The sequence below is a fragment of the Solanum dulcamara genome, chromosome 10 (assembly GCF_947179165.1).
Source record: "Solanum dulcamara chromosome 10, daSolDulc1.2, whole genome shotgun sequence".
Taxonomy (NCBI): domain Eukaryota; kingdom Viridiplantae; phylum Streptophyta; class Magnoliopsida; order Solanales; family Solanaceae; genus Solanum; species Solanum dulcamara.
This window is the reverse complement of record NC_077246.1, coordinates 67,387,131-67,516,001: the sequence shown is the minus strand read 5'-3', so window position 1 is coordinate 67,516,001 and position 128,871 is coordinate 67,387,131. Positions and strand designations below refer to the sequence as shown.

The 128,871-nt window shown below is 33.2% G+C and overlaps 13 protein-coding genes and 2 pseudogenes across 17 annotated transcripts; 9 read left to right on the top strand and 6 right to left on the bottom strand.

Moving 5' to 3' along the window:
• Positions 1–19,268: 19,268 nt before the first annotated feature.
• LOC129870829 (serine/threonine-protein kinase BRI1-like 2) lies at positions 19,269–22,904 on the top strand. The gene has a single exon (XM_055945705.1). The coding sequence runs from the start codon at positions 19,383–19,385 to the stop codon at positions 22,764–22,766; it is 3,384 nt and encodes a 1,127-aa protein (XP_055801680.1). The 5' UTR covers positions 19,269–19,382; the 3' UTR covers positions 22,767–22,904.
• Positions 22,905–28,454: 5,550 nt separating this feature from the next.
• LOC129870830 (PHD finger protein MALE STERILITY 1) lies at positions 28,455–32,587 on the bottom strand. Of its 2 annotated transcripts, none has more exons than XM_055945706.1 (3): positions 32,133–32,587; positions 30,722–31,034; positions 28,455–30,021 (listed from the first exon to the last, which is right to left on the bottom strand). In XM_055945706.1, the coding sequence occupies exons 1-3, from the start codon at positions 32,434–32,436 to the stop codon at positions 28,623–28,625; spliced, it is 2,016 nt and encodes a 671-aa protein (XP_055801681.1). In that variant the 5' UTR covers positions 32,437–32,587; the 3' UTR covers positions 28,455–28,622. The 2 variants fall into 2 exon arrangements, with proteins under 2 accessions (XP_055801681.1, XP_055801682.1); XM_055945707.1 differs by having other exon boundaries at positions 30,722–31,051; positions 32,133–32,212.
• Positions 32,588–36,064: 3,477 nt separating this feature from the next.
• Positions 36,065–42,914, top strand: LOC129871718 (pentatricopeptide repeat-containing protein At1g03100, mitochondrial-like). Of its 3 annotated transcripts, none has more exons than XM_055946691.1 (5): positions 36,065–36,282; positions 37,375–37,464; positions 37,879–40,956; positions 42,148–42,337; positions 42,428–42,914. In XM_055946691.1, exon 3 carries the CDS (start codon positions 37,915–37,917, stop codon positions 40,288–40,290), a length of 2,376 nt encoding a protein of 791 aa, XP_055802666.1. In that variant the 5' UTR covers positions 36,065–36,282; positions 37,375–37,464; positions 37,879–37,914; the 3' UTR covers positions 40,291–40,956; positions 42,148–42,337; positions 42,428–42,914. The 3 variants fall into 3 exon arrangements, with proteins under 3 accessions (XP_055802666.1, XP_055802667.1, XP_055802665.1); XM_055946692.1 differs by having other exon boundaries at positions 37,375–37,469; XM_055946690.1 differs by lacking the exon at positions 37,375–37,464.
• A 778-nt stretch (positions 42,915–43,692) lies between these two features.
• On the top strand, positions 43,693–47,317 carry LOC129871720 (G-type lectin S-receptor-like serine/threonine-protein kinase At1g11330). The gene is made up of 8 exons (XM_055946693.1): positions 43,693–43,765; positions 43,860–44,859; positions 45,026–45,130; positions 45,215–45,369; positions 45,434–45,644; positions 45,942–46,179; positions 46,301–46,451; positions 46,956–47,317. Exons 2-8 carry the CDS (start codon positions 43,887–43,889, stop codon positions 47,262–47,264), a joined length of 2,142 nt encoding a protein of 713 aa, XP_055802668.1. The 5' UTR covers positions 43,693–43,765; positions 43,860–43,886; the 3' UTR covers positions 47,265–47,317.
• Positions 47,318–51,747: 4,430 nt separating this feature from the next.
• On the top strand, positions 51,748–54,181 carry LOC129870502 (protein BASIC PENTACYSTEINE2-like). Its single transcript, XM_055945314.1, has 2 exons — positions 51,748–51,897; positions 52,982–54,181. Exon 2 carries the CDS (start codon positions 52,989–52,991, stop codon positions 53,835–53,837), a length of 849 nt encoding a protein of 282 aa, XP_055801289.1. The 5' UTR covers positions 51,748–51,897; positions 52,982–52,988; the 3' UTR covers positions 53,838–54,181.
• A 4,473-nt stretch (positions 54,182–58,654) lies between these two features.
• Positions 58,655–61,358, bottom strand: LOC129904934 (protein OBERON 3-like). The gene is made up of 2 exons (XM_055980347.1): positions 59,297–61,358; positions 58,655–59,031 (listed from the first exon to the last, which is right to left on the bottom strand). Exons 1-2 carry the CDS (start codon positions 61,218–61,220, stop codon positions 58,844–58,846), a joined length of 2,112 nt encoding a protein of 703 aa, XP_055836322.1. The 5' UTR covers positions 61,221–61,358; the 3' UTR covers positions 58,655–58,843.
• Positions 61,359–61,977: 619 nt separating this feature from the next.
• On the top strand, positions 61,978–63,469 carry LOC129871406 (putative clathrin assembly protein At1g25240). Its single transcript, XM_055946315.1, has one exon. The coding sequence runs from the start codon at positions 62,167–62,169 to the stop codon at positions 63,334–63,336; it is 1,170 nt and encodes a 389-aa protein (XP_055802290.1). The 5' UTR covers positions 61,978–62,166; the 3' UTR covers positions 63,337–63,469.
• A 1,303-nt stretch (positions 63,470–64,772) lies between these two features.
• LOC129870333 (IAA-alanine resistance protein 1) lies at positions 64,773–73,292 on the top strand. 2 transcript variants are annotated; one of them, XM_055945070.1, is made up of 11 exons: positions 64,773–65,553; positions 66,744–66,827; positions 66,944–66,993; positions 68,475–68,526; positions 69,500–69,601; positions 70,237–70,511; positions 71,297–71,443; positions 71,549–71,656; positions 72,489–72,590; positions 72,674–72,718; positions 72,803–73,292. In XM_055945070.1, the coding sequence occupies exons 1-11, from the start codon at positions 64,896–64,898 to the stop codon at positions 72,956–72,958; spliced, it is 1,779 nt and encodes a 592-aa protein (XP_055801045.1). In that variant the 5' UTR covers positions 64,773–64,895; the 3' UTR covers positions 72,959–73,292. The 2 variants fall into 2 exon arrangements, with proteins under 2 accessions (XP_055801045.1, XP_055801044.1); XM_055945069.1 differs by having other exon boundaries at positions 71,288–71,443.
• LOC129871865 (U6atac minor spliceosomal RNA) lies at positions 72,977–73,115 on the top strand (annotated as a pseudogene).
• Positions 73,293–74,948: 1,656 nt separating the features above from the next.
• LOC129870462 (zeatin O-glucosyltransferase-like) lies at positions 74,949–76,770 on the bottom strand. Its single transcript, XM_055945268.1, has one exon. The coding sequence runs from the start codon at positions 76,678–76,680 to the stop codon at positions 75,181–75,183; it is 1,500 nt and encodes a 499-aa protein (XP_055801243.1). The 5' UTR covers positions 76,681–76,770; the 3' UTR covers positions 74,949–75,180.
• A 12,805-nt stretch (positions 76,771–89,575) lies between these two features.
• Positions 89,576–91,265, top strand: LOC129871311 (zeatin O-xylosyltransferase-like). Its single transcript, XM_055946214.1, has one exon. It carries the CDS (start codon positions 89,704–89,706, stop codon positions 91,123–91,125), a length of 1,422 nt encoding a protein of 473 aa, XP_055802189.1. The 5' UTR covers positions 89,576–89,703; the 3' UTR covers positions 91,126–91,265.
• Positions 91,266–94,455: 3,190 nt separating this feature from the next.
• LOC129870205 (zeatin O-xylosyltransferase-like) lies at positions 94,456–95,903 on the top strand (annotated as a pseudogene).
• Positions 95,640–98,840, bottom strand: LOC129870204 (uncharacterized). Its single transcript, XM_055944870.1, has 2 exons — positions 97,168–98,840; positions 95,640–96,313 (listed from the first exon to the last, which is right to left on the bottom strand). Exons 1-2 carry the CDS (start codon positions 98,764–98,766, stop codon positions 96,023–96,025), a joined length of 1,890 nt encoding a protein of 629 aa, XP_055800845.1. The 5' UTR covers positions 98,767–98,840; the 3' UTR covers positions 95,640–96,022.
• Positions 98,841–99,924: 1,084 nt separating this feature from the next.
• Positions 99,925–106,803, bottom strand: LOC129870250 (65-kDa microtubule-associated protein 6-like). The gene is made up of 12 exons (XM_055944951.1): positions 106,088–106,803; positions 105,238–105,441; positions 103,615–103,878; positions 102,671–102,886; positions 102,449–102,604; positions 102,100–102,259; positions 101,865–102,016; positions 101,640–101,727; positions 101,484–101,557; positions 101,326–101,400; positions 100,708–101,060; positions 99,925–100,219 (listed from the first exon to the last, which is right to left on the bottom strand). Exons 1-11 carry the CDS (start codon positions 106,163–106,165, stop codon positions 100,725–100,727), a joined length of 1,803 nt encoding a protein of 600 aa, XP_055800926.1. The 5' UTR covers positions 106,166–106,803; the 3' UTR covers positions 99,925–100,219; positions 100,708–100,724.
• Positions 106,804–122,675: 15,872 nt separating this feature from the next.
• Positions 122,676–125,797, bottom strand: LOC129871270 (putative 4-hydroxy-4-methyl-2-oxoglutarate aldolase 2). The gene is made up of 2 exons (XM_055946175.1): positions 125,565–125,797; positions 122,676–123,378 (listed from the first exon to the last, which is right to left on the bottom strand). The coding sequence occupies exon 2, from the start codon at positions 123,362–123,364 to the stop codon at positions 122,864–122,866; it is 501 nt and encodes a 166-aa protein (XP_055802150.1). The 5' UTR covers positions 123,365–123,378; positions 125,565–125,797; the 3' UTR covers positions 122,676–122,863.
• Positions 125,798–128,871: the final 3,074 nt, after the last annotated feature.

Sequence of the window (128,871 nt, the reverse complement as noted above, 5' to 3'; positions counted from 1 at the left end):
TCCAAGAGACCAAATGGGTAGGTTCTAAAGCTAAGGAGGTAGACGGGTATAAGCTTTGGTTCTCTGGTAGATCGAAGTATAGGAATGGGGTAGGCATTTTAGTAGACAGTGATTTAAGGGACCAGGTGGTGGAGGTTAGGAGAGTCACGGATAGGATGATGTCGATTAAGGTGGTCGTTGAAGGGATCACGTTGAACATTATTAGTGCTTACGCGCCGTAAGCGGGCTTAGGCGAGTAGGATAAGAGGCGTTTTTGGGAGGATTTGGACGAGTTAGTGGGAGGCATACCGCCTATTGAGAAGCTTTTCGTGGGAGGGGATTTCAATGGGCACATCGGGTCTATTTCGGGAGGGTATGATGATGTGTGTGGAGGCTTTGGCTTCGGGGACAGAAATGGAGGAGGAGTTTCCCTTTTGGATTTCGCAAGAACTTTTAGGTTGGTGATAGTCAATTCGAGTTTCCCAAAGAAGGAGGACCACTTGGTAACCTTTCGTAGTTCGGTTGCTAAGACTCAGATAGATTTTTTACTCCTTAGGAAGGATGATAAAGGTCTGTGCAAAGACTGTAAGGTCATTTTGATCGACAACCTTACGACTCGATATAAGCTCTTGGTGATGGATTTAGGGTTCAAGATGATGAGGAAGAAGAGGATCGGGGATGACTGACATAGGATCAGATGGGGGAGTTTGACCACAACTAGTGCCCTGGAGATGGGAGAGAAATTGAAGGATATGGGGGCATGGGATAGTAGTGGGGATGCGAACAGTATGCGGGATAGGATGGCTAGTTGTATTAGGGTTGTAGCAAGGGAAGTGTTGGGAGTCTCGATAAGTAGTCGTAGTTGGCATTGAGGGAACTGGTGGTGGAATGGAGAAGTGCAAGGGAAGGTGGAAGCAAAGAAGATGGCGTATTCGAAGTTGATAGAGAGTAAGGATGAAGTGGAGAAGTGAACGAATAGGGAACTTTACAAGATAGCGAGGAAGGAGGCAAAGTTGGCGGTTTCGACGGCAAAAACAACATCTTTTGAATGCCTTTATGCTGAACTGGAAGAAAAAGGCGGGGATAGAAAATTTTCAGGCTAGCTCGGGCGCGGGAGCGAAGGGCACGCGATGTGGAGCAAGCGAAGTGCATTAAGGATGAGCATGGAAACGTATTGGTAGAGGAGACCCTCGTTAAACAGAGATGACAGTCATACTTTCATAAGCTCTTGAATGAAGAAGGGGACAGACAGATTGTGTTGGGAGATTTGGAACAAACAGGGAGGCATCACGATTTTGGGTGTTGTAGGAGTATTACGGTCGAAGAGGTTAAGGGTGTTGTGTGTAGGATGCGTTGGGGAAGAGCGATCGGACCTGACGAGATTCCTGGGGAATTTTGGAAGAGCGCGAGTTCGGTATGTTTGGAGTGGCTGACTAGGTTATTTAATGTCATCTTTAAGACAGCAACGATGCCCGAAGAATGGAGGTCGAGCGTAATGATCCCACTATACAAAAACAAGGGAGATATCCAGAGCTACAACAACTATAGAGGTATCAAACTTCTAAGTCATACTATGAAAGTGTGGGAAAGAGTGGTGGAGATAAGGGTGAGAAGATGCGTGTCTATTTCAGAGAACCAGTTCGGATTTATGCCGGGACGCTCAACTACAGAAGCCATCCATCTTATGAGACTGGTGGAGCAGTATAGGGAGAGGAAGAGAGACTTGCATATGGTATTCATCGACCTAGAAAAGACTTACGATAAAGTTCCATGAGAGATACTGTGGAGATGTTTGGAGGCTAAAGGTGTACCGGTGACGTACATTAGGGTGATCAAGGACATGTATGAGGGTGTCAAAACCAGGGTAAGGACAGTAGGAGGGGACTCAAAGCAATTCCCAGTTGTGATAGGGTTGCACCAAGGATCAGCTCTTAGTCCGTTTTTATTTGCCTTGGTGATGGATGGATTGACGCGACAAAGTCAAGGTGAGGTGCCATGGTGTATGCTTTTTGCGGACGACATAGTCCTGATCGATGAGAATCGTAGCGGAGTTAACGCTAAGCTGGAGGATTGGAGACGTACCTTGGAGTCTAAAGGGTTTAAGCTGAGTAGGACCAAGACAGAGTACTTAGAGTGCAAGTTCAGTGAGTTACCTCAGGAGGTTGGCGCGGAAGTTAGGCTTGGTGACCAGGCCATCCAAAAGAAAAGTAGTTTCAAGTACCTTGAGTTTATCATGCAAGGCAGTGGGGAGATTGACGATGATGTCACACATCGTATTAGGGCAGGGTGGATGAAATGGAGGCTCGCTTCCGGTGTGCTATGTGACAAGAGGGTGCCACCACAACTTAAGGGCAAGTTCTACAAAGTGGTGGTTAAACTGGATATGTTATATGGGGCGGAGTGTTGGCCAGTTAAGGTCTCTCACGTTCAAAAGATGAAAGTTGCCGAGATGAGAATGTTGAGATGGATGTGTGGGCATACGAGGAGCGACAGGATTAGAAATGAGGCTATTCAGGACAAGGTAGGAGTGGCCTCGGTGGAAAACAAGATGTGAGAAATGCGACTGAGATGGTTTGGGCATGTGAAGAGGAGAGACACAGATGCCCCAGTGAGGAGTTGTGAGAGGTTGGCCATGGATGGTTTCAGAAGAGGTAGGGGTAGGTCGAAGAAATATTGGGGAGAGGTGATTAAACAGGACATGGCGTAGTTACAGCTTACTAAGGACATGACCTTAGATAGGAGGGTGTGGAGGACCCATATTAGGGTTGAGGGCTAGTACATAGTCTCGTTATTCTTCCTTATTAGTAGGCACATTAGCGCACTATAATTTCTTGTGCTCTGATTTCTGTTATTATCTATTTTATCTGTGTCGCTTTCGTTATTTGCTTTCTCATATCGCTTTGAACTTCTTAGCTTTATCTGACCTCTTTTTATGCTTCTATTGAGCCGAGGGACTCTCGAAAACAGTCGTCCTACCTTGGTAGAAGTAAGGTCTGCGTACACTTTACCCTCCCCAGACCCCACGTTGTGGGATTTCACTGGGTTGTTGTTGTTGTATTATGTTAGATGTTCTCTATAACATTATTTCACTATAGCAATAAAAAATATATTATATAAAGGATAAAAATTATAATGAAAATAGAACTCAAAACAAAACAATACATGACAAGAATATCTAAGAGTGTGAACTAGTGGTCAATGAAGTAGGTTGAAATTCATCAAGTGACAAGGTGATTTCTTCTCATTTGTCTTAGCTTTGGTGAACAAAGTTACCTGATATCTATTGTTGGTGAGAGATGACAGATATCCCTTGAATTTAACCTCAACACCACGTTTATAAATGAAAAAAAAGACAAGAAAAAGTAATCATCAAGAAGATGAAAACACAAGAAGAAAATAAGAGAATACCTGAGCACTGGTTTTTCCTTTGGATTTGGCAATTTCTTCATGAAACATCACATTCCACAACTTTATTGTCACCCCAAATTGTATTATTTGCTCCCAAGGGACAAAAACTAGTGATGTGAATTCCCTTTGTCTTGCAAAATTCCCTGAGATGCTTTTGTTGCCAATTGGGTTCATCTCCACCTCAAGAAAACAAAAGGCATCTATGGGACAAGCATTGCATTATCATGTTTCTAACAAACAAAATTAGTGACTTTTTCAAATGCCAAGAAAACCCTAGAGAGCAATAGGCAAATTCAAAAATATTGAATATGTAGAAGAAATATATTTGTTGATTTTCAAAATTTTCATTTGTATATATTTCGAACTGCTCTAATCATATGATTGGTGATGAGAAAAAGCTGATCAACATGAGAGAATATAAGAGAGGTCGAGTAGTTGTGACTATAAATAATTCAAGAATGTTAATAACTCATATTGGCAAGATGATGTTCTTACCTCATTATAACTCGAGACAAAGCAACATCAGAATGTCTATGTATGTCATGTCAGATGACATACATAGACATTGGTTGTATGTTCTTAGGGGATACAAACAACATTATTCGGGATTTCTCAAAGACAAAATTGTTACCACAGAGTGATTATTGTTGCAGGGATAGTGAGAATATATAAATGAGGAAGAAGACTATTCATAAAAGGTGAACATATGCTTGGTCAAAATTTGAAATTTACATTCTCATAATTTAAGGATTTTAATCCCATTTCTTCACAATGTATTTGTATTGCATTTCTATTTGAATACATTTCTATTTAATACTTTTGTAAGTCGTTCTGCCATATTTTTACTATATGATAAGTTAACATCAGCGAGCTATAATCAATTGGCCGATGAAGATATAGGCATCAGATATATACATGAAATTTACCATGGTTCTTCAGCTTCCGTATGGTATGTCCGATGTGGCATTCAGGTTTCAGGTTGATTCTAGTTGTTATTTTCTAATTGCAACCTTCCATATGTTTTCATGCCTTCCATACCAGTATATTGTATCGTATTGATGCCTGATTGTCTGAGAGCACTGCATTCAGATATTTTAACGATTCCTGCTTGATAGACTCTACTTCTTTCGGAACTATGGAGTTAGAGAATTGTTGTGAGTTATGTTAAGCATAGTTGACGGGTAGATGTAGGCCTGTCCCGACTATACGTTAAAGGATACATTCTTAGAGGCTTGTAGACTTGTGTTGTATGTTGATGTGTTTTGAATATTATATCTGGAGGCCTTAATGGCCTTAGATAATCAATAGTCTCGGGAGATGTAAGTTATGGTTGGTATGTGTAACGACCTTCATAGTCGATTTATGAATTTTATTCGTTTCTTTGTGATTTTGAACAAATCTCGAGGGACTATCTAAAATTGTGGTTATTTTGGATAACTAATTTAATTGATAGTTAATAGGATAAATCCATAACGTATTTAATATTATTATTAGGGATAATATACAAGTGCCCCTTAACTATAGCCGAAATCGCTAGGACACACCTAAACTAAAATAAGGTTCTATTACCTCCTAAATTATATTAAAGTGTAATAAACACACCCTTCAATATTGAGGTGACACAGAGAGTGTTCACTCTCTTTGAGGCATGTGAGAGACGAAAAAGAAGTATAAAATCTGATTAATTTGGACACATGTCCATTTTCAATTGGACATTTTCATTATTAATTAATACACATAAGTAGTTAACATTAAAACTTAAGTTGATATCTTTTTAATTAAAATTTCTTTTTTTTATTATGAAATAGAGCCCAATTTTATTATTTTTAGAAATATAAATATTTTTTTCACAACATATTTAAATTGCTAGTGATCTTTTTTCAGATATTTCATCAATTTGTATAATATCGAAAGAATTTTTCTTTTTCTTTTTTATTCAAACACTTAACATGAAATTCGATTATTATTTTTTTGCGTATTAGAGATTTAGTTTAGGCAATATATGGTGAGCACAATTTAAATTTAAAAAAAATTGATTTTTTTTAAGATCTAATGAGATTTTTTTTTTTGATCAGACGATTTTTTTTCTAGATCTGACGATTTAGTGATGTGGCGCCGACGTGGAAGTGAGTGTAAAGTACCTCCTTTCATGTGAGTGATTATATAGGTTTTAGGGTGTGTTTATTACACTTTAAAATAATTCAAGAGGATAATAGAACCTTAGTTTAGTTTAGATGTGTTCTAGCGATTTCGGTTATAATTGAAGGGGTACTTGTGTATTATTATATGACCCATGTACAAGAGGAGATTTTAAATAAAAGGGTTTAACATGTTAATAATATTATCAATAGTTTTAACTTTTAACCAAGTGCTGAAGCAGAACCCTTGACAATTCCAGGTAGTGAATTTATTCATACAATTATGTCTATACTAAGGTGAGGTTGGGTAGAATTTAGGCAGTAACGTGAGTTAATCTTTCTGACGCCTTTAAGAATTGATATGAATTGATATAAGAATGTTATATATAGTAACTTTGTAATGATTGCCAATCATTGGGAAATAATGATTGTGGGATGAAGCATAGTAGTGTCTGCATTGTTATAGGTTAAGTACGATAGTAGTGTCTGCATTGTTATAGGTTTACACTGTTCGTGCTAAAGGTTAAAATAATTATCTCTCTGCGATTGCAAATTTGGTATGTTGTCTTCGGGTTCTTAGTATAAAATTTTATTTTGGGGATTGAATAACAATTTGTTTAGTTGAAATTTGAGATGCGAATTTATTTTAGTATGGGTGAATATAATCAGATTCAAATTTGGGGTTTTGGGGTGACTTTTTGACTCAATTTTTGAGTCAAATAAACATAACAATATGGACGTCCTTAGCTTCATATTCTTATGAGGATTGTATATTTGAACAAATTTTGATCCTTTGAAAGCGTTACAAAAGGACAAGTTCATAGATTGACACTTTGGATTCGGTTCAAGGCAAGTAGAGATTCCTTACTTTTTTGAAGTGATAGTTTTATGAAATAAATATGACAATGAATAATAAGGGAGTTCAGTATAAATAAAATAACGAGTATTTATGCAGGTACTGGTGTTGTAATATAGGGAAATTTACATGAAATTGATTATTGGTTGATAGTATCTCATAAGTTGTGATATTATTGAGACTTGTGAAATATGCAAACTTGTTTGTAGGGTCGATTGATGAGTTCATGTTATATATTGGTTCATACATATTCATATCACTCTCATTGTTGCATGATAATTATTGAATGATATTGTTCATTGAGTTATTTGTGAGATTTGTATTTTTATCATGTCGATGGGAAATGATTCCGGCAAGTGACATCATGCAGAGCCAATGAAAAATGGTTCTGGCGAGTAGTATTATAAGTAGTATCATTGTTGCAGCATAAGTTGTGATATGATTGAATTATTGAGACTTGTGAAATATGCAAACTTGTTTGTGATTGATGATCCTTAGTTGTAGGATCGATTGATGAGTTCATGTTATATATTGGTTCATACATATTCATATCACTCTCATTGTTGCATGATAATTATTGAATGATATTGTTCATTGAGTTATTTGTGAGATTTTTATTTTTATCATGTCGATGGGAAATGATTCTGGCAAGTGACATCATGCAGAGCCAATGAAAAATGGTTCTGGCGAGTAGTATTATGCCGATGAAAAATGGTTTCGGTGAGTGTTATAGTGCTGATGGAAAATGATTTCGGCAGGTATATGGACCTCATGAGTCCCCTTGGGTTCCGACTATCGACAGAGGAAGCGAGTGTATATCGATTTTTGGCCAGTGCATTACATTTCATTTACATTGCATTTCATATTGATTTGGTATTGAGTTGTTGAGATGGTTGTGATTTTGATTTCACTTTATATATCTGAGACAATATTAACAGTGGTGTAACTGATCGTTTTGAAAAAGTATATGTTATAATTGTTAAGCTGAGGTGATTTACTTTATGAAGTAGTTATACTTATGGAAAAATAATATTTAGGATATATCTCGTCATCACTTCTAGGAAAGGTTAGTAATCAAAGCTTGTTGAGTACACATGTTTTCCGTACTCACTCTATACTTGCTACACCTTTTTGCATGCAGGAACTGAGTCAGGTACTAGCGATACTTGATTTGCTGCGGCTGAAATTTGTGATTGTTGGAATTCAGGGTGAGCTGTTTTATCTTCAGCAGTACTGGATCTTAGTTTTCAGACTTATTTCGTATTCGTACATGCTCTTGTACTGGTGTTACTAGGTCCTTGGGGTAGTTTGATCTTAACTCATTTGTTCCGCACTTATATGAATTAGTTGCTTAATTCAATACTACTTCCGCATTACTTAAATTATTAGTTGATAGTAAATGAATAGGGTTCGCCTACGGAATGTAGATGTCTTCACGGTCTAATGAGATTTTGAATCATGACAATATGTCCGATCAAATAAAGTATCGGGTACAAATCTCACCTCCCTAGGTTTGGAGTGTGACAATGGCGGAGTATTCTCCAATTATATTTTCATATTAAATCTAAGGAATGTTGGAGGGTTCTCCAATTATGTTTTCATATTTAATCTTTGCAAGGGAGCCAACCCTTTCTTATCCTTTTATTGAACATGTGGGGAAGGAAAACACAAAATGAATTGAAACATCAATATTAATGATGGCTCTGTATTTTTGAACTTCTCTTTATTTCCATTTTTTAAAAAGAAAACTTCTTCATACTCAACAAATTAATGGACGTCTGCATTGGGCATTTTGGTAAATATAAAATACAAAAATTCACGACAAACAAAAAAGTTAGTTTTAAGGATTAATTTAGCAAACTTACAAGGAAAAAAATCACAATATGACAAGTAACTCGAGGACTAAAATTGCTATATATTTCCTCAAATGTTTAATGTAACCAACAATGAATGACATCCATCGATACAATGATAATACTACTGATTGTTTATTCGATCCGAAATCAAACCAATTAAACTTATAATTGAAGATTAAATATGTTTAGCTAGAAATTACAAAAATTCAAATCAAAATTTATCAATAATTAAGTGTTCAAAAATGTATTATTCCAATTATTTAATTTAGCGTAAATATGGAACATATGTAAGTATTTGTACTTGAGGGCCATCATCAAATCATTTGCATTTGTTTTTTGTTGTGAAAAGTGAAAAAAAATAGTCAAATTAGTGGAATGTGACATATCAACTGTATAATGGCATGCTATAAAACAATTTTTGGTCTTCATCTCTTAATCTTCTTTTTGGTTTGCATAAAAAGCTCCACCCATTATCACCATCAGAATCTCCCCAAAATTAAGAGAAGTAGAAGATAAATAATTATTTTTTTATAATAAAATAAAATAAAAATATAAGTCAATTCAATTATTAAAAGTTGCAATCAACCAATAAGATCCTGCTTACTGGACTAGAGATACGAATGACCAAGTTTTGACCATGACAGAGTTTAAATTATATTATCCAATTGCACTTTATTTATATATTTATAGCATACAATAGAAATGTTTGATTACATAGGAATTGATTTTTTGAGGTAAAAGAATCTATTTTGTGGACACATTTATGGAACAATTAGTTGGAATAGTTATAATGGAAGAAGACCTACATGACCTAAATTAAAAAGGATACACTATAATGGCTAATGCATAAAGATTTTGGTTATGCTTTAAGCATGACAAATTGTAAACTTTGAAGTTTATTTTTCAAAACTTCAAAATTGTTGGTTATTAGATGTTTCTACAAAAGATTATGAGTTTTTTTTGTTTGGTTTTTCATCCGGTGTTCAGAGCCCATGAAACTTCGAATAAATCTGGATCGCGCACTGCAGGGTCTATTTGGGGGTGGCACTCCTAAAAGAACTTTTTTCATATCTCGAATTCGAACACGAAACTTCTAATTAAGGATGGAGCAGTCTTATCACTACACCACAACCATCGATTAAAAGCTGAGTTAGTTAACCACAAAAGTCATAAAAGATGTCTAGCACTATATATACGATTCATACTTTCTTACCTAAATTTAATTGTTTTACAAATGAATCTCAACTAATTACAAAATGTTAAGGAGCTATAAAGATAGAATTGTCAAATGGGGAAATAACACTATTCAATTCTTAAAAGTAAATTATATTTTCCATGACAGGATTTATGTGGGATCCATTAATCAATAATTGCAAGCGTGATATAGATTCTTTTTAAGTCAAACAACTTTCATCTTTTTATTCTATAAGTTTTATTTTTCCTTTCTTTATAGATATTATCATAATATGCCAATGAGTTTAACACTTTTTTTTTGTTATTTAATAACGTGAGGTTTTATATAGTAAAAAGTATTTTTATCCTTTTTACTATTCACAAGTCATGCGCATTGAACAGTAAAAATATTAATCTTTCTATCATTCAATTAAAAAGTTCAAACGAAAGGGAATTATATTACTAACTACTAATATTTTTGAATAACCAAATTTGTTACATACTAAGTATAAATTATTGGAATTTTAAGGTGTGGACGAAAAATAAGAAAAAAATATATTTTGGATTGCACATCTCCGTTTTATCCTTTTATTGTTTATATATTCAGAAATTTTATCTTAAATTTGATACAGCGAAAAATCCAAATCTTCAAACCTAATTTCTCTCCTCATTTTTGCATTGTTTTCAAAATAAAGCAAGTGCTATCGTGTAATTTGTTTCGTCGTGCGAGGCTATTGCTGAACAGTTTTTTCATTCTATTTTGAGAGGAATTAATTCAAATATCTTGACAATAATGAGGAAATTTAAACACCTTAATTCAAAGTCAATATATATTCTTTTTTACGTCGAGAAAATCGACAGTGCAATTTTTGGCTAGATTTAAGAAGATTTTTTGTGGAAAAACCGACTAATAAATCCAATCATTTTATTTTATTCAAGGGTCCACTAAATACAATTTGTAATAATAAATATCATAATGATTAAATGGATAGGATGTAGTAACACTTTTCAAACGGTCAAAATATAATCTAACTTTATATTCACACCATAAATTATCTAAGTATGAATGATATATATGTTAGCTATTAGTAGGACCTTCAAGAAAGTAATTAGACTTTAGGAGACGTAAGATAAATATTGACAATATCTGAGTAATTTTTACTTAGCTTCTATTATTATTATTAATAATAATAATAACCCTCTAATGATATCATTAGTTTACAATTTTACAAGATTACTTAAGATGTAAAATGTAACCATCTTAATAATGCTTTATTGATCGAAATTACATTATAAAACTCATCTGCTCGTGATTCCATAATTCTTATTTTTTTAATTATAAAAAGATCAAATTAATTTGTCTATTTGCTATTAATTTGTCTTTTGGTCTAAAATGAATATATATTCATGTCGTTTAAAAAAAAATCGTTGTTGCAAGTGATCATAATAGAATTCTAATGAGAACATAATTTGATCCTTTCTTTTATAAAAAAAATAAAATAATTGAACTCGTGAAGTACACTCATATCAAATAGAACAATACTTATATCATGTGCATTCTCAAGCTTATTTCATTATCATGTTTTATCGTTTTTTTCTTGTCCAATTTTGCCATCTATAACTACTAGTGAAATTGTCAAGTCAATTTCATACTACAGGCTACGATTCTTACTGCAAATAAATAAGAAATCTTAAATTCAACCAAAACGATGAGTTCTTGTTAGTATTTTTACCATTTAGCCTAGGATTTATTGTAATTAGTTACCTCCAAAGTAAAAAATTATTGTTTTTTTTTGTACTTGTATATTCCTCTATAATTTAGTATAATGATACAACCCTAAGTATGATTAATTAAGGAGTTTACATTATTGTGATATCAAACATTTTTCAATCAACTTATTGTTGAGTTTCTACATTGATATCTTTACGACTGGGTTAATTAAGGGGTTCAATCTTCATGCTCTTTTACATGTTGTAATTAAACATTCTGAATGAGTAAAAGCTATGAAAATATAGTTAAGGAATTTGAAAAAATGTCTTCATGGTTTTCAAAGAGGGGATAATCTATAATATATCTTATAAAATAATGAGAAATAATCAACCACATTAAGAAACATTTTGTACAACTAACTATAAGTAAGACAGTTGATCTAATCCAAATTTTTCATCCAGACAATATTACTCGTATAAACAAGACACGTAATTTAATTCAAACTTCAGTTCCTATGTCATCTTTTGTGTTTTTATATAGAACACTTGTATTTCTTTCTAACTTTTTGCTCTCGATTTGTATTAAAAGCATTTTAGAGAGAAAACTTTGTGCTCTAGAAACCCCATCTCTTAGTTTATATGAAATTTTTGTGACTAGGAATTGACTGAAATTTGATTTTGACATAGATTTGTGACTATTTTGATAAACCTAATTTTGTTGCTTAATATTTGCAAGTTAATCTACTGCAACCCATAAAAAAAACTTAACATCACAGCCTCTCAGACATCTTATTCTAGTTTGTGATTGTAAGTACGTACCCTAATACCAAGCTGAAATCTTATTTTCATCCATGACATTCCTTTCATAATCAGATTTCAGTTCTAAATTTTTGAAATAATTCCTAAACTTTTCAGATTACTATCTTTTGTCAAGGACCAAGTATATCTTTTTACCAATTGCACTTATGTCTTAAGCTCATATATAATTTTAGAAGTTCACTAAGAATGTTTATAGTTACTCTGTGAAAGAATTGTCATATGAAATCAACAATTCAGCATCACAACAAACGTTCCTAAGGAGAACCTCAAATCAGACAATACTTCTCATATCAATAACATGAGTAAATAAGCTCAAGATACTTGTTGAGTCATATGTTGAGAATGCTAGTTTTGAATTACAATCATTGTAATTTTAAAAAAATTGAATTTATTAGTGATTTAAATAATTTTGAATTGCTTTAAAAATCATTTTATTTTATTTTTGAATTTTATAACTAATTAGTCACTCTCAATTCAAAATTACAATGGTAGTTAACTTTATCTTAATAATGGCATGCATCTTTTTGTTTTTTTGTCACTTTGACACATATACCTTATTTTGGGATCGTTATTTGATTTGTAATTGAGCTAATTTTCTTTAATATATAAATATACCCCATTTTGAAATTATTTCATACATACGAGATTGAAGTTATAAAAAATTGTGTTTGAAGTTTGACAAACTTTGAATATTTTATGTCTAAAATATATGTAGCATTGTTAAGAACAAACTTCATACATTTTTACTGAAGTTGTGACCTTGAAAATAGCAAACTTCATACATATTATGACACACTTAAGACATTTCGGCACGAAATTGATCAGGCATATATATATATATAATATATAGTTGCACTTTCGACATTTTTGTATGAAGTTCAGATGAATAAACTTTTGTTCAGAAAAAAACGACTTGTTCTTTGAATTTTAACCGTACAACACACAATTTAACACCCAAATTTATCTCAAATGTGAAACATAAATTTCAAATATCATAAAAATCAAAACTCAATCATCAATTTGTTTGAATATCAACAAATCTAACAAATTCATTTTGCAACAATGGTGATTTATTAATGTTTTCAAGCTTTTCTAACAACACCCTCTTGATTTAAACTTACTTTTCATATTCGAAATTCAAGTAAGGATCTGTTTTTTTTATTATCACTTATATTAACAATAAACATATTTATACATAACCAATTGCCAAAAAAATAATATATTGACACATATTAAGGTATCAGATTCATGAACTAGCTAGCTAGTAACACAAATATTAAACATAGAACAAAATCATATTTTTTTCATGGGCAATGAGTGTAAAAACAGACTATACAAAGATCCTTTTGATCATAGCACACAACCATTTAAAAATGTTATCAAATTCTGTGCTTGCTCTCAAATACATAGATTCATTGGATGTTAACAAATAGTAGTAATAATTAAGTCCTGTGTTTTTTTTTAAAAAAAAACAAATGCCAGAAAAGAGGCCACACAATATCAATGGTCCAAGGATCCCAAGCATGCTGATCTTGCAATAGTATATAATATATATTGGAAAATATAATGAGTAAATTAGTGTGTGTGGGGCTCATAACCAGCTAGTAAAAAGTTAACTTTATAGGAGAAACCACAAGGTTTTGAATCTTGGATAAAAAAGGTCTTTACATTTTTTATTATTATTTCATTTATTTGATCTTTTATTTGTTTAAAAAGAGTTAATAGCATTTTTGATCATTTTTAGTTATTGATAAATTTTGATTTGAGTCCTTTGTAATATCGAATAATTAAGCATATTTTGTTTTAATTGATTAAAATATGCATTTTTATCCCTTTGTTTGTGATATTTATTAATCATTTTACCATATAATTACACATGTATTATGAATATTAACGGTATACACAGTCAAACCACTCTATTATAATTATACTCTATAATAACAATTTCACTACTACTACAAGCTTTTCATTAGAATCGTTTTTCATTTATATATTTTCTATAAAAAAAAGTTTTGTTATAGCATCAAAAAAACATTCAAATAAATGACGTTATTATAAAGAGTTTTGATTATAGTTCTAAAAATAATTCAACTATAACATACTTTCTATATAGGACCAAAAAAACACACATTCTAATTAATTAAAAGTTAAACAAGCTAAGCTTAATTAGATATTACAATGCCAACATTAAAATGCTATTATCCCTTTGTTTTTCTATTCATTAAGGTAAAAAAAAGTAGGGAAAAAAGGTGGCAAAAAAATTGAGAACATCATAGCTACCTATACCATTAACCATCATTGATGGTGTTCCTTTGTGGACCCTCATCCTTTATTTTTCTCAAAAATAAAAGATATTTTTTAATTGAAAATAGCTTCTTAATTATTGGTTATATCAAGCCTTTGCACTGTGTTAATGATTTCAATCTAGACACTATATCTTTAGTAAAGCAAAGTAAAATTAACAAATCCCAATTTGGATCATCATTAGATTCTTTTAAAGAAATTCATACTTTATTCTTTCTTTCTTTCTTTTTTTTTTCTGACAAAATATAGGATTACTATCAAGTAAGGATGTGACTTTGAGTAGTGAGAGAAATGCGAGAAATTCAAATTCTTTTTGTGTGTGAGTATATTTAATGCGATATTTAATATTTAGTTTCAAATTTTGATTAATCTGAATTCTCGTGAGATAAGTCAATATAATCTTCTTTTTGTTTGATTATTGAATTTTAAATAGATTTTAATTTGTTTTAAAAGTCAAGAGTGTGAGGCAAGGCATTTATGCATTACAGGGTGAAATGTAAATTTTGAAACACGGGGCATAAGTTTCATGGATCTACAGGGCGTATATTTTATGTATCTTTAATTTTATAATCTTATCACTAAGAAAATAAATAAAAGTAAAACTTTTAATAATTCTACAAATAAATCACTAATAATATAGAAAAAGATATTATAATTATTATTTGATAAAAGTAACACCACAAAATTATTATTTAAAATAAAATCATCATTCATCTTTACATCTACTAGTCTTTCCTTCCTCAACTAATATTTGCACATATTATCATTTATATATTTCAAAAAAGAAAAGGATAAAAAGTGTAAGAGTAATGACAAAAAATGGATAAACATAGTGCTATGAAATCTCTATTCTACCAGTTTTGTACACAATTATTTAAAAAATTATTTATGACAGTATCATTTTCTATGAGAGTTGTTTTATTTGTTTATTTATTTATATTTATATATTTTAGAAAATAATCATTACAACCTAAAAAATATGATAACATAAAGTATAATATTATTACACTGATCATAAAAAATTTGATTTATACTAGAAATATTTTTAAAATGATAAAAATCAAAACTAATGCCCAAGGCGTGCGTTTTTACACCAGGAACTTACGTATTTATGTTCGGAACTTACATCCCAAATTCTAAGGCTTACGCCTTATAAATCTACATCTTCAATTTGCGCATCGAGGCATTTTTGATACACCCCGCCTTGGAACTCACCCTAAAACGCTTTTAAAATCACTGATTTGTACTATTGAAATTGTAACTTATTATACATATAGCATGCACTTTCTCAATGTGTTGGTTAATATTTTAAGAAATTCAAAAAATCGTTTTTCACTTCTCTTGTTTTCTGGTTTCAAATCTACTATTACCACTTCAATTAGTTTTACTTTGAGGATCAAAGTGTTTTATGTGCGATTTCATTTTCAAAGTTCAATTTCAAAACAAATAGCTAAAAATAGATTTAGACGTCAATTCGAGCTCAATTAAACTTTATACAATATCAAGCCGAGCCAAGCACAATCTAGCTTGGTCAAAGTATAACCGAGCTCGAATCAAGCCAAACCAAATTTTAATTGAATTCCCAACTAACAAGCGTGTCGAGCCCCAAGTCAACTCAGCTCGTTATCTAGATCTAATTAAGAATACTGAAAACCTTTATATAACATATCAAAATAAAAATATTTTTAAATTTGCACAATATCAATACAGAAAGCATTAAATATCTTAGATCCATCATCCAGAGTAGTGGGGACATCGATGATGATGTCACGCACCATATTGGGGCAGCGTAGATGAAATTGAAGCTTGCCTCTAAGTCCTGTATGATAAAAAAGTACCTCCTAAACTTAAAGGTAAGTTCTACAGAATGGTGATTAGACCAGCGTAGTTATATGGAGTGGAGTGTTGGCCAGTAAAGAACTCTCATATTCAGAAGATGCATGCTGCGGAAATGAGGATGCTGAGATAGATGTGTGGACACACTAGGAGTGATAAGATTAAGAATAAGGCTATTCGAGAGAAGATGGGAGTGACATCTGTGGCAGACAAGATGATAGAAGCGAAACTGAAATGATTTGGGCATGTACAGAGGAGGGGTGTCAACGCCCCAGTTAGGAGATTCGAGCGGTTGAACTGGGGGGTTATGCTGAGGGGTAAGGGTAGACCGAAAAAGTATTAGAGAAAAGTGATTAAACAAGATATGGTGTTACTCCATATCATTGAGGACATGACCTTAGATAAAAATAAGTGGAGGTCGCGGATTAGGGTAGAAGGCTAGTAGGGATAGAATGGTGTCTTGTCGTGTGTCGGTGTAGGGTGGTCGTAGGTCTAGACGTGCTTTTATAGCTGTGTTGTCATGCCTTTGATTATCACATTAGTTTGCTATCGCTATTGTTCTTGTCTTGTAAAATTTGTAGTGCTTTTTTACCATTATGCTATATATTGTTTTTCTCTCTTATTTGGGACCATGACTTTCGAGCCGAGGGTCTTTCGAAAATAGTCTCTCTATCTCTATAATGTAGTGGTAAAGTCTGCGTACATCTTACTCTCTTCAGACCCCACTTATGAAATTTTACCGAGTAAATTATTGTTATTGTTGCTTTAGAATTTGAATCCGATGTTATTATTTTTTTGGCTTAGTATATACTATATAGCATGTGAAACCAAGGACATTCTATGAGATCCTGTAGGAAATGTGATCAAGGGAACATTCTCACGCTCACTGACAAGATATGATACATTTCACGTTGGATCAATCGTACTTCATTTTATTTTTTCTTTTTCTTTTTAATCTTTCATTTATTTATGAATTAATCTAAATTTACGACAATTCAATCGTTTGATTTGAAAATAGCCGATATATGTTGATTGGAAAAATATACAAAGTAAGTTACTGTGTTTGGTGTGGAAAAATGTTTTCTAATTTTATCAAGTTTGGTTTGACAAAATTTTTAAAAAAATATTTTTTTTAGAAAAACAAGTTCATTAAAAATGAGAGGAAAATAACTTACTTAATGAAAATAGAAAAAACAAGTTCATAAGTGATGTTTTAGATTTATCGTAACCTCTCCAATCTTCATCGATCCAAAATCCACAACCCCTATCACTTGACTATCCCTCCCCCACCACTAGAGGCAAAGCCTTAATTTTGATCTTAAATTTTATAACGATAATTTCAAATGTTAATAACTAGGTTCTAAATTTAAATAAACTTATTAATACAAATATATTATTTGAGCAAAAATTACTAAATTCGATCGAATTAGTACCGGAACTTCTAGCTCCGGCCCTAATTGCCACACTCCCCACTCCGCACTCGCTTCCACCTCTATAATATTTTGCAATATTACATATAAAAACTTTTAAAATTAAAAAAAATTACTTATTTATTAAATATTAAAAAATAAATAAAAACTCAACTTATTTTATGGAAAAAATAATAAAAAATATTTTCCTTCGTACCGACCACACCCTAAATTCACTTGGCTATTTGTGTAAAAAAACTTTTTTTTTTCTCTTTTAAAACAGCACCGATCTTGGATAGACTTTTTGTCTGTAGCCCCCACATACTTTCTTTTTGACCAAAAGTCAAATCTTCCCGTCTTTTATGCATTTATATTTTGTTCTTTCATTATCTCATTTATTAAAATCTTTTATTTTTACCCAATTTTGGATTTTGGTGTTTGGATCAGTGTTAAAATATTTTAATTTTTATCCTTAATTTAAATATTCTGATTTTCACATTTTTTTAAAAAATTAAATGTGCTAGCTATCTAATAATTCTGAATTAATAATTAGGTTGACTTTTGAAAATCATATTGACTTCTTCTCGATTTTTCTGATAAATTTTGATTTTGTTTTTGGAATATAAAGAAAGATGTACGATAATGAATTGTTATCTATACGTTACAATTAACCTCTTTTTGAGATTCGAATATCCTCCTAATTGTTCGATTTTGTAATTTTTGTGAAAACGTAAGGCTTTCTTAGGTCAATGTTGTCTATATTGAAAAGTTACATATAAAGTATTATAAAATAATAATTCTCATAATTAAAAATATTAAACATTTTCGAGAAATCATTATTAGAGGAAAGATGATTAATGATAGTATTGTCATATAAAATGAGGTAGATGAACAATAATTTGTCATGAGAAAAGTCTAAAAGAAAATACTTTTGGTGTTAAATGAGAAAATATATATAATTATGATATTTGAAAAATATATGATTCTATATCCTTAAAGTATCTAAGTATATGGACCTACAAAGGAAAAAAAGGAAAAGAATATTAATTGGTTTTACACTATTAAAATTACATCACCTACCAAGACTTTAGTCCAATACTTCAAATTCATTACTTTTTTTTTATTCCTCTTATGTTCCTTCCTTTTTTCAATTTACAAAAATCTTTATTAAAATAATTAACAATACACAAACTTTACTTGAGCCGCAGGTCTATTGAAAACTATCATTTTATTTCTCAAGTTGGAGTAAGGTTTGCGTTACCCTCTTCACATCCTACTTGTGGATTGCACTGAGTTGTTATTATAGAATTAAAAACAATTAGCAATAAACAAACACAAACGCTTTTATTTGCTGGAAATAACCTCTCTATCTCCCAAAATAGGATAAAATATGCGTATACATTATCCTTCTCAGACCACACTTACAAAATTATACTGACCAGTTGTTGTTGTACACAACAACAAAACTTTAAAAAAATAACAATACACAAACACAAATGCTTTTACTTGAGCTGAGGGTTCTATCGAAAGTAATGCTTGTATTTATCATGATAAGAGTAAGATATGCGTATACATTATCTTTTCCCTAGATTCTATTTGTAGAATTATACTAGGTTGTTGTACACAAATACAAAATTTTTAAAAGAAATTAAAAAAGGAAAGACAATTACTTTTTCAAAAGTTAGCTCTTCTGCTTTGCACCATGAGGAATTTTTCTCATCATAGTAAGCACTCTCTCTTTACTCCTTTTGTGTTCCTTTTGACATTCATTTTCCCTTCAAAAAAAAAACACAATCATCTTCCAACACTCACTAAAGCTTACTCTCTAAGCTCTCTCTTCTTTCATCTTTCATCTTTTCTATCTATCCATCTATCTATTTTCTCTATATTGATCATGGACAACACCAATTCAAAGCATTTAACATTGATCATTTTCTTGGCTTTTGTCTTGATTCTTGTATCCGAAAACACGGTTGCTTCCTCCATTAAAACTGATGCTGAATCACTCTTGTTGTTCAAGAAAATGATACAAAAAGACCCTTCTGGTGTTTTATCAGGATGGCAAGATAAAAATAATCCATGTTCATGGAATGGTGTAACTTGCAATAGTCTTGGAAGAGTTACAAATCTTGATCTTCAACAATCTGAACTTGTTGGAGAGGTTTCTTTTTCTCCTTTCAATTCTCTAGATATGTTAACTGTCCTTAATCTGTCTTCTAATTCCTTCTATGTAAATGCCTCAACATCTTTAAGTCAGCTCCCTTATAGTTTGAAACAACTTGAACTTTCATTCACTGGCTTAGCAGGCTTTGTACCTGAGAATTTCTTTACAAAATGCCCAAATCTTGAATATGTTAGTCTTTCTTTCAATAACATAACAGGTTCTTTGCCTCAGAATTTCTTGTTGCATACTGATAAGTTGCAGTATCTTGCAATGGACTATAATAATCTCACAGGTTCAATTTCTGATATCAAGATTGAGACATGTAATTCCTTGTTACGTCTCGATTTGTCAGGGAATCAGATAATGGATTCAATTCCTTCTGCTTTATCTAATTGTACAACACTTGAAGAATTGGTTTTGGCTGAGAATTATTTCTCTGGTTCAATTCCAACTTCTTTTGGTGAGCTTAAAAGCTTGCAAAGATTGGATCTTTCTAAGAATCATTTATCTGGTTGGATACCGTCTGAATTAGGAAAATCTTGTAGTTCACTTGTGGAACTAAAGCTTTCTAATAACAATATTACTGGTTCTATTCCTAATTCCTTCTCATCATGTTCTTCTCTACAGAATCTTGATTTGTCGAACAATAATCTAACCGGTCCATTTCCTGATTCCATCCTACAGAATTTAGGTTCTTTAGAGATTTTGCAAATGAGTAGTAACAAGATTTCTGGTTCATTTCCTGCTTCCCTTTCATTCTGCAAGAAACTCCGTGTCGTAGACTTTAGCTCCAACATGATCAATGGGATAATTCCACCAGATTTATGCCCTGGAGCTTCTTCATTGGAAGAGCTGAGAGCACCAGATAATTCACTTTATGGTCCAATTCCATCTCAACTGTCTCAATGTTCACAGCTTAAAACAATTGATTTTAGCTTGAACTATTTGAATGGTTCAATTCCATCAGACTTAGGAAAACTTGAGAATCTTGAGCAGCTTATTGCTTGGTACAATAGTCTGGAAGGGAATATACCAGCGGAGTTGGGAAAATGCAGCAATTTGAAGAATCTTATTCTTAATAATAACTACTTGAGTGGGAAAATTCCTGTTGAATTATTTAATTGTGGTAATCTTGAGTGGATTTCCCTCACAAGTAATGGACTAAGTGGTGAGATTCCTAAAGAATTTAGCCATCTTTCAAGGCTGGCTGTTTTGCAACTAGCAAATAACAGCTTGAGTGGTCAGATTCCAAGTGAATTGGTGAATTGTAGTAGCTTGGTTTGGTTGGATTTGAGCAGCAATAGGCTAACGGGGGAGATCCCACCGCGACTTGGTAGGCAGCAAGGAGCTAAAGCATTGAGTGGGATTCTATCAGGTAACACTTTGGTGTTTGTTCGAAATGTGGGAAATTCGTGCAGAGGTGTTGGAGGATTGCTCGAGTTCTATGGAATTCATCCTGAAAGGCTTTTACAGGTTCCATCACTAAAGAGTTGTGATTTCACTAGGCTGTATTCTGGTCCAGTTCTTAGTGCTTTTACTCGGTATCAGACTATCGAGTACCTTGATCTTTCTTACAACGAGCTTCGAGGGAAAATACCTGATGAATTTGGTGACATGATAGCTTTGCAAGTTCTTGTTATATCACACAACCATTTGTCAGGAGAGATTCCTTCATCACTTGGAGGGCTAAAGAATTTGGGAGTGTTTGATGCATCACATAACAGATTGCAGGGTCAAATTCCTGATTCATTTTCGCTGCTTTCTTTCTTGGTGCAAATTGACTTGTCGTACAATGAATTGACAGGACAAATTCCACAAAGGGGTCAGCTCAGTACACTTCCTGCAAGCCAATATGCAAACAATCCTGGACTCTGTGGGGTTCCGTTGTCCGAATGCCAATATAGCTCACCTGCCACGAATACAAATGGAGATGGAGGAGGAGGAGGAAAAAGAAGCTCAGCTGCATCTTGGGCTAATAGCATTGTTCTTGGAATTCTCATCTCCATTGCCTCAGTGTGCATTTTGATTGTTTGGGCTATTGCTATGCGCGCAAGGCGAAGAGAGGCTGAAGGAGTGAAAATGCTTAGTAGTCTGAGTACTAATTATGCAGCTTCAACATGGAAGATTGACAAAGAGAAGGAGCCATTAAGCATCAATGTAGCCACTTTCCAAAGACAACTTAGGAAGCTCAAATTCTCACAGTTGATCGAGGCCACAAATGGATTCTCAGCTGCCAGTCTCATCGGCTCTGGAGGATTCGGAGAAGTCTTCAAGGCAACATTGAAGGATGGATCAAGTGTTGCAATCAAGAAACTCATCAGGTTAAGTTGCCAAGGTGACCGAGAATTCATGGCTGAAATGGAGACATTAGGAAAGATCAAGCATAAGAACCTTGTACCCCTGTTGGGATACTGCAAGGTTGGTGAGGAAAGACTTCTAGTTTATGAGTTCATGGAATATGGCAGCCTTGAAGAAATGCTACATGGGAAGACAAGAACGCGTGATAGAAGGATCCTAACATGGGAGGAAAGGAAAAAAATAGCCAGAGGAGCAGCCAAAGGACTCTGCTTCCTTCACCACAATTGCATCCCACACATCATACACCGCGACATGAAGTCAAGCAATGTGCTACTAGACAACGAAATGGATGCCAGGGTGTCTGATTTTGGCATGGCAAGGCTCATAAGCGCGCTGGACACACACCTCAGCGTGTCCACACTAGCAGGTACACCAGGATATGTACCACCTGAGTACTATCAGAGTTTTAGGTGCACTGCAAAGGGGGATGTTTACTCATTTGGAGTCGTGCTTCTTGAACTCTTAACGGGTAAAAGGCCAACAGATAAGGAAGATTTTGGTGACACAAACTTGGTAGGATGGGTGAAAATGAAAGTAAGAGAAGGGAAATCAATGGAAGTAATTGATCAAGAATTGTTATCAGTGACTAAAGGGAATGATGAAGCAGAAGTAGTAGAAGTTAAAGAGATGGTAAGGTACTTAGAGATAACAATGCAATGTGTAGAGGATTTTGCATCAAAAAGGCCTAATATGTTGCAAGTTGTGGCTATGTTGAGAGAACTTATGCCTGGAAGTAGTTCAAGCAACAGTGGCTAAACAGCAAACCAAAAAAACCAAAAGGAAAAAAGAGAAAGATGGTTTTTTTCTCAAGATTAGTTATGGAAAAACAAGCCAAAAGAATGTAAAATTCTTTCTTCTTTTCTTTGTGCAAGTATTCATCTGCATTTGTACTTAGTAACTTCTCTTACTTTTTTGCAATATTACTCTCATGTTTCAGAGTCTTGTGTGTGGATATTGATAACATATATTGATAGTAATAAACTAACTATAGTTCAATCATATTTATGTATATACAATTTTTGCTAACAGAAGGAGAGGCTTGAGGTAATTGGTAAAGTCGTGTGATTAGGAGGTCACGAGTCTGAGCTATGGAAACAAGCTCTTGCAGAAATGCAGGTTAAAACTACGTACAATACAACTCTTGTGGTTCGACCCTTCCTCGGTCTCCATGCATAACGGGAGTTTAGTGCATCGCGCTGCCCTTTTATAGTTGTGCTAACCGTCAAACTTGCAATGTATTCAAGTGTTACCTCTTACAAACTTACAATGTAGTCAAGTGGTCGTATGTAATTATACACTAAAGGAGCAATTTCAGTTCTAGACAAATATGTAAATGCATTTATCTGAGTTTTACAAGCAACTCAGTTTGGCAACAAGATAAATTCTTTGAACAAATTGCACACTTTTTATTTTTATTTTAATCTAGTTCGACATAATTCAGAGTACAAGAGTTAAATCGTCTATTTTTCGGTGTATTATGATATCTTCTTGATGTTTCTGAAACAAAATTTGTGTGCTTCTTATAGGATGATTATTGCCTTAAACACTTCAGCTGACTAGTTTACAATACTTTGTGTTATATATGTATGTCTAATATACAAATTACAAACCTATACACAACATATACACCATCATTGATAGTGTATATGATGTGTATATTTCGACCATATTGATAAACTAACTGGCTGAGCTGTATATATCCGTAACTTCCCCCTTATAAAATATCTAAAAGGTGAAATAAATCACAAACATAAGACCCCAGACTCAATTTGTGCACAGTAGAGTTTTTAGAAGGAAAAATTACTTAATTGAGTGTTTTTTAAAAATTAATTACTGATTTTAGCGATATTTTTTATTTATTATAATTTATAGCAATACATATCAATATTATGATAAATATACATTTGTATTAAAAGTGAATTATGCATATAATATAAATATATTATAAGTGTTTTAAAATATATATTATGTATGTGTAGTAAGAAACTGACATAATGTATTATAAGTTTATTAAAGTATGTGAAAAATGTATTATCCATCTATAAAACTTGTATTATATATGTTTTATAAATAGTTCTCTGCAATATGTATTAAAAATGTATTATATGTGTTCAGTGAAATTTTTTTTTATTGCTATAAATGATAAATATTTTCTTAATATTGTATATTTATGTAAGTTCCTTTTTAGAACTGCTTAAGAGTTCTGGGCTTTGATATCAAAATTGGTATCAAGAATCTGGTACTGTAGTGGATAATTTAAAGCCCAAAAGACTCCAACAGTCCCTTATTTTTTGGTCACATTTCATTTGAGAACTAACACTACAACAAATGAGACATGTTGTGGCAATAAATTTCTCTTTTGTCAGCAATATTTATTGTTAGCAAAAATATTTAGTGGTAATTAGGTTAATATCATTGTATTCAGAGCCGCTAAAATTTTTAGTGACATTTATATAGAGTGTTGATTATAAATACTCATATTTATTATTGTTGCTAAATATGACATAGCGGCAATTATATTATTCCTGCTAAATAATTGACGCAAAATTGTTCAATGTTTGTTTTGATTACTACTTAAATTTTATTGTATCGTATTGTTAAATTCATTCATGTGATGATGAAAAATCTCATTTTCTATGTCGGTTGATTTGGTCTAATCGCGCCATTACCTTTTTTGGGTCTTCCCATTTTACTTTTGCTTATTATTTAATTATTTTATTTTATCCTTTACTTTTTCTATAATAACTCTACCAAGTATTCTACTTTTTATTAGGTTTATCTTTTAGATTGTTGATGTATAAGATTATGTAATAACAGAAAATTATTTCAAATGTTGTATTTATCAAAATAATACTGATACAATATGTTATAAAATGATATGTAACAATCATCCAAACAAGTTGTTGTAACTGGATAATTAGCACTGAAAACTGTCTTTACATTGAATGATTACTTAACGGCAACTTCTGTATTTACTTATTGTGTTCCAATTAACGTACGTAGCCGGCAAATTAAAGAAAATAAAACAACCTAATACACTTGAAAGCTATCCATCTCTGTATTTATTATCCAAGAATCCAACAATAAAATGACTAATTAAGTAACAAAAAGACATTTTTCGATTTAATCAATATTGTTATTCAGAACGTACCATCTATTTGCAAAAAGTGAAAACATATAAAACACACTTCAATAATTAATTAATTAATACTAGAAACTTCTTGTAGAGACTGTATAAAAAGACCATCAGATTAAGGAATATTGTCATAGTTGAGTTTATTAGAAAATTAAAATGTCTAATTATCCTCACTATAATTTTGATGTAAAGTCTTCTTCTTCATCATCAAAAATACCATTAATTACATTAGGTGCTAGAGTGGTAACAATATCTACTCTTCTTGTGTCATGGGGTGTGGTACAAACTAGTGAAGTTACTTTTGATAATGGAGCCAGACTTACCTATGATTATTATCGTTCATACAGGTAATTGAGATTATCTCGAGAGACGGAGTCAGAATTTGAATATTTTGAATATTATTGTGAACTTCTAATATTTAAAATATGTCATCAAAATGCTATTGATAAAGGCAGAGTCAGGGTTTGAATTTGTGGATTCTAAATTTTAGAATTCTTCTATCTTAAAATGTAATCTCCATACCCTCGTATCTAAAATCATGTCCTTAGAGGGATAGGTTGGATGGTAGTCCGGAGTATCGTATTATTAACATTTTTCTCATAGTTGATGTTCTTGGATTTTTGTTCTCATTATTTTGATGTTGCTAGTGTTCTTTTTATTTCTCTGTATTCTTATTAGTTTACATGTCTTTTTTAATATCGGATTTTTATTTTCATATCTGCTTTGATTTGTTGTTCTTGAGCCGAGTCTTTTGAAAACTATTTATTTATCTTTATAAGATAGGGATAAGATTTGCGTACAGTACTCTATTCTCTTCAGATCCCACTTGTGATACTACATTGGATATTTTGTTGTTGTTGTTGACAACATTAAATGTTAGTGACTGGATTCTGATTATTATTTTTTATATGTATTTAATGAATTTCTTATATAAATACATATAATTTGAATTACAACTATTGATTGAATTCATTCGAACTCATAAAATGTCGATTTTTAGCTCCGCCTCTGCTACTCCCCGCTTTGTACAATTAATAATGTGTGTTTTTTAAAATTATTTTTTGCAGTTATACACTTTTTGCTGTGATAGCAGGAGCAGTGTACAATTTGTTGCACATCCCTTTTGCAATATATTTACTCATAAGAAAGAAACCTTTGATAAATCATAAGGTGTTTCGACAGATTGAACTCTATGGTGACAAGGTAATTAACTACAATTTCCACTCATTTCTTATATATATATATATTTCGAGAAATAAGAAAGTAAAATGAGAGTCATATTCGTCTTTCCTCTTAATAAAATAGGGACAATTTCAAATATATACAATAAAATAATTAGTTTACAACAAATATAGACATGTTTTATTTACATAAAAATAATAAAAAATAATAGGAAATATACAGTACTATACAATATAGTTTGTCAAAAGTCATAGAAAATGTACACTGACTATACAATATAGATTACTTATACATGAGTTATATACTAAATATACATTACGATACATTCTATACATAAAATATACACTGAATGATCATTTTTTGATAATTAAAATGACCGAATGACCATCTACTGTAATTATCCCTAAATACTCATTTTTAGCAAACTTAAAAGATCATAACTGCTCGAACATATATTAAAGGAACTACTTTAAACCGACCTTCAAACATAAGGGGCTTTTTTTGGGGATCTTCACACAAATAATTGAACAAATTTACTATTTATCTTTTAAATTTTAATCAGTACATATATATATTATACACGATTATACATATATTATATATCGACCGATTATCGAGATTAATATTAATTTTTCTTGAAATTAATGCAGATTATATTTGGGGTACTAGCAATAGGAGCTGGTGCAGCATTAGGTGCAACTATGGATTTAAATAAAATTTCTTATGATGAATATAACTCAAAGTATCATGATTTCTTGAACTTGATGTATATTCCAACTGCATTTCTTTGGGCTGGACTTGTGACCTCTGGAATTTCTTCTATTTTATCATCTTTGAATCTCCATAAGACTGAATCATGATCCATCAAGATTGAAACAAAAAATATTAGGCATAATACATAAATATGATCTTTAACTTGGTTTTAGGTGACAACTATGATTTCTAACTTTACTAGTGCACAAGTAGGCATTTTAACTATTCAAAACTTGAACAAATAGACACATTCGTCCTACATAGCAATTCTGTGTCCTACTTGTCGTCCTACGTGTATTGTGCCACGTAGGACATGTGTGTCTACTTGTTCAATTTTATACAAGTTTAAGTGTCTACTTGTGCACACTCAAAGTTAAAGGGCATAAATGTGAAATGAAGTCAAGTTAAAGAGCATATTTATGTATTATGACAAAATAGTATATTGCTTTAATTTAGTTCTTCGGGTGCGGCTCTTCTCTGAACCCTGCGAGATGCTTAGTACATCGGATTTCGGATTGTCCTTTTAATTTAGTTCCTCTACTTGTTTTGATAATTCTAGTTTTAATAAAATTAGAATAATAGTGTACTCATATTTATATGTTTGTTTGTTTAAGATATTGTAAAACAAAATTATTGTGGCTTTAAATTATATATACTGGTGTGTTGCAATTTCATTATTATTAACAATTTCATTTAGTGATTGATCTGATTGTTGTACAATTTTACACGACATCCACAATAACCAAGAGATGTATATATACATTCTATAAGATATAATTACAATATAATGTGTGATCTAGTTTATAAATTAGTCAGCATATATATAGATTTTGTATATTTAAATATAAATGTACATATACTATGTGTATATAATATACATGATCAATATATAAGTTATATAAAACCACAGAATCTATTAACAGGGAAAATATATAAATAGCTCTTTCCTCTTAGATACTGTCAAGACATATGTTTTTGGTATTTCTACTAGTCTATATTGTTGTTGAAATTTTTCAAAAATGTTAGTCTAATCGTGTCAGATCTTTTAAAAATATACTACTTTTGATATGCACTTAATAACATTTTTGAAGATTTAAACGGACACCTACCTAAATATATATATAACTAATAGATTCTACTTGTTTACATTGCACCAGTTGTGGAGTCGCACAAATAAAAAAATAGTCAATTGAACACCTTTTATTATACTATACATTATATATTTATATAAAATTATATTGCATATATAAGTCAAAAATCATTTTTATACAAATATATATTTTAAATCTTAAATATTCTTAACGAAATTCTTTAACTTAGCCATTGCATAACATTTGTACATATACAAACAAGCAAGATAGATGTATAGAATATTATCATAACAACTATTCTCATTCACTAGTCTTTAATTTCAACAAGATATAATTAGAATATATCTCCCATATCCATAAAACATTTCTTCCAACTCAAATACTAGTAATGCATAAATAGTTGTAACATATATATTACTTCTTTTTTCTTCTTTTGCTGATAGAAATTATCTAAGGTAATGAAGGAAATTGTAAGATATCTTGCTCACACTTATTACAAAGGAATATATCTGGAATTGCTTCATGATTTGGGATGTCAACACATCTAGTGTGTTGCCAAACTTCACAAATGTCACAACAAACCATCCTTTCACCATCTTCATCTTTAGTCCCACAAAGACAATCCACAACAATATTATTCTTAATTCCTTCAAATATCCCTCCATTAATATTAGTATGATCATTTGGCATTATTACCCCTCCTAGAACAATCTTGCTTCCTGGTTTCATCACATTAAAAACCAATTCTGTTCCACTAATTGGGCTCATCAGGTTGTTAATTGATCTTGTGGAAAAGTTCCTTAATCCCAAATAGATATCTCCAAATGTTTTTTCTACTTCAATTTTTAGCTCATCAAATGTGACATCTTCTCTCATTAAGAAGCACTCAAATGGGGTCATTACTTTTTCTTCTACACCAAATCCTTCATCGGTTGCCAACATAATCGCGCAATAAATCTTGGATTTGTCTGCTTCAATTCTTGAATCTGCCTCTGATACCCCTTTATATTCCTTGATGAAGTATTTCGTGTCTAGGATTATTCGAGAAGCTGTTGGAATTGTAGCAAAGACGCCCGTATAATTTGACATTAATCCCTTGTGTTCTTTAAGAATATTATTGTACAAGAAGTATATGTCCTTCATAAGTTGCATCCATGTGATTTTGTATTGTTGCTTCTCTTTTGAGTCATTAACCCTAAAACCTTGATCTTGTTTAGGGAATGCTTTAGATATGTCCTCTAAACAATATTCCAAAACTTTTGTCACTGGATTTAAGCATCGACGAACCAAATACTTCCCAACAATATGATTCCCCAATGACTTGAGTACGAAATCAAGCAATCCTGTATCACCAATATAGGCACGAGCAGCATCACGAACCTCTTGCCTAGAAATCCATCGCGACTCAGCCCTTTTTAGGGCTTCCACAACAACCCTAATAGCCATCTCAACGCGTTTAGGGGACCACCTACAAGTAGTGTCAACCAATAGCCCTGGGTAACATGATGTAAGGTTGTTTTCCTTTGGAATCCTTGATTTGAGCTCTAACATGAAATGAAAGGCATCACAAAGTGTGACTAATGAGTGACCAGATAACATTTGGTACCTTGATAACACTGTTAATATCTCATTAATATTTATGATCCCTACATGATGATGTGCTAATAAGGCTAATGGCATGTTTTGTATGGCATTGATTGCACTTTGATATGTTTCTTGAGTTACACCAAAGCTTCCACGCCCAAATTTGTAACCCCATCGACCAAACCATGTCTCACCATAGGCTAGTGTGTTGAGTAGCCTTAGATCCATGCCTTTCTTTCTTGAGATATCTCTTAAGCTCACTTTTCTTCAAAACAAATGAAATATTTGAAAAAAAATATTATTATTGCTTCCAATCTCAAATATTAATCATTTTGGGAACCTAAATTTGTTTCCAAATATTTGACTTTTCAAAAAGTAAGAATTTATTTATTACTTTAAGTGTGGAATTTAAGTAAAAGTGAAGGATAATTCAGACAAATACTCTTATTACGACGATTAGGGCTAAGGGGTGTACAAAAGCATAAAAAGATGTTCCATGTGTGATGTTTGCTTGATTGAGCACAGAGTTTAAGGCATCACTAATATAACAAAATAGTTTGAACTTACACTAGAATATTTTTGTTTCGTTTTATGTTACATTTGTTTATAATGTTCTAAAACAAAAGATATCTTTCGATATTTCAAAATAATGTAACTTTAAACTTTCTATTTTACTTTTAATGACATTTTTTAGCTATAAACGGTAGCAGAGCCAAGGAATTCAATATATATCATACATAAGAATATTATTGACCTTGTATAGATAATATACATAGTTTTTCAACTATAGAGATTCGGAGTAACCTCTTTGCCGAAACCAGACTCCAACCCTGGCTATAAATATGTCCCCACAAGTTTAGGATCATAAAATTTAGAATTCGCTATTTAATACTGAATTGTATGTTGAATTAAACAGCTTCATATAAAATGAAATGAGAATAATAATTAAGTTGATGATGACAAACCTAGCATGAAGTCCAATGCAGAGTCGATCCCAAAAGTCCATAATAGAATGACCAGGCAAGTCAGAAGTACTCTCCAATGATCCATTGACACAAAGCAAATGTCCAAAACCATTAGAGTGAAACACACCATGCATCATATGACCTTCTATTTCTATCAAATTCAACTTACTTCTAATTATTTCTCCACCAATATTATTACTACAATCTGTTTTGTATTTTTGGCTAGCTCCTCCTTCTACACAAGCTGCAATTGTGTCCTCTGAAGGCAATATAAAATGGTATTTCTTGTTGCACATAAGATTGTTTCCCCAGCCTGAGTTACATTAATTACTACATTCATGAGAAATTGAAAAATTCAACTTGATGCTAACAACTCTTTCATCTCATAGATTTAGAAATGAGTTTAACTTTTATACGTTGATGATCGGGAGCAGAACTAGCTAGTTTTTTCATTAAGGGAGTCAAAATATGAAAAGGTAAATATAGTGCGGGTGTAGTCAAATGGTCTTGTTGGATTAATAGATTTGGGCGGATCTAAATGAGTTATGCTAATAACTCATGTGACCCCCCCAATTCTTACTTACTTCTGCATAATTTATTTATTTTATAATTTATTTAATTATCTAATTAAACTTTTTTTTTCTTTATTATAATTATATATAACATATCAAACAAAAAGATTTTTATAAAAAAAATATATTGACGAGATTTTTTATGGATCAATTTGGGCTACAAATCAACCTAGATCTTAAATAGGTTGAGTTGGGGGATCAAAATGAATTGAGCTATAAATAAACGAGTATTGACTCGCCCAAACTTAAATACAAGTTGAACGGATCATGTTTTCATGAACTAATTTTATCACCCCCTAATATAGTACAGACACATAAATGTTACCTATCTAGACAATATAACTTTTCAACGAATGGGTGACATCCCTTGAACAAGCATGACTCCATCACTACCGACATTCCATGATAAAAAGGATAATAATCTTAAAAGTATAACAAGTGATCTGCTATAACATATTAAAGTAGATACTACACAAGCGATTTTCAACAGTAGAATTGTGCAAGTATATAAAGTGAATATGCAAAATATTAACATGAGAAATATTGTGCAAGTATACCATAAAGTCATGCTTAGCAATTTTAATGTTTTTAATTATAATTTTAGTAATTTCACTTAGTATTTGATTTAATTTTGTGTCTATTGGGACATATCACGACCATTTTTCACCAAACACAAACCTAACATATGAAGTTACATATGACTACATATTCTGAATATTCTAATGATTTTTTTTCTGAGTGACAGATTCATAATTTAAAATTTATTAATTTTTATAACGATAAATTTCTACTTAGTGATTTCACGTGAACTCGTAATAATTCTCAAATAATGATATTACCTATGTATTGACAATGTTTGCAATGAGGATTGAGGGACAATTCAACTTGTTCTTCAACAACAAAGAGGAACACATGCATTGGTGGATGTCTATGAACTTCCAATTGAAATGACCAAATACTACCATTTTCTTGCTGTGCAAATTCCAAAAGAAACTTAACATTTTGGTCAAAATTGCACCCAATGAACTCTGTAGGAAAACCTTGTTCACCAAAATTCTTGAACTTAAATAGTACCCTCTCATTATTATTCCTCTTCCTTCTCTTCGATCCGCTCAGATCTAAAGTCGACATCTTCGTCACCATCAAAGGAACCAAAGATTGATCATGAATTCAAGAAAATTTAAAGGATGTTCGTTACTTACTAGTTACAACTTACCAAACTCTCTACCTGTGTTTTAAAGAAAATTAAAAAAGGTCACACACACTTAATTTGCCAAAAATGATCAAAAATAAAAAGGAGTCATTCAAAATGGATGGTTTATTATGTTTGTACAAATATTGGAATTATATTATGCAAATCTATCGCAGGAAGCAAGAGTTACATGCATGTATTTTTAAAATGGAACCATGCTTTTGGTCATGTTGCAAATGTTAACCATTTAAATTAATTGCTTAATTAATTAATATCCCGGCAAATTCTATGGTCCGTTGAGGCATGCTGAAAGTTATGTATAATTAGGGTATAACAATATATTTTAATTAGAATGAAAATTATATTAACACAATGTTACTGGCCAACTATACTTGAACATGTTAAAACACGTTGGATTGATAACCGGTGCAGCGGATGGGGTTGATCCTGCCTTAATCAGAGGTCTCGAATTCGAGCCCTAGATATTGAAATATCTTTGATAGGGAGCACCTCTCTACTACATGGCGCGAATCCAAATTAGTTGGGCTCCAATATGAGAACCAGACACCAAAAGCAGTTAAATATTAAGTATTCAAACACAACTACTTTAAAATTCAAACAATACAATTTTGTTAGAGATTTAACTTGATAGTCCCAACTTCCTATTTGTATATATAAAGTTTGTAACTTCATCCTCATTTTTTAAACTTTAATCCTTGATTCTAAAAGCGGTTAAATATTAAGTATTCTATAACATTTGACTATATCTTAAATAGTGATCCTCCGATCAACTATATGTGCACTTCACCCTTTTAAAACCCTGATAATCAAGGTATTGGAGGTGTTATTCACAATAAAAAAAATTGTTTTTTGGCAATGCACATTTGAAATCAGGCTCTGACAATTTAAAACTTCAAAGTGCACAAATCTATTTTAGGAAGGAGGGGGTTGAAGTTTGTCAAATTTTGCTAAATTTTAATAATTTCTAAAACAAAAGGGCCAAAGTATAAGTGACTGTTTGGCTTAACTTATTTTAAGCAACGTATAAGCTGAAAACAACTTATAAGTTAAAAAAAAATGGGGTAGCCCAACTTATTTTTTTGGCTTATAAGCTGCTTTAGATAAACTAAGCCAAACAGACCCAATTATTTTTTTGGACTTATTTTAAGCACAAAACGGCTTTAAGTTGGCCAACCAAACTTTCAAAAAAACTGAAAACAATAAGCCAATCCAAACGGGCTCTAAGTAGCATATCTAAAAGCGGTTCTAATATTATTGGGTAACTTATCGAAATCTCACTAGTTTAGGAGCTAATTATTTAGATACACATAAGTTTGCAATATTACGAATCTTATCAGATTTTGATGCGTCCAGATACATGTATCTTGGAATACATGGGTCAAAATTAGGTGTAATTTATTCTAGATACACTGTATCACAGTGGATTCGCATGTATCTAGAGTACATAGACAAATCTCGCTCATCTCCATCCCATCTCGCTCGCCACTCTCCCATATAGCTCGTGTATCTGGTAATCGAAATACATGTGAATCACACTAGATACATCCAGATACATGTATCTAGTGCATATCTAACGTGATTCACATCTATATGGGATACATAGACCAATATGGCTCCCCCCTTCTATTCTTACTCGCCTCTCTCCCTATTCAGTGTATCTTGTAGTAAAAAAGATGTATCTAGTTGTATTTGACTTGAAATCTAGTATGAAATTATTAATTAGTGATATAAGATGTAATTATTTCAAACTATATGATGAATTAATTAGTAAATATGATAGTAATATTTGTTTAATTAGGTAGTTTCTTGTAACACCCCGAATTTTAAAACTATGATCAGAGTCGTTCTTTAAATGTGAATAGACCCCAAACCCAATGATTTCTAATGTTGCACAGGTATTGAAAACAATTGTTTACTATAGGAAGAGCTTTGAATATGAGTTAAGATCACAAGGAACTTTGAGCTCAAAGTTAAGTTGAAAGGTTCTTTACCGATTGAGTTTCCGTATAAGATTTTACTTGGGTCAACTTCAAACGATCGTATAGCTCTTACAATATGAAGAGTTAGGTGACTCATAACCTATAAAATTAAATGTCTACGAGTCTTCTTTCTAAAGCCACCAACCGTTCGTCAATCGGAGTTTGGAGTATAAAGTTATGGCCGATCTACCAGAGACACTCAACAAGTCCGCGATGGCTCCGTGATACGGCGTGAAAACGGACCTCACTGCCTTTGTCATTTCTTTTAAATTGTTTTAAGGGTATTTTTATCCTAAAAACCTTTAGGGAGTTACCTAAATAGTCCTAAACGTGTAGGAAGTCAGTTTTTCATAAATAAGACCTCTCAAATTTATTAAAATTCAAATTTATGTATCATGTCCAGAACTCATATGTATCAAAAAAAGATTAACAACAAAAAATCAAAAAAAAATCAACCAGTTGTTCTATCAATGTTGTGTTATATACATAACAATGAATATGATACAAACTAATATAAAAACATTACTGTTTATATATCAACAATTATATTTGATAATGTCTACAGATACATAACCTTCTAGTTGAATAAGTTAAGGTGTATGTATCCGGTCGTAAAAAATAATGAAATTTGTAATAGTTATGTATCAAATAAATAACTATGAACATGATACATACTAATTTGTGTTTTAATAAATTAAGGTTATGTATCAAAGCTAATATTTGAACACAATATATTGTGCATGATAAAAATGTAATGTATCATAATATTGAAATGAAGGCATGATACATTAATTTAAGAAAGAAAAATAACTAGATACATTAAAAATCTGAACCTATATGTATCACAAAAAGATGAACAATAAAAATAAAAAAAAAATCAATAATCTAATTTATTGAAAGCAAAAAAATGTGATGACGAAATCCTTCTACACATTCTTCTTTGCTCTGTATCAACTCCCGTAACTTTTTTTCACTTTCAACAATGACGTCATCTATGGATCTTGAATCAAGGCCCTTACCGGAGCCACCAGCTCCCGTATTTTGGTCAACAACAATTCTATCACTTTTATATCGTTCATACCTCACCTCACTTTTTCAGATTTCGGAATATCTCAACAAGATCGACAGATTCATTTTGTATCAGTACAATTTGTCGACAATTTTGATTAAAAAATTAAGAGGTTTTTTTGGAAGAAAGAGAAGAAGAATTTTGAATTGTACTAATATGTTTCAATTTGCCAGGAATTGAATCTCATTGTCAATAAAGTTTTTTCATAAATTATGCTTTCTTTATTTACTTTTTTTTCTTTTTAAACGTAACAAAATATTCAATTAACAAATCTTCCATTAATTTTCCTTTTTTACCGTAACAGCATCATTATGTATCAGAAAAGATGACTTATATATTCAAGTTCTCAAAAAGTAAGTAATTTTTATAATTTTTTTAAAAAATAAAAATAAAATATAATTTAATCTTAACACTATAAAATTTAAATAAGTTATACTTAATTAATACAACCAAATCTATACCGATAGACAATAGTCCAATACCATACATAACAGGGCCCAATTGGCCAATTTCAATTTCCATAGCTGTAATTCTCAATTCCCAAATTGAAATCCCTAAACTCTCTCGAGTCTCGTCTCTCCTCTCCGTCAGTCACTTCGTCCGTCTCCAATCTCGTCTCTCGACTTCCTTCTCCTCGTCATCGTCGCAAACTGCAACATCTCATTTTTCTTTAGATGTGCCATTCTTGTAACAATCTGAAAGGGTCTCATCTTCGACTAAAGAGAAAGGTATGGTTTTTGTTGGTTATCTTCCAATTTGGGCTACCATCTGAAATCTCCTGCAGGCTCAAGTTTGTGTTTCTCATCTAACTTTTCATTTTTTGTTCCTGTGTCTATTTTTTGTTGATGGGAATATGTGTTAATATCTGGGTCACTTTTGTTTCTTCTTCTTAGAAAAGCAACAAGTTTCCACCTTGAGTTATTTTGCTTGTTGGTCTCTGCCTTTATTTTTTTGGCTATGGTGTTCTTTGGCTTGCTGTCAGCTAGATGTGTTGTCCTTTTTTTTTTTTTGCACTAATTGACATGCTTATTTCCACACAAACACCGTTTAAGACAAATATGCAGAACCCCAAAACAGAGGAGCAAATGTGTTATGCTGCGGAGTATTGATAGCATATGCCATACATAGGCGTGTTCTATTGTCTCAGTCCAAGTGACTAGTAGTATTAGCTAATGATAATTAAAAATCCTCAAAAGAACAAACAGGTCTGAAATTATCTCCTTTCAAACTTCAGCCGCCATAGTTGACAAGAGAGGATATATCATTTTGAGGGCTAGTGGAAAAATATCACGAACCGAAAACCGAACCGAAATTGCAAAAAACAAACCAAATCGAATTTATTTTAGTTTGGTTAGGATTAACATCTTCACCAAACCGAAAATCGAAAAATCGAACCGAACGTCCACCCCTACCACGACGGCCTAATACCTCCAACCAAACGCAGGATAAAATAGTCCTGCAATTTATCTTTGGAATTATTATACTTCATACCTCACACCAAACGACTTCTAATAGGAAAGGAAGAAAACAAGGAGTTTAAGGCCATAAAGGTGTAATCTTTGTCATTATATTGCGGGATTTCAACATACTCCTAATAGTAAAACACTAATTCTGAATTGAAGTTGTCATGCATAGTGACTACTATCACTGCATAACGAAAGAATTGAGATACTTATTTATGAGTTTTTGCACAAGTTAATTTTGTATTCTTTTTTACTTCCCATGTTAGTTACTCTCAAATCTTCTTAATATAAGAAGAAAAATGAGAAATAGGCTATTTAAGGGTCTAATACTAATCAATTTATTGCGTGAACTTTCAGCATGCTTCTTAATGGTAGAACCTGAACTCTGAATTGGGATTGCTGTGCTCGGTGTCTACTTTCACTGCATAAAGAAATTAACTCCAATTTGTATGGTTCGTTATTATAATTTTTACAAGTTAATATGCGTTTTCATTTGGTTCCTATGTTAATCTGTTTACTGATATCCTTTTTATATAAAAAGAAGAAGAAAAGAGTAATGCCAGAAAAAGTGCAATAATTATCATTATATTGCAAGTTTTAGCCACTTAAATTGGAATTAACTTATATAGGAAATCCTTTTAATTATTCACAGTGATTCATACTACCAAATTCAATTTCTCGTCATCTCAAACTGTAGCATCTGAAATCCATGAATTCAAAATAGCTCTAACATCTATATCAGTCGTCCATTCATGATGTAAAGTTAGCATGTCAAAAAACTTGGTAAAATAATTTTTTTAAAAAGGAAAATAACTTGATAACAAATCTCTAATATTATTTCTTTTGTCAACCAACATTCAGCATGAAATAAAGAGCTAGGAATGCTACTTGGAGAAAATGATCACTCTCCGGAAGTTGAACATTGGGATAACAGCTTCCCCTTATTCATTGCTTCGGTTGTTTGCTGTCAATGGTGATTATAGAGTTTTCAGACACGCAATTCAGTCTGATTGGAGTAGCGAGAATGTCAATCATCTAGTTGGCTTCTTTTGGGGAAACATAGAGATTCAGAGAGGAGTCGACCGCACTGCATTTTCTCAGACTGCTCCACTTTCTCAGACTGCTCCATTTTCTACAGTTGCTGGGACAATCCTTGTCCAGGCTCAAGACCTTGGTAAAATGTCTGAGGAGTTAGAAAATGTTATTGATGAAGATAAACTTGACGATGCATGGGCTTTGTATGAGCGGCACATTCAAATGGAATGGTTTCCTAGGAAGGCAATCGTTAATAAACTTGTAGCAGCTAGTGCTGAAAGCTCAGATCTTGGACAGCTGGAGAGGGCTTATGGCTTGGTTGAACAAGCATTTGAGGAGAACAAGCATGACTTACTTGAGAGGAATACTCTTATGTTTCTCTCTTTAGCTTTTGCCAAATGTGGATCACCTATTACCGCATCTACTCTTTTAAGGAAGCTTGTGGAAACAGAGCAGTATCCACCTGTGAGTGCTTGGTCTGCAATCCTGGCTTATATGTCACAAACCTCTACTGGAGCCTACCTTGCTGTTGAATTGGTCCTTGAAATAGGTTACTTATTCCAGGATGGAAGAGTTGATCCCCGTAAAAAGAGCAACGAATCTCTGCTTTCCATGAAGCCTAATGCTACTTGTTTCAACATTGCTTTAGCTGGATGTCTTCTGTTTGGAACCACTAGAAAAGCAGAGCAGCTCCTCGACATGATGCCTCGAATCAACTTGAAAGCTGATGCTACTTTACTAATCTTGATGGTTCATATTTATGAGAAAAATGGACGAAGGGAGGAGCTCAAGAAGCTTAAGAGAGACATGGAAGAGGCCCCTCATGTGACGGAGATGCAGTTTCGTCAGTTCTATAATTGTTTGCTTTCATGCTTTCTGAAATTTGGTGATCTTGAATCTACATCCCACATGGTTCTAGAAATGCTTCGCAAGGCAGAGAAAGCTAAAAATTCTCTTGGTGTAGCTAGTTTGCTGCTAGAGACTTCTAGAAGTGGCGATACATTGAGTTCAAATGTTCTCCTCGAGGATGCACATCATCGAAAGCCAGATGGATCAGAAAACTTGGTATCATACGAAGATCTCTGTAGGGACAGAATGTTTTCAAAACTACAGACCATTGCTAAAAACTTACTTGATGTCTTGGTAATTAAGTTGCAGAAGCAAATTGAATTTATTACAACTGAACATGGTATTCTCCAGCCTACTGAGAAATTATATGTTAAATTGGTAAAGGCTTTCTTAGAAGCTGGGAGAACAAAAGATCTTGCGGAATTTCTAATTAAGGCAGAGAAAGAAGATTCTCCAGTTTCAGTTGATGATTCTGCCTTGGTTCACGTGATAAACTCTTGTATTTCACTTGGATGGTTAGATCAGGCACACGACCTTCTGGATGAAATGCGATTGGCTGGCGTTAGAACTGGTTCTTCTGTTTATACGTCTCTTTTGAAAGCTTACTGTAAAGAGAATCGAGCGGGGGAAGTTGCATCGCTGCTTAGAGATGCTCGTAAAGCTGGGATTCAGATAGATGCAAGCTGTTATGAAGTATTGATCCAGTCCAGGGTGATACAAAAGGACTCTCAAGGGGCCCTTGACCTGTTCAAGGAGATGAAAGAGGCTAAGATACCAAGAGCTGGTCATCAAGAATTTGAGAAATTGGTGAAAGGGTCTGCAGAAGGAGGTGAAGCTAGTTTAATGGTGACGCTTTTGCATGAAATCAAGGAAGGGCAAAAAGTAGATTATGGAGTTCATGATTGGAATAATGTAATTCACTTTTTCTGCAAAAAGAGGTTGATGCAAGATGCTGAAAAGGCTTTTAAGAAGATGAGGAGTTTAGGCCATGCTCCCAATGCACAAACTTTTCATTCTCTGATCACAGGTTATGCCGCTATTGGTGGAAAATATGTCGAGGTGACGGAACTATGGGGTGAAATGAAGCCTCTTGCTTTTTCTAGTGGAATGAAGCCTCTTGCTTTTTCTAGTGGAATGAAGTTTGATCAGGAACTGTTAGATGCTGTGCTTTATACATTTGTTAGAGGTGGTTTTTTTGTTCGAGCAATTGAAGTTGTAGAGATGATGGAGAAAGGTAATATGTTTATTGACAAGTATAAATATCGCACCCTCTTCTTAAAATACCACAAAACACTCTACAAGGGGAAGGCTCCAAAATTCCAGTCAGAATCCCAGATGAAAAAGAGAGAGGCAGCATTAAACTTTAAGAGATGGGCTGGGTTACGCTGAAGATTCATTGTCTGTAGCCTCAACTATATTATCCTTCAATACTGGAACTTGTTGCTCTGATAGTGCCTAAATGGGTTGACAGCGAAATGAATGGACCTCCATGTTGATCCAAATGTTCCCGGTCCATCACTTGATGCTAGCAGACCAAGACATATCTGTGGATTTCGTTCTTATTAATTTCTGATCATTCAGTTCCTTATCATCATAAATGCCTTGCAAAATAAGTTTATTGGTGAGATGCATCATACTTTCTCTGTGCCTGCTTTTAAGGAAACATATTAATAATGGCTGATTTTGAAGGTCAGTCTCCATTGCTTGTAGTACTGCTTTGTCCTCAACATGGTTTCCATTATGAGTAAAGTCGTTCCTGAAGATCATCTGTTTATTTTGTGCTCTGGAATGATTTTGAGAGGTTCAGAGTGAAGCATTTATTTTGCTTTACAATAAGAAATTCATCCATTTAATGTATGGATGCATTAATCTTCTATTGAATGGTTTAACACCTTAGGTGCCTGCATTATTCAACATCCAAGAGAAGGGTTTAGTTTCTGCCAAAGCGGTGTATCAAATTGCACTGCGAAAGGCCTGCTACTCATCAAGACTCCTTTAAGGGAACCTTCAACATATGCGCAAAATTGATAATTCTGTAAGCACTAATACTGAAAGGTAAATCTCTGAAACCTCATTACTGCTGGAAACTCTAGTTGTCTGTAGTGGTTTGCATAACGACTTAACGACTTTCTCATTACTTTAACAAGAAAGATTAAAGACCTTCATATTTAGATGTTAACATTTATTTCTGGAGAAACTAGGGAGGTCTCTATTCTATAAGTCCATTAAATATGTAACATGTTGAAGCTTAAATAGTATGTTGATTGTATGATTTATGCACATTTACTTATATATCCTTAAGTCTGTGCTTTCAAGCTCATATGATTTTTAAGATGAATTCTAATGTTATTTTTGCTTGTTCTATTGTTCTTGTGAAATGATTGACTTCGAACATGACTTTTCACTTTTGTTCTTTCTTCTATCTGTTCTAGTGAAAAGCTTCACTGAGAACTATGTTTCTTCCTATGTGTACTGAAAACAATTATTGATAGCAAAATAATGATCCTTAGCAGTTAATATTTACATTAAAGAGTTTATGTCAAACGCTAAAAGAGCAGGTTTTTATTGTAATCATAAAAGTTCTATGGTAACTTTGCTACTGAAAATCGAGAGGTAATATCTGAATATCAACAGAAGAAAAGGCTATTGTTGATTAATTAATTGGTTTATTGTTGATCAATAGATTTTGAAATCATGGCCCTTGAGAATAGCATAAGAGAGGCCTAAGGCTTTGTTCTAGTGGTAAGAGCTTAGTGCATGATGTGTAGGTTAGAATCACGTCACGGGTTCAATATCTAAGTGGAGAAGGGTAGAATTGCAGGCTCATTATCACCAAGTTTCCCACTGTGCACCACTGCTCTGGGGATTTCTTGGTTATAAAAACAAAAAAATGGCATAAGAGAGACATTTCTCAATTTTTAGTTCATTGTTTTTTGGGTTGAACAGTTTTCTTGTGGGTTTCCAATATTGGTTTCAACGTCATACAAGTTGGGTCATAACCAAAAACAGACCTTTTTGCCTCATATTTCTCAACAAACTAAACTCCACAAAAATCCAACACAGCTTCTAATTTGAGCACAGCATACTGATTCTGGTAACTTTTGATTAAATAATATTGTGAGAATGTAAGTAGACTGAGAAATTTGAAAACTCGAGCCTTATAATTTTAACAAGAAAACTTTCTGCTGATAATTGTCACTGCCTCCTTCACTTGTCTACATCGTGTTTATCTTCTATGGCTTTCAGCTTATTTCTTCTGGGGTCGATGGTGCTGAGTCACTTCTTTGTCATTCCTTAAGTCAAAGATGAGAAATTGTTGCAAAAAATGGAAGAAAGAGCTGCCTTGGCTAAGACAACTCACTGAATCATGAGGGTTTCCTGCAATATGTCTAGTAGATCTCTCACTGGACTTGAGCACTCTTGGCCTTGTTCTTCGGTGTGTTTCTAAAGCTTTAAGCCTTATCAGAATTATTTATGATCCTATTGAATATATGTAAGATTTAGTTCTATCTATGGTTTTGTGCAGGTAAGACGGTTCGAAACATAATGGCATTGAGAAGCTATTGTGAGAATAAGTGGTTAAAAATCAAACTGGAATTTGATTTCTCCTAAAAAGGGCAGCCCGGTGCACTAAAGCTTCCGCTATGCATAGGGTTCGGGGAAGGGCCTGACCACAAGAGTCTATTGTACGCAGCCTTACCTTGCATTTCTGCTAGAGGCTGATTCCAAGACTTGAACCCGTGACTTCCTTGTCAAATGACAGCAACTTTACCAGTTACTCCAAGGATCCCCTTCTCCTGCACATCTCCTAATTGATGTGTAATATGTGTGCACTATTCTAGCTTAGATGGATTGTGTAGCCTAGTTAAATTTTTCCTCCCACACATGTTATATAAGGATTAGTTTGCTATTTAATTGTTGTTTTTTTGAGTTTGGTATGGACTACGAAGGTGGTGGATTTTTGTGATGTATTAATTTTATAACTTTGTCATTTTTAGTAAATGTGATTGTTCTATATGATATGCACACATGTTTCATTGTTAAATATAGTTGAATACAGAGCTAAAGGAAAAGATTCAAAGGTTCCTTATTACTACACCAGTAACTACAACTATATATGTTCTTCTATCTTAGAAATGTGACATACGAATACCAAAACCCTTTTACCATTCATGGGTGTGGTGGGATGGTTGAAATTTCTCCACCTTTAATTAAAGGTGTGAGTTTTAAACCCTGGTAATGGGGAACTTTTTTTCTGTAGTTTGGTACAGGAAAAAAAATTCTGTCGGAGAAGTCTTTTCTTAAAAAAGAAATTGATCATTCTTGTCCACATTTCAAAGTGTGGAATTTTTAAGTGTTGAAGGTATGAGCTGACTTAAAGGAGAGATGCAAACAACTCAGTTGTGGTCCCATTGAAAAGGACACATTTTGAATTGACCATTTTAAGAGTCAATTTTTCAATTTGCCTGAGAGTCTCTGATTGAGAATGAGATGTGTGGCCTAACATGTTATTTGATATTTCTCTGGGGTTGACAAAATGCTTTTATAGTAGACTTTGACAATTTGGCAGCTTGTGATAGTGGATGACAATTTATTGTGCTTTGGTAAAGATAGTTGATCCAAAAGAAGTCTTATAGTGTGGTAATAGGAAGGCTTAGAAAACCAAAAAGATGACCAGCAGCAGCAGAAATGTGCAACATGTTGTTCTTTTAATTCTTGTTATTCTTCATTGTTTAAATACAGGATTATGCACAGAAGTAGATAGCATTACCAGCACTCAATCTCTGAGAGATCCCAGAATTTTATCGTCTCCAGGAGGCTTCTTGAAGATGGGATTTTTCAGTCCTCTAAACAGCACTAACAGGTATGTTGGTATTTGGTACAATTTTTCTGAAACGCTTGTCATTTGGGTGGCTAATAGGGACAAACCTTTAAGAGATTCTTCTGGGGTTGTGAAGATATCTGGTGATGGAAATGTCGTTGTTATGAATGGGGAGGAGGAGATTCTTTGGTCATCAAATGTTTCAACCTCTCAGGTGAACTCAGTTGCCCTTCTTCAAGATTCTGGGAACTTTGTTCTTGTAGATCATCTGAACAATGGGAGCACAATATGGCAGAGTTTTGAACATCCTTCTGATTCAATTGTCCCTAAAATGAGAATAAGTGAAAACACAAGGACAGGGGAGAGGGTAGAGGTAAACTCTTGGAGAAGCCCTTGGGATCCTAATTTCGGTAACTTTTCTTTCGGAATGAACTCTGGAATCATTCCTCAGATGTTTATCTGGAAAGGCAGCCGTCCCTATTGGCGAAGTGGTCAATGGAATGGCCAGATCTTCATCGGAGTGCAGGATATGTATTCTGTGTCGATTGATGGATTTAGTGTAGTGAATGATCACGAAGGTACTGCATATGTTACTGGCCCTGTTGGTTTTAATTTCTTAACGAAATTCATCTTGGATTGGAAAGGAAACCTTGTTCAATCATTTTGGGATGAGAATGAGACAAACTGGAAGATAATATGGTCAGCTCCCCAAAATGATTGTGAAGTTTATGGAACATGTGGTCCATTTGGGAGCTGCAATTATTTGGAGTCGCCGATCTGTTCTTGTATGAAAGGTTTCGAGCCAAAGCATAGGGAAGAATGGGAAAAGGGGAATTGGACTACTGGTTGTGTTAGGAAGAGAGCTTTGCAATGTGAAATAAGGAATAACTCGGGAGATTCAAGTAAAAAAGATGGATTTCTACAGATGGAGTTCATGAAATTGCCTGATTTTGCAGAAAGGTCATCTACTACAGAAAACCAATGTAGAAGCCAATGCTTGGGAAATTGTTCCTGCATAGCGTATGCATATGACTCAGGTATCGGCTGTATGTCATGGAGTAAAAACTTGATTGATATTCAGCAGTTCCAAAGCTGGGGGAAAGATCTCTATATTCGTGTGGCACATTCAGAGCTTGGTATGTATTGTGGTGCTGAATAAAAGACTCATTGTCCACCCAGGGTAGCTCAATCAGTCATTTGAGATATCATGGACTTAATTGAATTCCATATATATACTTTAAGTAGCTTAGTTCTGTAAAGAACTGATAATTTGTTCACCTTTGTGTTTGCTCTACATTGCAGATCATCATGAAGACATAAAGAAAATTGTACTTCCAGTAATCTTTGGTTTTCTTACACTCTGTGTTTGTCTGTTCCTTTGCTGTACAAGGATGGCTAGACGTAGAGGTAAAACAGGCTATAAAGTTTTTGTATTATACATTTAGAAGCACTTTGTTGGCTATATTTAACTTGTATCCTTGCTGATATTAGGAGTGAAAAGAAAGGAGGTAATTTTACTTCGTGACAGAAGTGCACTTCATATGGAAGAGTTACCAGTCTTCAGCCTCAATACGCTTGCAAATGCAACATCCCAATTCCATGCGGATAATAAGCTTGGTCAGGGCGGTTTCGGTCCAGTTTACATGGTATGATTTTCATCTCTCAATCACTTTCCAAATTTCAGTTGCTGAAATTGCTGATTCCTTCTAGGGAAAATTGGAAGATGGGAAAGAAATAGCGGTCAAAAGACTTTCAAAAGCCTCTGGACAAGGGCTGGAGGAGTTCATGAATGAAGTTTTGGTGATCTCTAAAGTCCAACATAGAAACCTTGTTAGACTCCTGGGATGTTGTGTGGATAAAGAGGAGAAGATGTTGATTTATGAATATATGCCAAAGAAAAGTTTGGATGTGTTTCTCTTTGGTTAGTCCTTACTTTTAAAAAGCTTTTTACTTCTCATATGCAGTTCTTTGTTACTTCACATCTATGTTGTTCAGACTCTTCAATAATGTCAGTGGATGCGTGTTAGATCCTCCAAAAGTACTGCATTTTTGGAGGATCCGGCGTGAGTACATTTGCATTTTTGGAGAGTCTGAGCAACATTGCTCCACATTTCTTCTGAAGCAAAGTTAATTCCTTCTCACTATTTTTCAGAAAAATTAAGAAGTTCTCTCTGACCCTCTTCTTTAAATTTTCCATTCATATTTGACAAACATCTAGATGAAGGACGCCGAGGCATTTTGGATTGGAGAAAACGTTCCACTATAATCGAAGGGGTTGGTCGAGGACTCCTTTATCTTCACAGAGATTCAAGATTGAAGATAATTCATAGAGATCTGAAGCCAAGTAACATTTTACTCGACTATAGCTTCAATCCAAAGATTTCAGATTTTGGCATGGCTAGGATTTTTGGATCTGACCAAGATCAAGCAGACACAAGGAGAGTAGTTGGTACTTAGTAAGTGATCATTGATCTATATAATACCGTAGCTTTGCATAATTTTCTCTCATAAAAAGACCATATCATACATATTTATTAACTAAACAATGTTTACACGAACATGCTCACATTTTTACAGTGGATACATGGCCCCCGAATATGCAATGGAAGGAAGATTCTCTGAGAAATCCGACGTTTTCAGCTTTGGAGTTCTAGTTTTAGAGATTCTGAGTGGCCGAAAAAGTACAAGTTCTTGGATCGAGACATCCTCTTTGAGCCTTTTGGGATATGTGAGACTCCTCTTACTAAAAATGCTCATACGAAAAAAACAAGGCAGTCAAACCTCTCTATAACATAGTCGTTTGTTCAAATAGTTTTTGATTGCTATAGCGAAATGCTTGTTATAAAGAACATATAATATAACATAACATGAAAAGTCGGTTCCAAAGATAACTTGGCTGTTATAATGAAATGTTATTATAGAGGATGATTGTTGTAGAAAGGTCCAACTCTATGCATCTTATTTTTTCACCTTATGATGGTAGAATTACTTTTGCATGGTAGAATTACTTTTGCTGTCACTGCTATAACTCGGCCGTTATAACATAACATGAAAAGTTGGTTCCAAAGATAACTTGGCCGTTATAATGAAATGTTATTATAGAGGATGATTGTTGTAGAAAGGTCAGACTATATGTATCTTATATTTTCACCTTATGATGGTAGAACTACTTTTGCTGTCACTGTTATTTATGTATCCATTAGTTTGATGATCAACTTTTCACTGTTTTCAGGCATGGAAGTTATGGAAAGAAGAAGATTTATCAACTTTTATCGATCCGTTCATATTGAACCCGAGCACGAAACTGGAGATCAGAAAATGCATACAGATTGGTTTACTGTGTGTTCAAGAATTTGCTGAAGACAGGCCAAGTATTTCATCTGTTCTTGTCATGCTTACCTGTGAAACTTCAAGTCTTCCAGCACCATTACAACCTGCTTTTACTGAGAGACATGGTAGTATCTTCAAAATGTGCAATGATAATAAAGAAACTAGGTGTACTTTGAACAATATAAGTATCACAAACCTTACTGGTAGATAACATGAGTATTATGAAATTATTCTTTTAAGATATGCACAATTGTCATTGTACATGTCGTTGTTCATTTTTCGATTACATGTTGAATCAAATATCGTAATCCATAAGTGTGGTATGTGTTTGCATATGGAATTAAGGAAGTAATAATAACATTGTATTGCAAATAGAATTAAGAAAATATCGCACCTGGTGTTTACACTAAATAATTTAATGAGGTGAGAAAACATGTTAATGTACTGTTGTTAAGGTATAAACATATGTCATACATCTATTAACTTAACTTATTGTAAATACCAGGTGTGGATACGTTTTTGCGAAAATAAAACAATATTAAAACCTAAGAAATTGGCTTTGTTATCCAATGATTAGCTAAAATGCAATTATTTTTTTTCCTTTACTAAATTGTCATTTTGCATACAAAACTTTTCCAAATGTGAAGTTTGTTTATCACTAGTACAATGTCCAAGAATTGCTTGCGTACCAATAAGAATTGTGGTGGAGTGATAAGTATTCTTTTATCTTTAATTAAGAGCTTTCGGGTTCGAATCTCCTTGGGTACGGAGTTACTTTTAATACAAAGTGCTTTACCCCTAATATGAGATTTTTCAACGTGAATTTAGATTTAATTGTTTTCCAATATAAATACCGAACACCAAATCAAAAACCAAAAACGAAACACTGTTTGCTAGAATATTTTTGTTATTTTCTCGCGTGACAACTCATCAAGAGAGAGAATTGAATTGGATAGATAAAGGGCTTCAAAATTATTATATTTTATATTTTCTCCTTTAATTTGTGAAGAACAAAGCAAAGATAATTTACAAGGAAATGAATAATCTTATCCATTCCAAATTGATTATCTTAATTTATCTGAATATAATAAATATTATAATATGAACCATCCATTACATAATTTTTTCTAGAAACTTTCAAAAATAAGAAAGCTTTGTAACATAATTAGACTCCTTAGCTATAATTTACTTAATTATATTTTATACTTATAATTCCAGTTGTTATGTCAATTTCTATTTGTATATCTCGTTGCATTATACAAATTGACTTTTCCGTTTGTATGTCTTGCTGGATTATACAAATTGAATTTTCAATGAGATTGTATATACAAATACAAATTTGCTTTAGAGATTAATATATGAGCCCCTAAATTCGCTTTCAGATTTGTATATGAGCCTCTAGATTTGTATAATAACAAATTTCATTAAATTATAGCCGCAATTCATAATTATGTGAAACTATAGTTATATTAAATAATACACTAATAATGTTTATCAATTTGCCTAATTTTTCCTTTTTTTTTAACTTTGCTAAAATGTATAAAGTCATAAACTACACTCAAGTTACATTACTCACAAAGGTTAAAAATCATTTAAAATAAAATATTAGAAAAAGTAATCTTATGGATTTCCAAACTGAAGAGTGATAAGTTTTCTATGAAACACACATAATAATAATAATAATAATAAGAACAAGTTATGAATAAAGTGAATCCACACTTGTTATGTTAAAAATAGGCCATATGGGAGATTAATGCCAAACAAGCATCATAGGTAATGAGGAAAAAATTTCATGCCAAAAAGCCTTATTGGCAAGTTACAATGCTCCTTATTGCATGAGGCCAAACAAAAGTTACATTGGCCTAAACTGTAAATTATAATCTAAACTATAAGTGATAATGCTTCTTGATATATATATATATATATATATATATGAGATAGCTTAAACTGCAAGCTGAAATGCTTCTTGATACGTGAGTCTAAAATGCAAGTCAAGATTTTCCTTTTAACGCATAAACCTTAAATACAAGTTATAATTATCCTTAATGCATGAGCCTTAATTCTATGTTATAGAATTTCTTAAATTGGAGCTAATTTTTAGATTACAAAATTCTCTAAATTTGAGTCAAATCTTCAAGTTGTAAAGCCTTTTAAATTTGAGCTAAATCCTCAAATTAAAATAATCTTTAATGCATGAGACGAAACTGCTATGTCACGAAACTCCTCAAATTCAAGCTAAATTTTCAAATTGCAAAGCTTTTAATTTTGAGCCAAATCTTCAAATTGAAATGCTCATTGATGCACGAGATGAAACTGGATGTCTCAAAGCTCTTCAGATTTTGAGCTAAATCTTCAAGTTGAAATGCTTCTTGACATAACATCATAAAATGCATGTTAATCTTGACCAGCAAAAATAAAAATTGGGCACGATCACCCAAAAATAAATTTGATAGGTTGAAAACCTAAAAAAAAAACGACTTAAGTAAAAATTTAAAACACAATTATTTTTTTTGCTAATGCACCTTCTCTTTTTCTATCGATGTGACGATATGATACAATAATAACAACTATAATAACAACAACAACATATTATGCCAAAGGGGACGTGATGATATGATTATTTTTCAAAATATATTTTTTTTTTTATAAAGAAAAGATGATTTTGGATTTTCTCACGTACCTACGAGAAGTGAGTAGTACATTTTTGTCATATTAGTGTATCTTTAATTTGTTTAATAAAGTATATATTAAATGAGTGAGAAATATCTACTAGATGTAAATCTTAAATAAAATAATTAAGTGAAAAACATTGTCAAGTTCAAAGAGCAATCTATATAATTCGCCTTTTCTTAATTAGCTGCCATGTGACCAGGAGGTCACGGGTTCAAGCCTGGAAACAGCCTCTGTCAGAAATGCAAGGTAAGGCTGCGTACAATAGACCCTTGTGGTCGGGCCCTTTCCCGAACCCTGCGCATAGCGGAAACTTTAGTGCACCGGGCTGCCCCTTTTCTTTTTAATTAGTAGTCATAGAGATTCAGAAATTTCTCCCTATAGACTTGAAAAAAATAATTATGATATTATCCCTTTTTTTCTTTATATCTCTATCTTTTTCCTCATTTGATTATTTTTTTTGAAAAGAAATATATACTGTTTTTGCATGCCAATTTGCCAATTTCATTTTGATAATTTTTGTTAGCTTGATCTTAGATCTGTTTTTGTATATCTTATATCTGTCATATCTGTGTTGGAGACTATAAAAATTCTATTTTTATTTGTGGAATTTCATTTCTGTATCGTATCACTTAAATTCATTGTTAGATAACAATAATTTTTTTTATTTTATCTAACAATTGTGATCATGTTGTTACCTAAATAGTTTTTTTTAAAAAAAATTGTCTTTACTTATTATTTACTCCCTCTATCCTAATTTATGTAACACTTTTCATTTTTCGAAATTCAAACATTTTAAGTTTGACAGGGAATTTACGCATGGAATCTTTAAATTTTTTATAATGAAATTTATATATTTGTAAGCTACGTAAAAAGTACTATAAGTCACAATAATTGACAATTCAAAATATTTAAAAAATATATGAAAAAATTACAATCAAAACTTGTTTGAATCTCAAAATTCGAAAACAACAACAACAACAACAACAACAAACCTAGTATAGTCCCACCATGTGGCTCTGGAGAGGGTAGAGTGTACGCAGACCTAACCCCCACCTTGAAAAGTAGGGAGACTGTTTCCGAAAGACCCTCGGCTCAAAAGAGGAAAACAAGATAAAAGGTCAGATAGGGACAAGCATATCGAAAACAAGATGAAAACAAGAAATAGCAGAAGTGAGAAAGTTATGATAGAATAGTACAGAAAGAAAGAGACGTTAACTACTATAAATAAATAAGATAATCAAAGTACAATGACCCACACCTATAATCAGCAATACAATGCAGAAACACCATAGAACTACAATTACTATGGTGAATCTCAAAATTCGAAAAGTGCCACATAAATTTTGACGGAGGAGTAGTAATCTTATTTTATTTTTTTACCTACCTTTTTATAGTAGGTATATTCCGTAACCTACTTTTCTTGTAGGTTTATCAGTCAAAGATGTGTGACATTGTGTAATACAGTGATACAATCTATTCAAATATTGTATTTATTAAAATAATATAATATAATACAACACGATATATTAGAAAACTATACAATAATAATCATCCGAACAGAGTTCAAAATTCAAAAACTTTTAATCAGGAATTACTCCTTTCGTTCTTTTTTAGTTGTCATGTTACATTTTTCGAGTGTCAATTTGACTAATTTTCAAAACTAAATTAGATTACATTAATTTCACATTTTAAAATAAAAATTTAGATATTCAAAAATTATATAAAAGGTATTACAAATTATTTTTTTCTTATGAATATGATGAAAAAATACATCTTAAACTGTAAGTCAAAATTTATTTCGTCTAATCTTAATCTTTTTTATGAAAATTAAAAATGAACGGATGAAGTTAAATAAATATTTATTTCTGGTTCTAAGTTTATTATGCTTCAAGGTATCAAAGTAGTAAACGTAAAGATAATATTTGGCTGTTTTTGTTTTTTATTAAGTTGTATTTATATTAATTTATTATAATGCTTTCATTGGAATTTGGAAGTTGAAAAAAAAAATCATAAAATGGTCTCTCTCTTCTCTCTTTCTTAAATTAAAGGGGTTTCTGTCATCTCTCTCCCTTTCTCTCTCTTCCTTTCTCTCTCCTTCGGTTCTCTCTCTCCTCTCCCCTCTGTCTCTCTCCTGAAGGCAAAAAAAAACCCTAAGATTTGTTTACCAACAAGTAAGTTTTTTTCTCTCTCTTGTTCTCCCTGCCTTTCTCTTTCTCTCTCTCTATATCTCTTTCTTTAAAAAAAAATGGACTTTTTTCTTTATACCTCTTATCTCTTTCCTTATTTGATTTTTTTTTGAAAAAAAATATTTGCATGTCAAGTTATCAATTTCATTTTGATAATTTTTGGTAGCTTAATCTTGGATCTGTTTTTGTGCATCTTATTTCTGTCAGATCTGTGTTGGAGACCATAAAGATTCTATTTTTATTTGTGGGATTTCATCCATGTTGATTTTGAGTAGATTTTTGTGTTGGGGATTTTTTGATTTATCAAGATTGTATTTAATTGCTTCATAACTGATCTGGAAACCCAAAAGATTCTAATTTTGTTTGTGGGTTTTTGTTTCTGGTGGCTGAAATGTTGAATTTGATGAGTTTTGGGTGATCATTTTGTTTGTGGATTCAAAATCTTTTGTTGGGGTTATCAAAAATTTGATCTGGAAACTCAAAAGATTGTAATTTTATTTGTGGATTTTTGTTTCTAGTGGGTGCAGTGTTGAATTTGATGAGTTTTGGGTGCCCAATTTTGTTGTGGGTTCAAATATTTGTGTTGGGGTTATCAAAAATTTGATCTGGAAACTCCAAAAGATTCCAACTTTATTTGTGGGTTTTCATTTATAGTGGCTGCAATGTTGAATTTGAGGAGTTTTGGGTGCCCAATTTGTTTTGGGTTCAAATATTTGAGTTGGGATTATGGTGATTTGTTAAATTTTCCAGTTATACATTTTATTGCTATTGTAAGGTTGATGAATTTGCATCTGAATTGGAATGTTGGCCATGGGTGTGGGTAGATTTGATTGATTTGCTACTGTCATTTAGCGTTGGGTTTCTGGATCTGCTCATATTATGCTTGGTTGACTTGTGTTTGTTATTTCCTATTCCATTTCAAATCTTGATGGTTTTGTTATGTTAGATATATTCCTAATCTGGGTCTTTGAAGTATATGGAGATTAGGAATTTGATGCATTTTTGTTGGTCATTTCTAATTGTGGCAATAAAGTTAATGTTAAGTGGTGATGTTTGCATTCATCTGTAGTTTATTGATGGATGACGACGGATTGAACATGAGGAACTGGGGTTATTATGAACCTTCCCTTAAAGGGCATCTAGGTCTTCAGCTGATGTCATCGGTGGTTGATCGAGATACGAAACCTTACCTTACTAGGCGTGAGAACCCAATTATGCTTGGTGCTAATGGGGTGTTCCATTCTCGGGATTCTATCATTCCAGAAGCTCCTTTATCTCACATTGATTATGTAAGGGACAGTTGGATAAATCACAGAGACAAATTTCTTCATATGTTTCCGGGGAATGCTTATACTTCAGTTCTCCCTGATGCTTCTGCAAGTAATTCCATGCAAATGGTACAACAACCTGATACAACTAAGGATGTGAGGGTGAATGCAGAGGAACCAAGTGTTAAGAAAGAAAGTGGTCCTTCAAAGAGAAAGACTGGTGGTGCCACTCCTAAAGCTCCCAAAGCGAAGAAGTCAAAGAAAGCCTCATCTGCACCTAAGGAAAATGGCAACCCCTCTGTTCAACGAGCAAAACCAGCAAAGAAGAGCATGGACATTGTAATAAATGGAATTGATATGGACATTTCTGTCATTCCTATACCAGTTTGTTCCTGCACTGGTGCTCCTCAGCAATGCTATCGATGGGGATGTGGTGGCTGGCAGTCAGCTTGTTGCACCACTAGTATATCAATGTATCCACTTCCAATGAGTACTAAAAGACGTGGAGCAAGGATTGCTGGAAGAAAAATGAGCCAGGGTGCATTCAAGAAGGTTTTGGAGAAACTTGCTGCGGAAGGATACAATTTTGCTAATCCAATTGATCTGAGGACTCACTGGGCGAAGCATGGTACCAACAAGTTTGTGACAATCAGGTAGACTTACATAGAGGGTACCATTACAGACCGCCAATGCGTTTTGTTTGTTTACTTGTATATCCCTGGGGCCTTTGCAGAGGTTTACTTGGTACCTTTTTGTAGTCCGTGACAATATATGTTTAGACTTCAATATTTTAATTCCCAGCAGCAGTTGTTTAATTTTTCATTTTGTTGCCTTGGTGGCTGGCACTCTGTTCTGCCTGCCAACATTAGGATGTTGAAAATTTCTTTTCTTGATCGGATGTTTTTTAAGATGAGCATGTTCATCCATTTAATTTTACTCCTGTCAGTTATCTCTTTCGAATACCTACTTATCCAAAAAGGGAAAAAAAAAACTCTTCTTAAGACCATCCACTCTGTTTGATTTTCTTTGCTCCTTTAATCCTCTATAGCTTTTTTGTCATGAGTGATGCTTTTGTTCAGATGAATGTCTTCTAATGCATTTGCAACTTTCTGCTTGAGATCGGTTTTTAGATGACTTGTCTTAGCTTGACAAATCTGTTGTTATCACCTTAGTAAGGAACTTCTACTCGGGGAGACTTTGCATTACCCGACTCCTTTTCTTACATACAGTTACATGGCTCGTGGCTGATAACTATTGTGAGTACAAGCAATCTTAAGATTGGCATGTGCTTCGACTGTATGACTTTGTGTAGATGTCGGTGGCGGCTAACTATTGTGCAAATATAGCAATCTTAAGATTGTAATTTGCATTCACTTGTAAGTATGGGTTGGTCCTGATTACACCATATCAAATCATTATTTAAGTCAGTGATAATGTAAAGTTTCTTAATTTGGGGTGAGGCTGAACTTGTCCAGTCACTAACTTTCCGAACGTGGATTCAAGTTTAGGCCCAATGGCTTCTTGAAAAAAAAATACATGTGACTGGGAAGACTTCTTTATCATCATGAACGCGCAAGTAAGCTTCATCCTTCTTTTTGAAGTTTATTAATATACTTGTCTCTGCTTGTAGGTAGGCTTGATTACTTTTATAGCTTGAATTTCATCTATGTTGCATATGCTTTCTTGTTTTCATGTGAAATCTCATTTCGGTGCAAAATTCTTATGTTAAATTGTGTGCATGCTGGCAAGTCAACATGGAAAATATTATGCATAATCATTATCACCAACTTAAACAATATTGAGTACCGAAGTGATGCAACAAGCAAAATAGCTTCTAGTGCAGATGTGTATGAATTTTTCATGACATATTGATGTTATTGTTCAGAACTAACCTCTTAAGCTACTGTTGCTGATTTCTTGGAGGTAGTTTCCAAATCTATTCTATTATCAAATTATGCAAATAGAAGAGTGTAGTGCTGGTTTGCATTGTTTTCATTTCATAGTAAAATATTGAACTGTTGGTCTTGGAGCTGTCTTGTATTCTTGTCTGTTGTGCTTGTAACATCCGCTATTTTTTGTGTGGTTGTACCTTGCGAGAGGAAGAAGGGGTTGTGGGCGGGAGTCAGGACAGAGTTGCATGAGATGATAAGTTGCTGAATTGGAGTATTTTGAAGGATATAACTTTTGAGAAATCCAACAGTGCCTTGTTATTTGCGTTAGTCTGTATTACTTGTTATGTCTTGGATCAGACTAGTCCAATCCCCAGGAGATAGATGGTGTTGCTGCATTTTGGTTATAGGTCAATGGATGATTAGTATATGCTGAGTAACAGACAATTAAAGAATTTTTTTTGTCTGTAGTCTTGATGTTTACTTTAGAATTCTTGTCCATAAGTTTAAAGAAGATGTTGAAATGCCATAGGATTTTCTTTCCCCCTTTGGCTTCTTGTTCAGGTTGGACTTTGGAGGAGTAGGTTAGGTGGGGTTGTTTGGAGATAAGATTCACTATGTGTGGCTAGAATGTCAAATTAGAGCTCTACGCATGGTCTAAAGTTGTTCTTTTTGTGTTTATATTCTTATTGTAGATGTTTGAGCCGAGGGTCTCTCGGAAACAGTCGTCCTACCCTGGTAGGAGTAAGGTCTGCGTACACTTTACCCTCTCCAGACCCCACGTTGTGGGATTTCACTGGGCCGTTGTTATTCTTATTGTAGATGTTCTTGGTTTTGCATTTTGATAGTCTGAAATGCGTAAATGTTACGCCGTGAGGGTAACTATTTTGTTGTCTTATAATGTGCCTCTTATCAGGTTGTGTGTGACAATAGTAATGTTCTTTCCTTATCATACTGTAAAGCTTCTAACTCACATGAAAGTTAAAGCAGTAATTTTTACCAAAGAGGTCACATTTTTTGGTAATAGTGATGAATCCAGATTTTACAACTTCAATATTATTACTCATCTCTTTTTAAGTTAATGTATGATAAAAAGTTTCTTTATTGGAAGAGCTGATTTTTGCTAATCACCAACTTCCCAAATATGAAATCAAGTCAGGATGCTTAGCTTCTTGCAAGAAATTAAGTTGTGATTTGGAAGACTTGCTTTTCATGAATGTGCAGTATGAGTGTATGTCTCATCCTTTTCATGCATTGGCTTATGTTTTCTTGTTTTCATGTGCTTTCTCTATTATCTTCAAAGATTTCATTTCATAATATCATTAAGTATAAAGATATGCATGGTTAGAATTATGTTATTTTTTCCCATCGGTTCTAGTCATGGTGGATGCACTCGGGTACCTAATGGGAGGTATTTTGTGGAATAAGTCAAGGTGCATGCAAGTCAATTCAGATATTCCGTTTAAAAGAAGTGATGAGGGGTTGGGGAAGAAGATGCAAAGAGCAATCTTTTTACTAAGGACTTCTTGCCCTATGCATCTTCATTGCAAACAATCCTATTCATTAGTAGTAAAGCAGTCAAATAGATAGTTAGAGACTTGCTATTGGATTTGGCTCCAATGCTTAGTTTAACTGGCAAAGGTCGAGGGACTTGTGATTAGGTTATAGGTTTGAGCCCCACTCCATGCGAACTAAGTTTGAACTAAGTTTGATAATTAAGTGGAGAGAGAGAGGAATCAGTCTATTATCCCAGTTAGTTGTGGTTGATTCAAACGTTGGCTCCAGACTTGTGGCGGATCCAAAATTTTTAGGCCAACTCATGATCTTCCGACTCTAGGCATTCACTATCATGTTAGCCTTGCATCATATCTTAGAAAACTACAATACAAAAGAAGTTGAGGGTATATTGGAAACAACCTCTTTGCGTTGTACAATACAAAAGAACTTTACTGGATATCAAATATCAATCAGAAATAATAGAAGTTACACCTCAAAAAGTTTGCACCAAATCTAAAAACAGACAAAAATAAATAAATAAATCTTCAAATGTGAGTTTTTTTTCCAAAATAAATAAATAAATCTTCAAAAATATTTATTAAATATTTGATAAAACATAAAAGTATTCACTTTTGATAAATTTAAATAACCAAAATTACTCAGAAGTATATTTAGAGACTACTTGAATTTACTCCTAAACATAGTGAACCATTTTTTTTATTTTCTCCCTGTCACGCCATTCAAAATCTTAGAAAGTTTAGCAAGCAAAATGGTAATTCATAGAACTTGTTTCAAAAGCTAATTTCTTAAGTTCTAAAATTTCCATGTGAAAATATATTTTGCAACATTATAAAACAATTGCAAAAGATGCTATAATGTTACTCGAGAACAATATACCTCAAGTAGTACATAGAATAATCTTTGCTGATTTATATTACTAAAATCTAAATAAAGTGAAGCTTAATTACTCCATTCTCATAATATTCTTTACATGATTTTAATTTAAGTAGTAGTTTTTAGTAGTAATAATGAAGGGTTGAAGGAATGCATAAAGAAACAATCAAAATGTCCAAAAGCAAAATTGTCATCACACCAACCATTTGAGTTTTAACATTTTGGAAAACTACCATCAATATAGAATGCTCATGTTTAAGAAAATTATTAGGCTTAGTGTCGCACAAATGTAACTGGAACTCTCATTTTTATTAGAAAATTAAATTGTTAATCTTACATCGTACAAATCGTAGAAGAATAAAAAATGAAACAAAAAGGATGAAATAAACAATATAAGTATGTGTTCGCAACACTATGTTAGATAGACGATAAAGTAAAATAATCAAAATCTTTCATTCAAAGTAATAATCTTTTAACGATCTTTATTTAAATTAGGGAATTAACTTGTATTTAGACAATTGACAATATGAATATCTGAGCATATTACATAAATTATTCAAATATTATCAAACTCATCATATATTAATCGAAGTTTTATCAATTAAGTAGCACTTACAAGAACAATAACATGACGACAATGCAAAATGATACAAAAATTACATAAAAATATGGGTTGTATACCAAATTTAATTTAGACAATCATACCTTGACTCGGAAAAGAAAATGGTGAAAAGACGATTTTGTCTAAAGCGAAGCTTTTTAATGAATGACAAAAAGTTCAAACAACATTCGTAAGGATCTTCATTCTTTTAATATGATATAGATGATGATATATGATATAGGGTAGTTCTGCTCACAAATCTTAGGTATATGTCACAAATCGTGTCTCAATTAAAATTTGAACACGATTTCCAAAGTTTGCACCCACTTCATTGACCGTTAATATTGATCTCGCCTCGTAATTTGACTTGGCTTTCTTAACTTAACAGTAGAGTACAAAAATGGAAAGTCTTTCATGATACGTTCCGTGACTTGTATTCTTTGTATACCTTGATTCACTACTATACGAATACCATTTCTTGTTGCTTTCTCAATAGATGGTTATAGTTTCCTTAATTCCATTTGCAAAAGACATATTATACTTATGGATCATGATATTTGAACATGAATATTTAACATGTAGTCGAGAAATAAGCGACACCAAGCATTTTGAAACGTTAGGTGTCATACAAATTGAGACAGATGGATTGTCATGTCCATATCTTAAAAAAGTAATTTCATATGCTCATGTTATCTACCTCTAAGGTTTGTGATACTGATATCTGCTTCTTGATCCTCAGAATGCTTTGCAAACTATCATATTTTTTCTTTCACTTGGAAAGCTCATATTTCTTTGATGGCTGAACATTCATCCTCAATCATTTTTTCAGAATCCTTGACATCACTTTGATCAACAGTAACCATACATTTTCTTCTACTTGAAGAGCTCATGATGTAGAAGGAAGATTTAACAGCAAGAGGAATGGACGCGGGAAAACTTGATGAAAGAAAATGTGACAAACCATCCGTGTCTGCTAATAACAGAAAACCAAAATTAGTTCCAATGTACCACAATGAAATAGGGCACATATGTCCAATTCGAGCCTATATGACATGACTGATAAATATACCTTTGTCATATAGATAGATATCATATTCATGGAATACGATTCACTTTCAAGATGCCTTAGTGGTAAAATGGTAGACACACGAGACTCAAAATCTCGTGCTAAATGACACATAACACTAAATCTAACAGTTGAAATTAGAAAGTGCAAGGTTTGGTTTGATACTCACATTTAAAAAACTGAAAGATGAAATTGCAGGCGTCTGAAGGAGAAATCATCTTTTTCTCTAGCTTGTTGCGCAATCCATAAGTTATAGCATGCAACTCCTTACCTTTAAAATCATCGCTCCCATGGAAAATCTTTTGAACATAGTCAAGCTCTTTAATTAAGATTTCTTGATCCCAGTCCTTTGCACAACATCTATACATTTCTTTGGTAAACCTAAACATTTCACTAGAATGGCCACAACCAAGACAGTGAAATTGCATCTCGGTTGATCCAGATGGACCGTTGATACTTGGACCTGGTTTTATAAGATTTCTCTGTATAGCACAGACAACATGACACCAGTGCACGCATAGATCACAACCTACCCAACTGCAAGTACCATTGGCGTAATCTAAGTTCAAACATACTTGACACATACATACATTGCAGAATCCCTTGTTTTTCGAACAAATTTTGCACTTACAATTATCAACAGGTAATAGTCTCTTGCAGTAAATGTTTCGACACCTTTCAAGAGAAAAAATCTCAATCAATTCAGTGGCTTGAAGGTGGTTTTCGGAAGATAAGAAGGTTCCAAGTTCCATTTTTATGGCAACGAAAATTTCTAGTTGAGTCTTATTACACTTTGAAAGAGTCTCAATGGTAAGATCAGATCTCCCATTAAGCCTGTTCTGAAGGCTGACCAACAAATCTTTCTTCTCAGGAATCGCAATTAGGCTTCTCAAGTATTTCTTTGTCGATTCAACTGTTGCATCAGGAAGCTCTTGCACAATCTGAGCCATAAGAGGAATAGACTCTGAAACTATTTCTCCAAGGATTCTCTCAGGCACAGAATGTTGAAGTGCTCTTCTTCCTCTCGAATCACCTGATTGACCATCAATTACTGGTCTAGCAGGCAACTCGAATAGAAAAAACGAATTACTATCCGAGCTACTAATCCTATCAATATCAGTATCACATATTTCCTTATTGACCTTTTTAAAACTTAGAGCTAAACTACTTCCATCAGGATGACCTGGCAATGTACAATCTCCTGCTTCAACTGGCCTAAACTGGCTAAAAACCGACCAATTCATTCCCTCCCCGGAATAATCACTATCATCTTCGGAATTCAGTGTAAGTGAGTAGCTAAGGTTGTGGGAGAAGGGATGGGAATAACACGACGACATGGAGCCATTCCTGAAATACCCAATCCTTGTGTTGTTATTTGATGGTTCCAGTGATTGTAGACTCCTACTAGTGCTAGGCACAGCCAAAGAAAGATCAAAGATTCCAGCTTTTGGCTTCTCTTCTGTAATTTCTGCCAATATTTCCTCATTCTCAAGAACTCCTTTAGAGGAAAGATCCAAGATTCCAGATTTTGGCTTCTTTCCTCTAGTTTCTGCCTGAACTTCCTCATTCTCAGCTACCCTTTTAGAGGAAAGATTCAAGATTCCAGCTTTTGGCTTCTTTCCTCTATTTTCTGCCTGAGCTTCCTCATTCTCAGCTACCCTTTTAGGTAAAAGATCCAAGATTCCAGCTTTTGGCTTCTCTTCTGTAATTTCCGCCAAAATTTCCTCATTCTCAAGAACTCCTTTAGAGGAAAGATCCAACATTCCATCTTTTGGTTTCTCTTCTGTAATTTCTGCTTGGATTTCTTCATTCTCAACTACCCTTTTAGAGGAAAAATCCAAGATTCCAGCTTTAGACTTCTTTCCTCTATTTTCTGCCTGAATTTCCTCATTCTCAGCTACCCTTTCAGAGGAATCCCCTCTATACACATTTAACTGAAGAAAATCCCTCTCTACCCATTTATTGTTTTCCTCATTTTGATCCTCAAAAACAACTATTTCCTTTCCCTTATTACACCCCATTTTCATTTGGGATGCTGATTCTTCAAGAAAAATGAACACCCTTTTCTTGAAACTTCCCAAATCTATTCTCATCAATGTTATCCACTACTATTATTTTCTGTTGAATTGTTCATACAGTCACTTTTGATTTTTTAATGAACAAGTGGAAAGTCAAAGAGGGACTTAAAAAAAAGCTTAGATATTGAACAGCACCTTGAGAGAAATTTCGAGCTGGAGTTTCTTGGGATTCAAAATACGTTAGTCTAGTCAAGGATTGTAAACAACATGTATGAATATCTTAGATAATTTTTTATTGATTTGATATAAACATCCGATATGTAAAACTATTTACTGCTTAAACATATCCCTCAAATTAGCTTCCTGTGATTAAGGAGGAGCAAAATTAGTCAAATGTTTCACTTGTTTAGCAAAAATAGGAAAATATGGATTTAATTTATGTATAACATCAGTAGTTCAGTTTATAGTCAAAGAATATTTTATAATAATAATAATTGAGAAAATTGAAGGAAAAATAAATAAAATTAATTGTATCTAATTGATTTGGATTTTTTCTTGGATAATAAAATTATGTTAAGGTTAATTACAAATTGACACCTAATACTTGCATGGTTTTGTAATTCCGATTTTTTATCTCTATTTTCTATTCTAAATTTTAGTCGTTTATAAATTAAAATTTTTCTATGTATGCTCTTTATAAGCGTTTTTGATGCGACTTTAGTTATATCAATTAAATCAAATATCTCATGAATATGTGATCAACAGTTAAAAGCGTTTATTACGTGTGTTTTTACAAAGTAGAGGAGAAATCAAACCTAACATAGAACGATAATTTATTGTGTATTAAACCTTTAAGTCAATAAAAGTTACATTTTGAGTCGTCGAAAAGATAAATAATTAAAATAAAAATGTATAAAAAATACAAAAAAGAAAATATCACCACAAAAAAGTGTTCCAACAAGAAAAAGAAGATCAACAGAAAGAAGGGGGGGGAAACAGAGCAAGAAATATCAAACTAGCAATGAGGGTATGGAGAAAGGTTTCCGGATTGCTTAAAGATCATAATAGCATATGGATTGCTAGCTTATCTAGACGTACAGCTCTCCGGAATCCAGACATCGAGGCTGCTGTGATAAAAGCTACGAGCCACGATGAATTCTCCATGAACATGAAGAATGTTGATCGCGTATTTAGATGGCTACGTTTGTCATCGACTAATCTCAAGCCTCTCATTTGGGCTATATCCAATCGAACGGAGAAAACAAAGAGTTGGGTTGTTGCAATTAAGGTTTTGATATTAATGCATGGTCTTTATAGCACTAGGCTCCCTTGTGTTCAAAGAATTGGGAGATTGACATTTGATCTCTCCAATTTCGAAGATGGACATTCAAGAAACAGAGAAATGCAGGGGATTAACGCGTTCATTCGTACTTATTTCACGTTTCTTGATAAAAAATCCTACTTTCTATTCATGGAATTGGAGGAAAAAAGAAGCATGGTGAAATTGAACAAGAATATGATGGTGGTGCAAAATCTTGAAAATGAAGAAAAAGAGAATTATTCCATGGTTCAAGATCTTGTTTTGGTCGAAAAATTGCAGACATTGCTAGATATGTTGCTTGACATTAGGCCATTATCGAATTCTTCTATTGTCCCTCTTGTTCTTGAAGCTATGGATTGTGTTATGACAGAGATTTTCGACGTTTACAGCAGGATACGCCTTGGGATTGCTCGAGTATTATCGAGGATTAATTCAGTTGGGAAAGCTGAAGCCATAATGGCTCTTAAAATTATGAAAAAGGCAAATATACAAGGTGAAGAATTGTCTCTATATTTCGAGTTTAATAAAGATATCGGGGTGAGAAATGCTAAAATATGTCCAATAGTGGACCAAATCTCAAATGAAGAAATCAAACAACTTGAAGAAATCATCAATGGGGTATCAAATAAATCCAAAAAGATTGATGAAATCGATCAAGCTATTGTTATTTACGAAAAAAAGGACTCTGAAAGCAAATTGAAGACGATAATTACTGATCGTTGGGAGACTTTTGATGAAGAACATGTTGCTGCTATAGTAAAATTTACACCAAGAATAAATCCTTTTGCAGATTATTTGGAACCTACTAGCTCGACTAATAATGTACCTATTAAACCTCAAGAATTGCCGGATTTAATTAGCTTTACGTAGCAATGATCACTCCAACATTCTTGGTTTTCATGGATGAACATCAAATATAATGTGGAACAAAAGCTTTATATTATCAAACAAGAGAGAAAAGAGGCATTTTTTCTTACTCCAATATGGATCATTTATATGATATAAACTTATGTAGATAGAATTTTTCAAAGGAAATATTGTTATGTTATGTCATAAATGTGTTTGTCATGCCTTCTTCGTCTTCCACCTAAGCCGGTGTTCGTGATATTATCCTTTGTTCCATAGCGTTGGGGCTAGTAATTTGAACATGGTATGAGCTATTACGCACTCATTCAAGGTGACTGCTTTGAATATTGACAAATGCTTTAGGGTATGCAATTTACATATCAACACTAAAAATAGTTGAATCATAATTTAGTATATAATGTGTGGTTTGTTTACCTCGATGGAATAAGCTCTTCTTAGAAAACACTCGTTGTGTTAATTACGAAATCTCAGAAGGTTGGAGTGAAGGAAATAACATGTAATAATTAATCGAAGACTAAGGAAGTAAAAATAGTAATAATAATATCAAAAATAGAAACAACTTTTGACTACCTACTAATATTTTACCCTAATTTTCGACCTCCGCATCCTTCTATTTAGAGTCATGTCCTCGTTAAGCTGCAGGTGTGTCACAGTATTGTAGGAACCCAGGTGTTCAACTCTTTTGCTGAGCTTCCAAAACACGTTAGGGGGCTGATTAATATGGATAGATGGAATTTACCATCTTTTAGAGCCAAATATACCAAACATGCTCAAATAGTTTACGAACCTCCTTAAGTTTTGTATAAAATGATTGGGTAGGCTAGACTGGTCTCATCTCGATGGTCATGTACAAAGTTTGGTATACCAAATTCAAATATGTAACTTTTTGCACATAAATGATCAATAAAGACGATGTATTTGATTTTTTTTTAAAAAGTTGCAGGTGTGTCATGTCTTATCTAATTACTTCTCCCCAATACTTATTTAGCCTACCTCTGCCCCTCCTTACACCTACAATAGTCAACCTCTCTTACCTCCTCACTTGGGCATTTGTGGATCTCCTCTTTACATGTCTGAATCATATCAACGACTCAATCTCATTCCCCTCAACCTGTCCACCACATATGTCACTCTTATCTTGTCCCAAATATCTTCGCCCCTAATCATGTCTCTTAGTATGTCCGTACATCTATCATAACATCCTTATTTCCGTCACTCTCATCTTTTGAACGTGCGAGTTTCTGACTGACCAACACTCCACCTCGTACACCATAGCTGATCTAATAACCACTTTATAAAATATACCTTTAAATTTTAACAAAACATTCTTATTACTAATATTTAAGTAACTCTATTTTGTTTTCGACTTTCTTGGTAGAAAAAATGTTAAGTACTGTTCACTTTTTTCCTTCCTAACTAGAATACTTTTCACTCTAACTACCACATGCTTTGATTAACTTCCATTTATCTACCCACTAAGTCTAATGATTAGTGATTTTGACACCACAGCGCCCAATTTCTTCCTCATCATCATACAAAAAAACAAAAAAGCATAGTGTACTATGAACACTCACTATATGTTTATCCTTAAAAATTCAGTACCTTTCTGCAATTCTCAGAAGACCAAACTCCATTACTCTGACACACTTAAGACCCCTTTTAGTACAAATGGATGTAGTAACTTTCGGCATCATAATAGGAATAATAATACTATTCTTCTGTGCTGTTTGTATAATCACCATAGAAGGCACTTGCAAGAACCGCTCTTCTTGATTTCTAATACCCTTTACCCAAACACGCCCTTATCATACTACCCCTCCATAAATTTAGGGTTTTTAGCTGATTTTGTTCTTGCCCAAATTGACAAAATGTCGAAAATTGATGCTTTGGTGAAACAGATCTGCTTCTTCTTGATCATTGCTACTTCTTTAGGGGTACTGATTTTTGGGTCTTCAGTAGAAGCGAAAGTTCTAGAAGATTCCAAGAAGGAATTTCACCAGTGTAACCATGGTCATGGTCAAGGTCATCATCATGACCATGAAGGGCATCATCATCATCATCATGATCATGGATCGAGTGGAGTAGAGCAGAGGAAGCTTCTAGAGGAATTGGCTGAAGAGGAGGATCTGAAACTGTATGGATTTGGGTCTCATGACAACATGGATGAACGTCATCATCATCATCATGATGGACATGGAGTCAAGGATCTTACTGGTCTTGGTAAAGTTTATTCCTTTTTGAAAAATTTAAGCTCAATCTCGAAACCCTTTTGAATTATTAGGTCACTGTAAAATTAGGGTTCAAATAGAGTGAAATGAGTAGTGAAGATTCATAGAACTGATACCAACCTTAGGATTGAGGTAGTTTTTGTTGTTGGATTTTAGGATACATCAATTTTGCTAATGTTGGTTCTTTGTCTTTGGTATTGGTTTAGTTCTTTTTTAAAAGGGTTAAAGACAACCTTTTTGTCATATTTAATATTGGAAGTGAATATCTTTATTAGTATGTTGCAAAAGGATTTTACTTACCCAAAACCAGAAGATGTTGCTTGTACCACCTTGTATTGTCCTGTAAAGGCTATTATCAGCGACAATTTGAAGTGGGAGAGGTATTGAATGTGTTGATAAGGTTTTTCTCTTGGTATGGTTGGACAAGTTTTCTTAGCTATTATTTCAATTGAAAAGAAGGTGACAATGGAAATGAATCACGTCTAGAATATAATGCATGCTGTAAAGGTGATTCGTGGTTTTTGACATAGGGCTGAACACGGCCATAGCTTGAAAAACTGTTGCTTTATGTAAATTTGATCGTCACATGATGTTATCTTCCAAACAGTTTAATCGAAAGGTGGATATCAAGTATCACATTATTTTGAATTCAACTCAGAATGCACACTTCAGTAGCTTATTTTGGCTTCTCTTATTTTTTTCGTACTGTTGGACTTGTGAGATTCACGTTTGGACTTGTGAACCAAATGTGCTTATTTTTGCATCAGGATGCAAGATACTTTGTTTTGATTGGATGATATGCATTTTGTGATCTCACATTTGTTTGCTTGAACTTTTTTTGGGCATCTCTTTACTTGAAGTGTCATTGTTGATATGACTCTTTTTTTGAGAGCGATAATTGAAATTACTCTTGATCTCATCTGAAAGACATGATGTTCTGCTTTAAGTAAATCATTCACAAGAAGGCTTGAAGTTGCTCGGCATATATTAAATTGTAAAAATTCCCATGTAACACATAATATGCAAATAATTTTCAAGATCATTGAGCTCTCAGTCTCCACGATTGCTCCTATATATGAAAAATTACTTCTTAATGTACGACATATGGGGCCCATTTTGGTAGATCTCTGGAATGGGTGTCTGTAGTTGTCACTGAGAGCTGTTCTCTGGTTTCATTGACAGGTCTATGGGTCAATGCAATGGGTTGCTCACTATTGGTGAGCTTAGCTTCCCTTATCTGCCTGATTCTTTTGCCTTTAATATTTAGTAAGTAGCTCAAATTCTTATAATTCTGTTTATGCCTTATTCTTTAAGATTCATTTCTTAGCTTCATTTGAAATTTCTTTTCTTCTCATGGATTCCAAATGTTTTGTCTTCTGCAGTACATGGGAAGCCGTCAAAAGTAGTTGTAGATTCTTTGGCGTTATTTGGGGTGAGAATGATCTCTTATTGTTAGAGTTCCTGAATACCTTCTGTGGTTTGTTCAAATTATTCTGTTTCTTTTTATTCAAGTTGAAAAAATGTTTTTGGAAGGTGAAATTGTGTTTGCACATTAATTTCAGCTAGGAAAAAGTTTATGAAAGTTGAATATTTGTGAGCGAAACCAATATTTTACTTGAAATACACTGTCAAACCTACTTTTCAATGTTTTTTATACTGAAGTTCAATTATTTTGCAAATAATCGCCAAACTAGTATTTGCAAATAATGGAATACAAATATTTATGCCATAGTTACAGTTTTCTCCAAATCGATAATAAAAATGAAGTGCAGTGATTAAGTTAACCATCAAAACAAGTTGTAATTGCATAGATAGAAAGGTCTATTTCCTATTATATTAGAAGTTGCTTTTCTTTTTTCCATGTGCAACTTATTTTTCTTCATAATTTTAACACCTTAAACTAAGTTATTACTTTTATATGTCTTCTTGAATAATTTATTGTAAGTTACATCCAAATAGAGCTCGGTAAAATGATCAATTATTTGAAAATCACTTTCTTAAATTATCACAAGCAGTTTTAACCATGGTAATCAGAAAGATACTCCTGTTGCTCATATTCCTTCCATCTTGTATTAGTTGGTTTCAATTTACTAGGCAAGGTATCAAAGGTAAAAAATAAGGTTTTATTGCTTTTATAAAACGAGGTGCACGCAAGCTGGCCTTTGCACGGTTATAAAAAATTCCCAGGTGCATGACTGGAGATTAAGATAAACTTGTTTGTAGTTTTAAATTTTGAAAACATAAAGTAGGTGGTGTTTCCTTTGTCGGGGGGCTCATGTTTAAAAAGTATTGAACAATGTAGGGAAAACATATTTCTTGTCTCAAAATGGACTTTTCCAGGACCAATTAGAAAGGAAAGTAGGAAATTGATTTTTGCCGAGGAAGTTTTCTATTAGCTATGATATATCTTAGTAAGTAGCTTATACTTTATTGTTATTTGAAACTAAATCTTCTCTGAAGGTTCTATCGAGCTTTAAAAGGATGATCATGAACACGGTTCCCCATAAATTAATGACCATGTAGGTAATGTAACAAATGGCTTCAGTTAGTGAGATGACTATAGAGCTTCTATTGGAGGAAGGTCTGAAAGGATTATTTTGTTTGTTGATTACGAATAGACGATCTTCTGCTTGTGAATTAACTTATTTGTTATAATAATTGAACAATATACTGGCATTTTCAGTTTTATTTGCTTTGTTATTTTCCATATATCTGAAAAGGATCCTTAAATTTATCGCGATATCTGTCTTTCCATTCATATGAATGCTGCCTACTGAATGAACTCTGTTTCTGATTTCGAAGTAATACTAATTCATTTGTATATGCTTAGTACAGTTATTAGATGATTGTTTCTAAAATTATTTACTAGGGTAAAGGTTTACTCATTCTTTTCCGACTTCATGACTTATACAGGCAGGAGCCATGCTAGGGGATGCTTTCCTTCACCAATTGCCACATGCTTTTGGTATGATTCTTAATCTTAAATTTATGAAGTAACATTGCATATTGCATTTTGGCTCACTTACCTTTAAATACCATAAGCTGTTAGCTCTGCTCCATCATAATTAGGTTTTACTTAGCTTAATAACTGTTAAAATGACATAAGCGGAATGTCTTTACATCAGGCATGCTTCTTAGATGTCTAACCATGAAGCCGTCAGCCCACTAAAACTCACTAGCCTACACCATCAAAGGCAGGTTTGCTTAACTTGCTGCCTCTGAGTGCCTGGGTAACTCCCCTTTCCACCTTTCACTACTCTCAATTCACTTGTGTAGTTCATGTTGGAGAGATTGAATACTTTGTTTTGCTCGTCTTTGTCCTATTGTTGTGCTGATGCATGTTGCTTAGCGGGAATATTTTTCTCCTGAGCTAAGACTGTAAGACAGTCTGAGCATCATTTTCTGGAAAAAAAATAATTCTCTCTCTGTTCCAATTTGTTTGGCACTATTTCCTTTTATGTCCGCTCTAATAAGATGGGCACTTTTCTATAATGAGAAGCCTGTTTTTCCAAAAACAGGAATATAAATTATTTGGTAAAAGGTTGCCTTTGATTTCTTATGAATATTTATCCAATCCGTCAAAGAGTTTTCTTTCTTTCTTAAACTCATGACCTATCAAACTATCCCAAATTCAATATTTTGTTCGATGTGCCAAACGTCTTCTTTCTTTCAAGAATGTCCAGTCAAAATATAGAAAATGAATTGGGACAGGGGCAGTAATAAAGTAATAAGCAGGTATGAGTATCCTTAAAGATGCTATTAGAATATAGCTATTCGTCTGAGGGAAGGAAGGTGATATATCAGACATATATGGTATCTATAATTTCTAAACCCAAATATTGTTGTCTTTAACTATTTGTGGCATTTAAAAAGCTCATAGAAAAAAAAAACTATTTGTGGCATTAAATAATTTTAACAAAAAAGAATACTTCATTTAGGTGGTGGACACTCCCACTCACATGATGACCATCTTCATGATCACTCCGGTCATTCACATGCCCATTCATTGGAGGATCTTTCCGTTGGATTGTCCATTTTGGGTAAGTTCTTGGACATGATTCTGCTTTTAAATTTCATCATTCATTTTGTGAAATTTGTATGTTTAGTTTTGCATGAAACATACTGAGGAGGTTTTGCTCCATGATCACAAAATAGGAAATATCAGAATTTTTGCATTTAAATATTCCGAAGGAAGAAAATGCTTATTTATGATTTAAAATATCATGTTCTGCCTTTTAATTTGCAAGATGTTCTCCAGCGTGAGTTTGATGGTGGTGACTGAGGATGACATGACAGCAAATGTAAAAGGATATGAGCATCCAACCTAAAACTCTAAGGCAATGTATAGAGAGCCCAAGATCTTTACAAACCCCATATGGAAATCCTTACATCACCTACTTCGAACAATATTTTAACTCGAAAGTTTTCATCATTTTGCAGGGTGGTGTCTTTTTATAATTTTTTAGGGGAGGGCTTGAATTCTTATCTTCAACTTGGCTTAACTTCCTTCTACTGTATTTTAGTTCTTCGGATAACTCCCATTTTTACTAACTTGTGTTGAACTTAAAATCATCTTCCAAGTGCCCGAGATTTGATTCACTTCTGATAATGTCATTGACTTAACTGCTGCTGTTGTCACACTGCTGAATGTTTCATGATACTTTTGTTTTGGCAGCTGGAATTGTGCTCTTTCTTATTGTTGAGAAGCTTGTGAGGTATGTTGAAGATTTTCCTGGAGGAGTCGATGAACGGAGTCATGGTCACCACCATCATCATCATATGCACTACACAAAATTGAAGGATGATAATGATGCTGATGGCAATCTCCAGGAACTGTCTCAGAAGGATGGAAGTTTATCAGAAAAGGCAGCTGGAGGGAGTGGAGTGGATGGAGTGTCTGCTGACTCTTCCAATGGGGAGAAACCAAATGGAGGAGCTATTCTCCGGAAGGTAGAATCAGTACATGCCCCATAATTTGCTGTTCCATATTTTGCCAGGCTGAGATTCAGTGAAGTGTATTTCTTGTCAGGATGATCTGCATTTCTGAACTTTCACGTAATACTAAAACAAATACTGGAAAATAATAATTTTATTCAGAATTTAGAGGGTCCTGTGAGCCTTTCCTTCAACATAACATGCTGTGAGGCACTGACCAAACCACAGAGGCTTTTTTGTCAAGATAAGGTTTCACAATGTAATTGCTGTCATATTATTTCTTTCCACTTTTCATACTTGACTTGAACTAAATTCAATCTTGTGATACAATATTGTACATTAATAATCAATTGCAGTTTATGTTTGAGTAATCAATTTGAAAAGCACTTTTGCCAATATTAGAGCAGTTCTTTGTGCTTGGCCAATGTTCCAAAAGTGCTTCTGCGGAAAAGCTACTTTTTTTTAGCTTTCAAAAATAGCTTCTGCTACTAATAATAAGCACTTATTTTTCCTAAAAGCTTGTCCAAACACCTCAACTTTCTAAAATAAGCACTTTTTGAAAAAAAGAAGAGAACTCTTGGCTTCCCAGAAGCTTGGACAAATAGGCTTATAGGTCTAGTGTATCTTTAATCAATTTTATCAATTCTGCAGTGTCTTTTCCCAGATTGAAAATCTCTTTGAATAGTTGGTCTTTGCAGCCGCTGGAGATATTTTAAGAAAAGATATGTAGTCATTAAATATTTATTTGCTTGCAGTTATATAGTTGTTATTTCTATCGTCTCATATGCTAGCTATGGCAGAGGAATACTGGCTCCAGTGCTGCTGAAGACAATACTTCTTTAGATGCTGCAAATTGCTCTACCAATTCTACATCAACTGGAGAGGAACAGGCTAAACCACGTTCAAGCCTTGTCTTTGGTTATCTCAACCTCTTCTCTGATGGTGTTGTATGTGCTACATAAGCCTTCATCTCTGTTTATGATTTCTCACAAACAACTAGACATATCTAGCTGGTGAACATTTAGATTGAGAGAATTTGTTTTATGCTACAGCACAATTTTACGGATGGGATGGCTTTGGGAAGTGCATTCCTCCTTTATGGATCAGTTGGTGGGTGGTCAAGAACTTTGTTCCTTCTCGCACATGAGCTCCCTCAAGAGGTCTTGTATATTTCTATCTAGTATTTCTACATTACCATGTCAATACCGGTTGCATGTTTTTTTAATTGATTACCCATACAAGCGGCTGCATGTTAGCTGCCAGAAGTTACTCTTTCTTTGAATCAGCAAGTTCAATCAAGTAAACATGATTGCAGTATTCACTTCTGATTATCATTCTTTATTCGCCGTCACTTATTTGTTAAATTGTTTGACTATACTTTTGTATGCAGTTTTGAGCTCATGTAAGAACTAGTCTATTAGCTCAATTGGTGATTTTATCAAACTAGATCACATTTCTCCATGATTCTACGGCAACATTTTCTGTCTTATTGATCTGTATATCAGTCGATTCTTTGTCAAGAAAAGTAATGTGATTTATGGAAGCCAGACTTGATGATTCCTTGAGACAAGCTTTGATAACTTTCTTATTTGTCCAACACACCAACTGGATTTTCTTGTGCTGCTTGTTTTCTCAATTATGCTATGTCAAGCTAATCATCTAAACCATACTGGCGTATAAAGTGCAATTGAAATTCGACCAGAAGCAATACTAAAAATAATAGTCAAGTTTCTAACCTTTTCTTTTTTAATGTTACACTTCCTCTGGTCATGTTATTTTGCCCCAACCATGAAAAGCTTCCTCCATTATCACAAGTTCCCAACATTTTAGCTTATTAGTGAAGCCACTCAAGATAAATTATCTTCATTTCATATCTCACATCTGTTGCATCTTGTGACGTGGCATTCTTTTTCCCTCTTGAATCCGTGACTTCAATTTCATTCTCATGTGAATATAATGATCCCCAAACCTTATTATGTGTTTGCTATGCAGATAGGTGATTTTGGAATCTTGGTAAGGTCTGGGTTCAGCGTCTCCAAAGCCCTCTTCTTTAACTTCTTATCTGCACTAGTGGCACTAGCCGGAACTGCACTGGTCAGTATTAATCTGTTGGCATGCATCAAGATTCTGCTATTCTTATCGCAATTGATTGAACCATGTTGTGTTATGCTATGTAGGCATTGACATTGGGACAAGATTCTGGTCATTCGTCATTGATTGAGGTGAGATTCTTATTCAAGCTGTCAGTCAGATACATTTGTCGAGTTCATAAAAGAGTGCCTCTTATTTCGAATATATTCTTGCAGGGATTTACTGCTGGCGGCTTCATCTACATTTCGGTTGCTGGAGTGTTGGCTGAAATGAATAATAGTGGGAGGACGACGTTGGTGAATACAGTAATCCAACTTATCTCGCTTGTATCAGGGATGGCTGTCGCGCTTTGCATCTCCCTTGTTGAATAATGGTATGAGCTACTTCTCGCGTTTGCTGAGAGGAGAGACGGTTGGCGTCTCCCCTGATAGGGATGAGAACAGCCTTCGGGCGTTTACCGGTTAAGACATATCCGGCCAGACAATACACATTACTTGTAACATGAACTCATCTCCTCCATTTATTTTCTTATTTGATAATATATGATGTCCGAATTGAAACTTCAGCTAGTAGATGCATAGTTAACTTATATTTATATAATGTACAGGCAGGGTAAAAATGTACTCCTTCCGTTTCAATTTATGTGAATATTTCGCTATAAAATAAAAACCACAGAATATAAAATAAAATATTATCATTTCGCTATTTTTTTCTGGATCTTGTCTAATCAGTGTTTTAAAAGGTGGGGGCATGAGGCAAGGCATTTTACTTAGTATAGGGTGAGGCGTAAGCCTTGAGACGAAGCCTCGAGATGTGAGGCGTAAGCCCTATGGATTACAAATATGATTAAGAGCTTGTTTGGATTAGCTTATAAGCTGATTATAAGTTGTTTTTAGCCTTTTTAATTGTTTGGCTGACCAACTTAAAGTTATTTTGTGTTTAAAATAAGCTTCAAAAAATAATTGAATTTGTTTGACTTAGCTTATCTAAAACAACCTATAAGTTGAAAATAACTTATAAGTCAAAAAGATTAAGTTGGGTTACCCCAACTTTTGTTTTAGCTTATAACAAGCAGTTTTCAGTTTATAAGCAGCTTAATACAGGCTTATCCAAACAAGCTCTAACTCATAGAAAATAAAACTTCTAACATGACTATACAAGTACAAATAATCTAATATCTTAACTTTCTAATAATAAAAGAATCATCATTTCTCAAAAATATTTTATCATACTATACAATTTAACCCCTAAAAGAAAATAATCAATTAAACTTACTAGTATTATAATAAAAACATCGCTCCATCATGAATAAAAATAAAATTACTTTCAAATAGTTAAATAAAATATGATAATTTTGAGACATGACAAAATTATGAAGACCAATGATAAGTGAAAAAGTAAATTTTCGCTACGTATTTTTAAAAGAAATGTTACGTAATATATAATCATCTTCATAGTATTACCAAATAGTAAAGATGTGATACTACAACTTGTTATTTGAGTTACTCTCAATCTTCTTATCTCTATAGATTAAAAATTATTAAGTATCATTCATTTATTCAAGAATTATGAGGATCAAGAATTTTAACTAAAGATTTTAATACATAATTTGTGTAAGATCTGTTAGACAAGCCTCAAGCGTTGGACGTGCTTAAGGCGTACAGTCGGAGGCTCAGGGCATATGTCTTACAGAACTAAGTTTCATACTTGAGTCTTGGGGCGTTTGCTAGAGCCCTACCCCAGGGCGAGCCCGAGTCGAGTCTCAACAAAGTCTTTTAAAACACTGTGTCTAATAACAAATAACTTAAGAATAGAAAAAAATACATACATATAGATGCGAGAAAACCTTAAAACTCTTATCATATATTTTAGGACTCCTTAATTTTAAATATTATAAAGATAATTTAACAATAATTTGAGGAGAATCATATTTAATGAATGCAAAAAGTTCAAACATAGATCATCCATCACATATCCTAGTTTGACATATAGCAAGGAAGTTCTTTCTCTAAAAGAATTTTCATAAATTCTTTTATAATAAGTGTTTTGTCATTAATCAAATTTTGTGTATACATAGGAGGAGCCTAATAAGGTCTTTAACTAGAAAGGAAAGTGCCAAAAAAAAAAAGGAAATAAATTAACCCGGATTTCTAGCATGTTTTTAAAGTAATATAGATGATATGATGATTTTGTAGACCAACTCTAGGCATATGTCTAAGAAATTATACACAGACACTGAACAAAATCTTTTATTATAGACAGTCCTATGTACAGATAAAAAAACCAATCATATGCTCAAAATAAAGATGTAAAGTATCAGATAATGAATATTCCAATGTTGAAGAAATCTAAGCTAAAAACCAGTTCAAGTTCTTTGATTACTTTTTCAAAATCTGTTTTTAGTTCAGACAAGTTCATGTCAAAACTTTCTAAATGATCTTGTAATGCTCCATTACTACAGAATAACAGGAAACATACATTGTTTGTCTCAAATGTGGTTCTTCAATATAATTTTGACATTTTGTAACAAACTCTGCTACATATGTCTAAGAAAAGTAACCAAAATACTTCAAAATTCTGGCGAAAAACAAGTCTATCTTGTGATATGCGCGACAAAAGATTCCAACTCCATTTGAGAAGCTCCCCCTTTCTCTGTGGACCGCCTTACAGCTTCTCCCAATTCTTCTGCTCTTTTTCCAATCACATCGCCTTCTTCTGATGCCATCAACTTCCTCACGACATTCTCAATCGTGGATGCACTTACTAGCTCCTCGCGTTTCTCCCACTCCCTCACAAGCAGTCCTATTTTCAACACTTCCGTCAACAAGAAACCATTTCTCGGTTGATCAGAGTGCATAGGCCAAGCAGCTATAGGCACTCCCATAGTAATACTCTCTATACAAGAATTCCATCCACAATGACTCATGAACCCGCCTGTGGACGTATGAGCCAAGATTTCTGGTTGTGGTGCCCATTCTCTTACCACTAAGCCTACATCTTTTACTCTCTCCTCAAACCCTTCTGGCAGCTCAACTCTTCTATCTTCCCCAGTAAAGATATCTCCTCTATCGGCGTCTCTCAACACCCATAGGAACCTCTGTTTGCTTTGTTCTAATCCCATTGCGAGCTCCTTGATTTCTCTATCGGAAAGTGAAGTTGTTGTTCCAAAAGATATATAAAGAACTGATCTTGGAAGTTGTTTGTTCAGCCATTCCAAACATATATCGTTCCTATTTGAGATATGATCGAGTTTAGTTGGCAGAATAGGTCCAATTGCCCAATTTTTCTTGTTCTGATTAATTTCTGCTTGTGCCAGCAAATCAAGATACTTGCCTTCAATTACTTTGCTTGTATTATGGATATCACCTGATCGAATATCTCGATACCGAAGCTGAAAAGCTGATAAATCCCTGATTTCATCTGTCATAATTCCTTCAAGGGAGGGTAGCTTTTTAAGCAATTCTTCTTCATGTTGGACAGACATCTCAAAAAATAAGTATATCATACTGTATGAAGTGAAAGCTGAAATGCAATTAAACATATAGGATTCAGCATTGGGCAAAGAAGTAACATCCTGAACATTATAGGACATTAAAGGATCATGAACAACAATGACTCGTCTTGCTTTTGATGAAATATCCCGTAAGAAAGAAGCAATGGGCTCGCGAAGAAGCATAGAAGCATCCCATGATGGCTGAAGATGTGATGGGAATTTGTTCACGGCATTAAAGTCAGGTGATGGTGAGGCAAATTCAGGAGTTGGGAGGTCATGGAAGTGGACTTTGGCTATGTCTGAAGGATTTAAGGAGTTGGCTCGAATCCTGGCTTGACGATTATGTGTGGCCGAGCCAACATAGTAGACAGGAAGATCATAGGAGGAGATTAAACATGAAAGTTGGAGAAGTTGGTTGAGATGGCCTTGAGCTGGAAATGGAACCATAACTATAGCTACTTCATCTTGTTTCAGTTTGCTAAATTCATGGTTTGGTAAATTCTTGTTGGAAGAAGACAAACCAGTGTTTAGTACTTCTGTTGGATCCTCCCTGTGATCTTCTGATTGAGCTTGTGTCATGTTAGAAGCAGGGTTATACATATTCAACTTTGAAGTCTATGAGAATTGAACTAAAGTAAACAGCAGACAAGACTTGGAAATTTTGATTAACCATCCATAAAAGTTTTTCTTTCAAGTGTTTTTAAATTGAACAAAAGGACCAATAATTTGGGGGTGAGGAAAGAAAAGTATGTGGTACAGAAGTATTGAGAGGTTTGTTTTCTTGCATAACACTTTGTCCACATTTGTTAGTTATTTGCATAATGTTAAATTTTGCTGTTTCTGTATGTCCTCAATAGGATTGTTTTATGATAAGATTTGCTTGTAGATTCTGTCCATTGTTCTGTCTTTTTGTTTTTTACTTATGATATGGGCAATGAAAAGAATCCATCTCCATTCGAGAAGCACTCCCATTCTACGTGGACCACTTTACTGTTAGATTATGCACAACGGAAGCAATGAAATAATTATTTCTCCTTTTATTATTCCTCTTCTTTTCTATACACGGTCAATTAATCAGGTATAGTAGGGATCGTAGATTTATTTAACCGAGGCTTCCAATCACGATAATAATTCACAAAAGAATGAATTGATCATATCGTAATAAATTACAAATCATTCCACTAAAAATCTGTAATTGCACTCCTCGATTTAATTTCGAAACTTTTCCAAAAAAATGTTGCCTTCTTCCGATCAGCGGTGGAGTCTTTTTCTGTCGAACCTCCTCCGGCTAGTTCGTGTGTCTACTTTTTAAGATTTTGAAGCCCCTTATTAAAAATCCTGGTTCCGAGCAGGGGCGGAGCCACATGGTGGCTAGAGGGTTCATCCGAACCCCCTTCGTCGAAAAATTATACAATTTATATATGGTTAAAATATTTTTTTAAGTATAAATAATAGATGTCGAACCCCCTTCGGCTGGTTCATGTGTCTACTTTTTCAGATTTTGAAACTATTATTGAAAATCCTGGCTCCGACCCATTAACTTCCTAACAACATTCTCAATGTTGGACAGAGTCATTAGCTCGTCGTGTCTCTCGCAAGAAGCTTGCCATAGTTCTTTCTTGTTTCATCAATCAGTCATTTTTTCTGTTCAAGTTGTTTGATTACTTGTTCAAACTTTCTGTTTTTAGTTCAGAAAAGTTCATGCCAAACCTTCTTAAATGATCTCTTAATGCTCCATTACTATCTAGTGATATGGGCAATGAAAGAATCTAAACTCTAGTCGAGAAGCACTCCCTTTTTCTGTGGACAGTCTTACTGATGCTCCCATTCTTCTTCTCTTTTCCTAATGTCATCGCCGTTTCCTGATGCCATTAGCTTCCTCACAACAATCTAAATGGTGGATGCAGTCACAAGCTCATCACGTTAAAGAAATTTTGAAGTAACCAAAATGCTTAAAAAGAGGAAACAAATTGAAAAAGTGTAGAATCCTTATCACTAGCTTCTGGTGTAAAAAAAGTTTTGTGATATGCGCGATGGTAGACTCTAATTCTATTCGAGAAGCACACCCTTTCTCTGTGGACCGCCTAACGGCCTCTCCTAATTCTTCTGCTCTTTTTCTCATGACACCACCTTCTTCTGATGTCATTAACTTCCTCACAACATTCTCAATGGTGAATGCAGTGACCAGCTCCTCGCGTTTCTCCCACTCTCTCACAATCAGGCCTGTTTTCATAATTTCTGTCACCAAGAAACCACGTTTTGGTTGGTCAAACTGCATAGGCCAAGCTGCTATTGGCATTCCCATATTAATGCTCCACAGTGACTCATGAAGCCACCTGTGAACGAATGAGCCAAGATTTCTGGTTGTGGTGCCCAATCTCTCACCACTAAGCCCACCCCTTTCACTCTTTCCTCAAATTCTTCCGGCAACTCAAAGTCTTCTAGTTCTTGCTTCCCCATTAAAAAGAACTCCTTCATCAGCATCCCTCAACACCCATATGAACTTCTGCTTGCTTTTCTCTAATCCCATCGCGAGTTCCTTGATTTGTTCATTAGAAAATGAAGTCAGATTTTCCAAAAGACACATAAAGAACTGAATTTGGAGGTTGTTTGTTCAGCCAATCCAAACATATGTTGTCCCTATTTGAGATATGATCCAGTCGTTTAGTAGGGAGAATCGGTCCAATTGCCCATTGCTTCTTGTTTTGTATTGCTGCAAGTTGCACCATCAAGTCAAGATTAGTAGTACCTTCAATCACTTGGCCTGCATTATCGATATCACCGGCCTTAATGCCAGTATATATGAGGACTGCAAACATCCTGAAGCATCATGAATGTCTGAAGGCGTTGGCTCGAACCTTGGCCTGATGGCAAAGCCAACATAGTAAACATAGATACCATAGGAAGAAACTACACAGGCAAATTGGAGAAGCTGGTTGAGATGGCCTTGAGCTTGAAATGGAACAATCACTAGAACTACTTCATGATCTTGTTTCAAACTGCTACTGATTAGTTCATTGTTTGCAAGATTTTCAATGTTAATCTCTATGATACCAAAAGGAATTTGAGGATTCAATATTTTCAAGGCAATGAACTGAAGTCTGAGAGATTTGATGAACAAAAAAGAATCAATTAGCAGTTAGAGAAATGAATACTTCAGCATTTGGTCACATGTGATTTTGCACTTCCCAACAATATCAAACAAAATATGTAGATTTTGTCTCTACTTTGCGTTTTTTTCTTTAAGAAAGTTATATTAATGAAATTTTACACGGTTAACATGGAATTTAACCCCACCTATATGAATTCGTTCAAATTACCGATCTTAAGTTTGGATAAAGGAGGAGGGTTGTTGAGTGTCAATTGAAAACCACCTCTTTACCCCATAAAGATAGGGGTAAAGATGTGTTCATCTTATCCTCTACGAACCACAGTTGTAGAATTATACTGAATTTGTCCTTATTGTTGTTGATATAATGAACCATTAAGATTTTTTAGATTGCCTGAGGTGAAATAAAAATGGTAACTTACTAAACTGTTGATATTTAAAATGAATTTGAGTTATATATGCAAATTTTCTTTTTAATTGTGTTAAGGGTGTGCAAAATAAATACACACTCATAATAGCTAATATTTAACATTTATACACCACATAATTTTACGACGAAGGAGTGCATCAGACCACCCTTCACCTAAGGTGGCTGCCATGCTCATGTATGATGTACCCACCCGCAGATGAATAATGAGGTAAGATTTTATGATTTTTTATGTGATATTTAGGTAAAATTGAGTGACCTTTTCTTTTTAAAAAAATAGCTTATCTGTTATAAACTATAATTTAAGAACCAGAAAATAAGAGAAAGAAAATTAAGAAATTTTGTGTGTATTGCAGTATCGATATCTTCTTCTTAATGCCAAAGTTGGCATTTATAGAAGAGAAAAGGCAACACCTATAAAGAAAAGAAGACCAAGTGGGCAACTTGCCCACTTTCAAGTGGGCCCCACTTGGTAAAATGACATCCAATATACAACACTCTCCCTTGGATGTCTATGTATAATGTGTCTCCTTAAAAACTCTATAAGAAATAATATACATATTTATTCTGAACACCCATAGATGTTGTGCCTCGTTAAAACCTTACTAGGAAAAACTCATTGGAAAAAAGCCCAGTGAAGGAAAAAGAGTACACACATCTGGTAATATGCCTTAATTGCTGCCTCATTAAAAATCTTACCAGGAAAACCCATTGGGACAAAACCTAGACTAAGAAAAAAAGAGTACAGTGCATATTATACTCCCCCTGATGAATACATCATTTAATATCTCGAAGATGACGCATTTCAATCTTGTATCTCAATTTCTCAAAGGTTGAAGTTGGCAATATCTTGGTGAACATATCTGCTAAATTATCACTTGAACGAACTTGTTGAACATCTATTTCACCTTTTTTTTGAAGATCATGGATAAAGAAGAATTTTGGTGAAATATGTTTTGTTCTGTCTCCTTTGATGTATCCTCCCTTAAGTTGAGCTATACATGCAACATTGTCTTCATACAATATTGTTGGAACGTCTCTTTTCAAAGAAAGGCCACATGTTTCTTGAATGTGTTGAGTTATGGATCTTAACCAAATCCATTCTCGACTTGCTTCATGAATGGTTATTATATCTGCATGATTTGAGAAAGTGGCAACCATAGTTTGCTTTGTTGAACGTCATGATATAGTTGTACCACCACATGTAAATAAATAGTCTGTCTGCGATCGACCTTTATGGGGATCAGACAAATATCCCGCATCTGCGTAACCAATCAATTGTGACATGGATTTATTTGAGTAAAACAATCACATATCTATGGTCCCTCGGAGGTATCTGAATATATGCTTAATTCTATTCCAGTGTCTTCGCGTTGGGGAAGAATTAAATCTTGCTAACAAGTTTACTGAGAAAGCTATATCTGGTCTAGAATTGTTAGCAAGATACATTAATGCACCAATTCCACTAAGGTATGTTATTTCAACACCAACAAGTTGTTCATCATTTTAATGAGATCGAAATAGATCTTTATTAATATCAAGAGATCTCACAACCATTGGGGTACTCAGTGAGTGTGTTTTATCCATGTAAAATCTCCTTATAATATTTTTTGTATATGTTGATTGATGGACAAATATTCCATTTGCAAAATGTTCAATTTATAGACCAAGACAAAATTTTGTCTTTCCAAGGTCTTTCATTTCGAACTCCTTTTTCAGACATTTTACTGCCTTTGAAAGTTCTTCCGGAGTTTCAATAATATTCAAATCATCATCACATACTGCTATTATGATAAATTCAAATCCAGACCTTTTCATAAAGACACAAGGACAAATTAAATCATTTTTATATCTTTCTTTTAGCAAATATTCGCTAAGACGATTGTACGACATTCGCCCTGATTATTTCAGCCCGTATAAAGATTTTAGAAGTTTTATTGAATAAGTTTTCCGGGAATCTTTATATATTTCAGGCATTTTAAATCCTTCAGGAATTTTCATAAAGATATCGTTATCTAGAGAACCATATAAGTAGGCTGTAACGACATCCATCAGATACATGTCAAGCTTTTCATGAACTGCCAGATTTACAAGATACCTGAAAGTGTTGCATCCACCACATGAGAATATGTTTCCATATAATCAATGCTGGGTCTTTGCAAAAATCATTGTGCCACAAGTCGTGTTTTATATCTTACTACTTCATTTTTCTCATTTCTTTTTCGCACAAAGACCCATTTGTACTCCACTGGTTTTATACCTTCAGATGTTCGGACTATCGGTTTAAAAACTTTGCGTTTTTCAAGCGAAGCTAATTCAACTTGAATTGCATCTTTCCATTTTGGCCAATCATTCCTCTGTCTACATTCATCGATAAATTTTGGTAGGGTGTTCATGGTTCGGTTTGGGTCGGTTATTGATTAAAACCATAACCAAACCAATTTAATCGGTTTTTAAATGTCTAAAATTATAACCAAATCAAGTAAAATAATAACCACCGGTTTGGTTATTGTCGATTGGTTTGGTTTGGTTCGGTTATTCGATTTATGACTAGCCGAAACAATTCAAATATTCTCTTTTTACATTTTTCAAATTTCTTATTAATCTCTTTTTTCCTCACGACCCACAAGGCGAATGTTGCTGCATATTGAGAGAAAGACATGCTGATGGCAAATCAGGTGGACCAAACTTGTAACGCAGTTTAGATTTAAAAGAACAAGTCAAACAGAGGTTCCAAAATACAAACAACTTTGTCAATTAAAATGAAAAAAATACATATTTAAACTAAACTAACTAGAGAATCCATAATATAATCAAAAGTTGGGCTTGGATTGTTGGACTTGGACATATGCTGCTTAGTGCTTACGACTTATTAGAATTTAGAGTTGGGCTTGGATTGTTGGACTTGGACATATTCTTTTAAGACATGAGCCTTAAAAATAAGTAGATCAAAATTAAATTAATAATTAAAAAGTGTAAAATATCTTTAATTATTTATGAAAAGCTAATATTATACATATAAATAATTATAAATTTTATGTATAGAATTATCGGTTTGGTTCGGTATTTATTCGGTTATTTTTTACTATAATCAAATCAAATATTATCGGTTTTTCAAATTTAAAACCAAACCAAACCAAATGTTGGTTTTTTTATTCGGTTTGATTTTAATTTTAACCAAAACTGTGAACCCTAAATTTTGGTTCAAGATCCTCATTTTGTTGCATTATTTCCATAGCAACATTATAAGCAAAACTATTATCGACAATTACATTATTTTGGTTCCAAATTTTTCTTGATGAGACATAATTTATTGAAATTTCTATATCATTTTCAGGCGCCTTAACCTCTTCTAAGATCTTATCAATTATTATGTCTCCTCGCTCTTATTGAGCAGGTTCTTTCATATTATGACCATCTTGATTGTTTGCCCCTTTTTTTCGAGGATTTTTATCTTTGGAACCAATCGGTCTATCACGTTTTAAGTGTGATTTAGACTCATTTGCATTAATTAATTGTCCTATTGGGATATCAACTTGCATTGGAGCATTAGCAGCTAATATGAGATTTAGTAACTCTTGATAGGCCAGTGAATGCATCTGGCAGTTGATTTGCAATATTTTGCAAATGAATTATCTTTTGAACTTTCAGTTTATATTTATTTGTACGAGAATCTAAATGAGATAGTGATAATGCATCCTAATCTATTTTCTTTTTCAGCTGCTTATTTTCTCCCTCTAATGCTGGGTATACTGATTCATCAAAATGACAATTAACAAATCTTGCGGTAAATAAAACTTCTAGTCATAGGTTCCAAATATTTTATGATAGAAGAAGATTCATACCCAACATATATCCCCAATCTTCTTTGGGGTCCCATCTTTGTTCGTTGTGGTGGAGCAATCGGAACATATACTGCATAGGGGTGGGCATAAAATACCGAAAACCGAATTACCGAACCGGCTAATTCGGTATTTCGGTAGTCGGTAATTCGGGAATTCGGTTCGGTATTCGGTACCAAAAATCATATTTTCGGTATTCGGGTTCGGTATTCGGTATTTATTTTTATACCGTTCGGTATTCGGGAAATACCGAATACCGAATTTAAATGAGAATTAGCAGCCCATTATATTGATATATTATGTTGGGCTAAAGCCTAAAGGAGTGTAGAAAAGGGCAAAAGGCCCATTATCCATAAATGTTTAGGTCCAAAGACCAAACCCAAATTAAATCCTAACTCCTAACTCCTAAGTAACCCTAAGTCCCTAACTCTCTAAGTGAACGCCCACTTCAGTCTTCACTCTTCACAGTTCACAAATACAAACTAGAAACTTCCGACCACTCCTCAGCTGCATAGCAGACGGCGGCGTTGGCTCCAACAGGACCTTTCCTTACCACCGGTGTAGATGAAAGAATCAGGAGCTTGAGGGACATCCATCTGGGCCCTTAAATTCTCACAAGGGCCATGGATTTACATCCTCCTTGAAGACTTCTTCAGCTCCAGAATGAACATCAAAATACGACAAAAGATTGAGCCCTACGGAACTAATACTACTGCCTCAATTTATGGATCTGCAACAACATCCCCCAACACAGTTCACTCTTTCACAAATCACAAAGGTAGCGACGTGCCGACGTAGCGTCTTCAGATTTCTCTGCTCTCCCTTCACAGTAAAGGTATTGTATGATTAATGTTAATTTCTGCTCATGCTTCATTTTAGGGGCTTTTGATAATATATTATGAAGAAGACATGTAAGTACAACAATTTTCATACAATCCATATTAGTACAGATGACTCAATAGGATTCCTTCCCCTCCCAATCCATATTAGTACAGCAGCTACCAACATTACCAGAAAAACTAACAGGGTAACCTGGTAAAAAAGCAAGTACATGAATTAAGAACCAAAACGGAAAAAGAGGAAACATACTGAGTTAAAACATGTCATATGAAGAACATATACACTGTGTCTTAAAAACGGGGGCACAGCAAGGCTTGTAGGGTAGAGATTTTGCCCCAAATCAGACAAATGCCGCACAAATATTTTTTAAAAAAACACACTAAAATTGGATATAATTCATAAGCACAAAGATAAATAGAAATAATTAAGTACGAAGTGATAATAACATATGTTTATTTTAATATAGTTTATCACCAGAGACTAAATTATTGAACAAAAACACATTGTTTTATAAGTTAGAACAGTAACATATAAGTTATACTCAAACATATAAGTAACAAAAACACATTGTTTTATAAGTTAGAACAGTAACAGTAACAATGCTTCCCACTTTGACTGCACGATAAGAACAGCATCTTCGGCGACTATCAGCAGTTGAATTTGTCTTGTTCTTCTCCAACAAGGCTTCTCGAGGACTATATACATCATCTAAATCCTAAACATGAATGCACGCAACTGCCAGTGGGGCATAATTTTCAGTTTTCAGAACAAAAAAAAACAATCTTCTCATTTTATCAAGTTGTTCTATCTTGTGGAATTTTCAGAATCAATAGAACCTAAGGTCTAATCTTTTTTGTGGAATTGTTACATAGGTTTAGCGCAAATTGTTCTATCAGAATTCACTATTCAGAGGTGAGCAAGATGATATCTGTTCTTTTTTTATTTTGTTTTACACTTGCAATTTATGTCTTATAACATTTGTAATCTCTTTTATGTTTAGATGGAAGATAAATCAAGTCGAACAACCAATGTCGCACCTCTGGCTCTTACTGAGTCTCTTGATTCAACACCGGAATCAGTGGCTGTGAAGAGGAAAGCTATTGAATCAAGATCTGCTGCTTGGCCGCATTATGATAAGCTCATAGAAGATGGAATTAATAAAGCAAAGTGCAAGCATTGTGGTAAAGTTCTCTTAGCTGATTCAACTAAAAATGGAACAAGTGGACTGAATAAACATTTGAAAACTTGTCCTAAAAATCCAAATAAGGTTAACACTTCCAATTCTAAGTATAAACAATCAAATTTAAACTTTCCATTAGAAGGTGAAATGCGTGATGGGACAATTTGGACTTTTGATCAAGAGGTATCTCGAAGGGCTTTAATTGAGATGTTAATCCTTGATGAGCTTCCTTTTCGTTTTGTTGAAAAGAAAGGTTTTAAGATGTTTATGAAAAAAACCCAACCTTTATTCCGAGTTCCCTCCCGTAGAACAGTGACTAGGGATTGTTATGTAGTTTTTGGTGAAGAGAGACAAAAGTTTATGAAGTATTTGAAAGAAACATCACCGAGAGTTTGTCTAACCACCGACACATGGACTTCTATACAGAGAATAAATTATATGTGTTTGACAGTACACTTTATTGATAGTGATTGGCTTTTGCATAAACGAATTTTAAACTTTCAGGTTGTTACTAGTCATAAGGGTGACGAAATGGCCCGTTGTATTAGTAAGTGTTTGCTTGATTGGAAATTGGAGAAAATAATCACTATAACTGTAGATAATGCTTCTTCTAATGATGTCATGGTGAAAGAGTTACACAAACAAATGGTTAATTGGGGATCTAACATGAAATGTGGCAACCATCTTCACGTGAGATGTATGGCTCACATTTTGAATCTTATTGTGCAAGATGGCATGAAAGAAGTTGGTCCATCTATCAAACGTGTTAGGCAAATGGTAAAATATGTTAGACAATCTGCCACAAGAATTAGAAAATTTGCGGAATGTTGTGAACTAAAAAATATAGACAGTAAGAAGTCATTATGTTTAGATGTTTCAACCCGGTGGAATTCGACCTACTTGATGTTGGATGCCGCACAATATTTTGAGAGTGCATTTGATAGGTTTGATCTCGAAGATGGTGGATTGTCAACTTATCTTGCTAATCATGTTTGTGAAGATGGAAGTGTTGCAGGTGTACTTGAAAGTGATGATTGGCAAAAGGTGAGAAATATGATAATATTTCTTAAAAGGTTTTATGATCTAACTGAGAAGGTTTCAGGTTCACTCTACGTCACTTCTAATGGACACTTTGAAGATATAGTTGAGCTTCACAATCATTTAAGAGAGTGTATGGAAGACAATGATCCTTCTTTGGCAAAAATGGGAGAAAAAATGAAAGAAAAGTTTGTCAAGTATTGGGGTGCTCCTGAAAAAATAAATAAAGTGCTTTTTATTGCCTCTATCTTAGATCCTCGTAACAAACTTGAGTATGTTGGCGACGCACTTGAGGATATGTTTGGAGATGATAAAGGGAATGAAATAAAAGATGAAATGGTGACTTACATGAAATCTATGTTTGAAGAGTATGTAGCAAAATTCTCTAATGCATCTCGACGCTCATCTTCTCTTTTTGATTTATCGGGTCAGACATCGGATTTATCTATATCTAACAATAGCACAAAATCAACAAAAGTGAGAAATAGGATCCAAATGAAGAGGAACAAACAAGATGGTGCAGGTTTGGGTGGTAAGTCGGAGTTGGAAAAGTATCTTAGTGAAGAACTAGAGCCGAATGATGATGACGACAATTTTGATATCTTGTCGTGGTGGAAAGCTCATTCTCCTAGATATAAAATTCTTTCCGAGATGGCTCGTGATGTGTTGGCAATTCCAATTTCTAGTGTGGCATCGGAATGTGCCTTTAGCACCGGGGGCCGTATTCTTGATTCATTAAGGAGTTCTTTGACTCCAAAATTGGTGCAAGCTGTTATTTGTCTTCAAGATTGGCGTCGAAATGAGCCTTATCCCATAAATGTTGAAGAAGATTTTAATGATCTTATGAAACTTGAACTTGGTATGTTTTTCAGTTTTTGTATTTTATTTTTATATTTTTTTACTTTGTTTAATTGTTGACACGTTTTAAATTCTTTTTAGCTATGGATGATATTGACTTGCATTGTTCAAGCTGAAAAACAGTAAAAGCAAATTTTGGACTCTATTTCCTCTGCTGCTACTATTTCTGACTTCTGATTTTGGAGTTGCTTCAGCTGGTGTTGTTGTTGTGTGTAGCTGTTGCTGCTGCAGGTAGTGTTGCAACTTATGTTATTTGTTGTTGTTGTGTGTTGCAGCTGAATCATTTTGTTGTTGTTGTTGCATGTTGTATGCTATTGCAGGTGCTGTTGACTGTTGTTGTGTTGCTCCTGTCATTTATTGGCTTATTGCTGCTGCAGTGCAGCCTGCAGGTATTGTTGTTGCTGGTTGTTGCTTGTTTGGTGGCTGTTGTAGGGACCTGCTGCAGGAGGTGGTGGTGTTGTGTGTAGTGTGCTGCTGCTAGGTGTAGTGTTGCAGCTTATTGCAGCTTATGTTGTTAGTTGTTGTTGTGTGTAGCTGTTGTTACATGTTGTAGTTGTTGCTGCATGTTGTATGCTATTGCAGGTGCTGTTGACTGTTGTTGTTTCTGCCAATTATTGGCTTATTGTTGCTGCAGTGCAGCCTGCAGGTGTTGTAGGGAGCTGCTGCAGGAGGTGGTGTTGTGTGTAGCTGTTGTTGCATGTTGTATTGTTGTTAGTTGTTGTGTGTTGCAGCTGAAGGCTGAAGCACTTTGTTGCTGCTGCCTGTTGTTGCCTTTTAGTTTTAGGTTTTATTTTAAGATGGTTTGTGGCTACTTATCTTGTAAAAAAAGTGCTTGCATTTGTGTTGATCTTATAAGATGCAGAAATTTGGGTATTACCGAATACCGTACCGAACCGAATTTTTATTTACCGATTACCGAATTATCGAACCGAAGTTTGAAAGTTCGGTATTTGGTATATACTTTGAATTATCGATTACCGAATTATCGAATCTAAATTTTTAAAATACCGAATCGAATACCGAACGCCCACCCCTAATACTGCACACCCAAATATTCTAAGATGAGAAATGTTCGGCACTTGACCAAAAGCCAATTGTAATGGGGAGACTTTATGATAACTTGTGGGTCTGATCCGCACAAGACTTGCTACATGCAAAATAGCATGACCCCATAATGAAATGAGAAGTTTTGTTCTCATAAGCATTGGTCTAGCAATTAATTAGAGACGTTTAATTAATGATTCCGCTAGACCATTTTGAGTATGAACATGAACAACAGGATGCTCAACTGTTATCTCAGTGGACAAACAATAATTATTAAATACCTGATATGTGAATTCACCAGCATTATCAAGATAAATTGTCTTTATTGCATAATCTGAAAATTGTGCTTTTAACTTAATTATTTGAGCAAGTACTCTCGCAAATGTCATATTACGAGTTGATAATAAGCATACATGTGACTATCTTGTAGATGCATCCATTAAAATCATATAATATTTAAATAGTCCACATGATGGGTGAATGAGCCCACATCTTTTTTGTGATAATCAGGTAAAGTAGGGTAACATTTTTATTTTAAAAATAGTTCAATGAATTTGTTGCAATAAAGTAAAATTTAAGTGTTCATTTGTAAAATTGCACTCTCTATTCATTTTTATTTATCCATCATTATAAAAATAGGTTTTTATTTTTACTTGTCATTTTTAAATATTAAGAAAAGATAATTAATTTTTTCATGTTTTACATATACCATTAATTACTTATTCTCAAATTATTTTTTAACACCTAATATTAAATATCAATTAATAGATATAGTATGGTTAAACATTTATGCTTATCATTGTTTTTTAATAGATATGTCAAATCCAAATATAATAACTAACAAAATGAAGCCAGCAACCTTTAAAGATTTAATTGTTGAAAACTTTCATTTTGCAGCCTTTTTTTGACTCCTTTTGCAGCAGCCTTTTTTGACTCTTCTTTATTTGTTGAAGACTTTCAGGAAAGGCATATTTAATAGAACTAATTGGTAACTTGGATGTTGGAAAAGAAGCCTTGATGATAAGGTTTAATCCGCCAATAATTGAGGGATGAGTGGGTGTTAAAGATAGACAGTTGAAAATGATAGATTAAGACATAGAAAGAAAAAGAAACTAATATTTTCAATAAATAAATACAATATTATTAATCATTTCCCTTAGAACAAGTCAATTTTCTATTTTCTTATTATTATTAAGACTTGAAGAACAAGGTAATCAAAGCTTACAAGTTGAAATCTCTTAAACGAATTACGAAATCTTTGGTCACACAAACTCAATCAGGAGACATGGAGGATCAGATCGAAGTAGGAAATTTTTCAAGTTCCATGTGTAGTAGCAACTTAAAACAAGATGAAGTAGCTATAGTTATGGTTCCATTTCCAGGACAAGGCCATCTCAATCAACTTCTTCAACTTGCTTGTTTAGTTTCCTCATCATATGATCTTCCTGTCTATTATGTTAGCTCAGCTATAAATAATCTTCAAGCTCGGGTTCGAGCCAACGGGTTAAATCCTTCAGACATAGCCAAAATCCACTTCCATGATATCCCAACACCTGATTTTACCTCCCCTGCACCTGATCCTAATGCATTGAGCAAATTTCCATCACATCTTGAGCCATCATGGGATGCTTGTATGCTTCTTCGCGAGCCCATTGCTTCCTTCTTACGTAATATTTCCTCAAAATCAAGACGAGTCGTTGTTGTTCATGATTCTTTAATGTCCTATAACGTTCAGGACGTTTCTTCCTTGCATAACACGGAATCCTATATATTTAATTGCATTTCAGTGTTCACTTTTTACTGTTTGATATGCTTGTCTGTTGGAATTTCTGTTCAACTTGAAGAGGAATTGCTTAAAAAGTTACCTTCCCTTGAAGGAATTATGACGGATAAAATCAGAGATCGCGGAGCTTCTCAGAGTCCATATCTGGATATTAGATCAGGTGATATACATAATACAAGCAAAGTAATTGAAGGAAAGTTTCTTGATTTGTTGTCACAGTTTCAGAACAAGAAAAATTGGGCAATTGGACCAGTTTTGCCTACTAAACTAGATCGAGCCTCGAATAGGGAGAATATATGTTTGGATTGGCTTAACAAACAACCTCCAAGATCAGTTCTTTATGTATCTTTTGGAACAACAACTTCATTTTCTGATAGGGAAATCAAGGAGCTCGCTATGGGATTAGAGCAGAGCAAACAGAGGTTCCTATGGGTGTTAAGAGACGCCGATAGAGGAGATATCTTTAAAGGGGAAGATAGAAAAGTTGAGTTGCCTCAAGGATTTGAGGAAAGAGTAAAAGGGGTTGGGTTAGTGGTAAGAGAATGGGCACCACAACCAGAAATCTTGGCTCATACGTCCACATGCGGGTTCATGAGTCATTGTGGATGGAATTCTTCTATAGAGAGTATTACTATGGGAGTGCCTATAGCTGCTTGGCCTATGCACTCGGACCAACCAATGACTGGTTTCTTGTTGACGGAAGTGTTGAAAATAGGCCTGATTGTGAGGGAGTGGGAGAAACGTGAGGAGCTGGTGAATGCATCCACGATTGAGAATGTCGTGAGGAAGTTGATGGCATCAGAAGAAGGCGATGTGATTAGAAAAAGAACAGAAGAATTGGGAGAAGCTGTAAGGCGGTCCACAGAGAAAGGGGGAGCTTCTCGAATGGAGTTGGATTCTTTCATCTCGCATATCACAAGATAGAACTTGATTTTCAATTACTACCTTAAATTTCTTTAATCTTGGAATGTTCAGTGTCTTGTAACTTTTATGCCTATCAGTGTGATGATTCCTTTGTATTTCTCTCTTAACATGAATATAGGTTTGCCAAAATCTCTTTTACATATATACTTGTATTATTTTACCAACCCTTAGTTGGGATGTGATACTTCAGTGTGTTTTTTACCATCACTAGCAACAACTCTTATTTTTTCCTCCAAAGATTTGATCTTTTCAGGTTCGAATCTACTATGACTCTGTTGAAAACATTCAGCTGTTGAATGAAGAGATTCTGAGTGTTAGAGCATGAATGAATTGTGGATTTCTCTGCTGAAGTTGCTCAAGAGTTTGTAGAAGAGAAACTATAGCAGTATAAGCTGCCATAGTTCAACAATTCAAGAAACACACTTAATTCAACATATCAAATACTCTGTTTATTTGTTCTAATTGGATTTAAAAATCATCTTTAGAGTTTTCTGACAACCAAGAAAAAATATGTCTATGCTGTCATTGTTTCTAATTGTCTATCGGAAATCGCCTCTCTATCTCCAACTTAAGAGTACGGTCGTGCTATGTCTACACTCTACCAGGTAAGGGTGAAGGGGTTTATCTGAACCTCTTTTGGTGGAAAATTACATTAATTAAAATTATTTTGTTATGTGTATATAGTAGATGTCGTTTGTTTACCTTTTATATTTTGAACCTCTTAAGTGAAAATACTGGTTCGGCTACCTCTTTTCCCTCCCAGACCCTATGAAATCATACTGGGTGTGTTGTTATTGTTTTGAGAGTGAAGGATATATAGCTAGGTGTTATTATCAAATGTTTTTCTTAACAAAGCTTTTAACAAGTGAATATCTATAGACTATAGTGCCAGCCTGATCATGATATTAATTAGTTTTATGTTTATAAATTATGCATTAAATATAAAGTTCAAGGTTAATTTTTAAAACACATATGAGAGGAGCAAGATCCCAACTTTCAGCCATTGCTGATGATTTGTGATATTTAAAAGATTAAGTGTGATGCAAACATGTGAAATTCAAACTTGCTAAGTAATTTGGATTTGTGTACTTCAAGTTGCATCACTATTATTGATGAGCAAACAACAACAACACCCAATATAGTCCTAAAAACAGGGTCTGAAGAGGATAAAGTATAAGTAGACCTTAATTCTATCTCGAGTAGGTAGAGAGGTTCTTTTCGAAAGACCCTCGGCTTGAGTAACCAACATCAAAACAGCTTACCAAACAGTACAGAAGTAAATTTGACATAGAAAATAATAAGTAAACATAAAATGCCAAAGAGGAGAAACAACCATGACTAACTAATGTGATAACTGAAGCACGGTAAAAAATGAGGAATATATAACAAAAGTCGTAAGATAGGCCAACTACGAGACGAATGCTACTACTACTGGTACAAAAGAAAAATCGGAAAACAGATACAATGCACCAACTTATCCTGCTAGGAAATGAGACAATCATCAACTACTTACTAACCTTCTACCCTAATCCACGATCTCCATAACTTCCTATCTAAGTTCATGTCCCGAATATTTTCATTCTTAATCTTATCTTAGTATGACCACACATCCACCTCAACATACATTATAATATCAAATTAATATATAATACATATTAACTACAATGGTGATGTAGGCATGTTATCCAATATAACAAGCAAGTTTAAATTTCACAAATATGTAAGTTTACCATGTAAATAATACATGTTAAACTAAATTGTAATTTTCAACAGCTGAAAATTAGGATCTTGCTCCTCAAATGTGTTAAAATTAGCGTTGAATTTTATATTTAATACATAGTTTCTAATTGGTGACAACTAACAACAAATAATATAAGGAAGCTCATAATATAATGAGCTGATTGCACTGTTATATTAACTTGTTTAACACCTTGTTTAAGCTGCACATTTGACAACACCTAGCCAGCCTTATTCACTCCCAAAACTTAGAGCCATGTCGAAAAACACCATAGTTGTTATCATGATTTTTGCCTTCTGCCTATGCCATAACGACTCTACATCACGTTCTGTGTTGTCGTGGGAATCACATGAATCACGGTTATGTGATAATTGCGACTGTGCTTGCCCTTGTGCTCAATGTCCAGGAAGCTGTGAAATTCATTAAAGGTTGATGTACTTCCTCTGTTCCATTTTACTTTTCGCGTTTACTTTTTACACTTGGCAAGAGTCCTTCTATTCAGACGTGGTGCTGGAGCTTTTTCCATGTAATATTGTTGGTCTCTCAATAAAGTATAATAACTATTAGTTGAGTGACTATATGAGAAATCAACTGTTCATAAATAAAACAAATGTTGTCCATGAAACCAACTCTTTAGAATTCTTTAGTTGGTTGAAAGTGTTTGGTACCATAATCTTGATACAGATACTTGTCATGAATCAATAAATCTGATTTCAACGAATGATGTGAGCGATGAAACACTCCCATCTCAGCAGTTTCAACCATCTCTGATGTAACATGTTCATCTCAACGCGCCCATGGCCTGACAGTTTGTCCAATTTTCAGATACTTTGTTACAAGTTCAGAATTTCTTGGCTGACCCAATCCAGGGACTCGTGGCGTTTAATTGAGTCTTTTTTCCTCTCCCTTGGCACCAGGGGATGAAATGGATCTAAACTCCAAGGTTTTATACTATCAAATACGTTAGCCATTAAATCAAGGTACAAATCTTGTATCACAGTAAAAGAATTGAAAAGTTCATCACAGCTGATTTTCCCAACAAAGGGTAAAAACTTCTTGTGTCTTCAAATATTCCCCAAGACTCTGCAGGAATACACGCCGTAACTTAATAACTATCCTAAACCAAAGGTATCAGAGCCTTAATCTGAAATCACCTTTGACAGGCAGTGTTTTACCTTACAAAGCGAGACTTTTTGTCTGTAATTAGGATTAGTCATAACGAATATCAAACATCAGATAAAACAAATTATGCCAAAAAATAAGGTACTCCTCAAGACAAACAATGTATGTTTTCTGATTTATTGTAGTCCTGAAGCATTACAAGATCATTTAAGAAACAGACATGTATATAAAGTAAACAAAATACTTGAAAAGAGAAAACAAAAATGAAAATTCTAGAATACTAATTATCACTAGCTTGCAAAACTATGGTCACAATACTTCTGCACCGCATACTTTTCTGTCCTCACAATTTTCGTCATTTAATTTGTCCTTTCGTCTTGTAATAAGATGAAAGGTTCTTAGCCAAGACTCTCTTTTGTTTAAATTTAAACAATTCTCATAGACTTACATGTTGTTACCCTGCTTCTAACATGACAAAAACTCAACCAGGAAAGGATCCAACAGAAGTACAAAACTCCGGTTTGTCGTCGTCGTCCATGTATAGCTGTGAGAATTTACCAAACCATGAAATAACTATAGTTATGGTTCCATTTCCAGCTCAAGGTCATCTTAACCAACTTCTCCAACTTTCATGTTTAATTTCCTCCTATGGTCTTCCTGTATACTATGTTGGCTCGGCCACACATAATCATCAAGCTAGGATTCGAGCCAACGCCTTAAATCCTTCAGACATAGCCAAAGTCCACTTCCATGACCTCCCAACTCCTGAATTTGCTTCACCATTACCTGACTTTAATGCCTTGAGCAAATTCCCATCACATCTTCAGCCATCATGGGATGCTTCTATTCTTCTTCGCGAGCCCATTGCTTCTTTCTTACGCGATATTTCATCAAAAGCAAGACGAGTCATTGTTATTCATGATCCTATAATGTTCAAGATGTTTCTTCTTTTCCCAATGCTGAATCCTATAGGTTTAATTGCATTTCAGCTTTCAGTTCTTATAGCTGGATGTGCTTATTTCTTAGGATGTCTGTCCAACATGAAGAAGAATTGATTAAAAAGCTACCCTCCCTTGAAGGAACTATGACAGATGAAGCCAGGGACTTCTCAGCTTCTCAGCATCCATCTATGGTTATTAGATCAGGTGATATCCATAATACAAGCAAATTAATTGAAGGCAAATATCTTGATTTGCTGGCACAAGCAGAAACTAATTTGAACAAGCAACAATGGGCAATTGGACCTATTCTGCCTACTAAACTAGATCATATCCCAAATAGCAACGATATATGTATGGAGTGGCTGAACAAACAACCTCCGAGATCAGTTCTTTATATATCTTTTGGAACAACAGCATCATTTTCCGATAGAGAAATCAAGGAGCTTGCGATAGGATTAGAACAAAGCAAATAGAAGTTCATATGGGTGCTGAGAGATGCCGATAGAGGAGATATCTTTACTGGGGAAGCTAGGAAAGTTGAGTTGCCTGAAGGGTTTGAGGAAAGAGTAAAAAGGGTCGGGTTGGTGGAAAGAGAATGGGCACCACAACCAGAAATCTTGGCTCATTCGTCTACAGGCGGATTCATGAGTCATTGTGGATGGAATTCTTGCATAGAAAGTATTACTATGGGAGTACCTATAGCTGCTTGGCCTATGCACTCTGATCAACCAATAAATGGTTTCCTGGTGACTGAAATACTGAAAATAGGCCTGCTTGTTAGGGAATGGGAGAAACGTGAGGAGCTAGTAAGTGCATCCACCATTGAGAATGTCGTGAGAAAGTTGATGGCATCAGAAGAAGGTGATGAGATTAGGCAAAGAGCAGAAGAACTGGGAGAAGTTGTAAGGCGGTCCACAGAAAAAGGGGGAGCTTCACAAAAGGAGATGGATTCTTTCATCGCGCATATCACAAGATAGACTTGATTTTCAAGTATTTCTGTTACTTCTCAATTTAAAGAAACTGCATCAGAGGTGTATAACATCAATTTCTGATACTCATCATTATCACTTTTAGAATATGTGATCAAAGTTCATTGCTATGTGTATTTATGACTTTCTTGTACCTTTACACACTTGTACTGTGATATATTCAAGCATGTAATTCCAAGATTTCTTTTTTCAAATAGTCCTAGACCAAAAATTTGCCAATGGCTGATAAATCCACCGCAAAAGTTGCTATAGTCATGGTGCCACTTCCAGCACAAAGACGTCTCAACCAATTTCTCACCTCTCTCGACTCGTTTCCATGCACAATATCCCTCTCCATTATAGTTTGTATCAAAGTCAACAATATCCATGTAATCCTCCAATATCGACACCAATCTCACCTACAAGAAAAGCCAAGTTCACTTGACCAACAGTACAAAACAAAAGAAATAATCTAGAAATATCTAGCTGAAAAAGAACTCATCCCCATCGTACAGCAATACTTCTGCTTCTCATCTTCCCAAGCTAGTGACTTGTTAATCAAACTGCCAACAATAACTTGGCATAAAAAGCCATTGACTTCCATTTCTGGCGATGATCCAGGATTAAATGTCATCATTGGAAAAGCTAAAGTAGAATACCTGGAATCTTAGTTACTGCAATTCTTTCTTTCTGCCTGCTTTAAATTTTTGTCAGGAATAACTGATTGTGACAGAGCACTTCCAGATTGCTTTTCCATAGACTTATTTATCATCAGTTTTCATGAAAACTGTTCACATTACCGCAGCCTCTAGCAGTATTTGTTAAAGCAACAACCTCATAACTCCGATAATAATCTATCAAATGGTGCTTAATAAGCACTAGTCTAGCTATTTTCCCTCAGTATAATTCTTGGGTATTGTCATCAAGCCCAATCCCATTGTGAGCTTAATGACCCATATATATCAACCACAGCAAGTTATATTCTACAAACAGCATATGGTGGTGAGAGTCAGGAATCTAATTGTGTTCTACTGAGTGCAGTTAAGACAACGGGTCACAAGTTCCTGATGTGGAAGATTGGCTAAAACACTGTTGAATAGTGCTTGTTGTAATTGGTAAAAAAAAGTATTTCTACATAGTTGCGCTAACAAGAAGATACAACATTGACAAATGCTCGTAAGAAGTGAATGAATGTCAATGCGACAGTTTCTTCACTATTACAACTGGCCAAACTTAATTATGCGGTCAATAAAGGATGGTACAAGTTCTTTACCACATAACCAGCTGAGGCAAGTAAATCTTTAAACCTCCTAGTTGACCTGTGTTTGATGCTTTCTAGCCATGAAACAAGCCCCAATATCCCAAAGAGGAGTCTTAGTTGGACATATCGGAGGCCAGTCTTGAATCTAAAGAGCATGACTGCTATGGCAGAATCAGATTTAGAGTCAGCCTTCAATGAAAGTCCATATAGTGCATATTCAGCATATGCTAACAACCGGACTCTCAAGGGAGCACCCAACTTGCTGATCAGAGATCTTAGGAGCCCATCGGTCCGCAATACTGTGAGAAAATCGGTTGGCAGAGATTCCATGAAGGAAGATATGTCCTCCATTTTAAGAGACTTCAATTCCTGCTTCAGGTTCTTCCTTTCTTCAACAGACATTCCTTCCCCGAGTGCGGATTTACTGTCAATAGTTCTTCCTGTAAATATGACAGGGAAGTATCTCGAGTACTTTCCAACACCAAAGTATTCTCCTATCTCCTGAATTTTGGTCGAGTCCTTAACTACCAAAGCCTCCCAAAGCTCGCAATACTTCAATCTGAAATCCTCATCCAATTGTTTACAAATCCCGAAATCCAACAGCACTAACGTAAATCCACTTTTCCCTTCCAGGGAGACCAATATATTACCAGGATGTAAATCCCCATGAAGAAAACCATGAACAAAAATCATTTCTGCAAATACTTCTGCCAAAGTTTTCGCAACCTTGACTTCACTAATTCCTCTTTCCTTAAGAAAATCCAAGTCATCGACTTTACGACCTCTACAAAACTCCATCGTCATAACCTGCCTCGTCGTAAAATCCCAAAACACATTCGGAACCCTAACTACAGAATTATCTTTAAAATTTTCCCTGATCCTCTCCAAATTTTTAGCCTCTGCTATAAAATCAAGTTCAGAAGCAATAGATTTTTCAAATTCCGATACAAGCCACTGAAACCTATACCCAGGAAAGATCCATCCAACTGATTTCGACAACAAAGACATAGTTACTAGATCAAATTTCATTTGATACTCTAATCCAGGATACTGCACCTTCACCGCCACTTCCTGACGGTCTTTTACTAAAACAGCATGATGTACTTGAGCAATAGATGCAGCAGCAACCGGATGCTCATCGAAGGAGAAAAAAATCTCAGATAAACAATTTAAACCTAAATTACTAACTAACACATGTTTAATCGCTTCAAATTGAAAAGGAATAGCTTGATCCTGTAATGAAGAAAGTGTTGTTGAGTATTCTTTTGGTACTTGTCTAATGGCTGCTACAAACTGACCTGCTTTGATGTACATACCTTTATTTGCTTCACACATAGTTAGAATTCGCTTTGCTGATCTTAGATGTAGTTCGGAGAGGGTAAGGCGATACTCGTCGGTGTTTTGATTGAGTCCGTATAATGAGAACTTGTAGTCTATGATATTGGAAGTGATGGTGAAGAGAGCTCGGGTGGAGCGAACGACGCCGTTGTTGAAAGGGGAATCAGTGGAAGAAAGGGCTGAGTTAGGGGTTAGGGTTTGAAAAGTAACTCCGGCGCCGGCCATAGCGCCGGCGATAAGATACTTGTTGAATATCCGACTCCGGGCTACCATGGTTGAGCACCCCGGACGTTGAGATTCTATGTTATCCCATTTATAGGTCCACTGCCGCTGCCCTTCGCCTAAATACTCACTGTACAATAATTGGTAAATTACACAAAAAAATATAAATACATTAGGCAAGTATAATGCCATGATTTCATGAGTTGGATTTGATTCTATTCTGTTAGTATTGAAAACTTAATTTGGCGTAAATTATTAATTTCGTCTCCTAATAATTGATAAATTTAAAGGCATTCATGTATTTGACTAACTAATCTTAGATACTCTCTTGATCTGCCACATGACATAGGAAGTGGTTTCAAACTAGGGGTGTACAGAAACTGAACCAATTAATAAATCGAATCAAAAAAAATATTATTGATTTATTGCTATTGAGTTATTGGGTTAATAAGTTTTTAATGATTTCATGAAAAAATTATTGGATCATCAGTTCGATATTGATTTTTAATATTGGGTTATTGATAAATCGATAATCTATTAAAACTATAATAATTTACTATTTTACCCCTACATAAATATTAAATATTAATATCAATACCTTACTGGTTCTTTGGCCTTTAATTCACATTATTGTCCTAATTATTTAATCTGTGTTACACTTTTATACTTCTTTTCATGTTAGTTTCTATTATTTCTATTTTATGAGCATTATTGTTTTGTCGCGCCAAATTGTTGGAGAAATCATATATTTGTTTAATGAGTATCTTCTTATTGATTAAATCAAAAATCAAATCATTAAGGACCAATAACCAATAAGAAATAACTCATTAGTTTGGTTATTGATTTAGCATATTTAAAAATCAAAAATAAATAAATCGAACACATAATACATAAAACTGAATTAACCGATACACCCCCCTATCCCAAACTCTTGTGGGAGCATAAGACTCTTAATAAAAAGTTGTAGCGAGAATTTAAAAATATGTTTCACTTATATTACAAGATTGAAAATGTATTTAAATTCAATTAGCCAAATAAAGATGTTTTTAAGACTATCACAAATTCAAAAATAAAACTAATAATTCAAGCAGAATTTAAAAGTATTTTCAATGCTTCTCTCTTTATATTTTTTTAGTTATTAACGTTGTTTCTTAAACTCTTTCAGATTTAATGGGAGAGAAATTTTTAGAGGTTAAAATTACACAATACTAAATAAACAAGGATTCTTAATCAATTCACAGCAATTACATTCCACTATATGTACATGCAAAAACCAAAAGAAAAAGCTCAAGGTACATATTGGTCAGTGAAGATCTATTCAAACAGAGAACTTCCATGTCACTATTATATCCACAAACAATATCTATAGTAACCAGCAGAAGTCACTAGCAAAAAAGTCACCAAGTGCCTAGAACAGCCTAACAGCATCACAGTAGTGTACATTCCCCTTCAGTATTCACAAATTATGAGGTTATATGTGGTCTTGGATTATATCATCATCTCCCTGCAATGAAATTTATACATGGTGAGGTGCAATCGATATAAGGTTGATGATATAAGACATCTAAGTATAACGCGAAACATTAATAGTAACGTTAAGTTTTGATGCAGTTTGTATGTACATACTTTAAGAAGAGATACAACAGCATAATAAAAGAGGGGAACGAAAAACAATGACAGTGGAGATAAAGGAGAAATCCCGAAGGCTAGTGGCTCTCTGCCCTTTTCCACTTAAAACTAGGCTGTGTATGACAAGGAACTCATGACATGCACCTAACCATTAGTAAAGTTCATCCCTTCTACAACCCAGCCCCCAAAGGTAATTGTGGGGAAATTATAAAGAAAGAAAAAGAACCTACACAAGTGACTTTTATCTTCAAACGTCTCAAAAGATGATCTTGAAGTCCTCCCATAATGTGATAGCGAATTTTACATGCTAAAATTTCCAGAGTTCAAAGAAATACAGCAAACAAAAGGGATAAGCAAGCTTACCAACTCAAGATGTGAATTCAGCCTTGAGGTGGAGATTCAGGCTCTGAACCGCCAATGGAAGAAAATGACATGGTATCTTCCTTTGCCATAGCTACAAAGTTGAGAGGGACAGTAGAAAGTCTTCTCATTTCCTTGAAATAGGTATTCTGCCGCCCAGAGTAAGAACGGGGTGTTTGAAGGTCTGGAGTTGCACAACCAACTGAGTTCCGGCGTGGTGAGGGGGTGACTGACCCGTTTCCATTTGTATGGTATCCATTCGTCTTCCTAAAGCTGCTGCTTCTTCTCGGAGTAGGTCTAGAACCATATACAGATTCCTTCTCTGCCAGCAGCATATCTTGGAGTTTCTTCTGATCCTGTGTACAAGAAAAGATAATAACATCTATTTATTAGATCATTACTTGTAATATCAAATGGGCTAAGATGCTCCCAAGTTAATCATCCATTGGACTTAATTGAAGCGCTCATTTAGTACAAGGACAAATCAGAAAGTAGTAGTGTAGTACTTTGTTGTTATACAACATAAGAATTCCAGTGATTTTTAGATATCGTGCATTCCCTTAGATACATGTCTCATATACCAATTCAGCATTTATTAGTAAATGAGGGTATTGACAGTACCCGGGCACGTTTCTTCTCCTCTTCTTTCTGATGTCGACTGACTTTGTAATCCTCCAATATTGACACCAATCTCACCTACAAGTAAAGCCAAATACACTTGACCAACAGCAGAAATAAAAGAAAAATTCCAGAAGTTTCTCAGCTGCAAAAGAACTCACCCCATCATACAGAAACAACTTCTGATTCTCATGTTCCCAAGCTAGTGTCCGGTTAATCAAACTGTCAACCATACCTGAGCATAAAACGCCATGGAGTTCAATTCGTGCCAATGATCAGGCTTAAATGACACCACTGAAAAAGCAAGAGTAGAATACCTGGAATCTTAGTCACTGTAATTCTTGCTCGTTCTGCTCGCTTTAAATTTATATGAGCACCTCTTCCACCACTGTAACGTGTATGATCCTGACAATTTAAAACTAATCAAACTATAGTTGATGTAAAAATTTTGTCAACAATAAAAACTGAAGTTACTAGAAGCGTTAGTTAGTAGGAAACAGAAATTGGCCACAGGAAATCGAATAGAAGTAGTTTTTACTTACCAGGTTATAATCTTCAAGCCAGTTTTCCTCATCACATGATGAAAGCCACCGCTCTATCTTATCCATAATTTCTTTTCGGCTTAAAGCTTCATCCTTTACTTTGTTTATTTGTGCTTCAATATTTGCCAGGAGTTCACAGGGGTCCACAAGACCTTCAAATGGAGATTGAACTCATTTCTCTGCATTGAAATTCAGATGAACATAGCATTTAATGAATCCAAGTCAGACGTCTTACCAGAGTCGATCATCGCACTGGATTTGTCAGCAGCAGTACTTGAATCAGGTTGTATGTGAGTTTTATAGCACAAATCCTCCAGTTCTGCCCTCCTCTTCATCACCAACTCTTTCATTCTGCTTGCTTTCAATTTGGTAAGCCTCTCAACTTCTGCTGATACCTATTAATGTCAAAAACATTATTAAATCTCTACAATGAGCCTATATATAGGCACTATTAGTGATTGCAATTCGGCCCTCTCATTAGAATCATTATTTGTGTCACATAACTCTAGGAAAAGAACAATGAGTGCGGAAATGAAATTAAGGGGGAAAATGAACAGAACAAGAGGTAGGAAGTGCTTGCACACCTGCTGAATAACCTCCAACGTAAGTGCACCTGGTTCCACAACCTTTGATTCAGAAATATCAAGGAAGGAAATGATCCTTGATAACTTATGCCTTTCTTCTCTCGTTGTATCCATCAGGTTCCAAAGCTCAAATAGAGATCCCGCCACATCCTTTAGCTGCATTATTGATGAGATTAGATAGTGAATAGAGAAAAGACAGTACGATATGTAAGAAAATAATACCTTCTGATATCGAACTTTTCTTTCTGTTTTCAATTTAAGGATGGCCTGGTCTAGACCTTCCAATGTGCTGTCACTGATGTTTGTGTACTGTCCCAGGCTTGTCTCGTGCAAGCTTGGATGCACATTACTTACAGTTTCACCAAAATCCAGCCCAAGTACACCGCACAATGTGTGAACCTCATTTACACTGTCCAGAACTCTTTGAATCCGCACAGACTGCATGCAGAAGCAATCATCAATTATTAAATTTGCTAAAAGAAAGACAGATGTCTAATGATAAACCAAAATACACCATTCATGATGGTTAAGAATGCCATGCTGAACCATATAAACGTGGAAAAGGAGCTCCAGTTATATAATGTATTGTTTTTAAGAGTGATGAAGATGACCTAAATCCTAATAGAAGTGGACTAATGAGACAGAAGAGAAATGGGAACTAAGATACATCTCATGGACCAAGTTAACAAGGTAACTTACAGCATTATATATATCAAGAGAAAAATTATACACAACATCGAAACATAACTCTAAGGAAACCAGTGAACATTAGCAAAGAAGGTAACTTAATATGAATCATGTCTCTCACAATATTTCAAAGATATCTTCAGCAGAGAGGAAAATCGTAATCGCATTATTTAAAAATATTACTCCATCCATTCCAATTTATGTAATTGTGTTGAACTGGGCATGGAGCTTAAGAATGAAAGGAAGACTTTTGAAACTTGTGGTCTAAAACAAGTCATAGATATTTGTGTGGCCGAAAATCATCTCATTCAGGGAAAATGAGAAGTTTAAAGTTAAAATTGTTACTAAATATAGAAAAATGTCATTCTTTTTGGGACGGACTAATTAGGAAAGAATGTCACATAAAAATTGAAAAGGGGGGAGTAAAAAAGTAACCAAGAAACAATATGTGAATGAAATACAATTTAATCCACACATACCTTCTCCTTTTGGAGAACATGTAGATGGGATTGGCATTCTGAGAGCTTTCTCGTCGACAAGTCATGTTCTTCCAAGTTTAAGGTACTCAGAGAATTGACAATATTGCTACATCCTGAAATTTCGCTAGTTATTTTCTCAATTTGCGCCTTTATATTTGCTAACTGCTTAACTCTCTCATCTTTCTTTGCTTTTAAATCATCAACAAGAGGCATGATTAACCCAAGCTGCTCCTTTAATGAAGCTGACATTTTCTCTGACTGTATCTGTTGTAACCAGAAAAGCAAAATTAACAAGCAAAAATATGGATCAGTTGTTCAAAAGGATTCCAGAAAGTATTCAAAAAATAAAACTGAAATTGTTTGGTTCCTAAAACAATTTGGGTTTTCCAAAACGGAAAAAAAAACTTGTCTTCACTTTGGAATCAAACCAAAACAAACCCCTTTCTTCCAAAATAGGCCAAAATTGTTACTCCATTTTTTATCGTTAATTATTTCATTAATTGCACCAAGTAAAGGCTCAATATATGTGCTGCAAAAACGATAACTGTTTCCCTTAAATATTCAAGAGCTGAGCAGTGCATACGCTTTCTTTCTCTCCATACCATCTAGAGTATGCAGGATAGGTAGAGTGTTCCATGTGTCTGAGGTGTTTTCAAATCCTGTATGATTTGCAAACTGTCACATCCTCAACGGAGTTTGGCATGACCCTTTATTTAATGTTTGATCACTTTTGACTTTCTATAACTTCTAAAAGAAATTGAACTAATTTTTCCCTCCTTTTAACATGTTAGAAATGTCTTTATGCTAACTGATTGTAAGTTTAATTTCTGTAATCAAAGCACCTATTGCAAAAACAACTACTTCCCAAAAACCAGTAATGAGAACACTTCTTGTCCAAGAAGTGCTAAAATTGTTTTCCGAAATAAAAATGGAGCTCGAACCAAATGCCACGGAAAAGAATATCGTCTTGACTTGGAAAGTTTTGAAAAGGCGTGTGATAAGTGAAATCAGTTAAATATAACAATACAACAATATCCCCATCCCCACACACATATTTAGAAAGGACTCCAAATGTGAAACAAAGCAGTAAACTGTGCTCAAAACTTGATTTGATGAGAAGATGAGGAACTTCGCAGAGGGTAAATGATAGTTACATGGACAAGGATGATGCAGCGAATATTCTAGGCGGAAACAACTAGAAAGATTAGATGTTGAAGATACTCCATGGTGCAATTGGAGACTTTATTGTGTTAGACAATATGAGCAATCATTCATCCAAACAACAAGAGTATGCTCCACAATTTGCTACTCCACTCCACTCTCTGCTTACGAAATGATACAACAATTACAGCCTAGAAGAACTTCTAAGCCGCCTGGCAAAAGTAACAATAACATCTAAAATACCCACTTTGCGCGAGCTGGGGTAATGCTAAGGCTACAGGAAAGCAATCAGTTAATAGACTCTTGGCCTATTTGATCAAGGAAGTACCCATTTCGCCATAAAGGGGCAGTAGTACTAGTAACCATATGAAAGGAAAAATTTAAACAGGGGGGGGAGAAGAGGAGTTTGGATGATAAATCATTCATGATAAAAGTTTCCACATGTAGAGAAGTGTTCATTACCGGTGAATTAATGTTGTGTTCACCAAGAGCAGCCATTAAGGTTGCAAGCTCAGCTTCTTTAGCTGCAACAGACTGATGAAGACGTGATTTTGCATTGGCGGCTTCTTCAACTTTTCTTCGATAGACTTCCATACACTCTCTTTCTAGCTCCAACAGCATACGGTCTCTATCAGCTTCACTCTCTCCAATGTCAGTCCATATTTGCTGGACATCACCACCAAGAGTCAATATATATATATATATTACATAAGAAACAAGAAAAACTAAATGAATCCCTGTAAGAAATTCCATCATGTTCACCCGGAAATTCTATGCAGGAACAACATGAATTCTTGGACACAAAATGTTATCTTTTCTACTAATAGTTGTAAAATTCCAATTGAAAAATCAAACTTGAATTAAGCATTTATTGAAGCCATGAGAAAGACAAAAACAAAGGAAATCCCACAATAAATCATATAAGCAAACTTGGATTTCATAATTCATTATATCACATAAAACCATTAAGTAGACTTCAACTTACTTAAAACCCAACAACAGAATCAACTACTTCAACTTAATTGAGCAACCATGATAACTACCAAGCCATTAAATAAACCACACAATAAATAGTTTCTACTATGCTTTACGAAGCATTATTCACCATACTAACCAAAACCCCACCTCAAATCAAGTAAAAGTCCCCATCTTTTTCCAAAAAAACAAAAGAAAACATGAAGAGAACAAAACCAAGAAAACAAAATACCCTTCTTTATAAGTACCAAAAAAAACCATTTAGTCAAGAGAATTTCATAACCATGTACAGTAAAGAAGTAAAACAGAGAGTAAAGAGTAAAAAGAAAAGAGAGACCTGCAGTTCTCTAAGTAAAGAGTGGCAAGTAGAGCTTGTACTACTAGCATTACCACTAGGACTTCCAAAAGCCAACATTTTTACTAATTGATGAATGATTATATCAGTACCCCTCTTAACCAAAAAGTGAGTCTTGAAGAATTTGTCTAGTTTATTGCTTTTATCTTCACTCCTTGAAGTCAACGACAAATAAAAAAAAGGACCATGAAAGCAGCAACAACACTTGTTCTTCCCATCAGATCTGAAGTTTCCTTACACCAAGAACCTCAATTTTTACCATATCCAACATGGTACCAACTACCAAGACTACAACTTTACACTTAATTTTTCCTATATGTTTGTTGTTTTTGGCTCTTTTTTTGGCTTTTACTGCAAGAACTGAAACAAAAAATAGAATTTTCAAGAAGTGGGTATGAAGGAAAGTACTAATAAAGGACAAGAAACAACAGCAACAAAAGAGAAAAATTGATTCTTTTGCTCTGTTTCTTCTTTTTTTTTCCACCAAAGAATAGTGAGAAATGGAGAGTAGTGAGGAAGAAGAAGAGTGATGGGATTGTTTGGGTTAGTGGGTCGGGTTAAAATCCGGCAATGTAAACGGATCTATGGGCATTTAGCTCGGGTTTCAATGGTGGTTGGTTCTCTCTCTCTCTCTTTCTCTGTGTCGAAGAAGGAGGGAGTGAGCAGTGACGCTTCAACAGCTTGAAATGTTCTGTATTTGTTACTCCTACTATTTTATTAGTATTTTATATGTTTCTATTCGGATGTTCGATACTCATATTATAATTACGCTTAGATTTCATTATAGATTGTGAAGTTAAAATTTCAATATGTAAGTGTTTGAGGTTGAAATTTGAAATTTTTGAAGTTATAATTTTTGAAATTTGAAGTTGTGCGGACATGCATTTTACAGAAAAAAATTTAAGGATTTGTGAGTAAGATCAATTTCGGGAAACTTAAAAATATTTAAAAACTAATTTTTAAAATTTTTAAATTTAACTAATTTTTATGATCAAATAAATATTTAAAGATAAAAAATTTAAATCTAATCTAAAATTTATGATCAAAAGTTAAATCTGATATTTCACATTTAGAGTTTAAATTAAAACTTTTGATTAAAAAGAAAAAAAATATTTTATCCCTCTATCAGAATATTTCAACGCATGAAATATGCTAATATTTATATCAAATCACATAATAATTTTATTTTTTTAATATAAATTTTTTTTTGAGATCAATTAATACTAATTAAATATGAGATAAAATAGTTTTGTATTTTATTCTAAAAATGTTATCCCTTCCACTCAAACAATCCCATTATTTATTATATGTGAATGTGAAGTGCTTGCATTAACTATTCTTTCTATTTTGTTTACTAGTAGCATAATTAATTTATCTTTCATGGTGTACATGCAATAAGGATTAGATTTTAGTAGGATATTTTTATTCTATTTGTTAGCCGTTACATTTCATTTTTATATTTTGGAGGTATTTTCTCTTTTTTCCTTGTATAAGTCTGACCAAATTTTAAAGTTACACAAAATGTAGTATACATAAATATTAGTCCTAAAAAAAATTAATCTATACATATCAACAAAATAAAGTTTTGTGCACTATTAGATTACATTTATAGATAATTTGTGTTATTCAAAAATGCAAAACTTTACTTTTAATGGAGTGTTCCTTGTAAATATTTTAACATTTGGATAATTTGATAAGTGAAAATTTCCTTAAATTATTAATGTATATAAATTAAATAATACCTCAATAATAAATAATATAATGAAGATTTAACAAAAGTTAAGACACGATAAGTTTTCTTAGGTCCATCAATTTTATTTTAGTGGAGAATTTGTGATGTTAGTTCTCTTTTCATATATACATCAAAACTCTCTTTATCTTAGTGGAGAATATGTGACATTAGGCTTCTTTTTTCCTCTTCTTCTTTTAAATTTTTAAAAAATTATTGGGCAGTAGTCTCGATTATCGGGACTTAGACATATGAAAAGAAATCACGTATTCTCTTTATCTCAATTTAGGTAAAGAAACATGTTTGACTAGAAACAAAGTTTTAAAATGAAATTGAGACTATTATTTTTTATTGCAATATTTTCAACTTCTGAATTATATCAAATAAGGAGTGATTTCAAAAAAATAGCCAAAGTTGGTTATTGGTAAAATTTGAATTTAGAAGGCTAATTACTCATGATTTCATCAACATTATGGAACAAATCTCATGATTGGATCGGTTGTTGGGCGCATTAGCGTGAGTTTTGCGAGACGTGAGTTTTGCGAGACAAGAGTCTCACACATCTATCTTAAGGAGTTTTATAAATGCACTCTTAAAGAGCAAATTTTATTTTTGCCTTTTTAAGATATCGATAATATATAAATTATTGTCCTATGATAATCCAAGAATTGAAATTCAAGTACGTAAACTCTGTACTTTTGGAGGACAAACTAATTTAAATCTAATCTAATTCTAAAAAAGGCAAGAAATAATAGGAGAAAATTGGGTACGATAGAAATTTAGAGGGAAAATGTGTCTCTATCAATTTTTAAATAACTTTTCTTTTGGAGCCAATGATATTATAAATTTATCACTAAAGAATTTGATGCAGCGGATAAGATTATTCTATAACTAAAAATTTCAATTTTAAATTTTGAATATGGAAAAATTTGCTGGTTAATACTTAATAGCACTTTTCCCGAATAGACTCTACATAATGTAAATCCAAATTAATTATATTTTAATATAGATATCGAACATCGGATAAAAAATCAAAGAAATAATATTATAAACTTATAAACCATGTGACATCCAATTTCCAACGTGAAAAAAATAATATGAAATTCAGAAAAAGACAAATAATTTTGCAGTTTGGCCCCTCTCCTTAAATTCGGGTGCTGTACAGATCCCAATTTTACAAGAGCTTGACCTTCACTTACCCCGAAGCGCGTGAATAAAAAGGATCTATTATGTAACTTAAATCATTCCAGTAGTGATCCAGCTGTTAAGAAGTACACTTCAAGGCCAAAAGTTTTAATAAATTATACTTTACACCCCAATTAAATTTATTCTTCTTTTGTTTGATCCATGTCTAACACGCCCATGTTAGGTGTCTTTTCAAAATATATATTTCTTGGCATAATACATAAACATGTCATTTAACTTAATTTTATTTAATATTTATGTCTTTTAATTTTTGGCGTGCATAAATAGACACTTAAACTTGTTTAGAATTGAGCAAGCAGAGACACACACTGCCTACTTAACATCTCACGTGGCAATTTGTGTCTTATACTATGTGTATTATGTCACATAGTATGCGTTTGTTTACTTGATTATGTAGTCATATTTATTAGAAAACATTTTATCTTAATATAAAAATTTTCCACATAAATCTAAATTTAATTAGATTTTAATGTGGATATCGACCTATGAAAAAAAAAAGAAGAAGATATATGTCTCAATAGTAAAAAACGCTTCCTATCTTATGGTAAATGCAATTATTTTCCTACTTTCCAAGGCCCCATAAACTTTAAACATATTCCTAAAGTTAGGATTGCTCAGTTGGTTAAGCACCTCCACCCACGACCGATAGGTCCTGGGTTCGAGTCACACTGGAGGGGAAGTGTGGAAACACTATAAATCCTCCAAAATGGGGGGTAAAAAAAAAAAAAAAAAAAAAAAAAATTCCTAAAGTTAGTTTACTTTTTTTTTTACCAATCACTTTTTGGTTGTTCTCCCCATTAGCTTCTTTTAATTATACTTTATAGTTTCTATTTTGTTCGGGGAAGGATTTTGATTTTGAATTACAATTTTTTGGTTGGTTGAATTTTTTAATATATTATTTATATATATTTTAAAAAATTGACATAAATATAAAGTATGAGTCAAAATTACTTAATTGTGTTGCATGCTTTACTATTTTTCTGAAGTGTATACTTTTCAAAAGTGGTTGAGTTAATTAATCATTAATAGTTGTGAAGTTAAAGTAGTGTGCTTAAAATGATTAGGCATATGATTCTCTACCAATCATGATTAATAAAAAATAATTTCAGGTGGTAAAGGATTTTCTATTGATATTCATTATTATTCCTCATTTTTGTAAGCTACGTTTATTTATTCGTCCTCATTGGGACTAGAAAATTAATTGTCCTCTCTCTTTTTCTTTTTCTTAATTTAATTGAGGGAATAAATTGTCAAGTTTAGGGAGATCTTTAAGATGTCCTTTCTGAAAAATTTATGCCATAAACAATTTAATTAGTAAGTAATTAATGCTTTGTTTTGTTTTATTATAATTTTATTGACTTTGCTACTATTAGACCTCATGTTTTGGTCATCTCTTTTATCTCTTTAGCGTAATTTCATAAGTGCAGTTTGAAAAAAGTAATATTTACGCAGATTTTATTCATATCTTGTGAAGATAGAAGTGTTATTTTTAATAAACCCTCAACTCAAGTAAGATATTTATATCATTAAGATCGAAGGTGCATACAAATTGGCTGGAGCACCACAATGATAAGAAAAATTAATAGGACGAATTATTTTTTTCACTATACTCATGTTAGCTAGTCAATCCGATTTTGTATTTGTACATATGCCAATAAAGAAAAACTAAATTTTCCTATTCTTTAATGTATTTGCCATGATTAGTTAATTAGGTTATAATCATGCAACAAAAAGTTGGCTTACTATGAAATGATTTAAATTTGAGGATGAGATAATGGATGAGTAATTGGTTGTTAGTTTTGGATTAATTTTATTATCTTATATGCTCTTTTGTCCCATCTATAATTGGGATTTTATCATCATTATGAATAGTGGGGGAATTAGAATTTTATTAAGAGGGTTGAAAATTTGAAGAGTAGATATATAAATTAATCAGGTTCAATATCTACTATATCTATATAAAAAAATATTTTAATTATATATAAATAATATAATTTTTCGTCAAATAGAGTCCGATTGAAATTCCTGAACTCAAAATGACTCCGCCTTATGAATGACCTAAAATGTGTTTATAATTGCTTGGGTCAGTGTCGTTTTTTAGAACTGCCATATGGATTGTGATAATGTCCAATATTAATTAAAAAAAAATTCAACACACGATTATACATCTAAATATTTTGTACACTCAACCCCCCAAATATTTTATTTTTTAAAAAAAAAATTGTACTTTCTTATTCAATTTCTATGATATTTTTTACTTTTTGAGATTGAAATCATATAAACTTTGAATATCATTATAAAATATATTCTTCTAATCACGAGAAGAATTACTATTTATAACGCTTATCCTACTAATTTTGAATAATTAAAATTTTAATTATAAAATATTTAATTGATTTAACGGAATTTTAAGTGGGAGGATACCCTTTATGTTCTATCTATCACTTCGGCAAATTTAGATGTGACACGTAAAATAAAATATTTCAAGCATGCTTTCACTAAAACAAGCTTTCCATGGGATATTCTATTTACGCATAGCTATTTAGTTTGAATATACAACTATTTCTTGCATGTCTATTTATTTTGAAATAATTTCGTGCAACAGTATTTAAAATTTTATATGCTTGAAGTTATAATGATAATAATAATTAAATGTCTATTATATATGCATGAACTTTAGATAAATACACTTAAATTTTTATCGCTACCTATTTGAAGTTATTTCAAATTGTATAGACACGTGTGTGTATATATATATAACTTTAGTCATTCATCATGTTTTGCTTTTATATTTGAGTTAATTTCTTAAATTTGTCATAACATATTTTATTTAGATATTTTTATCAAGTCATATTCTAATTGAACATCTTAAATCTTATAAAATATTTCAATTAGACATTTTTTTTAAAAAAATTAAAAAAATAATTACGCGCATGTCATTCATCTATTAAATAGAGTTAAAGCGGATAAAATATGTAATGTCCTTTAGTTATGTGCATCACCTTAATTAATTAAAAAAATGTCTAAAATTTTACAATTTATTGAAATGCATATAACTAAATAAAATATATATATACATATATATTTTTATGTGATTAACGTAACTATTTAATAAATGAAAATATAATTTAAAAAATCAAAATTTAAATCAAAAATATCTAATTAAAATATTTTATTAAAATATAAAATTTTTAATTAAAATATGACTTAATTTGAATGTCTAAATAAAATATATCGATAACAAGCGTAACTTTATACTTCAATATGTTTTATTAAAGAACCTCCATCGACCAACCAATTCGACATGATGGTCTACAAATTGCTACTTGGCTGTATATATGTTGACCAATTTGATATAATTGTCAAACTTTTTGAGCTTTTAAATGTTTTTATAATATCCTCATTCGAACAAACAAAACTGACCAAATGCCAGGTCATTTTGCTTATTATGTTCATGCAAATAATGTATTTTTATTCCCCTCATATTCCTTATTTTATGTTATAAAATATTGATATATATATATATATATATATATATATATAAACAATTACACATCATGTTTAACAAATAGTAATTAATATAGTTAGCTAAGTACAAATTAAATGTGCTTGTCAATTTTATTTTTTTAATACTTGCAACTTATTCTTGTTCGATTCATGTTGTTTGACTTAATAAGGGAATGATTTACATAATTTGATTTAGTGATTTTAATTTTAATTTCATATATGAATTTAAAAAATTAACTTAATGTATATAAGTAATTGATATCGATCAGTAACCTATTTTTTGTTCATGCAATTGTTTTACTTTTCTTAATACAAAAAATCAAAACAACATTTTTTTATCCATTGGACTGATTTTGTGAAACTGTTTCAAGTGAATTTTTGTTTTTCACTTACAAAATTTTAATTACATATCCAGATTCAACTCAATTTTTAAATACAATCTCCCACTTTTTTACAAATATTATTTTCCTAAGAAATCGTAATTCTTTTAATGTCCAAATTAAATACATACTTAAAATCTTAAAACCCACCTTTCAAAATAATATATACTTGCATAGTTCATCAAGCTCCTTAATTACTTGTTAATCACGTAGGATGCTCGTAGTTTCCACATACTTTTTTAACAAACCAAACAATTAATTCTTTTATCTGTCTCAATTTATATGATGAAGTTCAAAGTAAGCGAGTCAAAATACTTAAGTATGAATTTAAATATAAATTATTTAAAATAAAATTTACTATTTGAATCCTATACAAAAAGTACTATATGTCAACATAATCAAAGATTCAAAACAATTTTTAAAAATTTTAGAAAATTATAGTTAAATTAAAAAAAACAAATTAACTCTCTAAATAGTAATATTTTCACAAGAAATTAAACGGAATGAGTAATTTATTTTATAAACATCCTCAATTTTCTTCTTTCTATTCCTCTTGTTTTATAAGTGTTAGAGACTGTTTGGATAAACTTATTTTAAGTACTTTTTAAGTTAAAATAATTTTAAAGCTTTTTTATTGTGTTTGTGTAAATGAAAAAAGTGCTTTCAAACACTCCTTTTAAGGTAAAACAACTTTAAAAAAACTTAAAGTGAAAAACTGAAATTTTCAACTTAAATTATTTTTTATCCAAATAGGCTCTTACTCTTCCAGTTCCAATTTGTTTTGTCCTATTTTCTTTTTTATTCTGTTTAAAAAAAGAAGTTTCTTTCCTTTTTTTTTTTTTTTTTTTTACAAATTTTAATCTCAACTTTTCACGTGATATATTTAAGGTCATAAGAGTCTACGTAATTTTAATTTAAAATCATAAAATTTATTTTTACTTTTTCAATTCTATTTTAAATCAAAATTCGACAAATAAAGTATCTAATCAGGGGGCATTGGAACAATGATCTGATTTATCACTATAACCACTTATGTTATGTTATATTATAAGGTTATATATTTGACTTGATATTTGAATAGAGACATTTCACCTGCTATATTTAATTCTCTCTTATCCTTACCTGTTCATATTTCATATGAATAATGATTAGTGATTAGTTGGCATAGATTGGGACGGAATAATACAATTAGTTGGTGGTTAATTATACTAAAGTAAATAGATAGATAGTATATAATAGACTTTGGTAGTTCCCACTTAGATTAATTAATAATTAATTGTTATGAATAAGTACAAGCACTGTCATCATCATTTCAACTATATAACACGATGGAATGACGTGAGTTAACGTAAATACACAATAATGCATGTGCTCTACGTGTATTTTTAATTTGTGTGCGTATATTTAGTGAGGAAGGTTTGAGAGGAGCGGAGCCAAGAAGGGTCGAAGTGTTCATTCGATTTTTTTTTTATAAAAAATTATATTATTTATACATATTTAAAATTATATTTTATGTATATATAATAGATGTTGAATCTCATTTGACGTCTTATTCATGTATTTACTTATTTATATTATGATTTTTTAATGAAAATTCTGACTCTACTATTGAATTTGGGAGGGGTGGACGTGGATGGAGAGGGCATACTAAGGGCGTTAAATAAACAGGTTGGACTGAATTTGCGCGAATTAAAATAGGTCTAGTTAATAAATAAGAGAGTCATACGTGGACGGATAAGGCAAAAAGGAGTATCAAATTGGCAGATCGAGATGAATTTGGGTGGGCCATATTATACCCCAAAAATTATCAAAATACCCCTAGAGGATAGCTAGCTCGTATAATGTATCATCCCTAACTTTTTTAGTCAATCCGAGACCGGAATATTGATCAGGGGGAAAATCATGTGAAAAAGTGGTCTTGGTTGAATTTTAGGTCAACCGGATCAAAAGATATTTTTTCGGGAGAAAAGCAGCCTAACCAGAAGAGTGCGCGACAAGTCCGCGACCCCACCTAGTTCATTTTCTTACTTTATTCATAAAACGCATTTGAAAAGTACGTTTTATGTGTTGCGCGACTTTTGGACATAAATCGCATTTGACAAACGCGATTTATGTGTATTTTTTCGTATGTTTTTCAATTTCAGTGAGGGGCATTCTGATTTTTTTTCCCCTCCTATACTTAACCCATGACTGATATAGGCCATTTTCGACCTTATAAGGGTTTTTAAACCCATTCTTTAGACTTTTAGGCATTCAAGCAAAAGAAAATAAGGGTTAAGGAGAGGAGAAATGACTAGGGTTCAAGGATTTCAGCTGGCCAGTTTGATTGTCTGTCTAAAGCATGGACTTTATTCTTTCATGTGCCCCATGATTATGATAGGTGGATTTGTGAATGAATTGAGTCCACATGATTGTACTTGTTGAGAGAATTCTTAAATTTAACATATTTTACATAATATTACATAATTGATGTTTTTCTACGAACTTGTTTCTGGAACAAATGATTTAAACTACTTATTTCATAAACCCTAATAGTATTTTGACTAATATTGAATGTATATGCCTAAAGATTGAGTCTAGAGCTTTGAACTTGTGAATGCATGATTGAGATTGGGATTGGGATGTGAACATGATGATAGTTTTGATGAAACTTGATAGTCCTATCTATCTTCTTAATTGAACCCAAATGAATGGTCTCAACTGAATATTGTCATAAATGATTGTCCCAATTACTCTTAAAAGATTGAGAATGATTGGGTAATTGATTTGTTTAAAGGATAGATTGGATAGAACCGGTGAACTGATAAGAGTCCATATGAGACTTGGTGATTGGTTTGATTGGGATTAATTGTCTTATGAGCACTGAATCTTGGGAGGAGTATCGAGCATCGAATTAGGTAAGAGTAAGTAATAACTCGAACTCAATAACTACCTAACCAAACATAGGAGGGGATTGAATCGTTAAGTCAGATATTTCCCTATTTTATTATCCTGACATAATAGGACTTGATTGATTAATTGTTGAATCCATGATTGGTTGATTCGTCCTTTATCCGGACAAAGTATTGGACTGTTGTGGCAACAAAAATGAGCATATTGTAAGATCATTAGCTCATAAGTGATTGTTGTCGGATAAAAAAAATTCTCATATAGGTCTTGAATAAAATTAAAAAAACCGATAGAGGAGTATTTATCTTTTAACAAGCCTTACATAATGTAAATTCGAATTAATTGGAGTCTAAAACGAATATCCAACACCGAATGAAAAAAATATCTCCTCGTTGTTCTTTTATACTTCATTTTGCATTCAACTCAAGATTAGAGGCAAAAATATTTTTTATTCTTTCCTTCCTTCCCTTTCTTTTCTCTCCTTTCACAAATCATTTTCTCACATAAAGAATAGATATATGGACCCAAACCTTTTATTTCCAAATATTATTATTTAGGCCTTACCAATAAGAGTGGATGCCTTGATGATTAAAATACTATGAAAATCTTTCATATGGGTCCAATATTTTTATTTTGTCTCTTTTCTTTATTCATTGAAAACAAAGGGTTTCTTTGCATTTTTTCTCTTTTGAGTCATGCAACAATATCAAAGATATATAAGGTTGATGTATTATTTAGCTTTAAAGTCACATAATTAAATATAATAACAAGTTTTGTCTTTTTATATGCACAACACATGAATAATTTAACAAGATAAATAAAATAAAAAATAATATAAAATCTTGCTAGCTCGTCCGATAATGCTGATAAATATTGAACAACACATGTAAGATTTGTAATTTGGTAAGACCTGTAAATAATTTAATAAGATAAATAGAATGAAAACTGTATCAAACTTAGCTGTAGAATAAAAATTATATCAAAATTAGCCTAACATAGCTTGTGAACAAAGTAAAATTTGTCCGTCTGACTGGACTTATGGATAATTTACCAAAATATGTGGAATAGTGATTATTCCAAAACTTATAACCTGTCCAACATCAGTTATGAATAAGGCAAGATTCATCGATCTAGTAAAACTTGTGAATAATAAAACAAAAGATTGTACCAAATTACTTATGCCCCATTCAATATAACTTGTGAACAAGCTAAGACAAGTTTTGTCGATTCGATATAACTTGTAAATAATTTAACAATATAGGTGAAATAAAAATTATACGATAGTTATGCTCCACAGTCAAAATTCGTGAAAGCGTAATTTTTCATTCTTTTAGATATGTAGCGGCAAGACTTATTTTTTAAATGGGGATAAAATTTAATGTGCAGTTTGGCCTCAAATAGTTTTTGGGAAAAACTTTGAATTTTTTTTTGGAAACTAGAGTTTGTCCATATAATTTGATTACTTAGCAAATATATTTGGCAAACATTTCAAGTTCTAGAAAAAACAAGAACTTGAGAACTTGAAAAGTATTAAAATTTTTAAAAATTACCCCAAACTTTTATATTTTATAAAAACATCCATTATTTATTAATTCCAACTAATATTTATCTATCAACTTACTCCATTAATGTGGTCAATCAACACCATTAAACAATATCTCTATCTATTAATAAATAACCGGACTATTCATTTTTGAATAACTTTTCTTTTCCACCACATGATATGTAAATTAGTAATTTCATTTTTGATAGTACTTTAGAACGGAAGAAATCAAGAAGAAGCATAAGTATGATGTGAATTACATTTTTTAAATTTTTGTAGAAAAATATTACATTGTTGACACCAGTCTTCGAAACACAAAATAATTTTTAGCTCCATATAAAGGAACGTGATATCATTTGCAAGAGTACATGGGAAGTGAAAGAGATTTTAAGAATGACAAAGAGCTATTTAAATATATACACGTATCTTTACTTAATGTAATTAAAAGAACATTTGGTGCGTGCACAATCACCTTATATATTATCCATGTGAGACCACTTAAGAAAGTAAAAAATAACTCATTTTGAGATCCAACCTCAGGAAAATTGTTTTCTTTCTAATAATTATTACAAGTACGATGCACACTTTGCCAGGGCGGAGTTAATTTGAAGTACAAATATGGATTCAATCGAACTGAATTACTTTGACTCAAAATATATTTTTAAAATTCAGAATTCATATGATTAAAATTTTGATTTAGCCTTAGTACAAACACAAATCTTCTTTTAACTCCCTCTATAATGAATACTTGAATAGCAAATTACTCAACTTTCCTCTAATCCTTCTTTAATTTGTTAGCTCAACTACCCCAAACAAAAGTAGAATTTATTCATTTAATTTACTTCAATATTCTCTTTGGTAGTTATATTCAATTATGGCTATCTTGTGGTCCTTGTGGACCTATAATTAAAATATCAAAAAAAAAGTATAGTTTTCCAACACAGACATAGTTTCAAGTGCTGCATGCATCTTTGTATCATATACATAAAAATAGATATTAATTGAAGAAGGAATTAATTTCTAGCTTTTATTTTAAGTTGTGTTCCAGACATAATATTGAATTTCTAGCACTATGGTTTATTTATGAATGAAATGAAATGTTTCTGACATTATATATCCACAATGTCCTCTTTGCATGAAGTGACAACCTTCATTGGACAAATTTTAAACATTCTTATGTTAAAATTATATAATGTCCACATGTGATATATTTTGGACAAAAATATTAAACATTCATATGTTAAAATTATATGATCATGTCCACATGGGATACATATATAATTACGGGGATGCAAAGGAATTTATATAATATTATATGATTCTGGTTACTTCCTCGCTATATTAAGATAAAATCAAAACTTGAAATCAGACTCTCAAATTTTATGACCAAATGCCTATTTATTCTCACACTATTGATTTCACTCAAGTCTCTGTATGAATTACAAATCTAGTTAGATGAACAGTATTAAAAAAAATGTGAGTTTCATATAAAATTCATCGAAAATTGGTTTACTGAAAAATGTTTCCGATGGATTTTCCGTTGGAAATTCTGTATTTTCGATCGTGTTCCTATAGATATTTTTATTGTAATTCACATTATTTTAATAAAAAGTGACACGCAAAAACTATTTTACGGATATTAAAAAAAAGATATAAATTAAAGGTTTGAACTATTCCATCCATAATCTGTTACCTTACATTTTTTAGTTAGATGTTTTAATTGATTTCTTCACATACCAATTATCAGAAAATAATTGGACAAAGATTAATTAGAAGGCCAAGATCCTCCATTAATTAAAGTTGAATCCTTAAAAATAATGTGTTTTTTCTTTTTATATTCCTCTCTAGAAAGCTATATATAAGCATTGACATATATTCCCTTAGTCCCATAATAATTGTTATATTTACTTCTCGACAGTTAATTTAATCAATTTTTGAAGTTAATTACTATATAAACAATATTATAAGTTGTAATTTTTCTTATATTAATATGACGAAAAAAATTTCTGTAATATAATTAACAACATGCCTGACAAATGGAACACTCGTGTGCTATAACTTAGTGGAGTAGGTTTAGTCAGAGGAAGAGGAGCCAGAATTTTGATCAAGGTGATTCAAAATTTAAAAAATAGGGATATAAACTTGTCGAAAAAGAGTTCGAAATCTATTATATATACATAAAAAATATTTTAACTATATATAAATGATATAATTTTTCGATGAAAGAGATTCAGATGAATCCCTAACCACAAGGTGGCTCCGCCCCTGAATTTAGTAATTAATAAGTATTAGAGATAGAGCTAATTCGGCCTATTTTCATAATACCCCACGATTTTAACTAAACAAAATATAATAAGTTTGATGAAATAATTTAAAAGTTTAACAAATCCTTTTCAAGTTTAATTAAATAAATTTTAGATAAAACAAAGATAAACAATAGAAGTTTGGTGAAGACATTGATTGCAATAGAAAGACTATTACATTATCAATTTCTAAAAGGAAAATTAAAGGGAATAGTAAATGTAGGAAATAGTGGGTTGATATATGTGGGGGCACCCAATACAATAATCATCACCATCAACATTAATAATATTGATTAACAATAGTGGTTTAGAAGGTCCTTCCAATAAAGATAGATACAAAAATCTAATAAAGATAGATACAAAAATGTTAATTATTATTAGGTGTCATATAAAAACTAACAAAATAAATGTTGAGTGACGATAAATCAAAAGACAAAATAATAATAACATGCAACATAAATAATAATAATAATAATATAATAATAATTATTATTATAATAGTGGTTGATAGTCAATGAAATGAGTTGAGTTAATTTATCTGGTACATATAGATGAGAAATAATAAATATCCAATAAAATTAAACGAGATGCATATAAATTAACCCAAACACACACCTGATTGTAAAAAAGAAGAAAATAGATGAATTACTTAATTCTAGAGAGACATAAGGAACAATTAATTTTAATTTGTAAATCACCTTTTTTTTCCATTTGATGTCCGATATTCACTTTGGAGCTTATTAATCTTGATTTGCGCAGAAAAATGTCACTTTGGAGGTAAAACACTACTTACCAAAAGTGAACAGAGCTTGAACCTAATACATTTGATTAAAAATAAAATATTACTTATCGCTCGACTTTTATGGTTTACTATAATATGCAACTTTATTACATACAAAGAGAAGAAAGTTAATCAGAAAATGTGGTGGGACATACATTTGTATGCTATAAGATTTATAGAGTAGTGATCAAACAATTGAGAGTAAAATTCAATGAATCTATGGTCTTTTTGGCTGGTTTCTAAAAGTAAGCATTTCCAAGTACACTTTACAATCACAGTACTAAAGATGCAGTTTGGCAATACGAAGGACAATGATTTTCAAGGCCAAAGTAGGTTTGTCCCTTTTGGAAAATATAAGATGGAAATTTTAAAAAAAGACAAAAAAATAATAAGAAATAGAAATCATATTTATATAATCGAAGGTAGGAAGTAGCCAGTAATACTTATATTTGGGTAGGTTGTCTATATTACATCTCATGGGATGCGGCATCGGACGCAGAATGCGTTATGCACTGGACTATCCTTTTTAAATATTTATTATTATTATTATTAGTATTAGCGTTAATGGTCAAAAAACACACTTGAACTATTAATTTTTCGTTAGTTTCTCACCCGTAATATCAGTTGTTCCATTTTATTACTTGAACTATCACCGTCTATATATTAAAACACACCTTAAAAGCTGATTAGGCCGAATATCTGTTGTTCTCTTTTTCAATTTGAACTATCACCATCTACACACCAATGTGTGTTTTAATACATAGGTGGTGATAATTCTGGTAGAAAAATGAAACAACTAAGGATAGTTCAGATAAAAAAAAAAGAAAACAACTGATAGTTGAGGTGTAAAACTTATGAAAAAAGTGATAGTTCAGATATGTCTTTAGCCATTATCTCTTATTATTATTAGATGAGATTTTCTTTGAATAAGATTTTTTTCCAAATTTTTAAAATGACTTTAATTGTAAAATATTATGTGATATTTGTTTCCTAAAATTCCAAATCTACATATTGCCATTCTACTATGCTAGTAAAAAGCTAGAAGTTGAATTGGACTCGAGCACACAAGAGTTGGGCTGAAAGCCTTTAAAGGCAAAATGGATTTTATACTCATTCCGTTTCAATTTGTTTATCCTGTTTAAGAAAGTAATTTTCTTTTTGAATCTTGTGGTTTAATTAACAATATGTTAAATATATCAAAATATTCTTTAATTTTGTGGTTTTAAATATTTCATGTGGAGAGTTAAAAATAAAAAGTTATTGAAAAAGGAAAGAGACATTTTTTTTTGTAACGGACTAAAAAGAAAAATATGACAAACAAATTAAAAGAAAGAAAGTATTAATTAGTACTATAAAACTAGCCAGTACAAATATTATTCTGATTATTACATTCCTAAACTAGCCATTAGTTAGCTGTTAAACTTGTCACTCTGTTTCAGACGAGAAAAGTATAATGTACTAAGGCCAAGTTTTCCCATTAATAATTACAGGTCTGAATCATTCGGCCATTTAGTTTACAAAATATGTATAAAGTGTATACTTTATACTAAAATGGGCTATTTATGAACTTACCTCTAAAACATTTTTTTGGAATTATTAAAGTAGGGAACGAATTCAAGGCTTCCATGTCGTGAGAGCCAGAATGTTTGCTCTTGAATATGAAGTAAACATGGTCACGAGCCAATACCTTGGTGATGTTGAAGGTACAGGAAAGCCAAAAATATTCAATTCTGACTTCGGAGAGCCAATATATTTGTTGCTTGCAACTAAACCCGCCCCCACACTTTTGCTTTGTCTAACTTCGCGTAAAAATCACTCCCCTTTAATTTTAATTTTACGAAACTTAATGTAAATGTACCCTTAGACCAACTAGTTCACCAACATGATCAAAGTATATATACACTACTTATACTTTTCTGACTATATGTGTTGTGTATATGTATATAATATATACTACCTATACGCTGTTTGTAAACTAAATGACCGAATGATATTTGACAGTAATTTCCCTTTAATAATTTTTGACCATAAATGTCCCATCCTATCTCTACATCAGTCACATTCATGTGCCACAGCAGACAACACAAGTCAAGATTTGTTATAGTCATCAGTTGCAGCAAGCCCTGCAAGAGCTTTACCATGGAGAAATCACTTTCAAGATTACTTAAGAACACTACTATATGCAGTGTCAAATTTTCCAAAATCTACAGTTGGAATACTAAACAAACCATGTTTAGGGTAAAATAGAGTAGAATTAAGAAAAAATCTTGTTCACGACGAGTTTGACTTACAACATACAATAGATTAATGAAGCTCGCGATTTCCATAACATATAAAGTAGTAGTAGTTAGACCATAAGCTCCATAAAAAAGAAGTTCATAACTGATATGCACTTACTTAGGGCATGAGGATATATATTCTCAAACAGATAGCTCCATTTTTGAAATCAGAATGCCATCGGTATCTGCATAAAGCCACTCACCATCGCAGATTCTAGTCCCGGCGATGGTTATTGGAACGTGCTTCTCTCCAATACCTTTCTTATTGGCTTTCATTGGATGTGAAGCCAGAGCTCTGACTCCGATATCACAGCCATTGATTTCGTCCACGTCCCTTACACAGCCATTTACTACGATCCCAGCCCATCCGTTGTTTTGAGCTTGTACTACTGGGTTGCCACCCAAAATTGCACATCTTAGACTACCACCCCCGTCGACAACAAGAACTCTCCCGTTACCTTTCTCCTCGAGAAACTCACGAACCAAAACATTGTCTTCAAATACTTTCAGAGTGACAACAGGTCCAGAGAACACTTGGCGCCTGCCATATATTTTGAAGATTGGCTGCAGTGCCCGTAGTTCACCACTCACAATAAGCTGTGGGTTTGCATCGCAAACTTCAGCAGTGGTGACCAACGCCATCCTACGTTATACACCTGCAGGGAGTAGAGGATATATTTTGTATTACTTGTAAGAATAGAAATCACATTCCTTTTGTTCTGCGTCACTTAAATGATCATCTTTGTTAATATCGAAAACAAGTATGAATCGAACAAATGCTAGAATAAGAGAAAAATGACTTTCTTTATGCATTTTATGTAATGCTTATGTATTCAAGAAACTAGTCAGATTTCACTTCTTTTAATTTTGCATGACATTTAATTTGTGTATGAGAGAACGTAGAAAGAGAAGTCCAAAGATTATGCTCCGTACAGGATCCTAACTTTAAGAAATATTCAAATTAGATTATTTGAAGAACACCATAGCCACCATTCGTTCCACCAAACAATTAAAACTGTTCAGCTAGAGAAAACTCAACTATAAACAAGAGGTCAATCACCAGCACCGCATTCTTCGTATGACTAATGATTCTCATCTCAACTGATACTCTCAATCTGGTGCTACAATCTAGTTCTTAGGCTTCCGAGACTTACTTACTTTAAGCTAGTTTCTATTATTACATAAGCATCATGAAACTTGACTTCCCCTTGTAAAGGGGTGCCTTTTGATAACCTATTGCATATCTCAAAAGGTTTTTAAGTCGATTTACAAATACTATTGTTAAGTCCAAAACCTTGCCCTCCAAGTGTTGTGCTAATACAACCCAAAGATACTCTTAACATGGTGTGACATTGTCTACTTTTGGGCCAACCTCGCATGGTTTTCCTTAGAGGCCTCACACCACTAAGAGATCCTACATCTTATATGTAGCTTCCCAATCTTTTCAGCTACCAATGTAGGACTTTATTCGCACACCCAACACCAAGAATGGTTCTGGAAACCAAAAGTGAATGAGAATGACTTTCATCATTAACAATTCCTCACCTGAAGTTGGCCTAATTGAGCCCTAGGTCATGAGCAAAGCTCTCGTGAGGTCTCGTTAGCATGCCCTACCAAATAAAAAGGAAGTCTCGGGAACAAGTTAAGAGTTAGAATTCCCCGACAACTGTTCCTACTTATTAGCCTTCTTTCTACTTCAACATCAACTTTGTTTAGCTAACCAATTGATCCTTGCCCCTCTTTCACTGCCTTTTAGGAGGATTACGTTAGACCTATGCGATCTCATTACGATGTTTTCTAAACAAATGGAAGCAGGGAAGATGTATAACATACACAGGGCAAAATAAAAACTAAAAGCACCAAATCAAGCATACTTTTGATCCTCATCCCATATTTGATTAGATAAAAGATTGCTAATTTGTTAACCTGTGGGATCAGGCCAGATGATTGAATCCCTTTATGCAACAAAGAATTCTGGTAGGTGAAATAAACACATCTAAAAGGAAAATCAAACATATTCATGGAAGTTCCAACAACCCAATTCATAAAATCAAGAATCTTGACCAATCTCATAAATATGCACCAAAATCATCAATTTACTCACAGCAATAGAACATTTTCAACAACCTTAGCACAATCATCTAAAGTAGAAAATAAAGCAACAAACTTCAAACATATTTATAAAAGTTCCAACAACCCAATTCATAAAATCAAGAATCTTGATCAATCGTATAAATAAGGACCAAAATCATCAATTTACTCACAAGAATGGAAATTTTTCAAGAACCTCAGCATAATCAGCAAAAGTAGCAAATAAAGCAATAAACTTTAAACATATTTATGGAAGTTTCAACAACCCCACTTCACCAAATCAAGTAAATTCTTCATCAATCTCATAAAGAAGCACCAAAATCATCAATTTACTCACAAAAATGTAAAATATTAAAGAACCTTAGCACAATCAGATAAAGTAGCAAATAAATCAACAAACTTTAAACATATTTATAAAAGTTCCAACAACCCAATTCAAAAAATCAAGAATCTTGATTAATCTCATAAATAAGCACCAAAATCATCAATTTACTCACAAAAATGGAAAATTTTCAAGAACCTTAGCACAATCAGCTAAAGTAGCCAAGAAAGCAACAAACTTTAAACATATTTATGGAAGTTCCAACAACCACAATTCATTAGATCAAGATTAGAATCTTGATCCATCTTATAAATAAGCAGCAAAAAATCATCAATTTTACTGACATCAAAGTGAAATTTTCCAAGAAAGTAAGACAATTTAAACTACAAATTGAACCTGGGAGATTTGATTTGAACAAGGATGTCATACCTGGATGGAGATGTCTGCTGACTTGTTTGAAGCTGGGAGAGGGAGAGAAGAAAGATCTGGATCAGTAGTAGATCTTTGCAACTGTATTATAACTATTTTTTGCTATAAAATAGCCAGTGTCCACATGCCTCCTTAAAAGAATCTGACTTTTTTGCACTATATAATATAGGCAGAAATATCAGACTTTTGGATGTGTGTCTGAAGTGGGCATTAGGACAATCTGCCTTTTTGTTATATAACAAATTTTTGAATGCACATCTAAAATTTATGGTTAAACATTCGTTAAAAAAATGGATATCTTGTTTGTCACAAGAAGCTAAAGGGCTTACGCACTTCACGACTTTCTTAATTTATGGATTCTTAGAATTTAATGCCTTATTTATATATACTTAATGAATGTCTTAATTTTAATTATTCAGATTTTAGTTATTAAATTTATTTGTTTTCAAGATCTGAATCTTAATCATTCAGATTTTAATCATTAAGTATGATTTTTTTTATATTTTACAACCACTTAATGAGTTTGAATAAGTATGAATGATTATGATCTGTAACAAAATTTTAATATCATAAAGATGTCTATTTAAGAAATGACAGTTCATCACTATTCCATCTACTTTTATACATCACCGTCAATCACCACTACCTATCATTCACAACTATCATCCTCAGCCCAATCACAACTATCACTACAGTCAATCATCAAAATTAATCGTCATCATCAATAACCATCATTTGCAATCATCACCATCAACTATTATTACATCCACTAGTCATTATCAATAATTACCACCATTAGTCAACATATATATCGCTAATCTCCATCATCATTCACTATCGCTATTAGCTATCAGTATCATTCCACTATTAATTATCAACCGTCTGTTGCATTTGTTTGAATAAAGAAGAAAAAATGTCAAAATTTTAAGCATTTGGTTGGTGGAAATCAAGAAAGAAGGTTAATAGTTTTCACATATTTTATCAAATATGGTGGCATAAATGTGTTCATAAGCACCAACCATGACTCTAAATTGCCTATAAATAGATACTCTACCATGAACACATAACAACAAAAATCTAGAGAAATACATATGAGATTTAGAGAATTTTCCGTTGGAGATCTCTTGAGTGTAGTATTTTAGGTATTTAGGTGTGTGAGAAAAATATTGTGTATTATATGGTTGTAACAATTTTCATATAGTGAATATTTTTCTGGGTGGTTCGTTGTTTTTCTCCAATTGAGGAGTTTTCCACGTTAAATCTTTGTGTTTTATTCTCTTTAATTTTTCTGTTATTTTCTGCTTAAATGCAGTCCGGAAAGGACGGGAATTAGTCGATGCCTTTTTCCCAACAAGTGGTATCAGAGCATTAGGTGTGGAATAATTTTTTTGAAATTTTAGTATTCTCTGTGATTGCAACTTTGTCTGATCTTCCACATCAGATTTTTTTTTTTGAATTAGAATTATTGTTTTCAAGAGGAAGTTTCGTCCTGGTGGAATAGCAGGTGGAGTCTGATTTCGGTGGAGTTTGCTATTCCAGTGGAGTTGTTTTGGGGTACTTGTATATTTGGTAATAACGAAAATAACTACAATCTAAAGAGGTTCTGACTAAGGAAAGACTTGGTATTTAAGTGTATCCGTTATGATCCACCTCTCTTTTCTGAAAACTAATTTAGTGGGTACATTTTCATTACTATTATCCATTTATTAGTATTGTTAAGCATGTGAGGATAAGATTTGAGAAGTTTGGTTAGAGAATGAGTTTTGGAGCCGATTGCGTGAGAAAATAAAGTCAAAATTGATGAATTTTTTTCACAAGTGTTGTCAAAATCAGGTATGCATTAGTTAAGAGATGTAGAAGCTTCAGTGGTGGTTCTCAAACTATAGCGGTATGACATGTATGATTGCGGTGGGGATGCAACTTTGAAACTTTTGTGGTTCTCTGTTAACACAATGAAGGATCAAAAGAGGTGATCAAAGATTCAAGTTTGGTCAAATGGAAAAAATATTGAGGATTTGACTAGTGAAATTTTGGAATTTTTGTGGACTGAGAATTTTGATCAACAGTTAGTAAACTCAGACAAGGTAGGATTGTAAGGAGCTACAAAGGCTCTGACTGTACGCTGAGATAGGTATCCTTATGACATGTTCTCCAAGGTTATCATGATAAATGATGGAATAATTCTAGCATGTTCACAATTTGCACATGGACATTGGTTGATAGGTGATGCAAGGTGTGTGGTGGAAAGGATGTCGATGGCTAATGAACTCTCAAGAAATCAACAAGAGGGTTACACCATAAGTTATTAGCAAATTTTTCGACATGAGCCAAAATTAAAATTTTTGAAATTGTAAAGTGATTTCAAGTAAAAATTCTTGGATTGATTTTTCAATTTGAGTGAATGTACTCTTTATGGTGGGGATATAATAATTTTTGATAGTAGAATTATGATTATCGCTAGCAGACAATGTGAAGGCGTCAGCTGTGCATGGTTGGCCGAGTTTAGAATCAGGTGGAGAATTGATTCTGTTATGTGTAGCTGGTCAACTGTAAAAGCCAAAGAGTTATATTTTTTCTTCTTTTTCAAAAGTGGAGATTTGTTGTATTTGTTTGAATAAAGAAGATAAAATGTCAAAATTGTGGGCATTTGGTTGGTGGAAGTCAAGAAAGATGGTTAATAGTTTTCACACATTTTATCAAATATGATGGCATAAATGTGTTCATAAGTACCAACCATGACTCTAAATTGCCTATAAATAGGTACTCTACCATGAACACATAACAACAAAAGTCTAGAGAAATACATGTGAGATTTAGAGAATTTTCTCTTGGAGATCTCTTGAGTGTAGTATTTTAGGTATTTAGGTGTGAGAAAAATATTGTGTATTATAGGGTTGTAACAATTTTCATATAGTGAATATTTTTCTGGGTGGTCCGTGGTTTTTCTTCAATTGAGGAGTTTTCCACGTTAAATCTTTGTGTTTTATTCTCTTTAATTTCTCTGTTATTTTCTGCTTGAAGGCGGTCTGAAAATGACGGAAATTAGTCGGTGCCTTTTTTCCAATACCGCCACCACCAACAACCACAGTTAATCGCTTTTATCAACCACTATATCATAAGATTCTACCCACAAGCAACTTCATTAGTCAATATCATTCCAAATCGACACACATAATCGTCATTGTTAGTCATCACCATCACCAATTGCCATATATATTTTTTAAAATATTTTATTAATACAATATTAGGTCAATTTAGTATTTTATATATTTTTTTTAAATAAAGACAAATTTATATATTAAGATGT

Bases quoted from the DNA above. Each gene is read 5' to 3' on its own strand.
- LOC129870250 (XM_055944951.1), bottom strand. From the start codon at position 106,165: ATGTTGGCTTTTGGAAGTCCTAGTGGTAATGCTAGTAGTACAAGCTCT. The intron at 102,605-102,670 runs GTATTATTTTCT...TCAATAATGCAG, and splicing joins GAAAAGTTCGATATCAGAAG to CTAAAGGATGTGGCGGGATC. The intron at 102,017-102,099 runs GTAAGACGTCTG...CTCCATTTGAAG, and splicing joins CAGTGCGATGATCGACTCTG to GTCTTGTGGACCCCTGTGAA.
- LOC129871720 (XM_055946693.1), top strand. From the start codon at position 43,887: ATGAATGGGGAGGAGGAGATTCTTTGGTCATCAAATGTTTCAACCTCT. The intron at 44,860-45,025 runs GTATGTATTGTG...TCTACATTGCAG, and splicing joins TGTGGCACATTCAGAGCTTG to ATCATCATGAAGACATAAAG. The intron at 46,452-46,955 runs GTGAGACTCCTC...CACTGTTTTCAG, and splicing joins CTTTGAGCCTTTTGGGATAT to GCATGGAAGTTATGGAAAGA.
- LOC129870204 (XM_055944870.1), bottom strand. From the start codon at position 98,766: ATGGTAGCCCGGAGTCGGATATTCAACAAGTATCTTATCGCCGGCGCT. The intron at 96,314-97,167 runs GTAAAGAACTTG...CTTTTCTTGTAG, and splicing joins TTGCCTCAGCTGGTTATGTG to GTGAGATTGGTGTCGATATT.
- LOC129871270 (XM_055946175.1), bottom strand. From the start codon at position 123,364: ATGGCGTTGGTCACCACTGCTGAAGTTTGCGATGCAAACCCACAGCTT.
- LOC129871718 (XM_055946690.1), top strand. From the start codon at position 37,915: ATGATCACTCTCCGGAAGTTGAACATTGGGATAACAGCTTCCCCTTAT.
- LOC129870333 (XM_055945069.1), top strand. From the start codon at position 64,896: ATGAACACTCACTATATGTTTATCCTTAAAAATTCAGTACCTTTCTGC. The intron at 68,527-69,499 runs GTATGATTCTTA...TACTTCATTTAG, and splicing joins CCAATTGCCACATGCTTTTG to GTGGTGGACACTCCCACTCA. The intron at 69,602-70,236 runs GTAAGTTCTTGG...TTGTTTTGGCAG, and splicing joins CGTTGGATTGTCCATTTTGG to CTGGAATTGTGCTCTTTCTT.
- LOC129871406 (XM_055946315.1), top strand. From the start codon at position 62,167: ATGAGGGTATGGAGAAAGGTTTCCGGATTGCTTAAAGATCATAATAGC.
- LOC129904934 (XM_055980347.1), bottom strand. From the start codon at position 61,220: ATGAGAATAGATTTGGGAAGTTTCAAGAAAAGGGTGTTCATTTTTCTT. The intron at 59,032-59,296 runs GTGAGTATCAAA...TGTTATTAGCAG, and splicing joins CATCTTTCAGTTTTTTAAAT to ACACGGATGGTTTGTCACAT.
- LOC129871311 (XM_055946214.1), top strand. From the start codon at position 89,704: ATGGAGGATCAGATCGAAGTAGGAAATTTTTCAAGTTCCATGTGTAGT.
- LOC129870830 (XM_055945706.1), bottom strand. From the start codon at position 32,436: ATGGTGACGAAGATGTCGACTTTAGATCTGAGCGGATCGAAGAGAAGG. The intron at 31,035-32,132 runs GTAATATCATTA...AATGTAACTCAG, and splicing joins CAAACATTGTCAATACATAG to GCTGGGGAAACAATCTTATG. The intron at 30,022-30,721 runs GTTTGTCATCAT...TTTGTTTTGAAG, and splicing joins TGCATTGGACTTCATGCTAG to AAAAGTGAGCTTAAGAGATA.
- LOC129870829 (XM_055945705.1), top strand. From the start codon at position 19,383: ATGGACAACACCAATTCAAAGCATTTAACATTGATCATTTTCTTGGCT.
- LOC129870502 (XM_055945314.1), top strand. From the start codon at position 52,989: ATGGATGACGACGGATTGAACATGAGGAACTGGGGTTATTATGAACCT.
- LOC129870462 (XM_055945268.1), bottom strand. From the start codon at position 76,680: ATGTATAACCCTGCTTCTAACATGACACAAGCTCAATCAGAAGATCAC.